Source organism: Arvicola amphibius, chromosome 10 (assembly GCF_903992535.2).
Source record: "Arvicola amphibius chromosome 10, mArvAmp1.2, whole genome shotgun sequence".
In the NCBI taxonomy this organism is placed as follows: Eukaryota; Metazoa; Chordata; class Mammalia; order Rodentia; family Cricetidae; genus Arvicola; species Arvicola amphibius.
In genome coordinates, this window is record NC_052056.1 from 69971089 (window position 1) to 70115267 (window position 144179).

The 144179-nt window shown below is 45.7% G+C and overlaps 2 protein-coding genes, 2 long non-coding RNA genes and 1 other non-coding gene across 8 annotated transcripts; 2 read left to right on the top strand and 3 right to left on the bottom strand.

Moving 5' to 3' along the window:
- Positions 1–17324: 17324 nt before the first annotated feature.
- LOC119824602 lies at positions 17325–51338 on the bottom strand. Of its 2 annotated transcripts, XR_005287119.1 has the most exons (3): positions 50756–51338; positions 21450–21546; positions 17325–19446 (listed from the first exon to the last, which is right to left on the bottom strand). It is a non-coding gene; the product is annotated as an uncharacterized LOC119824602 (long non-coding RNA). The 2 variants fall into 2 exon arrangements; XR_005287118.2 differs by lacking the exon at positions 17325–19446 and having other exon boundaries at positions 19995–21546.
- Masp1 (MBL associated serine protease 1) lies at positions 50375–113698 on the top strand. 3 transcript variants are annotated; one of them, XM_038344855.1, is made up of 15 exons: positions 54741–54983; positions 72937–73114; positions 74489–74620; positions 77135–77331; positions 82263–82410; positions 83504–83622; positions 84548–84626; positions 91271–91408; positions 92798–92872; positions 102950–103087; positions 105680–105793; positions 107120–107305; positions 110723–110790; positions 112750–112846; positions 113086–113698. In XM_038344855.1, exons 1-15 carry the CDS (start codon positions 54741–54743, stop codon positions 113274–113276), a joined length of 2103 nt encoding a protein of 700 aa, XP_038200783.1. In that variant the 3' UTR covers positions 113277–113698. The 3 variants fall into 3 exon arrangements, with proteins under 3 accessions (XP_038200782.1, XP_038200783.1, XP_038200781.1); XM_038344854.2 differs by lacking the exons at positions 102950–103087; positions 105680–105793; positions 107120–107305; ... (1 more) ...; positions 112750–112846; positions 113086–113698 and adding exons at positions 50375–50681; positions 96761–99144 and having other exon boundaries at positions 54752–54983; XM_038344853.2 differs by lacking the exons at positions 102950–103087; positions 105680–105793; positions 107120–107305; ... (1 more) ...; positions 112750–112846; positions 113086–113698 and adding an exon at positions 96761–99144.
- On the top strand, positions 61924–64411 carry LOC119824604. Its single transcript, XR_005287120.1, has 2 exons — positions 61924–62042; positions 64278–64411. It is a non-coding gene; the product is annotated as an uncharacterized LOC119824604 (long non-coding RNA).
- Positions 113699–137345: 23647 nt separating the features above from the next.
- Positions 137346–139895, bottom strand: Rtp1 (receptor transporter protein 1). The gene is made up of 2 exons (XM_038344422.1): positions 139624–139895; positions 137346–137865 (listed from the first exon to the last, which is right to left on the bottom strand). Exons 1-2 carry the CDS (start codon positions 139893–139895, stop codon positions 137346–137348), a joined length of 792 nt encoding a protein of 263 aa, XP_038200350.1.
- A 3529-nt stretch (positions 139896–143424) lies between these two features.
- On the bottom strand, positions 143425–143531 carry LOC119825799. The gene has a single exon (XR_005287270.1). It is a non-coding gene; the product is annotated as a U6 spliceosomal RNA (small nuclear RNA).
- Between the last annotated feature and the right edge of the window lie 648 nt (positions 143532–144179).

A 144179-nucleotide genomic window follows, 5' to 3' on the forward strand; every position in this document is an offset into this window, starting at 1 on the left:
CCAAAAAGTCACTACAAGCAGTAGGGATAAATCCTGGAACCACTGCCAGTGGCCCTGCAGTCTGACCCAGTCATACAACTGTTACCCACATTCAGAGGGTCTAACTTGGTCCTATGCTGGTGCCTTCCCTGTCCAGTCAGACTTGGTGAGCTCCCATTAACTCAGGTAATCTGTTTCAATGGGTGTCCCCATCATGGGCTTGACCTCTTTGCTCATATTCCCCCTTCTCCCACTCTTCAACTGGACTTTGGTGGTTCAGCACAGTGCTCTGCTGTGGGTCTTTGCCCCTATTTCCCTCAGTTGCTGGATGAAGGTTCTATGGTGACATTTAAGATATTTATCAATCCGACTACAGGGCAAGGGCACCCTCTCCTCTATTACTTAGGACCTTAGCTGAGATCATCCTTGTGGATTCCTGGGAATTTTTCTAGTGCCAGGTTCATAGTGAGAGTTTTGTCTCAAATAAGTAAGTAAAGTCAAATAACCAAACAAAACCCTAACATACTCTTTATAGAAGTTGTGTAAAGTACGGAAATGATAAAACAATATATTGGAGAAAAATATCTAAAAACCCACAATATAGAGGCAATTTAACAATATCAGTTCCACGCTCCATCCTAAATGGAATGTCTTCATGAAACCCCTCCCCTCAAGGCTCAGGGACCCATGCAAAAGAGAAAGTGGAAAGATTCTGAGAGCCAGAGGGGATGGACGACTCCAAGGAGATGGTGTCTTCTAGACACAGCAGGACTGATGTTCATGTGAACTCACAGAGACCGAGACCAAGGCAGCACAAACGAGACCTGGCCAGGTTCAAGCCAGAAGGAATCTCAGCCCTGAGAGGCACAGTGGACACAGGCTCCCATCCAGAAGGAAGAAATTATCTGTAGTTGAGACTCAATGGAAAAGGGAAAGTCAGTGTTCTCCAGCGTAGTCTTACTGGGTATATTAGCCCCACCCCAGGGCAGGCCCCATGCCCGGGAGTAGTTGGCCAACACGAAACAAACTCAGCGCTATTTTTTGTAGACCTTTTGACTCATCAAAAAAGAGTAATTTTTTTGTCTTATTGATTTTTTTTTGCTTATTTATTTTTATTTTCATTTTTATGATTTTGTAGGGAAATTTATATTTGTATGTTTCTTGAGGTTTTTTGCTTGCTTTAAAGAGCAAGAAAAAGCAAAGTTATGTGGATAAAGAGGTGGGGAGGGTCTGGAAGAAATTGGGTAGGAGAAAAACAGGATTAAAATCTATTCTATGAAAATGTGTTTTGCAGTTTACAAAAAGCTTAAAAATAAAGAACTATAAAAAGTCATCACTTAGTAACTTAGGCACTGAAGCTAAGGAAGGGGAAGCCATGAGTCCCTAAGTGACCAGTGAGCAGATCACGCCACCCCCCTCCCCACTCCACACAGCTCTTGTATTCTCTGAAAAGGAAAACCATGTTTTCTTCAGTCCGTTGAAGAAACACACGATTGGCTACAAACTCACTCATAGGCATATACACATACATGGACACACCACACATCAAAAAACAGAAAAATATCAAACAGTGTAGAAGGCATGTAAGTGGTCACTGAATCTTGTGATCGTTGATGGAAAGCATTCTACAGAATAGCAGGGCAACACTCCCAGGAGTCCCGAGCTTCCCTGGGTCAATGCACATCTCCCCTCCAATTAGCCCAGTCTGAAAAGGAGAAGACTGTTTCTAAGAGGAAGAACTTTACACTATGAAAAGAGAATTGAATCTAACATTGGAGATCTAAACTGGAAAGTCAAACCTACAGCTAACCAATTGTTGGGTTTGTCTCTTCAGGATTCCAAGCATGTCTTGAAAACGCTCTGTCTTGAAATTAGGAATAGTAACAGCAGACATGGACAAATAGCTGTGGGCACACAGTGAAAGATGAAAACGGAAGAATTACTTGGATAGTGAAACACTAGATATTTTTAAGAGGAAAAAACAAGGAGGATGAAATGTAGGTGAAGGAAAAAAGACCCACAGGGGTCCTGGGATATGGTAGGGAATTAGGACTGAGCAACTTACAAATACATAGGAACTTAGTGCGGGGTAGTCTTGTAACTCTGCTCCAATGTCTGTCTTTCCTGCCTCTGTCCTTCCGCCTTGCCAATCCTTTGTCTCCCTCGCAGCTTCTGATCCTGTACCTCTGCCACACTGAGCTAAAAACATACACATTGAACGCTGGTGCCTAAGATTTGGATTCTGGTTCCGTACTTCAGAACACACTCTCTTTCTCTGTGTACCACCTCCCTCACCTAAAGCTAGAGTAACTGTAAGATCCCACATGGGCTCTTCTCTTCCCTCTTCCTCGTTTTATTTCTGAGCCATCAAAATGATTTTATTATATGCATTCCCTATTCCCTTGCCTCTTGGCTCCCATGAGCTGCATTCACCTTGTAAGATTCAAAATCTCTTTAATCATGATTCCCCTGCCTCTGTGCTGCTCGGTGAGGCTTGGAAACAATTTACTACTTGAGGCAATTTGAATGAAAAATGTTTCATGGAGGCTCGCATGTTTGAACCCTTGGCTCACTGCTGGTGATCCTTCGTGGTAGGGTTATTATCCTTTAGGTGGTGCAGCCTTGACAGAGGAAACAGGTCACTGGCATCGGGCTTTGAGAGGTTACAGCTCTGCTTCCAGATTACAGCCCAACCTCCCCACCCCCATCCCCTGCTTTCCATGTGCAGTTGAGATGCTCAGCTTCCTGCTTCTGTTTTTATGCCTCCCCCACCATGATGGACTCTTCCCCTGGAACTGTAAGCCGATGCAGATTCTTCCTTCTGGAAGTTGCTTTGGGTCATGGTGTTTAGCACAACAGGAGAGTGACTAATTCACTGTTTGTTCTCCTCCATTGTAAGGCCAAGTGACATGGGTATGGCCTTCAGGCTGCCTTGCTCCCATATTGCGATTCTTTTGCTTGCCTACCCTCTAAACAAGTAGAAACAATTCCACCACTTCTTTCTCCCAGTCTGCCAGCCATTGCTCACACCTTCTGCTCAGGGCCTTGCTTTTCATAGCTTGAAGAAAATTGAAGCAATCTAAAGAGTATTTTTAGATCCTCTCACAAATATGCTCATAAACCTGCCTGTGTTTTCAAACAAATGCTCGGCCTTGCCCTCTGTTGCTAATGGTGGACTGTCCACTTCTTATCGAAAGCTGTCCCAAGTGGGGAAATATATTTTCAGATAGGCACCTGGGGAAAAGGCAGAGGAAGACGAAGGCTCAGACCCAAGGTTGTGCCTAAAAGCCAAAGAGTGCCAGCAAGCTGCCGGAAGCTGTGGAGAAGACCTGCCCTGGCTCACAGCTCTGGGAGAAACCATCGCTGCCCATGGCTTGATCTGGACCTCTGGCCTCCAGATGTTCACATTTAGGCTGCTCCGTGTGTTGCTTTTGTTATGACAGCTTAGCAGCTTCCAGATAAGCTAACCCTTCCATCCCCAGAAGAGGCTAGCTCCCAATGCTCCCATCAAGCTGCTCCTGTTCTCACAGCACCACACCCTACCTTCTCCTACAGGGCAGGTTGCTCCTCTCTGTAGCCCTTATCAGTATCCACATGGGTCATTGTGTGCCCATCATATAACTTTTAGCTCTCGTCCACCCCGCTTTCTGCCCCAGACTTCCTCTTTTCTCTGCAATATTTGGCAGCAATGATTCTTGTACTCACTGTCTTCAGTTCCTCTCTGTTTGTCCTCTACCTGTGTGAAATGAGGTTTGCCCGTCATTGCTCAACATAAAGGGTTCTACACAAGATCACCCAAGGTCTCCAGTTCTCAGCCTTGCTCCCGCCTGAGCCTCTGGAGACATTCAGCATGGCACTTGACTGCTTCCTCCTTAGGGCCCTTTCTTCCCTTAGTATTTGAGGTCCTCAGATAGACTTTGTCTTTCTCTGACTGAGTCTCTTGTACTTTGGGTGGCAGTATCTCTTTTCTGAGGTTCTGAAGTTTAAAATTCCAGGGTCTCGAGCTTGGCTTTTTGTTCCTAGATAATTCCTTGGTGAGTTCAGCCAGGCTCAAGGTTTGACCCATCATCTATGTATCAGACTGTCTTTGCATGGCCTATGACCCTTCTAATCCAGAACTTAGGATATCACCCAAAGAAACTCCCACTTTCCTCCAAAAGCCTGCTCGCCATCATTCACCGGCTCAGAAAAGGGCAATCCCATCTTCTAGGTTTTCAAGTCAGAATCAGGTATCATTTTAAATTCTGCTTTCCCATTGCCTTGGGCTCTCTAAGTGAAGGAGTCCCATTAACACTCATTTAAAACATCTCTGTAATCTAAACCTTTCTCTCCCTCTCTACCAAGCTACCATTACAGTGGCCTCCTAACCAGGACCCTTTCTCTTCCCCAGCACCATGCAGTCTAACCTTGGCACAGCAGTCAGACAGCATGTAAAACACAAGCTGCATCCCCAAGTCCCTCCAGCATCCTTTGAGCAGCCTCCTCCTTGTTCCTTCTTGGTGCAGAGAGAAAGCCTAGACTCAGAGAGCCTCTTAGCACCCCCTCCCATCTTGAACCCTTCTGTCCCTCATCTCACTGGCTATCTCCTTCTCCCTCCCCTCCAGCCACAGGGCCTTGTCACCATCCTACAGGTTGTCCTCGAAAGTCCTTGCACTCTCTGATCCCTGTGCTCCAAACACTATGCCGCAGGTATCTCACCTCTCGTCTCCACTCTCATATAGCTTTTTCAATAAGATCTAAGGAACCAGCTGCAGCCTCTGCTCACAGACACTCCTCCCCACTGCACATATATGTATTTATCCTCTCTGCTTTCCGTTCATTGTCTGTCTCCATGTGCCAGAATCAAGCTCTGGGTTTTCTATTTTGTTTCTCTGAGGATGAAATAAGTGCTTAACACACACACACACACACACACACACACACACACACACAGAGAGAGAGAGAGAGAGAGAGAGAGAGAGAGAACAGGTGAATGACTGTATGAAAATGTTGAGAAAATGGTTCATCAAATGAGCAATAATCATCTCTATTACCCAAATGGCTAATAATCATTAGCCACCATCAACATTACCTCCATTCCTCAGATCAAACTTTGCAATGCAAATATCTACGAACTTGACTAGCAGAGCGCTCCTTGAGAGAAGGCCAGGGGTGAAGGAGAACAGCGGGGGACACTTGCAGTTTAATGAAGCTCAGTCAAGACTCATTTATTTCCAGTTGACTTTGCGGAGGCTTTCTGAGCTTTCACCCAACTACTCTCTTGTGTCAGCCTTGGATGAATCCCTTGAACCAGTTCTGCCAGGGCTCTGCTAAAACCACTGCTCTGTGCTGCTTGGGAGAACCACGGGCCTAATTTAGCCTGCAGGAAATAAAAATTAATAACCTCAGAGAAACCTCAGCATGGTTTTGCTATTGCCTCATTTCTGGGGTTTTTCAATCATTAAGACCATATAAGAAAATTAATTCCAAACCTGAGAGCTGGAAGTGGTTATCGCTTCTGAACAAAGAGAGGCAGGCTCAGGATCCCAATGATCAGCAGAGAATACAAACCATTTTTAATATTTTGGGGTGGAAAATTGGCCTAATGATACTGCAGTTTTACATAACGTTTCTGTCTTTAGTTTTAAGTCTGGTTTAGGGGTCGAGGGTAAAGCGAGGAGGACCTAAAGAGCAATGGCAGTCACCCCAGAGGGGGATGTGATGGTGGGGGTGAGAAATGGCTGCATTCTAGACAGACCTGGAAGGAGAGAGTCCGCTGACACTTTCTGGTGTAGAGAAAGATGTTTCACATACAACAACACAGTCTGGGCTTCTGTGTAGGGGGTTCTTCTGTTTATGTGTTGCTTCATTGGTTAATGAATAAAGAAACTGCCTTGGCCTTTTGATAGGGCAGAGAACTTAGGAAGGCGGGGGAAAACACGAACTGAATGCTGGGAGAAAGAAGGTCGGGTGAGAGATGCATGGATCCTCCATCTGAGATGGACGCCAGTTAGAATCTTTCCTGGTAAGCCACTGCCATGTGGCGATACACAGATTAGTAGAAATGGGTTAAATTAAGATGTAAGAATTAGCCAATAAGAAAGTAGAGCTAATGGGCCAAGCAGTGATGTAAATAATACAATTTCTGTGTGGTTATTTCTGGTGTAAGCTAGCTGGGCAGCCGGGACAAACAAGTGGCCCTCTCCCTTCCAACACTTCTGGGAAAACAGAATGGCACTTAGATTAGAAGGAAATGGCATTCACTTGACCTTGGGACCCTGTTGGTGTTTGGCTCTTGTGTGACTGTGGGAATATAGGCTGTCTTACATTTTTTCTACACAAATATGCCCACTTTTATTGTGTGTTCTTTGCCTGATTTACTGGAGACAAGAAAGGATCCAACCTCGTTATCCTTAACCACTAACTCCTCCCTACCTTGCTTGTTGCCTGTCTCCAAAAGAAATTACTTTTCCAAACCATTTTTGCAGAACAGAATTGCCAAATCAGCCACACACATAACTTCTGAGTGAACACAAACCCTCAACATGAAGAGCTTTTCTAAAGGTCTTGGTATCCACTTGACAGCCCACAGCAGGAGGAAGGAAACAGTTGAGTCACAGAAAGCATTTAAGAAAAGACTGTGGGTAATGTTTTACACTTCTAAACACTTGGGGTGTAAGTAGGCCCTTTGAAATGGAGGAATCTTGACAGTCGGCAATGGACTAGCCACTGAGGCATGCCCATGCTGATGAACATTCAGGAGTGAAAGGAACAGCATGTTCCAAAGGAAATTTCATCTAGGTTGTGTGGGGACCTCGGGGGCTCAGCACACTATAGGAAGGAATGCACATAGTGTGGCTGCATGGCTGATGTCAGTGTCCCGGAGGCTCCAGACAGTTCAGTGATGGCCAGGACATAGACAGAGGCTCTGTACTGTGACCTCGGCCTGTGTCTCAAGAATGATCCCATGGCCATTCTCACTAGGGCGCGGTGCTACAGGTTTCAAACAGCTGGCTGCTGTCTCTAGCAAGGGGCAGTCAAGGCTGTTGCTTTACTATTGGCACCATCATTCCCTTCCTGTTTGCCTTCTTAAAAGAATGGAATTCACATTTCAAGCTAGAAGAGTTGGTGACATAGGAATATCTGTGAGTTTGTTGGACACATGGGCCTCAGGAGAATCATTAAGGACAGCTGTGTCCGAACCCAGCCACCCACCTGCCTCTCAGAACAAGAGCCATTTAGCTCTGTCTCCGGTACACTCACAGGAAGAATCAGGGATGGGAATCATGGGTGACTCTACCTTTTCCTAGTGGCGGCAGTGGGGAACCCTGCTGTTCTTGGTTGAAAGCAGCAGGCAAAATAGCCCAAGAAGACTGTGTACTCCTAGGGAATCACCCTAGTCATTCTTGATACTTGAGGAGAAGCCATGGTGTGAGAATGGATGACACTGGCCAGCTAGACTGCCACACAGGGAGAGAACCTCCTACAGAATTTTGAGACGTCTTTTCCCAGTTTGGGGCTGACTGGGGCTGCCACTGAGTCTTTGGGACAGGTCACATCACCTCTCTACATCTCGGTCTCTTCAACTATAAATGACGAGCACATTCTTCAACAGCTTCAGTTTATAACTCAGGTTATTCTTACAGCAGGGTAGGGATTTAAATGGAAGGCTATATCTTTCAGGATAGCTGATATGCTGCAGTGGGTGACCCATAAATTACCATTACCACAGTCTGGAGATGATCTTGAGTGTCTCTTTATACCAGCTAGAACCTGCTGCAGAACAAGTCATCCTATAGCTGCTCATTTATTACTTTTTTCCCCTAAGACCCTGGCTCAGCTGGGTGATTCTGCTGAACTCTGAGCAGGATCTGGCCAATCTCACTGAGCTTACTTCATGTGTGTTGTTGGCCAGTTAGCAGATTTCTGGGAACTCTATGGTCAGCTCTTTTCCACGTGTCCCTCAGATCTGTCTAGCAGCTTTACCTAACACTGTGAGCATCCGCAGAGGTGAGAGAGGGAGGGAGGGAGGGAGGGAGGGAGGGAGGGAGAGAGAGAGAGAGAGAGAGAGAGAGAGAGAGAGAGAGAGAGAGAGAGAGAGAGAGAGAGTTGGCAAATGCTCTGAAAGCTTTAGCTGGGACGGAGTTTGATAGTAGCGATCTGCTATAAGCCTCCTAGTCAAACCCCGAATCACAGGTGAAAGTTAAAAGCCATAAAGACATGGAGGACAGAAAGCTAATATAGAGTCTTCCGCACAGTGGCTCCCGGGGAGAAAATGGGAATAAAAATTAACAAGAAGGGAACAAAGCTGGGAAATGAACACAGCAAAGACTCGACCTGGGCAAGAGCATTTCAAGAAAAGAAAAGGTCAAGTCTTGGGAATGTTAGCAATTGGCCTTGAACAGGACCGGACAGCCTGGGTCTGGGGGAGCAGAAAACAGGAAAAGGTCTGATGGCCACAATGTACAGTCAGGTAGGGGACTCGTGTGGACGATGTAGAGGCACCTGGGTGGGTGGGAGGAGGTGGGGGACTCAGAGCTCTTCCTGTGTTTCTGTTGTTCAAAAGCCCATCTTCCAAAGTCACTCCAATAATGCATAGCTGATTTTTTTTTCTTACTCCCCTTTCCCCCTTTTAGGATTAAGTTCTCTTTCCCAGTGTCCTAATTAACCAATTGTGCTAAAGAAAACGAAGAAGCTGTCGGGTAGTTAAAAAGGAACCGAATAAGATGAAAAATGAGTTATTATCCCCATTTCATATTTGAGGCCAATCCTAGTTAATAAATGGTGGCCAGGACCACACTGAGACTCCTAATTTCAAGGTCACTGCTAGTTCCTTTGTCTTCTGCTGATTCTGGCTGGGATGCACAGAGCGCCTCAGGCATGTATGCGTGGAGCAGCTATATAAAAGAGAGAAGCAGGCACGGTGCCTGGGGCTTCCTGGCACAAGCAGAGATTACAAGACGGAGACACAGATGCATAGCTGGCAAGAAGCTGTGTCCTTCCTGTGCAGCCTGGGCACTGTCCCACTAGGCAGGTACCGGCTGGAGACTGAGTTCTAGCCTCTGCTGCAGCCCAGTTCCAAACTTCAGCATCTTTTCTGGGCCAAAGTGCACGTGGAAAAGCTCAAATCCATCCAGTGGCCTACAGGGCACCTAATGGGGTACCCAACACAACAGTGCAATTCTCCACATCCACGCTTTTCCTTAGTAGAATCTAGTCTTGTTGCAAATCAGGAAGCTACTGTGACATTTAACTACCAAACAGGGTGACCATCAGCCATTAGGTATTTAAGACTGGCAGAAATCATATGTGACTCTAGATTGGGTCTCTGGAGCTGCTGAAAGAGCATTCTGGATGGGAAGGCCTGTGACCATCACCAGATTGTCTGAGGGGGTCCTCAGACTTAGACTTGTAATGGTCTGGCGTTGTCCTCTTTCTAAACTGTTTATTCCGTCATTGACCAAATCAGCAAATGCAATTCAGGCCACTATCAGCAGCAGTTAGGCTACAAGAGCTGTAGCCAGAGGGAATTCTGTTCCCTCAGGCACTGACTCTTCCAAGCTAGGAAGGGGAGTTATCTAAATCTCTGAGCCCTCTAAAAGAACACAAGATTTAAGGTTAAGGTGGAATTAAGGTGGAATTTTGCTCCAGAGAGTCTGAACAGCAAGCAGCTCCCCTCCTCTGCTTCCCTCCAGAAGCCCTTGCGCTTCTCCTCAACCCTCCTTAAAAACCCTTCCCACCTGGCTCCTGCTACCACTTCCTGTCAGCGAGTTGCTGACTCAACCTCCTGGCCGCAGGTGAATTTTATTTAATCAAACACATCTTTGCATCATCAAACAAATGTTCCAGAGCATAAACAAAAGTAGCACACCTTAAAATAATATTCAACAAGAGTCTAGAATTTCCTCTCCAGGCCCCACCTTTGTTCAGAGTCCAGGGCACAGATCTCTGCCAACACCCCATACAATTTCCTGCGGTCCATACCCATCCTCTTGAATGGGGGGTACGCAGGAGTTCCTGCTTGGATCAAGACAGATCACTTCCTTGTCTGTGTCCAGGATATGGAGCCTGAGCCAAAGCTGCTGGGAAAAGTAGGGAGATGACCTCTAAATGCTTTGAGACTCTTGGAAGGGGACTGATTTTTTTAAATGTGCATATTCAAAGGCAACTAATGAATAGTTTCATTGCACCTTACAAAATGATTATTTTCTCCAAATCTCAGAATTGCCTTCTTTAGAGAGTAGCGTGACACTTAGGATGAGGACCATAGACGAACCCTGTTTGTGCTGAAGGAAATCCTCTAGTGTCACCTGGTGGCTAGCACGTGTTACTGCACCTTCCACTACCCAATCTGCACCAAGTTTTATCTTAAATTACCTTATCTTCGCTTACTTGTGGGTTAGTCCTCAGAGACTTCTAAAACAATGTTAGTGACGGGACCAGATCTTCCTTCTCATTGCCCAACTCTGGTTCTGTGTATTGTCTCCACGTAACTTCCCCGCCACTCAACCCTCGCCCCAAGACAGAACATCCCATTTAAAGTAGACAGGGGGACAAGTGTGCAACCTCCTTGCTGCCATTCTTCTGGGGATTTTCCTCCAAACAGACCCCTTTACTCAAACTGGTCCTTCTTGACTTTCTGGCATCCTTTTCTCTATAACAGACTCGAGGGGTTCCTGTTCACACTGTACCCAGGCGCATCCTACACCTGTTCTCTGGAGACTGGAGAAGCAGTCTGGAACCCTGTGTGTGCTGAGCTCACACTCCGCCGACCTGAGCCCGGCAAGCCCTCACCAACTATGGTTCTGAGGGTGTGGCTTACACAGGAGACCTTGAGGACAGGGAGGAAACACTGGGCTCAAGCTGTAAAGCTCAATGCAGCCTCTGGGAGATGGAGGTGTTTTTGCCCAATCGTTTTTTTTCAAATGAGGTTATTGAGCTAATATCTCACTCTTTAGTCTAGGTTGAACTGCAACTTTGTGGCATTTCTCCCGTCTTAGCCTACTAAGTGCTGGGGTTACAAGAATGCACCACCAGGCACAGGCATGCGCTTTAAAGGGGCTTTGGTGCAGGGCATTCGTGATAGGAAACTGACAAACCCGAAAATGTAAGCCAATGTGTGTGTTCAGGGTGCACCTCGGGTCAGGGAGCACACTAAGGGTCAGAAGTCAGCAGCCAACCTAAGAACTACACAAGGGTCCATTCACAACAGGCTATGTGAGCCAGGATATCTAAGGATGACAGAGTCTTGAGAGGACCTCCAGTGACAGGGTAGGTAGAGAGCAGTGGGGACGGATGGTGGGCTGGAAAGCATTGAAGAGCATGATTCAGGGAAATGGCACAGGAACCCAGAAGGGGCCGTCCATAGCGCAGATCTCTGGCCTGTCAGTTCAGCCAGTAGCAAGTCCTTTGGGTACTTCAACTACCCATGGTTCCAGAGGCACACTGAAGAACCCCCAGAGAAGGCGAGGAAGAGAGACAGATGCACTATGGCGGGGAGGGGGAGGGGGAGAGCCGATGAAGGAAACACAAACAACTAAAAGAACAGTATTCTTTAAAACACCCACAAATGCAAAGCCAGCAAGATGGCTGAGTGGGGCATGAGCAAAGGAAAGGCTGACTGGACATGGGCACTTTGGGACCTTTGGGGTATCTGGGACAGAAGTCAGACAGCAGAGGGTACCCACAAGCTAAGGGAGAGCTATTAGCACTTGGAAGAGGTCCTCTTTTAACAGTAGTGCTTCTCAACCATGAGTCACGACCCTGTTGGTGTCGAATGACTCTTTCACGGGGGTCACCGAAGATCACTGGAAAACACAGATACTTACATGACGATTCATATCAGTAGCAAAATTATAGTTATGAAGTAGCCACAACAATAATTTTGTTTGGGGGCTCACCACAGCACAAGGAAATGTATTAAAGGGTTACAGCACTAGGGAGGTTGAGAACCACACGTCTAGAGGCTCCATTGAGGAAGAGAGTGGAGGATGCTTCAGGGCGGCTGAAAGGGGAAAGACAGAGACAGAGAAAGATGCTACTTTCATGGTGGGAAGACTGGAGTCTCTGTGCTGTGTGGGTAAGTAGCCACAGCAGTGTCTGCATGTAAGCTGAAAGTTGCTTGCTCGTTTCTTGGCCTCCCAGAGCCAAAATAATTACACAGAAACTATATTATTTGCAATACTGTTTGGCCAATAGCTTGAGCATATTTCTTGCTAGTTCTTACATCTTAAATTGACCAATTTTTATTATTTTATATTTTACCATGAGGCTCGTGGTTTGCCAGTAAAGTTCTGGGGCACGTCTGTCTCCTGAGGCAGCTCATGACTTCCCCCTGATTCTGCCTTCTTTTCTCCTCTATCTGTTTGGAATTCCCACCTTGCTCTATTCTCCTAAGCCAATGGCCAAAACAGTTTTACTCACTAACCAATAAAAGCAACACATATACAAAAGGACTTCCCACACCATTTCCCCTCTACTGTCTAAATGAAAAGGAAGGTTTTAGCTTTAACATAGTAAAATTACATATAACAAAACAGTTACTAACCAAGAGTTACAGTTACAATATTTATATCTACTTTATCTTTTATTATAACTAAGGAAAGCATTAACTATCTATTCTTCAACTCCATCAAAGACCCCAAAATGATATATTACCAAAGTAAACAGAAAGTGCATTGTAAGCAACTTCCAAAACTCTAGAATTGACAGACATCTTGCTGCCTAGATAGTCACCTTAAGTTCTTTTGTAACATTGGAGCATCCACCTTCAGCCTACAGGCCCATAGTATCTGGCAGATTTTCATGAAGCAGAAAATTTGAAGATCTATTTTGCCTTGTAATGGCAAAGTTTATTAGATGCTTTCTTCTGTGGTCCATCAGTCATTTTTCTGGGGTCCTACATGACATCAAGCAGTCCAGGCAAGAGCAGTTTCTTTCCCAAATGACTAGCAAACTCCATAAGGAGCGTCTTCAATGTCCATCTTCCTCTTGAAGTAGATTGGTGCTGCCAGGAGCAGATGTGTCTCATTGTTATGAAAAGTCCTAAGTTCTTAAAACATTCTAAATGTCATATTCTGTAGGTCTTTGAAAGGTTTAACGATTATTTATTTAACTGAAATATATCTCTATATATCTAGAAAACCTAACAACATGACTACAAGCTTGACTATTATAGATGACTATCTATTAACCTATATTTCTTAATTATACATTACATTTTTAAATGAGCTGCACAAACACGATATCTTAATCAAGAGCAGAAATATACATATAACAAAATTGACCTTAAATTTGTATCAGTAGACCAAGATCCATACCAATGCAAAGTATTCATTCCTATAGCATATCCCCCTTTAAATGTAACAAACATTTATAAACAATATTTGGGAATATGGGCATAGTTCTTCTCCAAACTGCTTCCTGTTTTATTTTGTTGTTGTTGTTGTTGTTAGATGAAGTAATTTTCTTTTGGGGGATTCATGGAGACCTTTCAGGGTGTCTTGGTCCATCACACCACATTAGTCCGGAAGGAATACACAGGTTCCCATCCTCTATGGAAATAAAAGCAGAACCTCTTTTCCAAAGCAACATATCCTTAGACCCAAATTTTGAAGTCAAGATACCTTTAAAAATACATACATTGGTTTAACTTGGTAACGTACAATGAAATGTCTCTCTGTACTTAGCTCATTCACAGTCAAAAAAATCAAAGAAACAAATAATATTCATAATCCAGACTTTCTGTGTATTTTTATCTTTATGAGACTTATTTTTTACTCCTTTAATTTATAACTGTCTGTACTCTTTTATATTACTTTTACTGTCTCTTTAAAGACTTTACTTCTTTTTATTACTGTCTTACTCTTTTTTTCTCTCCCAAGCCTATATACATTTATTCCACACTGTGGCTCATTTAGAGGTCTTTTCTGTCTGAATCCTCATTTTTTATTGCATATCTGTAATCCTTTTCTGACCAGGACCACTTCTTAAAATGCTAAATGGTGTGGCTAGGACTAAGGCTGCTTTGCCTTTTGGCTCTTTCCAGTCCAACATGACAGAGGCATGTTCATTGCCTCTGAGACTGCCTCTGAGACTCACCTTCTCAACTCTGGGTAGCACTGTGCAGCATATAAACCCTTTTTTATCTGAGAAAAAGCTAAATCTGCCATGTAGTACACTGCACAGCCTGGAAATAACTCTGTGTATGACTGTGGGAATCTGCCATGCTTTCTTGCCTGTGTACACCTAGCAGACCCAATCAGGCTGCTTGCTCAGACAGGGGTGCCAAGCAACAGGCATGCTCTCAGCTACTTTCCTCCTAACTGAGCAGACATACAATCACCTAAACCCAAAGTGTGTGGCTGGCCACATTCGTAAACCCCAGTTGTTTGGGCACCTATCTATAAGCAGAAGGCTACTTATTTATTTCCCAGCTTTCCAGACACAAAATAATTATACAAAACTATATTATTTACAATACTCTTTGGCCAATAGCTTAAGCATTTTTCTTACTAGCTCTTACATCTTAAATTAACCCATTTTTATTATTTTAAATTTTGCCACGAGGCTCATGGTTTACCCGTAGAGTTCCAGGGCATGCCCCACTGACTCCACCTTCTTTCCTCCTCTATCTGCTTGGAATTTCTGCCTTGCTCTATTCTGCTAAACCACTGGCCAAAACAGCTTTATTCATTAACCAATAAAAGCAGGACATATACAAAAGGACTTCCTACACCAACTGCAGGATGTAGGGCCAGAGCTGGAGAAGGAAGATGTTCTGGACTGGTGCTGGAAGAGGAGCCCTGAACCCAATGAAGAAGGTCCTCCTTCAATAGGCTGGTACAGATGAAAACTCCCCAGGCCAGATTAAACTGCAGGTTAAATTAAAGGCAGAGAATGGTAGGAAATGCCATACCGCAAAAGCTCACCTAGTAAAATTCATATTGAGACACATCTTAGAGAAGCCATGGCATTTATTCAATAACTGAGTGGAGATTTGAAAAGACACTGGGAGTCTAGAGCAGAGAGCCACACACTGGCTTCAGCTATATACAACTAAGTTGTGCTGTTGGGTTCAAAGTGCAAATAAAAGAGGGTTGACTTGGATTCATGAATAGCACCAAAGTGACTGCAGCATCCATGGAGGACGTCTCCATTGTGGTTTGAACATGAAAGAACCCCCACAGGTTCATGTTCTGTGCTCTAGATTCTCAGATTATGGCACTATTTTTGAATCCTGTCTGACAACAAAGCAGTCACTTAGGTGGACCTTCATTGTCCTCTCCATGCCCGCCCACTCCCACCCCATGCTGTCCATTTCCTCATCCCTGCCATGTCTTCCTACCTCGATGGATTGGGATTTCTCTGAAATTATGAGCCAAAATAAACCTCTCTTCCCTGAAGTTGTTTACGGATGAATATCATCACAGCAACACAATAATAGGTATGTTTTCTATTTTGCTAAAAGGGAATGAGAGATTTAAAAGCTGAGGAATTGAGATTCTCAATATTGAGTCCCTGCTGTAATGATTGGTCTGTCTCTTTAAGAGACAAGCCATGCCCACTCCCTCCCACCCATCTGCTGAGACAAGCCGATCTTCAGCTTCCAGCCTGCGTGCTTTCTCTTTTCCATCTCCCTCTTGAAGAGGGAGCTTCTGCCTCTCCCCACTTCTTCCCTTCCCCTTCTGTCTCTCCCTTCTCTCTCCCTCCCCCTCTCTCTTCTTTCTTTCCTCTTTCTTTCTCTGCTCTTCTCCCCTTCTCCCTTCCCCCTCTATAACCCACTGAATAAATATCCAACCTCACTCTGCATGGTGTGCCTATCCATGTCTCTGTCTCTTGCCCACCACCACATGTCTCCCTGCCCCGGACCAGCCATCACTAGGAGACCTGCAGTGTTTCTTCTGCCTGCCACCACCGAGGATCCTGCAGCATTTTTAATGTTTCCATTACATTTGGTGCTGTGACTCGAATAGGCTCTCCTGCCCCAAGTCCCTCTCCTGGGGTCAGGATCCTGAACCAGGCATTTTTTCCACAACAACCATGTATTCCATGTGCCTGAGCATGATTTATACAGTGTGACTTCTACTCACACCACCAGCTTCAATTGGTGAGTTTCTCCCACTCTGGTCAGCTTAACCATTTCTCCAAACTCAAGGAATTGACCTGTGAGCTCCTGGCAATATTCTGGTGATCCTAGAAATGGAGGAACTGCCCCCAACCACAGTCTTCAAGGCTAAGGTTGCACACTTCACTGACATTCATCTTTGGATTTCTTCCCTTAGATGAAGTTGTATTTGGACCGGCCCAGGGCCCATCTACCCGTGACTGTCCGCCCAGGATCCCTCAGATTCTTCTTTCTCTCTTTTTTTCCTTTTCTCCCCCTCTCATTGTGTTGCTTGTTTTTGTTTTTGCTTTGGTAAAGGCTGCCTGGAGGACTCATGGTGTCACCATTTTGTGGGTTTTCACAGTTTCACCTATAGGTAGAAAGTCTTCTATGTTCGTCCCCCCAGAATAGAAGCCTTTTAGAGGCCCCCAAACCCCAGGGCTTAATGCCCTATGTCTTCCTACAGATTTCTTAGCCCACAGAATCTTCTGAAGCCTGGCAGGCCCTGTGCTAAATAGCAAAAGGCAAATGTGACCTTCAACAACCATGGAGGACCCTGAGGAGTAGCTGTAGGTTCTAACCAAGTAAGTTCTCTGTCATTTTTTAATCAGGAACTCAAGTAAAATTTTATCATTCTCAAAGATCTCTGATGCAGTTCTACAGCCGAGAGGTTTTGTCAGTTTAAAAGGACAACCTCACCAAACAAATTTCAGTAAAATACAAAACCTGCAAATTATACAGCTGTGAGGACAAATACAAGTTATCAAACTTCTCTCTCATGTTGCCTTCCATAGTCTTAAAAATACTTTCCATTGTGCAAAAATCTGTCACTGTCATTCTGACATAAATATGCTACTGTTTATGCATGTATATGTCTAAAACTTCTGTTTTCACAAACCCCAAAGAATTCTTGTGAGTTCCAGGGAGCCAAATTCAAGGATCCACCTTAAACAGGTCAGATACATCCTCCTCAATTCCCTGGTCCTAAATTTTTTTCCTTAATTTAACTTTGTCCTCTGTTCTGCAAATACCTTAAACAGGTGTAAGAGACACCAGACATTTCTATACCACAAACAATGGACAGGAGCAAAGAGGCTGGCTACACCAGGATGTGACCAGCACCCAGCCTTCTTAGGTTCCCCACCAAAAATGATGCCCACAAATAAGCAGGAAGAAGTCTTGAGAATCTGCAGCCTCAATTCTTTAACCTGTGGTGCCTAACCTCCTGCCTTTTTATTATAAAAAAGAGATAGGATTGTAATGATCTGCTCTGTCTCTTTAAGAGACAAGCCATGCCCACTCCCTCCTGAATAATCCATTTCAGTTTCTGGTGCAGAGGAAAATGGGGGTTACCAGGCCAGCATCAGGCTTGCTTCCTGTTTAGCGTCAGAAAGTTAACTTTCTCCCCGGGGTCTCATCCTTGTCTTCTGCAGAGTGTCTTACTAGATCCCAGGATTTATGGACCCAAATAGACTATTAATTTATTGTAGGAGTCTTTAGTGACTTATTATGAATATTAGTTGGCACTGCCTAAATAAATGCTTTCTAAGAAATATTTTTACTTGGATCTTAATGAGAAATCCATTTTACATAGTCATTCAGTACTGTGTACACTGAGTGATGGCTAGGGAAGTTTCAGGAACCAACACTTACCCTTCCTATAGAACAGATAAATCAGTACAGAAGATCGTAGAGTCTGCAAGGCTTCAAGGGGAGAAGGACAGTCCATGTAAGCTATAGTGGGGGAATTGTAAGCCCACCAATAACAAATCTGGAAACTTCCACACTTTACCTGGTAGACAGAATTGGTTTAAAGTGGCTTGCCCCCGAAGTGAAGATCTAAAGATAAAGAATGAATTACACATACTTGTAAAACCGGGACTGTCTTTGCAGGCAGTATTTTAATTGAAGAAGCTAAACATCAAAGACAAGTGTTGTATGGTTTCATTTATATGAAATTTCTAGAAAAGCCAAACAATAGAGAGACAGAAAGCAGGCCAGAAGTTTGCTGGGCTAAAGGAATGCACAGAAGAGGGGGCAGTGTGGGGAAAGGAGAGGGCTCCGAAGCCAGTGATGATAGCATCTCTGCATGCACTTAGTATACACGGACACTGTAGAGTGACAGTGTATAAACACTTGGTTGGGGCTGCGGGAGGCCTGGGGACTGACGACATTAAGCCTGAAGGGGGACGATAGTCAAATTTGTTTATTTGCACTATGTTCTTCAGCCAAGCTGGGTCCGGACTAAACCTCTCGGGATTTTATTGCCTCCTCATACATCCACAGCATTATTAGATTGCATGTGGTTTATAAACAGCTCATGGAAAACTGGACGCATGCGTAGGTGGACGCTGCTTAGATTTATCTCGGAAGGAAATTCTTTTATAAGCAATGGGTTTTCTAAATCCAAGCAACTGTTAGATTTTGTTTCTGTATTTTGTAATGTTTTCAAGGGCAATGTCTCACTGCGCTGTCCAGGATGGCGTCGAACGCTTGTGCTCATGTGGTCTTCCTGCCTCTCCTTCCTGGGGAGCTGGGACTGTGACACCAGCTGTCCACATGCTTATATACAATAACCAACAAATACCATGAACAGACTATAACAAGCTGCAGCTTCAAACACACGTTTATCATATTTACAGCTATTTCTGACTACGTGAGTTTGGAGGCCCAAAGAGGCCAAAGGTCAGAGAACTCAGGACTTGTTTTTAGTTCGAGATTATTGTGCCTCTAACTCAAACAGAGGTAAACAACTATTTACCTAGAAGTAAATCAGAGTTCTCCTCTCTCAAGGCTACTGTAAACAGGTGTGGCTAGTTGTCAGACCTCCTGATCCTGAAATAGGGAAGTAGTTGGTTCCTACAAAACAAAAGTCTAAGGATCCAACTAGGTTCTAGTTCTTTTTATGGAAGTAACTTGGGATTCCACCCAGGGAGTGGTTTGCCTACAGAGTGTTTAGGGCGTGAGTCAAGAGCAAGAGCAGTGAATGGACCCCCATGACTTTCAATTTGTATATTAGTGCAGTCCTTTTGTTCTCCTCCTACCTTTTGAAATCAGGGGTATATTAAGCTGTTGGAAATTAAACAGGGATGAATTTTCAGTACTCACTGAAATTTCCTCCCAATACTATCCTATGTTTTTCTGCGTTTTATTATTTTTGTTCGTGTCTTTGTATTCTTTACTGTATTTCTAAATTCCCATGCCTCCACTCTGGAAGAAAGGTATTTTTGTTGAGGCTGGCCCCGGACACATGAGAAGCATGTTTAGGGTTTAGGAGGGGGAACTAGCTATGTGCCATCCAGTTCCCTGGGTTGCTAAGCAGTTCTGCTGCTCCGGCCTTGCTCCAGTTCCATCAAGATCATCCTCTGACGTCCATCCCAGACCTGCAGAAGAAGACATTTCCAGGGGTCTTTGTGCTCCATTCATACAAAGTATCCGGGGTATCTATGAGCCTTATTTGTAACTGCCCCCTTCAGTTATTCAGTTTTGATAGTGAAAAAGAACAGGGACCAATTTATGATTGCAATGCCATTTCTTGTAAATACGTGAAAAAAATATATATCAGAGAATAGAACCTTGTTTCAAAAACCATAGCACTCACGACTTCATAGCCATGCAAGAGTAGGTGGTAGGGTAGAAAACCTAAAATATGGGTGTAATGGAAAAATTAAAAATGCTGCAGGATCCCCAGCAGTGGCAGGTAGCAGAAACACTGCGGGTCCCCTAGCAGTGGCTGGTCCAGGGCAAGGAGACTCGCAGTGGTGGGCAAGAGACAGAGACATGAATAGGCACACCATGCAGAGTAAGGTTGGATACTTATTCAGGGGGTTATGAAGAAGGAAGGGAGAAGGAGAGAAGAGGAGAGAAAGAGAGAGAGGGGGGAGTCCAATTACCAAGGAGGAGTCACCCCAAGAAATCACTCTCACCTCAATTGATGTAAAAGCATGAGGATTTAATTAATTCTATCATGACAGGATCTTTCAGCATTCAAGAAGCCAAAAAGACCCCGAATAGCTGGTATAGGCTACTGTCAAAGCAAAAAGCCACAAAAACAAGGGGGGAAACTTGGGGGTTGTTTCCCAACTATTGGGATTGGCTTATTCAAAGGGTTATTAACAATAATTGGTTCGAGCCAGGACTGGAGGGCAGTTGCCAGATCAGGTGAGGTAAGAGGAAACATTTAAGGATTACTTTGACCCTTTCCCAGGGACTGAGTCAAAACATCAGCAACTGAGGGTTATCTTGCCCCTATTCCAATAACTGAGTTGGGGGAACATTCAAAAGGACTCAGGGAGATGAAAAGTTCTCAACATTTCAGTACGTGCATGTATAGTTGTTAGATTCCCAAAGTGGGGAGCACTAAGGCACTAAAGATGAGAGGGCTCAATAACGGCCTCAGAATTATCTTAAAGCTCAACAGTGAGAAGCTGCCTCTCCAAGAGGAGAGAGAACTCAGACTGGAAGCTGAAGATCAGCCAGTCTCAGCAGATGGGGGAGGGAGTGGGCATGGCTTGTCTCTTAAAGAGACAGAACAATCATTACAGAACCCCTTCAGCTCCATTGCAGTTCCCTGCTCTTTCCAACTTTCTGGTCCTGCCAGCAGGCCTGGTGGAGCTCATGTAGCTCATGACCTCTCCCACATCTTGCTGGACACTGCAATGCTCTGGCAGACACTGCCCATGGACAGTATGCCCTTTGATCTTGCTCATCGTCCAGTAATGGACCAGGTGGCTTTTCTTCAGGGGCTGGGCTCCAAATGCAATAAAGACAGCAATAGCATCAATATCCAGTGGCACAAATATAACTGGAGCATCTTGCTAAAAATTCTTTTAATCATCCAGGAACATATGAATTGAATTTCTCTCAGCTCACATAAAAAGGACTGGAGTAAGTCAGAGCACCGAGGACAGGTTGCCACAGGGTCCCTACACTCACAACACTTGAAAGAGTTGTCATTGCCCTGGTTCCAGAGTCTTATTCTGAAGTACTCCATCGACAACCAGATTGTAGGGGTTTCTTCCCTTAACAAGGCACACACCGCCTGGCTGTATTTCTGACTGGCTGGTCCTGGCTATGTCCAGGCAACTATGGCTTTGACTAAAGAGTGCCTCTGCAACATGACCTTGCTTGGGATTCTTTCCTTCATTCAAGTACTCAGCTGCTCAAGTGAGCTGCTGCTGGGAGGAGGAGCAAAGCGGGGACAAAGGGAGCAATATCAGAGAGCGTCCTGATGTTCAGCGCAGCCCAGCCTGTGGACAAGGTGAGTCTTCAACACCAGGCATTCTGCAGAGATGGACTCTGGGCTCCAGATCCCTCCCTAGGGCAGTCTCAGCAAACTTTCTCATTCCTATAGTCCTGCATCTGAGAGCCTCCCACCTGCTATCACCTGTGCAGTAGACAGCAGGGCTCTAGAAAATCATGCAGAGGGGTTCACGTGTCTCCTCAGAGAAGGTCTGAGAACATTGTCCTGTATGAGGGTGAGCCTGAATAAGAAAATAGAAAGAAAATGCTTAAACAAATATGTAAATTCTGCATATGATATTCCTGTCGGACAAAATGCCCTCAAGGATACAGGGAGTATTTGTCATATATTTCTTATGACTGATTGTGAATCTACAATGACTCGGAATGCACGCTCCGTGGTCTTCAGGATGGTAAGGTAGAAAGGCATGGACAAGAGTAAGAGAATATAAGAGAATGCTACTATTTTTGCAACTTTTCTATACATTCAAGAACACTTTAACATGCAAAGTTCAAAACCCATTTTAAAATGCAAGCAACTGTTTATTGATAAAGCTTCAGTGAGCATTGGTCATTGGTAGATGTTGACTTTCTGCATGATCTTGAGCAAGTCCTTTGCTTTTAGAGCTCTGAGTTAGCCCTTCTGTGGCATAATAATTCAATAAATGAGCTCTCCCCCATGTTATGAAGAGTCTCTATCCTCTGTGGTCCTACATCAGCTCCACTCCCTCTGTTCTCTCTCTTCTCAAAGCACAACTCCATATTTCTATATCTATATCGATGAATTCGCTTACTTTAGAGGATCTTAAAATAAAAATTAAATGAAATAGTGAGTGCCAAGTGCACAGTCCAAGGTAAGTCTTTAGGAAATAGCAGACTGGCTGCCTCTTTAGTCCCCTCCTGTCCCCACAGAGCAGAAGTTAGCTACTTAAGGGCCTGTCCCCTCTGCAAGTCCCAGGCCCCAGTCTGTGGAGCCAGCATATATAGCCTTTGACAAAAAGCTGAAGGATCAACACAGTGGTTGGCAAGAATCAAAGCAGAATGCTTGTGCTCTCTGCTTTCTTTCACTTTTTTTCCCCTTTAAAACTGTGGTTTTCAAGTCTTAACACACACCAGAATAGTCTGCAGAATCTCTAAGAGCACAAACTGCCTCTTCTGACCCTCAGCCCCAGAGAATTTGTGTTCCTGCCAACTTCTCAGATGGTACAGAGGCTGCCTGAGCCCGGAGGACGACTACTTCCCCAGGTCCCCAGGCAAAGGCAACTCCATGGGAGCTTGGCCAGGGTGACAGAAGCTGAGCGAAGGAGCCAAGCCCTAGAGAGGAGATTAGCTGCATCTCCCAGAGAGGGTACAACTTCTTCTCCTCCCTTCTGAGGCCCTGTGACGCTGCCCCGCCCTCACAGTCACCTGACACCCCAGGAGGTTCCGGAGGAGCCAGGAGGCTGGAACTCAGGTACAGGAAGCTGTGGCAAGGCAAAGGGATGAAATGTAGCCTACGAGGACAGAGGGAGGGAAGGGAGACTGTAGAAAAATCCCCAACGTACAAGATGGGAGGGAAGTGACAGTGCAGTCCGGACTGGGTTTCTCCGAGCGTGTTCCTGGGTGGCTTGGGGGAAGTGCGTAAGTTGGAAGATGCCTGTGGCTGTACTTGTCAACACCCTTGTGCTCCAGTGGAAAATGAGGTGGAAGATGAAGAATAGACAGCTCTTAATAAGTGTCAGTGCCTAGCCCTGTGCTAAACCCTTTGCATAGCCTATCTCGGTGATCGAGACCCGGCTGCCATTCATACGCAGTGAGTGTGTGTAGTGTCGGAAGCCAGACTGCCTAAGGTCTGGCCGCAGACCCTTGCCCCAAGCCCTGAGCCCTGCATTGCTTCATAGCTTCCTGGGCTTTGTCATTTCCTGTGGGTATTGGGACTTAAAGCAAACAAACTTCTTTGATTCTCAGTTCCTCTGCCAGTAAAAGGAGTTATAGCAAAGATTCCCAAAAGAATTGTGAGGCTCAAACAATAGCAAGGGGGAAACTGCTACACAATACATAAGCTGCTCTATTGTATCTCAGCCACCAACCTAATGATCACACTAAGGGCCACGGCGTCTGGGTAGCTTTTTGAAGACGTTCACTAGTCCTGAGAGACACAGAGTTAACACTTCATCTTATTTTAAATGAAGTTATTACCCACCAGTGTAACTAATGTTTTATTATTACTAATTCTGGAGCCATTGTAGCATAGAGCCTGAGTTTAAAAAAGAATTTATTTGAAGGCCAAAACATACTTAGTAGCAAATCCCTACTTTATAAATAATTTCTATTCCACATTCCAAGTTGGTGTAAAAAGTTATTTTTGTTGTATTTGATTTTTCAGTGTTCGGTCTAAAATGTTTGGATTGTGGCTCTGTGTAGAGTCCTCTAACACTCATAAAACCCCAATAAGCACCCATTACTTTTGTACCATGCCAAACAGTAGGCTGGAGAATGACTAGACTCCCTTATTACAGATTAAAGAAACAAGCCCAGACAAGTTACAAGAAATGCTCAGATCATTTGGTAGGACGAGGGCTGTGGCCACTCTTCAGGCAGCTTGAGTTCAGGCCTGGATCTCTGTCCTCCACCAGATGATCTTCACAGGACATCTGAGGACAAACACCATCAACTTTCCCATGCCCCACCGTCGTCTCTTTTCTCATGGAAGCGTGTATTGGTGAAAAACTGAGAAATCCCACCTTGAAAATGAAGACGGTGTCAGGGTTGGGAGGGGCCCTGCAGATCACCTAGGGATCCAAGGCATAGATGTTCTGAGAAGCCAAAATACCCGCCAAAAACCAGAGGGGGTTGGGGTCCTGAGTACTTGTCCCAAGTTCTAAAGAGAAATCTATGTCAAGTCACAGAATCTCGGGCAGAAGAGACTGGAGGACCAAAAGGAAGACAGTTGTCAAGGGTTGGGAGGGGTTTCTGGAGTGGGGAAAACTCTATAGAATTTTTCTGATCAGTTCCATGTCTAAATTATAATTCATCCCTTGAATTATAACCAGGTCCTAGAATTATAAACTATTAGAGCTGAATGTTACAGTGGTCATTTGTTATGTGGAAAAGTATAGTTTAGAGACAAATGTGACTTGAGAAAACCCACCTACATTTCACTGTGACAGAAGCAGAAAGTAAGTAGCATATAGTGGTATGTGGTGCTAAACAGGACCCAGGTACCGTGACAGATTTTCCTAAGTCATCCCCCATAAAGCTCACAGTAGATGAGAGCTGGGTTCAGTCAGGGAAGACTATTCCTCAAAGACAAACAGCTAAAAAATGGTAGGCTCTAGATTTCCAACCAGATATGTTGGGCTTCAGGCTCCTGTCTCCAACTCTATCATTTATTACATCTCAATATGAACTTAAGAAGGATTGCTGGTGGGAATAGTAGATTTATTAGAAGGCGAGAGCCTAGGAGCACATACACACACACACACACACACACACACACACACACACACTCCAGCCAGATGCACAATGAAGACATTGACCACAGCAGCAGCAGAAATGGGGTTCCTGGAGACACTAGAACTTGTATCCCATCCATGGCTAAGACTTAGCCTAGAGGCTAACATGAAGGCAAATGCCGCCAGACACAGGAAGTCCTTGGCGCCCATAGTTTATCTTCTAAAGAGAAGCTGACTGTGTGGAGAATGTCTAAGGATGTTCAAATACCATTGTGGGCCAGAGAGACTGAGCCATGGTGACACTGACAGCTGTTCCTAAAAGACCCAGGATAGGTGAAAGGCATGTCACCTGCCAAGGACATTTTGGTAACAATCTTCACCTGGGTCCAAGTGGGTCTTTCTAAAATGCTCAAGCCACCGTTTTCCCCTAGACAGTACTCAAGCAGACCCTCTTTAGTGGCACATCGGTTGTGACAGGCTCCAGAGAAGGGCCAAATGTGTGAAGCCTTGTGAACGTTCCTGGGGTCCAGAAACGAGGTAGTTTTAGGTACATCCTTCAAAACGCTAACAGCTGAGCAGAGGTATAAGGCATAAGCAGCACTGACTGTAATAAAGACAAACAGATGGATAACTTCAAGAGAAAAGGCAGATGGGTATCTGAGACTTCAAAACAGATACTTCTAGCTGGAAAGGCCGAGGAAGAAGGAGTCCAGAAGGCTTCCTGGAGGGGATGACAAGCCACAAAGTGGTCTAGAGAGTATTCAGGGATGTTCACTGCACAGATCAGTGGCAAAGCAGAAGCGCAGGTTGGAAGGGTACCGTTGTCATCGTACATAGAGGAGGGCACTCACGCTCAGGACCTGATTCCATTTGTAAAGCCTCATGGCAGCACAGAAAAGCAAAAACAGGACTACGCCCAAGCTCTTCTGCTGTTATTGGCTACCTGACAGTGTCTATAATAGGAGTAGAAAAAGTACCTTTCAAATTTATTGGGGTGAATTGAGTCTGTGGGGCACATGAGTGTATATTAAAACCACATCAGAGAAACCAAGTACAAGAACCTGTCAGAAGCACTAGACCAAGGAAAGGATATAACTCCCTCCCCTAGACCCCAAAAGAAATGACCACTCACTGCTACAATGGCAATGACCCCATCAACTTGTCATCTGACCCCTGGTGTGTGCTCCAAAGACCAACTGGCAGAGAACTCTGTGCTATCCCTGGGAATTGACTTCTGCGCAGTTCATACTATTGGCTCATCCTACGCATGCTGTCTGTCTGTCTTCTTGTTTACCCATCTAGAGTACCACCCATCAGCCTGCGCCCTCCATGCCTGAACCTAGGCCTGCACTTCTACCTTTTATCTGGAATCTTCTCAGTGTCATGTCCTCAATCCTATGATCCATGGCCTGACTCTGCAGTGAAGGCTTCTTTTCTGCAGGGGGCTTGGACCCCATAGCTTATCAATGCATATTCTATTTACATTTCTATAGACTACTTCTGAGACCTCTTAATATTCTACTTAGCCTCTCTAATCTCTTGTATCCACCAATCTATTACACACACATACACACATATATTATATATATACACATGTGTATATGTATGTATATATACATATAGAGAGAGATTTACTATGTGATATGTCATATGAGAGTTGATATTAGTAATTAAGATTGAATTTTTTAATATTTATTTATTTATTATGTATACAATATTCTGTCTGTGTGTATGCCTGCAGGCCAGAAGAGGGCACCAGACCCCATTACAGATGGTTGTGAGCCACCATGTGGTTGCTGGGAATTGAACTCAGAACCCTTGGAAGAGCAGGCAATGCTATTAACCTCTGAGCCATCTCTCCAGCCCCAAGATTGAAATTTTTTAAAAATGCTTTTGCCTCAGCCAAATTACCAAGGCAAGTGAGGTTATTAGGCAAATTTGGCCTTTGAAACTGCCATTTTTGTGAATTTATTGTTATTCAACAAACTGACATTGTGGAAAGTTGAAAGCACTTCTGTTTCTGATGTAGAACAACCCCGCACGACATAGTAGATCTTTGTTGATCTCATTCCAAGTATATCTGGAGACACTGGATGAAATCACCAGGCCCCCAAAGCTCCTGGGCTAGGCAGTGCATAGCCCTTGTCTGTGATTCCAGCCCTGGGGAACTTGATGCAGTCTGAGTTCAAGGCCAGCTTGAACTTCAAGGAAGAAAAGGAGAAAGAGAAAAGAAATGGATAAACATTCCAGAATGACTGTAAAATTGCTAATGTTTCCCTCAGATACTAGCATGAAGCATTTGCCGCAGTCTGTGATAGTGAACTTGGCGTCTAGCCTAACTCAATGTGTCTAGACTCAATGTGTCTCAATAGTTGTCTAGGAGGGACAGTGCGGATGTGCCCTAGGCATCTGCAGACTCCTTTCACTGAGGGAACATCCACCCTACAGACTGTGGTCCTGGACTGAATAAAAGGAAGTACAGGGAGGGGAGGGGGAGAGGAGAAGAGGGGGAGAGAGGAGGTGGAGAGGAGAGGAAGAGAACAGGGAGAGGAGAAGAGTGGGAGAAGAGAGGAGGGGAAAGGTGAGAAGGGGGAGAGGAGAGAGGGAGGAGAGAGGTACAGGAATCCTACTAAGTAGGACCTACACTTCTTCCTCTGTCATCTCCCTCTTTTCTTTCTCCCCTCCCTCTTCCCTTTCTCTCCCTTTTCCCTCTTCTCCCCCCCCTCTTCCCCCCTCTCCTTCTCCTCTCCTCACTTTCTCCTTTCCCTCTCTTCTTCTCCCTCCCTTTCCCTTCCCCTCTTTCCCTCCCCCTTTCCTTCCCAACTGTGGCTCCCATGTGATCACATGGTATCTTACACTCCTGCTTCCTTGTCTTTCTGCCATGATGCACTGAATTCCCTTTTGAACCATGGACCAAAACACTTCCAGCAGGTATTTGGTTACAGTGACCAGAGAAGTGATTAGTATGTACTCCATTGCTGCATCTTCTATCCAAATAGACAATGGGACATTGTGGTGACAGTTCTAAGCCGTATAACTGCACACATATTATTATTTGGTGGGTGGATAACATTACACAACAACCACAGTACAAATAATACTTAGGCTTAACATGTGTAAACTGTTATTTTAATTATGTCTTTCCTGGTCCTCAGAATTACACAGAATCTTTTGCTTCTTGTAAAAATACCTTGAAAAAAAAAACAGGAGCAAAGACTTCTTTATGTATATTTTTTTTTAAAAGTTGCCTACCAGTAAACCTATATTAAAAGAAATATTCAAGAAAGTGATTCAGACAAAGAAAAAAATGACCGAAGGAATTGTGGAGCCCACAGAAACAAGGGCACCTAATGGGTAAATATCTAAGATATTTACCTTCATGATTATTTCTGTTTTTAAAAATATGGATGGCTGCTTACTTAAATAAAACCAGTAGGATGTGGCATTATAATGAATACTTACAGATAGTTAATGACCATAGTAATATAAAGATGTAGAGCAGGAAAATGGAAATTTTTTGAGGTTGGATATTTAATTTATTTAGTGGGTTATGGAAGGAAAATGGGAAAAAGGAGAGAAGAGCAGAGAGGGAGAGAGAGAAACAGAAGGGAGAAGGGGAGAAGTGGGGAGAGACAGAAGCTGCCTCTTTGAGAGGGAGATGGAAAAGGAGGAAAATGGAGATCATCAAAGGTTTTATATTTTTATTGTTTTAAAATATTTATTTATTGATTTATTTATTATGTATGCAATATTCTGTCTGTGTGTATGCCTGAAGGCCAGAAGAGGGCACCAGACCTCATTACAGATGGTTGTGAGTCACCATGTGGTTGCTGGGAATTGAACTCAGAACCTTTGGAAGAGCAGGCAATGCTCTTAACCACTGAGCCATCTCTCCAGCCCTCAAAGATTTTTTTTATAACACACAAGAAGAATATAACATCAGTTGAGCTATATAAATATAAATTAAACTGTAAAACAAACAGCAAAATAACAAACCAGTTACAGCTATAGATAGAAAGAAATGGCATCAGCTATGCTATTTCTAATTTAAATTAATCTAAAGGTCAGGAAAAAGAAAAACCAGGACAAAGAATAGGGCAAACAGAACAAAAGGAACAGTCCGACACATCTAATCCAATTGCAGTCATAGTCATCTGAAGTGTAAATGTCTGGGGTGCTAAGATGGGAGAATAGGAAGTCCCCTGCTTGGACCCCCGCAACTCTAAGAATTTGATAATCACACACAGGAATCTTAACCAGGAACATTGCAACCCACAGACCTAGCTGCAGATTCAACAACTGTGTGACTCAGTTCCACTCAGCGGATCCTTGTGATTACCCCATAAACCCAGCAAGGAGCCAACAGGAAAGGACCTTCAGTTGCTGAAATCAGTCTGCGAAGAGAGAAGACTTATTCATTCTTTGGATGACAGGCATAACTCAAGGCTGTGGGGGTAGTAAGGGCCCAGGCAAGCAGGATGCTACAGACAACCGAGATTGGAGAAACAATCTATAAGCAAAACCAGAAGTTAAATTTAAAACTAGAAACCATAGAAAACTGAAAGCTGAAGAGAATAAAGACAGAACTAAAAGACACAGAGCAAAGCATCAGAGAAGATGAGAACAAGACCGTGAAGAAGAAATAGAAGAACATTTTTCAAATGTTTTCAAACAATTTCAAGTGCAATTTATATATTTAGGGAAACCAAAAATGAAAAGTGGAAAAACTCATAATGTATCTATAGGATGAGATTAAATAAGTAATTATATGAAATATAAGAGATTTTGAAAGAGGAGAAAGAGGTACTGTGTTTATATTTTAATTTAAAAAAATAAAAGGAAGAATGGATTAAAATTTCTACACTGTGAGAAAAATGTACAAACAAATTCTTGAAACTTAAGTCTCTGATGAAGACTAGTCAAATAATAATATCATGTGACACATGACAAACCGTTGAAAGAGAAAAGAAGGTGTTTCGAAAGTAGAAAGAGAAAAGATATGCATACATGGGTTTTAGCTGACTTATCAGCTAAAACTTCAAAAGAAGTAATGGATTGATACATTCAAGGTACTGAAAAAGAAATTGAAAAAAAATCCCACAAGAACTATATACCCAGTAAAGCTATCCTTTGGAACGAATGAAAGACAGTGGTAAAGACATACAAGACATTCACAGACTAGCAAAATCCAGGTGGGCACCCCGTCTTTCTATGTGCCTCACAAGAAATGCATCTGACTTGCCAGAAATGCTAAACGGATTCTTAGAGCTGCAATAGGATGAAACAAAGGAACAATGTGAGAACTTCTGGAAGTGCAGACCTCACTGATAGGGACATTGGTACCCATCAACACACTGAAAGACAAGGTTCTAGATTTCATGACCCCTCAGACATTAATTCCTGAGACCCAACGCTTCAAAGATAAAAGTCCTGGGTCATGGGAGCTGGAGGGGTTAAGAGCACTGGCTCTTCTTCCAGAGGTCCTGAGTTCAATTCCCAGCAACCACATGAAGGCTCACAACCATCTACATATAGTGACATCTTGTGCCCTCTTATGGCAGGCAGGCATTCATTCAGGGAGAACATTATACACATAAATAAATAAAACTTTTTTAAAAAAATCTTTGATTATAATAACAAAATATTTAATGTCCCAAATGCTGAAATTCTGAAAGCCTCTAGCCGGATAACTGCCATTTCCATGAAAAATTAAAATACTATGTAAAAGAAATAGAAAGCTGAACGCTGGTGAAGAACTGATACTTTCTGTGGTTGTGCCCAGAGCAGTTGCTGAATTGTTCAATCATGTATCATCTGTGTCCCTTTCATGCATAGCGTGTCAGGGAGTGAAGTGAATTTGACTCAAAGACATTGGCTGGTTAGGTTCTCCTGTCATGTTACAAAGGAGACTGAGTAGTGAGTAGAGTCTTGATTAGGGATTTAGCTGTTGAAAGAGACAGATTTCTTATACTAATCACTAAATGTAGCATAAACTACTGCAGCTGACCATTGCCCTTTCAAACTGTTTCCATTACATCTACATCAGATACACACAGTGTGTCCCCCACCAGGGAAAAACGATAGAACCTAGCCATTTGTTTCTGTATTATGAAGCGGAAGTGAGGCATCCTGGATGGTACTGGAATGCTTTGCAGACTTTGAATGAGAAAAGAAATTTCATCCGAATCTGTGGTTATAACAACACACATGGGATCGGATATGAACACAGAGTCTAAAGGTGAATTTCAATGTGTTACCATTCAACCCATTCAACCCAGGGCGTTTGGTGGAAAATTTCAATGAGTGAATTGGTCACATGATAGAGTAATGACAAAAAATTTAATGGCAAAATGCGTCATTTGTCTGCATTGACATTCCTTCCAGCTGATGAAAATCCAGGAGCTCTTAATGAATTCAAGCCACATTTGCAACAAGCCAGCAGAGTTAGTGGCCAGTTTGAAAATAATTATGTGCAGGGTAGGGCGAGAAGGCACTTACGCAATGGTGTTTGATCACCAGTATTGTTTCCATACAATCTGAGGTCTGCATATGAGTAAATGGGGAATGGATTTCTCTGTGTTCCCGAAACAGCACAGAAGGGTGGTTCTAACTATAGAAAAATTACAAAGGGAATAGACACACTGGAGGATTTCCGTTCACAAAAAGGATCAAGGAGAGCAGCATTGCAGAACAAGTGCGAGTGAATATGGTCTTCAATGACAGCCATGGCCTGCAGCTATTTGCCATGATGTGGGACTTAAAAACATAGTTAATGACTCTGAAAGGTGGCCACACTAGTAGAACCACCTCAGTGAGCGGGTCATAATCTATGACTCTGCTATCCTTCTTCATCATACATTTCTTCCTAGTTCTTTGTCTTATTCTATAGTTTTTTAATTATTCTATACTATTTTCAATTATCAGCATTTCTTATCATTCTCTGCTATCTATTGCACCAATCCATTTTTCTAATATGAAGACTAGAGATTGTAAAGACTTCTAGAGAGTTTTAATCTAATTAACTTCATCCCTTTTGTCTCATTCTTTTTTCTTTTCATCCTTTCTTTTTTTTATTCTCTCTCTCTCTCTCTCTCTCTCTCTCTCTCTCTCTCTCTCTCTTTCTCTGATTTAACTCCATAAAAGTGGCTTGACTTACTTTTCAAAAGGGGGGGCAGCGCTGGAGAGATGGCTCAGAGGTTAAGAGCACTGACTGCTCTTCCAGAGGTCCTGAGTTCAATTCCCAGCAACTACGTGGTGGCTCACAACCATCTGTAATGAGATCTGATGCCCTGCTTCTGGCCTGCTGGCATACATGGAGGCTGAATACTGTGTACATAATAAATAAATAAATAAATCTAAAAAGAAAAAGTGGCTTGATGTGTAAGAATTCTGCATGTTTATAAAAACATTGAACTCTCTTTAATAGATACAGAAAGGTCCTTTTTGTATATCTACATTTGTGAACCATAAAATTTCTAGGATCACATTTTGCCTGAGTACACATTCAGTGGTGACCAACCATGCATTTATTTCAGAGGCTGGGGTTCCTTTTATTAGTTCCAGGCGATTCTGTGGAAGAACATAATTCTGTAAAAGTGCCAACAGCCAAGTGAAGTTGTGTGGGCTCACTCACATCTCCAAAATGTGGCTGATATTACAAACACTACCCAAAAGAAGGGCTGGAACACCATGCCAAAACCAAGAGATACTCCAGAAATGCTGCAGACCTCAACACAATGCCACATGGAGGCAAGAGGAGCCAAGGTTCAGAGACAGCAGTGGAACACAGAAAAACCCAGTTCCTGGACCGAAGCCCTAGCTCGCTCCAACAGCCTTGAAGGCTGTTGATGGCCACCCATTATTATTTTTGTTGCAAACCATCTTACCCCAACTGCCAACACCTTTAGCCTTCAATGTGATAACATCTACACTGTGTCCTTTGACCTGGGGAAGGGTCTGAGTCGGGCTCAGTGCGATCTCTGCTGTAGCTACTCTCCAGGTATGCACCAGTGGGCTTCTGGGAAGAAACAAGAGGCTTAGAGTCCAGAGTGGACTGTCTTTCTTTTCTCTCGGGTACCAGGGATAAGTGCTGGCTGGCTTTGTGATCAAGAATGACTGCTTTCAACTGATCTCCATTAACACGTTACCACAGGTGACTGCACAGTTATCAGCCGTGGTGATGTGTGCTTTTAGAGTTCACGTCTGAGCTATTTTCTCCATGACTGTGATTTCATGTTGGTGACCGTTAGGCTTGTGATGCTGTCACCAGAGTACTTGAACATGATGATTGTAAAACCACATCTTTCCTTGTTGCCCGTTTTATTGTGTAAGGTAGTATGCTTTCAGTGCTTCTCGAATCTTCTTTTAAGATGTAAGTGGATGTCTCTTAACAAATTTTAAGTCATACTTGGAGGACTTGGATATTTAGGGATTCCAATATTCAGGATTATTATTTTCAGAACTGCATATTTTGGAATCATGGCCCAACCTCTAAGACAAACATAAAATCAAGTTGAAACATGGATATTCAACAACTTACAATAGTTTGGCTTCTGACCTTAAACTTTATCATGGCATATAAATTAATATCCTGCCATTAGGATTAAAAAAATACCTAAAGGGAGAAATAAACTGAAGTACAATAATAGTAGGTGATTTCTTTGCTTCCTTTCTAATAACGGAGAGGTCATCTAGACAGAAAAAGAAGCAATGGGACAAGTCACTTGAATAATACCAGCATGAAAATAGGGCAGGCAGTCACACACAAGATGTTTCATCAAGGAACAAAATATATATTTGATTCAAGTTATTATGTTATGTTCTCTAGTATATTATAGAACTTAGAGAAGAAATAACTTTTTTTCCTTTTCATTTGTTTGATTGTGTTTGTTTGTTATGGGGAGATTTGGGGAGACTGAAGCCAGGCTCAGCAGCAAAGAAACACTTACTGCTCTTTTCAGAGACCTGGAGCTCAGTTTCACCAGCATCAATTTTGGGCAGTCGAAAACTACCTGTAGCCACGGCTCCAGGAGATCTGATGATGTCTCTGGCTTCGCAGTGGCACCTAGACATATTGTAGTACCTATAAACCCCACTACACACACGCGCACACACACGCACACATGCACATGAACACACACATGCGTACACATGCAATACGCACACGCACACACATGCGCACAGATGACCATGCATGCACACATGCATGCACACGCACATACACATCACAAGCAACGAAAACAAATGCATGCACAACACAACATTAACACATGTACATGCATGTGTGCACACACATACACACACAAATAAAATAAAAGGAAATATTTTTTTAAAAGAAGAAAGACATTATGTCAGGCATTTTTTTCAAACACAAATGAAACTATAAATCATCGCAGAAGTAAACTTTTTAAAATTCAAAACATGTGGAAGTGAAGCAGTGCCATCCTGAAAATTCAATGAGTCGAACAAACCCGCAGGGGAGAAACATTAAACATACTTAAAAATGTGAAAATTAAATCAAACCACCCCAAAGCTATGACAAGCAATAAAGACAATCATAAAATGGAAATTTAAAGCAATAATGCTGACATCAGATAAAATATTGGGGTATAATCATGCCTGCTTGTGCCCCTCTAGCACTCAAGAAACTGAAATCGGAGGCTAAGAGTTGGAAGCCAGTCTGAGCTGTACAAGGGAGACTCTGTCTCAAGACTACAGAACTAAACAAAGGAAGGTAAAAAAGATTTCAAACAGGTTAATAATGACACCAAGGAACCAAACCAGACCAACAATCATGACAATAACATTAAGCTAATTTCAATGTCATCAGAAGGCAAGAAATAATAAATGTTGTTTTTACCTTCCTTATGGTGGCCATGCTTTAAACTACTAGCTGGTGAAGAATAAGCGCATAGAATGCAGGGTCCAGAAATGAGAATGTAGAACTAAAGAAATACAAAGCTGTAAGCCTAGGAGAACGAGAGCAGGCTGCCAGCAGCTTAAGGATTAATTATTAACAGTGGGTTAAAAGTAACACACTTTACAACCAACCCATAGCTCTGTCTGCAACGCTGAAGGGCCTCTACAGACTGAGGGCTGCTCTGCAAACTGAGGGTCAGCTCTTAGATAACCACCCTGGCCACTCATGATCAGTAATTAATGTGAGCTAACTTCTAAATGATGGGATGTACCTGACTTTTTGGTTGTGCATTTTCCCATACCCTTCCCTGCTACACAAAACTGGCCGTATCAGGGGAAGTGCACAGCTTTGGTAAACACCATCAGCAAGTACCAGAGAGAAACAATGGGCTAAATACAAACACACTAGTTTAACTTAAAAAAAAAAAAAAAAAAAAAAAAAAAAAAGGCAATTTGTATCTGAGTTTTACCTCAAGATTTTAAAAATTCTTTTGTCCATGCCAAATGCTTGCTTCTTGCTATAAAGAAGGGAGTTTGGAACCAGCCCATTGCCACTCTTACAAGTCCATCTCTGGTGATAGTCTCAACTAGCTGATAAGTTTTTTTGTGCCCATGGATTTTTTTTTTTTTAATTTTTTCCTAGAATAACATTTGCTTCTGGCTTAATAGAGTTTGGTGGTCTGTACCCCATCTTTGCACGACCCCCGTGGACCCAACAGCTGGGAACCCCAGACAAGGGCTCTGCTGCTGCTGCTAAGTTAGTTCTAACTAAATCTCTACTATTCTGATAGAACTCAAGATTCAAAGGCAAGTGTGGAAACCTGTGAGCTCAGAGAGTTAGAATAACAACTGTCTAACTTTCTCATTGTGCTGGCAACCAGGAAGTCACTCCCTTCCACACTGCTCCAACTAAGAAAAACAGAAACAAAAAACAAAACAAACCAGGCTAAGCTCCTCCCTGCTACTTCCTGTCAACCAGTTTGCTAATCCCACCTCTCTGAGCCCGGGGGTTAATTTTTTTTAACTAACACAAATGCAACACATCTTTACATAGTTAACAAATTCAGCATGAACAAATGTAACACATCTTTGCCTGGCTAAACAAATATTACCCAACAAATAAATATTAAACTAGAATAATTAAAATAAAGAATAGAAAGACCATGTGAAAATTACAGAAAAAATAAAAACCTAAAACTAACAATTGTCTTTCTGAAAAGACAAGTGGATAACTCTGTAAGTATCTATCCAGGGGCAAAAAAAACTTTAAATGAAAAAAAGTTAGGTGAGAGATTATATCTGATACTATAGAAACACAAAGGATCATAAGACACAGCTTTGAAAAGCTGTGTACCAACAATTAAATAACATGAAATAAATAGATAAAGAACTTACCAAGATTTAATGTGAAGAAATAGAAAATCTGAACACACACCAATAATATATAAAAAGGTTTAACATAATTAAAAATTAGCTGGGTAGTGGTGGGCAGCACACACACCTTTAATTCCAGCACTTGGGAGGCAGAGAAAGGCAGGTCTCTGTGTGTCTGAGGCCAGCTTGGTCTACAGAGTGAGTTCCAGGACAGCCAGGGCTACACAGGGAAACTCTGTCTAGAAGCCCCTCAAAAAGAATAATTGAAAACTTTCTAACAAATAAAAATCCAAAGACTGTGATTCGTGATGAAAACATTAAGATCTGTATTTCTCATGCTCTTCTAAATAGTTGAAAGGAAGAAAAACATTCAGACTCATTTTGTAGAGCCAGCATTACTTGTGATCAAAGCCAAACGATGATACTATAAAAAAGAAATCTATATGCCAGTATTATTGATAGACATATGAATTGACTCCTGAACAAGACTCTAACAAACTAAATTCAACTGTTTTTTTGTTTCTTTTTCTTTTTTTTTTTTAAAGAGATTATTTAACATGGCAAAGTAGAATTTCCCATTGGAATGCATGGATGGTACCATTTGGACATGAAATGTTGCCATAGGCTCAGGTAATTTGAACACTTGGTCCCCAAGTGTTGGTGCTGTTTGGAAAATTGAGAAACACTGGGAGATGAAGCTTCATGGGACAAAGTGTGTCACTGGAGGTGGGCCTTAAGATTTTATAGCCCAGATCCCTTCCTGTTCTCTGCTTCCTAGATGCAGATACAATATGACCAGCCACCTCAACTCCTATGTCCTTGCCTTTCTTGCCTCAATGGCTCTAACCCTCAAATTGTAAGCCAAAGCAAACTCTTCATCCTTTAAATTACTTCTTTTAAGGTAACTTTATATAGAAGTTGGTATCAGGAGTGGGTTTGCTGCTGTGATAGACCTGACCAAATGGCTCTTTGGCCTTTGGAAATGGTTTGGGAGACACCAGGAAGACCTTGGAGCTTCAGGCAAGAGAAGCTCTAGGACACCATAAAGCAGAGCCTAAGGCGCCATTCTGATAAGCATTTGGGAGATAAGAATTCTGAGAGAAATGTTGACAATGGAGTACTGGCTCTTGGGGCTCCAAAGAAGAATCAGGGGTTAATACAGGACTGGGCTAGAGGTCATTCAAGTGTTATTGTGGCAAAGAATCTGGGTTCTTTTTTAACCATGTTCTAAGGACTTGAGTGGGGCAGGATCCAAAAGTCACAGCTTAATCTGTTGTACACTAGTCAACCTCAGGCTGTAGCATAGTTATCATCCCCCACTTTCCTTCTACAGTGGAAAAGAGCAACAGAGGGAACAGAAAAAAAAATATGCAAACCATGCGATTTTATTAAGAAACAAGCATGAGCAAAGTTAAAGTTGCTGACAAGGCCGGGGCTAAGAATCAGTGAAACTGTTGAAGAGGTTAACACCATAAAAAAAGAAAAAAAGAATTCTGTCCCAGAACAATAAGAAAAGTGCCCTAAGGGTATGACCGCATCCTCCATACATTCCATTTTAAGATGATGTAAATACATTTGAAAGGAAAGACCTTGAACTGAAAATACAGCTAATTAGTTCCCTAATCTAAAACACTTGCCTAAAAATGTGTTTTCCTGACCCAGCAACCAATACATACAGAGGCCGCTACAATTTCGGTCCAAGCCCAGGGCAGGCTATTTCTTTAGCTGACAGCAGAACTTGATAGTGTCATCCATGAGGGACCAGTTTTGCAGTAAAATAAAGCCCAGCTTGCAATGCAGATCATAGGATATTGAAGATACCAAAATTATAGGATGTCCGTTAAGAAAAGTTGCAGTATAGGATGGAGCTGGGTCACAAGAGAGGGCACACTTGCAGCAGGTGGCAGAAGGAGAGCTGCTGTTGCATTCCAAGTGATTTCAGCATGAGGACCCGGTGTCAGACACAGAGATGCCAAGTTTGCGGTTTACCTTCGTCTTTCCTTGTTAAGCCCCATTTGTTCCTCCCTTGTGGAACAATAATGTTGATTTTGGTCAGGTGTTAGAAGCATACACCTGTGGTTTGGGGAATTTTGTTTGTTTTTAATGTAACAAGGACACTCCCAGTTAAGAGTCTAGACTTGACCTTGAACAATCTTTGGACTATTAAAGACTACAGGGAATTTTAAGTAGGAAAGAACACATTTTGAAGCATGAGATTGCCACGTGTCTATGAGGGCCAAAGAAGAAATGCTATGGTTTAACTATGCAAAGTCCCTCATAGTTTCCTGTGTTGAAGCACTTCAGCCTCTGCTAATGATCATGTTTTAGGAGGCAGACTCTTGCTGTAGGAAGCTGGCCACTGTGGAGGATGGTTTTATGTCCTTGTCTCATTTCCCACTTGCTGTCTACTGCCTGCTGCCTACTACAGATGCAGTGTGAACATCTGCCTCCTTCTGCTGCTGCTGTCTGCTCTGCCATTGTAAACCAGATTTAACTTGCTCCTTCTTTTTTTTTTTTCATTTCTTTTTTTTCTTTTTGAGACAGGACAGCCTTAGCCGTCTTGAAATTCACTCGGTAGCCCAGGCTGGCCTCGAACTCACAGAGATCTGCCTGCCTCTGCCTCACGAGTGCTGGGATCAAAGAGATATGTTATGACTGCCCAGCCTAAACGTGCTCCCTCTTAAATTGCTTCCCATGGGGTATTTAGTCACATAAAACTAATACAAATGGCTTGATACATGCCAATCAATAAACATTATGTTATAACAAAACGAACAAAAACTGCATGATCACCTCAATAGATGAAAGAAAGAGTTGACAAAACTGAACATCCTTTCACGATATTAGCAAAGTACAGAAGTAATGTATCTTTTGTTGTTGTTTTGTTTTTGTTTGTTTTTCAAAACAGGGTTTCTCTATATAGCCCTGGCTGTTGTGGTACTCACTCTGTAGACCAGACTAACCTCGAACTCAGAGATTTGCCTGCCTCTGCCTGGGATCAAAGGCATGCACTGCCACCACCACCAGGCTAAGTAACATATGTTAACCTAACAAAGGGCACATACAACATGCATATAGCAGCATCATACTCAACTGCTAAAAACCATGGAGCTTTTTTTTCCCTCTTACATCAGAACAATACAAGAATGTTCATTGTGCTGGTACTGCTCAACATAGAGTTAGCACTAGACAGAATAATAAGGAAGAGAAAATTAAATAATTAAATCAAAGACAAACAGGTTATAAAAAAAGTTAAATTGACATGATCTTACACTTAGAAAGCTTTAAAAGTCTATTAAAGAAAATTGTTAAAATTAATTTTAAAAACTCACCTCAGGATACAGAGTCAACCCACAACTATCTGTAGCATTTCTATACAGTAACATCAAACAAGTAGAAAAGAAACTATGAAAACAATTCATTCACAATACCATAAAATTAAAACATTTAGGAATTAATTTAACTAAGGTGATAAAATATTAATATACTGAAAACTGGTGAAAGAAAGCAAATAGAATATGAACAAGTAGGTGTACATCCTTCATCATGGATTTGAAGAATTGATATTAAAATTTCTTGGCTAGCAGGATTGCCCAGTGAGTAAAGATGATTGTAATAATCTGTCCTGTCCCTTTAAGAGACAAGCCATGCCCACTCCCCCCCCCCCACTTACTGAGGCAGGCAAATCTTCCTTCCTGCTTGCAGCCTTAGACTCTTCCTTTTCAGTCTCCCTCTTGAAGTGGCAGTTTCTTTTTCTCTCTTCCTCCCTCCCTCCCTCCCTCCCTCCCTCCCTTCTTCTCTCTCTCTGTCTCTGTCTCTCTCTACCCTCTTCTCCCTTCTCTCTTTCCCCTCAATAACCCACTAAATAAATATTCAACCTCATGCTGCATGGTGTGCCTTTCCATGTCTCAGTCCTTGCCCAGGACCAGCTGCCTTTAGAGACCTGAGGTGTGGTTTTATGGCATGCCCATCTGTCTGTCTCTCCCCATGGTCTGCTGCAGCCACTCGGGGAACTGCACTGTCCCTGCCTGGAACTGGCTGCTCTCAGAATCAGCAATTTGCTGCCTGCCCGCCACATGGCCCATTGCCCACTGCCACTGCACAGAGACCTGCAGCATTTCTGCCACTGCAGCCACCAGGGAACCTGCAACATTTTTTATTTAATCCATTTCATTGGTGCTGTGAGGCTCAGGAGGCTCTCCCACCCTGATCCCCTCTCCTGGGGTCAGGATCCAGAACCAGGTATTTTTTTTCCACAACAACCAGGTGTTCCAGGCCCACTGCCCACTGCCACTGCTCAGGGACCTGCAGCATTTCTGCTGCTGCAGCCACCAGGGAACCTGTAGCATTTTTAATTAATCCATTACAGTGATTGCTACCAAGACTAAAGACCTAACTTTACTACCAGAAATTGCAACTGATAGAACCAGATCCCACAAGGTGTCCTCTGACTTCCACATGTGCTCCATGACACATCTGCCTGCATGTATACACACAAAAATGAATAAATATAAATATATAAGTAAAATAAAATACCCATAGCACCCAAATTTATATACATATGCAATATGTCACTCTCAAAATTCTAAGGCAATTTTCACAGAAGTAGAAAAATATCAAAATTTTACAGAACCACAAAATATTTCAAATAACTTCCAAAAACTTTACATAAAAGAGCAAAGTTAAAAGTGTCATAAGTCTTGATTTTACACTGTAGTAAGAGTAACATTTATATCTAAAATCTACAACATTTAAATCAAAATAACTTGATAATGGCACAAAAATAGATATGTGGACCAATGGCACATAATAGAGACCCCCATAAATAAGGTAATGCAGATGGAATCAGCAAACCTTTGCCAAAGGCATCAAAAATACCCCGGGGGAAAGGACAGGTCTTTGATAACTAGTATTAAGAAAACTATCCATGAAATGGATTACATAAAAAATGCTGCAGGTCCCCAAGTGACGGCAGTGGGCATTGGGCCATGTGGCGGGCAGGAAGCAAACAGTAGGTCCTGAGAGCAACCAGTCCCAGGCAGGGATAGTACAGTTCTCCTCATAGCTGCAGCAGGCCACGAGGAGAGACAGATGGATGGGCACACCATTAGACTATGCCACTGGTCTCTTAAGGCAGCTGGTCCTGGGCAGGGAGCCGCGCAGCAGGTGAGAGACAGAGACATAGATAGGCATGCCATGCAGAGTGAGGTTGGATATTAATTTAGTAGGTTATGGGAGGGAAAAGGTAGAAGGAGAAGAACACACACACACACACACACACACAGAGAGAGAGAGAGAGAGAGAGAGACAGAGAGACAGAGAGACAGAGAGACAGAGACAGAGAAACAGAGAAGAGAGAGCGACAGACGGGAGAGTGAGAGAAGGGAGAGACAAAAGCTGCCTCTTCAAGAGGAAGATGGAAAAGGAGAAACTCAGGCTGCAAGCAGGAAGGAAGATCTGCCTGCCTCAGCTGATAGGGGAGGGAGTGGGTGTGGCTTGTCTCTTAAAGGGACAGAACAGATCATTACATTCCCATCTCTTTTTTATAATAAAAAGGCAGGAGGTTAGGTACCACAGATAAAAAGAATTGGGGGTGGCAGATTCTCAAGACTGCTTCCTGCTTATTTGTGGGCATCATCTTGAGAGGGTTGGAACCTGAGACAGCTGAGTGCTGTCACATCCTGGCATAGCTGGTCTTTTTGTTCCTGTCCATTATTTGTGGTATAGAAATGTCTGGTGTCTCTAGTATTGGCAGAACAGAGGACAAAGTTAAGTTTAGGAAAAAAATTAGGACCAGGGAAAAGAGAGGGGTATATCTGACCTGTTTAAGGTGGATCCTTGAATTTGGCTCCCTGGAACTCACAAGAATTCTTTGGGTTTGTGAAAAAAGAAGTTTTAGACATATACATTGTATAAACATTAGCGTATTTATGTCAGAATGGCTGTGACAGATGTTTTTGCACAATGAAAAGTATCTTTAAGACTACAAAAGGCAGCAGGAGAGAGAAATTTGATAGCATGCCCTTGTCCTCACACCTTTATAACTTGTAGGTCTTGTATTTGTATTTTACTGAAATTTGTTTGGTGAGGTTGTCCTTTTAAACTAACAAAGCCTCTCAGTTGTCAAACTGCATCAGAGATCTTTGAGAAGGATAAAATTTTACTTGAGTTACTGATTAAAAACGACAGAGAACTTACTTAGTTGACACCTAGAGCTACTTCCCTAGGAGGGTCCTTCATGGTCACTGAAGGTCATATTTGCCTTCTGCTGTTTAGCGCAAGGCCTAACAGGCTCCAGAAGATTCTGTGGGCTAAGAAATCTGTAGGAAGACAAGCCTACCTTGACCTGAGCAGCTAGGCTGTCGATTACAGGGATTCTGTCCACATCTGAAGATCTTCAGTTTAGATGAAAGGCAGTTTCCCAGTGGTCAGTGCTTGGCAATTGAAGCCAATTGCAGATGGACATTATTCTGTGCCCATTTGTCTTCTGTCTTCTTTGGAGGAAGTAGAGTGCTGCTAGAGCCAAACTACCTCTTTTTGTTATAAAAAATTTTAATAATAAATATTTAAATGGCATATTCTCCAGATCTCTGAGCAGTTGAGGACTGTTTATCAGGTATAACTACAGTTTAGAATCTGCCTGGAGAGCTGGGTCTGAGCTAGACTGTACTGGCTTGTAACTTAACAGGTAAGATTTACACTCATAAAAAAACAGGAAGAAGAAAAAACTACTTGCAATAGAAGGTTAATGGCAGAACTGGCAATAGTAGAGAACAGCTTAATATATTTTAAATGAGGGTTGGATTAAATATAAAGTTTTTTGTGAGAGACTTAAAAGTACATATCAGTTTAAAATATGAGACTTATTGTTTGTGTAGTCTGAAATGAGATGCAAGGAACAGACAATTTTAACACTTAATAGTAAGCATAGGTGCATTTAAGTTACATGTATGAACACACACACAGAGTGAACAGGAATTGGGTGAAGTGGATGCTCTTGGTGGGCCCTACCAAAGGCATGCCATTGCATAAAACACACATGCAACAGAGTTAACAAAAGGAAGTTAGAGAAAAAAACATAAGTAAACTGGGAGACCAGGCAGAGTATACTTCATTAAAGATGATGAGACTTTCACCTGAGCTGGCTCTCAGTTAAGATGGTGGTGAAGTTACCTGACCTCAGTTAAGATGGCAGTAAAGTCACTTGACCTCAGTCAAAATGGCATCAGCACATGCTGTTTGGAAAAGCCACAAGTTTTGAGCTGCGGGGATTTTAAGCTTAATATGAGAGACCTAGAGGCATGATCTACCCTGTTGCTGAGCTGACATGCCACAAGCCACAGCTGGGAGCAAAAGACTAGAGTTGAAAAAAAAAACACCTCATGGATCTGACCAATCTTGTTGGTAGAAGTAGTAATGGCAGGGACAGTTTGAGGAAGCTCCTTTCATTTGCCTATGTGCTGACAGTAGTTAGAAAGTTCCTATAAAAGAGGAGCCAGCAAGACACTGGCGGAGTGAGGGTAGGAGTTATAGAAGAAGGGCATTAAGGCATGGGGTTCTAGGGCCTCTAAAAGGTATCCATCTCAGGGAGGACAGACATGGATGGCTTGCTACCCATAGCTTAAATTGTGAAAACCCACAAAAAAATGGCAGCACCACACGGTGCACAGGAAGACATCTCTCTGCTGTGGGCAGGGTGTGAATTGGCATGTGACCATCGCAGGACCCATGGGAGAGTGTCCCCTGCCCACGAGTGTGATGCTATAGCCTGACTGGATTCAGTTGGGGTGACTTGGAAGCCAGAGAGGCCAGAGGCCGCTTCAAGTGGCCTTTCATGATAGGGGAAGAAAGAAAAGAAAAAGAAAAAAGAGAAAGAAAAACTGAGGGACCCTGGGCCCCCAGTCGAATGCACTGCAGAGTGTGCAGTGCTAATGCAGGAGGACTGACCCCAGGTCAGTCTGGTCACAATTTTAGTTAAGGGAAGCAATCCAGAGGTGAATGTCAGGGAAAGGCTCAACCGTCCATGGTTGGGGGCTGTCCCCCATTTCGAGGAACACCAGAAGATTGCTGGGAGCTCACTGGTCAATTTCTTGGGTTCAGAGAAATGATTAAGCTGACCAGAATGGGGAAAACTCACCAACTGAAGCTGGTGGTGTGTATAGAAATCACACTGTAAAAATCATGCTCAGGAATATGGAACATGTGGTTGTTGTGGAAAAAAAAAATATCTGGTTCCAGATACCAACCCTGGGAGAGGGGTTCAAGGTGGAAGAGCCTCCCAAATCTCATGGCACCAATGAAATGGATTACATAAAAAATGCTGCAGGTTCCCGAGCGGCGGCAGTGGGCAGCGGGCCATGTGGCAGGCAGGAAGCAAACAGCAGGTCCTGAGAGCAGCTAGTCCCAGGCAGGGATGGCACAGTTCTCCAAGTGGCTGCAGCAGGTCATGAGGAGAGACAGACAGATGGGCATGCCACAAGACCACACCACAGGTCTCTGAGGGTAGCTGATCCAGGGCAGGGAGCTATGCAGCAGGCAAGAGACAGAGTCATGGTTAGGCATGCCATGCAGAATGAGGTTGGATATTTATTTAGTGGGTTATGAAAGGGAAAGGGGAGAAGAAGAGCAGAGAGAGAGAGAGAGAGAAGAGAGAGAAGAGAGAGAAGGAAGAGAGAGAGAAAGAGAGAGAGAGGAGAGACAGAAGCTGCCTCTTCAAGAGGGAGACAGAAAAGGAAGAGACTAGGGCTGCAAGCAGGAGGGAAGATCCGCCTGCCTCAGCGAATGAGGGAGGGAGTGGGCGTGGCTTGTCTCTTAAAGGGACAGAACAGATCATTACAATCCACATGGGGAAAAAAAGAAAAAATTAGGGACTTAGCTAATATTAAACAACAATACAAAAATAATTTAAAATAAATTAAATACAAACATGTTAGAAGAAAACATACTTGTGTGTTTGTTATATGGCAGTACTGTTCTGGGAGATAGTGACACACCAGGAAATGGGGCTTCCCTGGAGAATGAGGGTTGCTATGAGGGTGAACCTACAGGTTTAGAGGCAGCCCCCTTCCCTGTGTGTGGCCATGTCACAAGTCACTCTGCAAGCTGCCACCACTACAGAGCACCGTCTCCCGTGCACCCCAGGAAACCAGAAACTAATTTGTACTTGTCAGATATCTTCTTCTAGAAGATATATTAAGATATATTAATTTGTTGAATCTATACATTTCTCTTTATACATCTATTTTAAATCATATTGCATATCATAAATATATAAATTGTTGTACTATGTTGTAACAATTGAAAATATTTAATTTTTCATGATGATAGCCATTCTAACTGAGCTAAGACTGAATCCCAATGTAGTTTTAACATGAATTTCCTTGATGGCTGGGGATGCTGAGCATCTTTTTACATACTCATTGACGTTGGCACTTCATCCTCTCTGTGGACTGTCTATTCATTTCACTTATTACTGTGGTTTTTTGACATTAGAGTATTTAGGGGTTTTAGTTCTTTATATAGCCTAGGCATTAAACTTCTGCCAGACATGTAGCTGGCAAAGATTCCCTCTTGTTCCCTCTGTTGTCTCTTTGCTAGATGATGATGATGATGATGATGATGATGATGATGATGATGATTATTATCATGGTGAGCAGAAACCTTTCAACTTCACATGATCATTTGTCCGTTCTTGATTTTGTTTTCTGAGCTGCCCCAGTCCTTCTTAGAAAATCTTTCCCCATAACTCTGTCTTGACACACCATCCCCATGTTTTGTTCTGACAAAGCCGGCGTTCCAGGGCTTACATAAATAAAGGCCTTTGACAACTTTGTATTGATTTTTGTGCAGTGAGGGAGATGGGGATCTAGTTCTGTTCCCTTGGCATGGACACCTAGTTTTCCCGGCACTGCTGTCAAAGAGGCCTCCTTTTCTCCAATGTGTATTTTTCGCATATTTGTAATAAACAACGTCTTTCATGTATAAAAGGCCCTAAGAAGTGTGTCAAAAAAAAAAAAAACCCAAGAACTGATAAACACATACAGCAAAGTAGCAGGATACAAAATCAATATATGAAAATCAGTACCTTTTCTATAGACTGAAAAGTAATACACTGAGAAAGAAATCAGGAAAACAACCCCATTTGTGATAATGATAATAATATGCATAGGAATCAACCAAATGGAGGGAATGGAAATCTCTACAATAAAAAGTGGTGTAAGACACCGAAGAAAGAAATAGAAGAAGACACTGGAAAACTGAAAGATTGCCCATGAGCATGAACTGGCAGAATTAATATTGAGAAAATGGCTATACTATCAAATTCTATCTGTAGATTCAATGGAATTCCTATCATAATCTCAATGATATTCTTCACATAAAGAGAAAAAAATCCTAAAACTCACATAGAAGCAAAAAAAAAAAAAAAAAAAAGAGCCCAGGTAAGCCAGTCACCCTGAGCAAAAGGAACAATGCTGAAGAAGTAAAGAAAAAAATTACACCAGACTTCAAGTTATACTACAGAGCCATAGTGGCAAAAACGGAAGAGCACTAGCAAAGAAACCCATGTATAGCTCAGTGGAATAGATGACCCAGAAACACACCCAGACAGCTACCACCTCCTGGATTTTGACAAGGTTTGTGATATATATATATATATATATATATATATATATATATATATATGATTTCTTCTTTCTCTCTCTCTCTCTCTCTCTCTCTCTCTCTCTCTCTCTCTCTCTTTTTAAATCTGTAATGTCATGAATATTCAAACTCAACGAGCAGTATCAAGTCTACTAAGGGAAAGAATGAGCCCTGAGATTGAGGTCAGGCAGGCCTGAACTCCAGACGTTAATCACCTGCTTACAGGCACTCAGAATTTCTCTAAACCCCCATTCTTGCATCTGTGAAAACACGTGACTATTCCCTGCAATAACATATAGGCATTTCCACAGAAGCCTAAATAGATCACAAAATCTAAGAAGACTAAGGTGCTCTATGCTGTGTGCATCAAAAAAAAAAGTACAATCATGCCAGGTGGGGTTTCATGATTTCACACTCAACAACCACATTGTGATGAAGTGAATTTGGGTCTCCCAGGACAAAGCATGAGAATTCTTTTAACTTCCCATATTATTGTAACGACCTGGAGGGTCAGATGCCATGGTATTTGGCATCCCGTTGGTCGATGTGCCGCATGACCTAACTTTTATTTTATTTTATTTTTTGTTTTGCTTTCTTTTTGACTCAGGTGTCACTATGCAGCCTAGAACTCGCTGTCTTCCTGACTCTCTCCCGAGGACCGGAAGTGAAGTTAGGCTCCGCCACAGCTCCTTCCATGCTCTAATTCCAAATTGCACTCAGCAGTTCTTGATTTGTTTCTCAGATATTGAGGAGGAAGCCTGGATTGCAGGCTATTTGCCTCCCCCGTCCCCCCATCCCCCGTCCCCCCTCCACCCCCGCAGAAGAAAAGCCCATTGACCAAATTCTTTACATTTTCTGACACATTGGTAGAGTTCCAGAAACTTCCACTCGGCTGCTACAAAATAAATACTTGGGTGGAAAATGTAAACCCCAGTGCTCCAGAGGAGGAATGCTGTAGGACTCATCCCCTTAGAAGCTGCCTTCCTGATAGGGTTTCCTGACCATAATGAGAGGGCTCTGAGCCCACCCCTCTGGTCCCCGTTTCTTTGCCCAGAACTGAAGAGCTTTTGGTTCCTTGCGGACATTTTAAGCCACCCTTGTTAAACTTTTAAGGATACTAATTGAATCTTTCCAAACATGATTTTTCTTAATATCTGTGATAGGGTTCTGGGTAATGAGTGGCGACACTGTCCAAACCACAGAGGCAGCAAGCAGCGCTGTTGTGAGGGCTCCTCTGGCCCGTCTCTGCCCAGACAATCAGCCCACCATCATTGCCTCTGTTCGGGCCCACGGCATGCTCTGTGCGCTCACACTCGGAGATGCCACCCCTAAGAAAGCAGGTGGTTTGTCTGAGGCCACAAGAACTGGTGCTACCGAACGGTAACCCCATACTCTGAACCCCGGAGCAGTGTGGGCATCCTCCCACACCCAGATCCCATGAGGACAGCTCAAGGAGTCTTCGGGAGCTGTGAGTCACACCTGGAGCCTTCCTTGCACCTCAGTGAGTGTCTCCACTCCCGCAGCCCCTGCTGAGCCTTGGCTGACTCCTGGAGAAGGCGCATACCAGATCCGCCTCACCGTGCCAGGAGCTCAGAATATCCTTCAGACGTCTCCCATTGATCCCTGGCAGCCTTAAAAAAGCACGGGCAGGAAGCTATTCCCGGAGGTCTAATTGCTCTATGTGACACTTTACAACGGACAGCTTATGGTTTTCCCTCCCAAGCCCTTCGCTCTGTGCCCAGATCCAGAATAAACGCCTTTGCTAGTCTGTATGCTGAATCCAGGGAGGGCGGGCTAGGCTGCAGGGAGAACTCCTCTCCCGGGCAAGGCCGCTGTGCGCTGTGTACATCTTGCCAAGTTCTTTCTCCTTTGGTTTGAAAACCCTTGTGTATTCCAAAAGAAATGCAACCCATGTGTTTCTGATTCATTTACACTTAAATCATTAAAATGTTGTTTTGTGAGAGTTATTTGATGTCTAAAGAGCCTGACAGTCTGCTTAATGGGAAATTTACAGACTTTTCTTTTTATCCGGCCTGAGACAGTGAACACTTCTCTCAGACAATGCCTGAGTCCAGACCCCCCCCCCCTCCTCATCTTGCACCTGCATTATCAACCACAGCCCTGTAACCACCATGCCAAGCACACAAGAGCTAAAAATAGAGAAACTGGAGAGAAAACAGGCAAGAATTAATTACAGGGAATGTCATCGTCATTGCTCCCCAAATATGTCCAAAGAGTGCTATCTAGGGGGTGGGAAATGTGCGTTTGTCACCTTGGAGGGCACCTGCCGCAATCACAGTCTCACTTGTCCCTCGTTGCAGCTTCCATTTAGCAAACAAGGAGACAGGATCAGAAACGGTGTGATGCCCCAAGTGCTCCGCCAGGGCGGATGGGAAAGACAGATCACAGCTCAGTTCTGGACTGGTGTCTAAAGCGCTTTTCAAATGACTCAAAATTGAGCATCTTTGCTCATGGGTGTGTGCATTACGCAAATGCCCCATGCCTTAGGATATAGTACAGAGAGCCAGGGTCATAGGACGTGTAAGAGATGGAATTTGTCCTCCCTTTTGAGCTATGTGACCAACTTTGGGTAGTGCCTTCATTGGAGACAATGCCATCACTGATCTGAACAAAAGTACTTGAAGGGATGTGTGTGAAACGCACTTAGCACAGTGCCTGTTCTGAGTAACAGCTGGTTTGCAGAGGCAGTGCCCTCGGGAGTGATAACGGGTATCTGAGGTCAAGGCCAGCTGTATAACTTGGCAAGCCACCACTCCCTCACCTGAAAAGATGGAGTACAGAGCCCATCAGAAGCTCATGAAAGTAATCTGGCTAACGTGAGTGCCTGGCACAGACACGATGCTCAGGGAGTCCCACTTTGACACTCCCTTCAGCTTTGGCTGCCAATTTTGTGGAGGGGATTGTTGTTGTGGAGGGGGCTATGTCACACAGAGAAGGTCAGAGTGCAGAGGTCACACTGTGGTAGGAGTTATAGTTTGGGGGTTAACTGTAGAGAGGCTTCCATGCAGAGGGAGTCCCCATTTGGTGCTGGCTGTCTTGACGTAGAGGGCTTGCTCTTACTACTTGGCTCGGCGTGGGGCCTCTATACTGTTTCTCCACAGGCCTAGGACACTAACTTCTCACAGACGCAGGTCTTTCTAGACCCACAGGTCGCCTGGTTCTCTGTCTATGCTGAAGTCCTTTCCCAAATGGGTAGGTTAGACCCTTACACGATCGCAGTTAAACAGTGCCACAGAGTCAAGTGGGGAAGGGAAAGTAGCCAGCAGCAGAAACTGGTGCTCCCTCCGTCTGGGCCAAACGCTCAGTTCTGAGGAAACCTGCAGATGTCCACAAACAGTCCAAGGCTTGGGATCTGCATTAGTTTTATTTTATTTTTTTTATAATCTCCTAGAACTGCCTTTTGAGTTGGCTGTTTCTGTTTAATTGTTCTTTTGCTGGGGTCCTGAATAAGAACTATTATAGCCAACGGCAAGGGAGGCTAAAGAGAAATTAATCTCTCTCTCTCTCTCTCTCTCTCTCTCTCTCTCTCTCACACACACACACACACACCACACTCACATACTCACACACCACACACTCACACACACACACTCACACACCCACCACACACACACACACACACACACACACACACACACCTCTGAGTCTCTCAGATTTTTTTTTTCTCCTCAAGGGTTGCAGTCCCTCCCAAGGAGGGGACTGGCCAGCAGATCTCCCAAGGAAACAGTTCTGTCAGGTCCCTCTGCATGTGCAGAAGCTCAGTCAGAGAGAGGAGAGAGGGAAAGCCAGAGGGAGAGGGGGAGAGGGGATCTGTTGCAGGCAGGGGAAGGCGTGACCTGAATGGAGAATGCCAGCCAATTCCAGAGACACACAGGGACCTCAGAACAAAGATAAGGCATCGCTAACACCACACCGGGGACTGGGACCGGCTCACAGACAAGTCCAGCAGACGGGACCAAGGCCAGGAGCACACAAGGCAGGAAAATGAGGTGAGTGGGTTCCCTCTCCAAGATCAAGTGTAGAGCAGCCCTCTGGGTCCGACCTTGTCTCTAGGCAGACTCACCTGCTTGCCCTCTGGGTGGCTGGGGATGGGGGATTCTCACCAATCCTCAGGGTCCCCGCAAAGGGCGCCCTGTCTCTGGGGCACCTTCCCAGAGACTCCCGGAGTCTTGCAACTTGAAACCAGATAGTTTGTACAAAGCCCGTTCGTGGCGCGGCGCGGCTGAGGCTCAGATTTCTCCCTCTGCCAGCACAGGGTGCTGCCTACTGGCCAATGTGATCCTCCTCCTCCTCCTCTTGCCCACAAGGCTGATTCTTCATTTTCCCACTCAGCAGAGAGCAGTGCTTTCTTTCTCACAACACATTAAGAGTTAGATAATGTGTTTGTGTGTTTATTTCTTCTAAACAGAAAAGAAACCAGTTCCCCCACAGCTAGACTCGGGGTTTCTTGAGCCTTCAGAAGTTTGCCAGTTAAACCTCAATTTAGAAAACTAAAAACCTGTCCCCATTTTACAGTTCCCTATAAATTCTTCATTTCTCACTGAAATCAGGGGCAGCTGGTGACATGAATCAGGCTATGAAATGCACCAAATGGCTCTTAAAGAGACACCACAGTTTTTCAAAGGAGCGTTTGGAATTCTGAAACCTACCACTTTAAATTCTAACAGGCTTGAAGCTCTTCAACCTTTCTTGTTTCTGGTGTTGCTTGAAGCTCCTCACCAGGCATTTCTTATGAGCTTTCCCAGAGTCTGAAACCCCAACTATTGTAAATTTTTTTTATCACTTGTAAGTGTCAAAGCTGCTAGGAGACATCTAAAGGGAGCAAGAGAAACCGCTCGGTAGGTGTGTTGAGTCTCCTCGCGCCTACTTTCCCCCATTCACTTTCCCTTTCAATTGGCAGTTTCTGTGTTTCTCTTCTTTGCTCACCTAGCACCTTTATTGAGTCCAGGGCCAATGAGGGGTTTCAGTCTCTGTGATTTGAATTCCATGTACCTAAGGCTCAGAGGAAGAGAAATCTCTAAAAGTTTGTTTCATCAACCTGATCTTTGTAAAGTCATTTTTTAACCTGCCAGAAAATTTCATTTTCCTTTCTTCTAAAACAATGGTTTTTCTCCCTTTGTATTCGGGATGATAATCTGCTTTACCTGTTTCTCAGCCATTTCAAAGCACGCCCTTGCCTATGCTTAACCTGGATGTAGAACAACCAACCTTCTCACTCATTTCCCACCTGGAGACTTGACTGGGCAGGCTCGCCATTGCTTCCTGGGTCCTAATTCCCATCACCACGCCCAACCCCAGATAGGGCCCCTCTTCCTTTGTTTGCATCTGTGGCTGTACCTCTTACCATCTCTGGAATGGCTGCTTATTTAAATGTCCACTACCCCTTCCAAGAGATGAGATCAACGTCTTCATCTTTGTAGACTGTCTGCACGGTCATGTGACCAGCCCCTAACAGAATGCCCCTTTCCTAGTAGAAACCCAATAAATGTGCTTGAGTTACATTCAATTAGTGAACAGTAAAAAGACGTGCCGGGGAAACCATTCTCCTGGCTCTCTCTGCAGGGTCTGGACTCACAAGCCTATAGGACACTTCAGAGTTTGCAGGAGACTTTCACGAGCCTTGTCTCTTCCTGGCTTCAGATGTTGTGTGACGTAAGGATTAATGAATACGTGAGATAAAAGCAGTTAGGCAACCAGCCCAGAGCTGCACCGATGACCGTGAAAAAGGCCCAGGCTCATTCTTGTGTCTTTGGGCTCCCAGCATTTTCCTGCTCTATCCTACCAGACACTCAATCTCAGCTGCAGATTATAATAGTCTATGGTACTTAAGGAATTCCAGTCCCCAGGCAATAGGACAGAATCTCAAGCATAGGGTGGCGGTGGGGGAAGGGTTCAAACATTAGTAATTTTTTTTTTAAATTTCCACATAAAGCTATGGGTTTTTAAAATTATTTTTCACAGGATTAATTGCTTTGGCCAGATGCCTGGGCATGATACGGGCATGGGTCCCAACTTCTTCTGTGAGCTTTTGTTATTCTTTTCTGCTGTTGAAGTTAATTCGCCATATGGTATTTGGCATGATGTGCCATCTCTTAGGGTATACTTTTCATTGTCTGTCAAGTGAGGGTGTTGGGTAAGGGAGCCGAGTTGTCTCTCCCAAGCCTGGACCTTAAAAATGGAGTGTTGGTGGTGTGTACACTGAACAGAGGAGTGAATGGAGGCGCTCAGACATGCCATTCACCCCGCCATCTGACACACGCAACTTCCTCATACAGCCCCAATAGCCCGCTCTCCCCACAGAGACTAGTACAACCCAGCTCTCTGTATCACTTTTTGACATTTCAAGCAAATGTAGCTCAACTTTTTGATCAACTGGAGGATAGATAACAGGTGTCAGGAATTGTACAGCCGGTGCCTGGTGCCTACGAAGCCAAAACATGAGTGTGACAAGAAAGGAGAGCTGCCACGCACATCCTTTGATTCACAGCCCCTAAGGCAAGCAAGCAAGCAAGCAAGCATATGCTTCAGCCTCTTCTATGAATGGAGACAGCGGCTTCATGTGTCTCAATCTGACAGGCCCTTCATGCACACTCACCACACACAGCCCTGGGGCCTGGGCTGAGGGCTCCATCAACTGCCAGCCTCAGCAGAACTGGCCCGAGGAGGCTTTCTCCTCTGTGTGTTCCCCGGGTGGGGGGCAGGGAGGGGAGACGTGGATAAAAGCAACCTTTCAGCCTTGTGTAATCCAGTTGCCACTATTGCAGGGAAGTCAGGGCTGGGAGCCAAAGCTTCCACTGTCAGGAAGTGGCATGATAGACCATCAGAGCAAGCCTTTACCTAGGGCTTGATATTAAAGCTTATCCCAGTGCCCGTGAGCAGAGCAGCCCTGTAAGAAGTCATCATTATTGTCATATATGTGATGAAGAACTAGATGGAGAACTCTCCCAACACTTCCCTGAAGTGAGCGGGAGAAGTCAGGTCAGAGCCTGGAGTTGAAGCTGCTCTTCCATGCCAGGCACAGCTGAACCTGCACTCTCAGCTCCGGTGGCGGTGACCAAAGGCCTGGACACTCGCCCGCGATTCCAGACCTGGGGAGGCAAAGATGGGAAGATCCCTGAATCTCATTGGCTAGCCAGCCTAACCTAATCAGCTAGCCCCAAGTCCGAATGAGAAATGCTGTCTCCAAAAGAAAGGTGGATGGCTCCTGAGGAATAACACCTGAGGTTTATCTCTGGCCTCCCCACTCATGCACACATATATGCACATACGTGCACATGTGTGCGCGCGCAAACAATAATATCAGAAGTGAGCACAGGAACCTGTTAGGAGCGTGGCTAAGGAGTCACGCTTGCGATGTTTGAGTTCAAGGTCCTTGGGTCTTGCTGGGAAAGCGCTACACTGTGACCTGACCATTAGGACTATGACCAGCCTTAGTTACCCCGCTTCGGTATTGCGTCATGCATGTTTGATATCATGTTGTCCATGTCCCCTTTCGCGGCTCTCTTAGCAGCCCATTACTTTCATTTCTCCAGGAAGGAATTAGAATCTTTCGATTCCCACAGAACCAAGTCACCAAGACTTATTTTGTTCATTCTATCTTTATCAAGATTTTTTTTTTATAGGTTGGCAGGTATGTAGTAAACAATCTCTTTTAGAATAGTAAATGTGTTCAGTGTCTGTAGATTCCTCCACTGAGTTTGGGTTTTATCACAATATTAACTATTATTACTTGTATTTTTAAAACTACATAATTTATGGCTTCTAAGTGAGGTACAATTGAAGAAGCAATACCAATTATCATTTAATTATAGTAGTTATGTTCCCAAGAGTAGGCGAACATGGGCCAGGGTCCCAAATGTGCTACTTATAGAAAACTTCAGTATGCATACCGGATTTTCAAAAGACCAAAGCTAAAACAGTCTTAGAAATTAGTTACTTTCACCAAATGTCCTGCAGACCTGGTAAGCAAGACCCTCAAGGAGAAAAGCAGTATGAGCAGTTGTTTAGCTCGGGGGACCTGCAATCATTGATGTAAGCCAAATTCACTCATGTCTTTCAGGTTGCTCCTTCTCTACCATGGACTGTGCCTTGCCCTGTTGGAGGTTTCAGCCCACACTGTGGAGCTAAATGAAATGTTTGGCCAGATCCAGTCCCCTGGCTATCCAGATTCCTATCCAAGTGACTCCGAAGTGACTTGGAATATTACTGTCCCGGAGGGGTTCCGGATCAAGCTCTACTTTATGCACTTCAACTTGGAATCTTCCTATCTTTGTGAATATGACTACGTGAAGGTAGGACCACCGGTGTTCTCTAACTGGGCATAGACCAGGTATCATTTTTACCTTAGCAGGGATGCATCTAGTGAGGGGTACACACAAGGAGACAGTGCCATGAAAGACGTGATGGGAGAGCATTGGCCTCCCTAGAACTGGACTTACAGGTGGTCATGAAGCACTGTGGGGGTGCTGGTCCCAGAGCTTCTGGGAGAGCAGCCCATGCTCTTCACCACTGAGCCATCTCTCGGGCCTCATGAAGCCCCTACTAAGTTCTCTCCAACTCTCTGGAAAAAGGTTCCCCCCAAAGCTCTTAAGCTAGCTTTCTCTATTTAACTATGAGTCTGCTTTTATTTTCCCACAGCCTGTCACTCATCAACACTAACCTTGTGCTAACCAGAATGTTTGATCGATGGCAAAGCAGTGAATTTACCAGGATCTTTTATGCTTATCATCTCATTCAAATTTCATTAAAGTTGTGTGGGACGTGAGCGCCTATCCTATTTCACAGCAAACCAAACCCAGAAAGGTTAGGTGACTCAAGGCAATCCATTGGGAAGATGGCAGATCAAGATCCCAACCTATGTCACAGGAATCTGAACCCCATGCTTGTTTGGCCATGCTGAGCAGCTCACAAGCTGTGTTCCCCTGAGTCCCAGCATGCAAAACAATACAAGGGAGGAGGAAATGCTAAGTGGAGCTGTGGACCCCTCCCCCCGTCTCTGCTCATTTTATAAGCAGAGCCTTACTGTGGCATCAAGGTCCACACGGAACTCCACGTCAGGGTTCTCAATCTCAGCATTGTTGACATATAGAGCCAGGTAACTCATTGTTGAAGGAAGAGGTCTTCAGCACTGAAGGAATTTTTGGCAGATTCTCTGGCCTCTATTTGTCAGATGTCAGTGGCCGTTCCACTAGGTTGTCATAGTCAACAATGTCTAAAGTGCAAACACTATCTCAGAACCATTGTTGTATGGAACACTGCTATTGTCCCGATGCCTCATGCTCCGAACAATAGGACAATCAGATGCAAAATATCTGACTCCCTAGAAGAAAGGTAAGCCGAGAGAACATGAGCTCTGGACACTTCAAAGTGTTCTTGAGGCAACTGGTAGGATGAGTTGCTGACCTGAAGTCCCTGTGAGTTCGAAGCATCTGTCCAATTCCTATAGGGAAAGGCATTCATATGGGGGAGAGCGTTTACATGGCTGACTCTCTAGAGCACCATCCTTGCATCAGCACCAGCTCCCTGCAGAGGTTCTAGCAGGAACAGGCCTCCCACATCTGCTGGCAACTGGCGATCACAGAGATAGCTTGTGTTCTTGTCCACAGATGTGTAAGAGAGTTTCCATTCAAGAGTCAAGAGCTCATAGACATTAAGCTTTAGGGCCTGTAGAGGTCCGCACACCTCCATTTTACAGGATTATGCTAAATGTTACTGCATCTTAAGTCTTTTCCCCCTGATGAATACGTTCTAAACCCTTCAGTTTGACCCAATTCAGAAAGAGACAGACGTGGAACAGTCTGGGTTTAGGTGAGCCCTAAAATTCCCCTACTTGCCCATTGCCCGTGATCACCCTACCGCACTGCTTGAATTTGCAGCTCCAGTCCAGTTCTCATTGACTGGAAGACTGAAAGTCAGAGTTCAAGGAGAAAACTAACACTCTGCCTCTGAACTCACAAAGCCAGAAGTCTCACAGAGTTGAACCCGCTCTCCTTTTGTAGGTGCCTTCACAACCCCAGGTCCCAGGATAGCTACTGGGTCTTGCTTTTAATGAGAATCTTTTCCTTTTAAAGCTGAATCTGAGCACAAACATGCCACGTGGCTCCAGGATAAGTCAATACCACTCTTGTAGACTCTATTTGTTCATTTGTTCAATGAGGGATTGCATCACTTTTCCTGGGGAAACATGAACAAATGCCTACTCTCCCTGCTAGGAGCCCACAAATTATCAGAGGAATAATTCTACCAAAGTCCAAGCTGGTGAACCACTGAGTTCATTGGGGTTACTTACAGGAGGATGGGTGAGGGGTTACTTACAATGGCTCAAAGGCAGCTGAACTACCCAAAAGCTACCTCAGAGTGTAACAACTCATGAAAGCCACACACCTGGGGCCCTATGTGACTTGTAGACTGTTGGAGGCAGGTAGCTCAGAAGGTGGAGGTTCTCTCTTCTGCCTAGCAAGGCCTAGTGAATCTTGTTATTTTCAGTAACTTCCTGGACCTTGCATAAGTGCTTGCTTTCTGAATCTGAAGAAGCTTTCTCTGGGAGAGAATGTTATAGCGTGGAGGAAACTGATGGAACAGAGTGTGGGATGAGATGACCCCTAAAGCACCTTAAAATCTGGCCCTCTCCTTGCAGTCATACTTGCCAGAATCTTCCAAATGATCCCTCCAAGTCTTCATTATCCTACTTAGCCAGTTCTCAAAGTTCCATGGCCGTTAGCACTCTAAGTAGAGCCTACGCTCTTCAAGGGAACACCTTAGTGATACACTATTTGAGTCAAACTTGTAAACATAGCATACCACCACTGTTCTTTACCAAGTAACTTAAAATATCATTAGACATCCTGGACTCTTTTGGAAATTTTTTTTTCTCCATAGCTGAATTTTCCTTGGAGCCAAGGGGTAGTTCTAAAGGATCACCCAGCTCACAGGAACCGTTTTCAGTCCAACCCACATCCATGATCCTCCCTTCTTACTCAAGCCCATCAGAGTAACCATGTTGGAACTGCTGACATGGAGTATCATCAGCCCAAATCAAAATGGGACCTCAAAGCTGTGGACCGGATGCTCACATTTATGGGAATTCCTCTTCAGCCTGCTTTCCCGCAGCCCTCGGTCTTCAAGACACGTGCACATCTGCACAGCAGCATCTGCTTCCTTGGAATGTGCTGCCATTGTGGAGTCCTGCGGGGCACAGATGAGGCGCACGCATCACAGCTGGTGGGTGCTGCAGACAGAGGGCCCAGCACAGATGCTAGGCATGGGAGCTGGAAGTCTTTGGTCTGTTGCTCATTCCACATTGGCCTTAGGCAAAGTGGTTTCCTCTAGAAGGAACCTCTCCTTTTCCATCTTCCTTCCCCCTGGCAGGCAGTGAGTTGATTTTCATGGTCTGTAAGGTCCATCTAACGGCCTTAGAAATCAAGGTCTACCTGCGCCATTGTCTTGTCATTGGCTCAAGTCAGGCCTAGAGCAGAATTTACATCTGAAAACAGCTAGTCTTGTCAGGAGGAGTGGTCCACACCTTTAATCCTACCACTCAGGGAACTGGGGAAGGGGCAGGAGCCTGTGGATCTCTGAGTTTGAGGCCTGCCTTGTATATTCAGTTCCAGGCCAGTCAGGATTTGCCAGAGAGACCCTTTTGGAAAAGAACATCTATTTTTTTTTCTTTTAAACCAATTAAGCTATGGGAGAGCACCATCCTATGAAGGTCTAGATTTTTAACTGACAATATGTAGCAAATGCTGTCTGTAGTCAAAATGCTAAAACTCTCTTTGGTTTGAATTCTGTTACATAGCCAGGAAATGCAGGCTTTCCCCAGACAACGAAACAAATGACATTTAACTGCACGTCAGATCAAATGGTTCCCGTTTAGAGGAGTCAGGAGGCGAGGGGTGTGGAAATACGGACCCCCAGGCACAGAAGTTCACACCTCCCATTTCAGGTTCACTTCATGCCATCTGCTTGTTAAAAAGAAGCATGCAGCATTTCAGTTCATTAGCTCCTCTCTCACACTCCCCCCCCCCATTTCTCTCCCCATTGCTCTTCCTCTAGATTCCCGCCCCCAAAGCTCAGCTGGTACCTAGTATGTGTTCATAAGATGTAGTGCCATTCTTCTGTCAATCCCGCACCGCATCCCCTAGATAATGAACAATTCTCATAGAATTTCCACTGTGAGCCCCTTAGCTCCGGTCCATAGTCAGCCAGCCTAATACATTGCAATGGCCCCCCATATGTCTGCCAGATACCAGCCTCTCCCTATGAGTCCACCCTTTGTAGAACTGCAGAGGGATCATCTTCAAATATCTCTTTGTTTGTGCCATCCTCATAACCTTTCAAAACCTGTGCACTTTCTAACGATGCCTAAGAAATTCTGTAAGTAAACTATCCTAAGATGAACACTGCCCAAACTGGGTCCCCAAAGACAAACCTTACCATCCTGCCCTCTAGGAACTCACGATTTCAAAGGAGGCAATAAGACGATTACATAGTTTAAATGTTAAAAACTTACACAAGAAACATAAGTCAGCACACACACGTGTGAGTGGTCATTTCTGGGTGGTTGGAAAAGGCTTTGGAAGTCCTTAGTGTTTGAGATAGTTCCTTAAGGGTGAGTGGAAGCCCAGCGTTGCAGTTCCTGGAATGGAATGTGTCAGCACATAGCCACAGTGTGAAGACTGAAAAGGAGCCAATGGTGAGAGCAGAGAATAGTTAGGGTTGACATGTCTTAGGGAGGTACACAAAAATGCCCAGAACAATTAACGTAGGAAGCCTCTAAGAAAATGTCTAGTAAATTTGGGTTTACAAACGGCATCCAAAGTGACAGACAAGTGATTGACTGGTTGAATTGATTTGGGGACTTAAGAATGTATACCCATGGTCATAAACAAGTGATCAGTAAGTTCAATTAATTCTTCAATATATTTTGTTCACCAGTTTTATATGCACTTACTCTGTTTTGAAAAAGAAAATTAGTAACAATGACCAGAAAAAAAAATCAACAATATCAGCATAAAACCTCTGATCTCACACAAAATCCTCATTTCCTTTTGAAAACCTGGCAGTGCTGGGAGACAAACAGCTGGTACCCAGTAAAGTTGACCATGTAGCTAGGGCTCCCCCACACCCCATGGGCCCCTCCTCAGCCTGATGCCAAAGGTTTCTCACATCTTGCCCCGTTGCTTCCCTTGTAGTGGGGAATGTGAAACTTTCCCCTCCAGTGTGTCTACCAAAATAGGAAACAGGAACATGCCTGAGAAGGCGTATATTTCAAGGAAAATTATTTGAAAACATTCTTTGTGGAACGAAGCATCTCTGTCTGCATTTAATGTGCAAAATATGTTTCTGTCTAAAGAAAAGCCCCCCTGCTTCAGTCCTTTATGCTTTCAGTGTGGCATCATGTGGCATTTGAGTCTAGGATTTCCAATAGGAAGATTTGAACTCTCTGTGGGCAGAGGACATAGAGGTGACATAGTAGCAAGTTTGAGTAAGTTTGATCTTGACGTTTAAATACAGGAGTTATGCACAGATCATGAAGGGAACTTATTGACTAGACTGAGTGTGAACGGGTTGGTTGGCTAGGACGTGTGTCTGGAGGAAGCTCACGGATCCCTGCAGCAAGATTTGGAAGCACAGGCAGAGCACCATAGGAAATGGTGTGTACAGGAGAGAGAAAGCATGAGAGCTTCCAGCCCAGGTTCCGAAAGCCCGGTCACTACTTTCCGCGTATGGAGATCAGGAGCAGGCAGCGACCAACAGGTTTAGAATGGGGTGTGTTGAAGAGCGCTGAGCCTGGAACCCAACTGGAAGCCCTAATCCAGATTTTAGGATGGAGCTTAAAGGGACACAAGGATCAAATTAACTGAGTCACTCTGCGTGAGACCCCTTGGCCAAGCTGCTTCAGCTCCCTTAGCTTGGGCTTGTTGTCAGCTTTTTAAAAATCCAGAAGGGGCACAGCATCTTCCTCACGGCCTGAGGCAGGATAGTCAGTCTGCTGTGGAGTGTGCTGGAAACCGCAGTGGGACTCAGTGGTTTGGAAACTGTGAGACACAAAAGGTCAGGTCCTACTACCGCCTCTCACGGCATGATGCCCTTATAAAATGGAGAGATGAGAACCCCTTTCTCACGGGCTCATTGTGGATGTAAATGATGGGAAATGCTTGAAATACCTAGGTCCGATGCATATCAGCTAAGGAAGGCCTCCTGGCATGGTGCGAGCCGGAAAGCAAACCACTTGCCTGGCATCACCAGTGTCCTGTGAGCGCCCACGGCCTCCTCCGTTCTCACTCTGCCTTGCTGAGTCACTCAGTGGCTTCAGGTAATTCCCACTAAGCGCTTTGAGAGGACTGTTTCAGCGCAGGAGGCTGTGTGTCTAGCATCACAGTTCTTATGGCAGTTTCTAATCTGCTGCCGCAGGCAATTCTCCTCATGGAACAGGAAACAGGGTTATTATTATAAGGAAACTGAGGCACAGAGAGAACTGCCCAAGTCCCTCTGGAAAAGCCAGATCTCAATCTCTAGTCTTTGCAAAACGAAGACGAGGTTCAGTTTCCCCATGGTGCCTCTTTCATGCCAGTTCTAGTCTGGAAAGGACCTTGAATTGTTTCTCAGCCAATGTACTTATTTTTCTAAAGCAACAAACAGTATGCCTGTCATGGTATTTTAGTGAAATTTGTAAAATGACTTGAAGGGGTTTGAGGGTTCCTGTTTTGTCTAGATTCTGCTAAGTAACTTTCGCTTTTATCCTGACTTTGGGAGAAAACTTGCTTTAAAAGTAATGAGGAATGAAGCCTGGTCCAAAGGTTGGGACATATGCTCAATGATATGCTTGCGGTGCAAATGTTCCAAGTGACTCCCGCTAGACTGCCAACCCTAGGAGTCCAAGGCTGTGTCTGTGTTTTCTCTGGTGGCAGGCACGACCCTGGGTGGGACAGAAAGAGGCGCCATCCAGGCAGCTGTGCAGAAGAAAGAATACCACGCTAGAAATCAGCCATTGGCTGAGGATGAGGCCTCGGGCAGGTCACCACAGTGCATTCTGGGCTGTACTTTTCTCAGTTAGGGAAGTTCACTAGTGGGTTTTTCCAGGTCCAGTTTTCATTGGTCTGAGATCCAGTCCAACGCCCTTTCCCCCACGCCACATGGGTTAGTCTGCATCCTGCTGCATAATTAAGATAGAAGTCTTCTGACCTCAACGCCTGATTCCATTGCAGCTCTCTGTTTACTTAAGTCATGCCCATGACCTTCAGGCCCTGCTGGGCCCAGCTATGGCAGTGGCTCTGCTCATTCTCTGAGAGGGGACAGGAGATCGTGACCTCAGAAGGAAATGAGAACTGGATGAAGGTTTCTCTTGAATGGTAATTGTAGTCCTAGCACGATTCTTCCCTCTGGGATGCTGGGCCCCAAATACCAATTGCCACTAACTGAAGAGAACTAGGAGGTGAAAATGAGCTTCAGAAAAGTGTGACCAAGTCTTATTTTAAGCAGGAAATGCAAGCAGCACAGGCTCTGGGGTGATGAGAAGCAGAAGGAAGCCTTTCATGCTGGGGCCAGCAAAGTTAGCTAAAGGGGGCATGGACGAGCATGATACAGATGTGCTCTGTGGGGTGCGGGTGTACAGGGGATACAGCTGTGCACTTCTGTAGCTGTGCACCTACAGAAAACCTCTGGGTACATAGCAGAGCTGGAATTTACTGTCCTTATAGGAGAGAAGAGAAAGTGGGAAAGGTGTTCCTTCAAGACATACTGTGTAGCTACAGTGTTGAAAGCCACATTGCAACGAGTAAGCAGGCAATCAGCGAGAATAATCACTATTGTATCTAGCGAGTAGAGAGCAGACAGACAGGCAAAGGAACAAGACAGAACCCAGTATAGTGTCCTGTAGAAGGGAGGCCTGTGCCGGGGATGAATACAGCGCCCAGGGATGTCTTGCTGAGTCGGGAATATTTGAGCAAAGAAAACGATGAGGGTCTTAGTTTTGTGCTTCCTGGAGAAAAGGCGCCCCCTCAGATAGGACAGCACAAGGACCCACAGGCAGAGAAATGGCTGGTGTGTCTGAAGAAGGAAGTTAGAGATGGGGGATGGCAAGATGAGACAGATCCGACCAGGGAGGGAGGCTGAGGAGCAAGGCTCCTGCAAGGTGCTGTAGGGGAAGCAGATCTTTTGGACAGCTGACTGCCCCGACTCCAGGTTGTGTGTTTGGAAAGCTGAGGCCTAGAGACAGTGATATGTACATTCAAAAAAATGAAGAAAAGTAGGGAGCATAGGATGGACAAGAGATGGATCTTGGCACATTATTCTTCGTTTGAATTCAAAAGACATTAAAGCCCCAGGAACAATGGTAGAATGATGCTAAAATAATTTAGAAATGATGAGTTTTCATAGAATTCATTTGTTTCTAATATGGTTTGTTTAGTTGGTTCTCTCTCTCTCTCTCTCTCTCTCTCTCTCTCTCTCTCTCTCTCTCTCTCTCTCTCTCTCTCTCTCTCCTTAAGCTTTAAGGATGGCTGTGATAAACAATAAAAGCAAAATCCCAGAAATTTTGATAGCTGGGTCTTGGAAGCTAATACGCATTTTCGGATTCAACATAGCCCAACATGGCAGAGTTAAAGTAGCAAGCGTTTGACAAGGCTATGGCAAGGACCCAGGGTCCCTGGCTAGGTATTTCCAGCACCCCTGTGGATTTCTGTGCAAAGATTTGAGGATATAAGGATGAGGTTTGGTAGGACAGGGTTCAGAGCTGTGGCAGTACACACAATAGCTCACACATTCCTGGGCTGATCACTGTCTCCCCTCAGTCCAGACTGTGACATACCTTGAGTCTGGCAGCCCTGCTAGGGAACACAACTAACCCTTTGTTTTTTTCCTGTCCCCAAGCTATTTTCCTGCCCTGAGTTGTGGGGCCCAGGCTCCCAACACTAAAGGGATTTGCATGTGAATGCGCAGCCCCCAATCCTAGAAGAGATGAGATGGAGAAGCCCAAGCCATTCACCAGCTAGAGAGACTGTAAATCCACCCTGGTGCCCCTCTCCAGCTACAGTACCAGGAGCCCCCTTGCTGCCCCATTGCAGCTTGGTTCCCACCTGCGGGATGCCTGGATGCCAATCCTCAGACTCTGGGGCCAGCCCCTCCCTCTCCTGTCAGTCCTTTCTTCTCTCCCTGAAAATGCTGGTCTTTTCTGTTCACTATCCTTCCTGGCACCAGTGCTAGCCACAGACTCCCAGGACCTGGGAGCTCTTTCTCAGGCTCCCTTGTTCTTTATGATTTCTGCCCTTTGCACAGAGACAGGACCTTCCTAGGGTATTGTCAACTCCATTAAGAGGTTTTACTGTGATTTGCAAAAAAACAACCAACCAACCAAACAAACAAACAAAATTGACACCACTGTCCTGGGAAGATCAGCACACCTGGGCCATCATGATGTGACTTTGAGCAGGACTCAGTTTCCCTATCTAAGAAATAGAAGGTGTACACTTAAGGTCCTGGGGTATCTTTTCCAACTCTGACCATCTGTAGAATTGTCTGATTCCAATTATTTGACCAGAGTTGGAAGTCAAGACATGTGAATCTGATCTCAGGTTTCCTACTCACAGGCTGTGTGGCCCTGAGGAATTCCTATGACCTCTCTAGGCTCCGAACTGTTTGTGATGTCTGTCGGAGGCACACTCATCATGTGATCATTAGGAGAAAATAAAACAGAGATAAAGATGCCCCACTGGAATGAGGATGAATCGTCATCGTCATCTTATTTGCTTGCTGATTGATTGATTGATTGAGACAGGGTGTCACTGTGTAGCTCTCATTGTCCTGGAACTCACAGAGATCTACCTGCATGAGCTACCACCACCCCTGGCTATCCATCATTTATTTTTTAAGGCCAGGACTGAAGCATCAACCTCCCAGCACATTTATCTGAAGCCAACTTAAATCTTCCATCTATCAGCTGGGTCATTTCACATGCGTGACTTTTAAGAGTCTTTTCAATGTGTTGCTCACACACCAGCCTGCTACAATCTACCTCCTCTTTCTCCAGGCTCAGGTTCTTGTTTGGGGTCCGGTATACTTCATCTGCTTCTACCCATGCTCTTTAACTGAAATTTAAAACCACAGACTAGAGTAGCAAGACTGGACTATCAGCACTGGCCTGGCCCCTGAAGGTAAAGGTGGTCCCCTCCTTTTACCAAATACCCCCATGATACTTTTGTATATGTTGGGTTTTCCTTTTTAAAATCTAGACTCTGCATGTTAAGGAAAATATTGAATATTTGCCATTCAAGTTTGGCTTATTAGAGCGAGGTATTTTTAAGCTCAAGTTTCTTTTTAAATCTGAAAACAAAGAACAACCTATAGTTGGCATCGATTCCTTCTACTTTGTGCTCCCAAAGTATGTGCTCAGTGTGTGTATGATCCTACCATGTTAGTTTCCCTTGTTAAGGCTTTTCTAAGACTATTTCCTGGTCAGTCTACATTCTCCATTAACGTGACAGCTTATGGCTCCTAATGTTTACTAAGTTAATGGGAATTTGCACGTGCACACACAAGGATTCACACACACACACACACACACACACACACACAGCATGTTTACTATGTTTGACTCTTTCTCCCAAGGTTAAATTCACACACACACACACACACACAGACACACACACACACACGTTTACTACATTTGACTCTTTCTCCCAAGGTTATATTCCCATGGGAATTTATAGACACACACACACACACTCACACATACATATTGCACGCACATATTTCCCACGTTTGACTTTTCCTCCCAAGGTTAGAGTCCCATGAGAATTTGTAGACACACACACACACACACAATCACACACACACACACACACATACATATTACACACACATACCATGTTTTCCATATTTGACTCTTTCTCCCAAGGTTAGATTCCCATGGTAAGACCAGGGATAACTTTGCAAGTGTAATCCCAAATGGCCTGAAAAGTCTTGAAAGGTACCAAGTTTCTCACTTCCTCGAATGCTAGTGTAGAGGTGGTAATTGCTCTTCTGGTTAAGGGTGTAGTAGAAAAAGCTCAGGACAAAGAACTGGAGACTTTCAAGACTCCAAAAACCCATCAGATTGTCATACTACAAAAGTCCACTCACAAATATCAGACTTCCTCACTCTCCCCAAACACTTCTTTCACAAGCCTGTCCCCGCAAGTTCTCTTTCACTGTGTAATGAATCACTCCAGCCCGTTATAGCTAAACAGCATTGTGCTGCTTGTTCACAACGCTGTAGTTGGGAGTCCGACCTGGACTTAGTGGAATGGTCCTTTGGTGGGTTAGCTTAAAGTCAGCTGAGTGCTGACAATCGTCAGAGATTCACTGAAGCTCACAGGTGCCAAATGACCTCACATGCCCATCTGGTGGTTAAAGGTGAGTGTCAGCTAAATGGTCTAGAAATCCCATGTAGACAACACTCTCTGTCCCACATCACTCTGTACTCCAATAGGCTTCCTCAGACTTCTTCTCCTGGTGACTTCAGAGCAGTAATATATGTGTAAAACAGTGTTAAAGAGAGTTAATTAACAAACAAAACTGTGTAATAACATTAAAAGAGCAGCGTGCGAGCTGTACTTAAGAACATCACTCCCGTCTAAGGATGGCAGCAGCGGGATTTTCTCTTGCTAAGACTTTCCTAGGACTATTTCCAGGTCATTGCAACTTCTCCATTAATGTGACAGCTAATGGGTCCCTAGTGTTCACTGTTAGTACGAATTAACTATTGTTTCTGGTTCTGTTAGTAGAGGGTGTGTTCCCTGTTCAAATATAGCCCAGGAAGACAGGAATTCACAGAGTAGAAAATACAGTTCGTAGGAAACATCGGAGTTAACAGGTGTCACTGCTAAACTGATCTAACAAGCTCCTTGGTGAAGACATGCCTGGGTGCTCAAACATCACCCTGGGAGTAGGGGATGCTGGGGAAACTTATCAGACACCTAGGGGGATGGGGCGGAGTCCTTTCAAAACTGCCTGAGCGGGGCTCCTTGCTAATAATGGATTTTACACCCATGAGCCTAACAGAAAACTCAGAATCTTTACTAAAGCTGAGACAAGCAAAGAATCTTTGTCAATTACTAGGACTGTGTGGCCTAAGCTCAGAAAAGCCATGCCACCCGGGACACATACCATGCCTTTGTCCCCACAAGTTATCAGCTTAGTTCAGGAGCAGCGCAGTCACAAGCAGAGGGGCTATGGTCAGGTATAAAAGAGACAGGTGCAGGTACTTTCGGAAACACTATACCACACTCCCTGAATGCAATCACTCATGCCCTTTCTACACACTGAACACAATTGCTCCCTGGTACCTAATTCATTATGAGCTTGGGCTTGAAGTACAGGACCCTCACAGACCAAACCAGGTACAGATGAAACCCTCACAGCAGGCTCTTGTGTGCAGTTTCTTTTTGCCATACATCTCTGAACCTGCAGGGACAATTATTTGACACCCCCGCCCCCCCTCATACCCAGGGTCTGATTCTCTTTGTGGTGTAAGACTAGGAGGATCATAGGAGAGCCCTCATTGAAAAGCAGGGGAAGGATGGAAATAACACAGCAATTACCTCTCCATAGTCATTATGAGATTCTTGGGTTGCCTTCTCAAGAACTTAGGCATGTTCTTTGGCTAGAGCCCAGTCCATTGCTCTCTGTGGCTCTGGACTACTGCCTTAATTGTGCATCCGACTTCATAACTTCACCTTCAGAGATGTCCTTTCCCTCCCCTACGACCAAGGTCCTGTTTGCAGTCAAGTACTCTCTACCCACTCTCTGTACACAAAGCCTTGAACCCAAGGCCTCGTCTCATTTGGAATTGTCTTGTCATTTCCAGTTAGGGTGGCATGTTCCCTTGAAGTTCCTTTCGGGTCTTCTAAATATGAGAATATAGTTCTTTATACAAAACAAGAGATAATAACAATAACAGCCAGAGTTCCTTTCCGGGTTGGATTTTGTGCTTAGGAGAGCACTTCAGAGCCCCCTAAGATTTGTAGCTCACCTCTGGTTTGAATGATAAGGAGTTCCAGGCACTGCCTTGAGGCCTCAGAGCTTAACGCACAGGTCTCAACACCGTGCCTTTGACTCCATCCTTACCTTACAGCTCCTTTCTAGAAAAAAATTCCTGGCCTCATCCTGACCTCCGTAACTTCTCCCACTTCTGATCGCTCAGTGAATATTGCTTCTTCTTGATGGCTGTGTGGTGTACAGGTAGCAGCCTGTCCCCACACGCAGTGTTCTGCATGGATGTCTCCTGAGCTGGAACCACCAGCCCGCTGTGATGATGCTAAAGGATACTACTGTCAGTCACCATTCAGTCAGGAGAATTGAAACAGAGACTGAGCATTGGGAGATGATGAATGTTAGTGCTCCCACCACTGTAGGAAAGGCTAGGGGAGTGAACGTTGGAAATAGAAAGTTAGAGGACCACAGAGGAAGCTTACCAGGCAATTCTCCTGAAGCCTTGACACCTGTGGAAAAGTTGGCACCTGCAAAGGAATCTAATAAAAAAGGCCTTGGAAAACTCTTGGCTCAAAGAAGGCAGCACCTTTATGGGTCCATATTCCAGTATGTGATGGTAGGCATGAACCACAGCTGACCCTCAGAGCCTGGTGTGGGAGGGAGGGCTGAGTGTAGAGAGGAATAAGAAAAGAAGTTAGAACATACCAGGTTTTCTCCCATCTGTCCAAAACCACCTTGACAGACTAATGGTTCCTGCCTTCCAGATTTGCACCAGCTCCTCTTTGGGCCAACCCTAGAATTATACATGAAGAAAACCCTAGGGGCCCAGATCAGCTAAACTATTAGTAAGGTGTTTCAGTACTGGTGCTGATGTCTGCCTACAATAAGTTTGAAAAGTTATTCATGGGCCCAGAGTAGGTTTCAGAAGGGCCCTAGTAGAGCGTGGAAGTGTTGATGAGCCAAGTGCAAGCATCTGGACTATGGGAAAGGCTTTCTCTGTCTACTGTTCTTAAAGCAGCTCCGTCTTGGGTAGTGAGCCATCCAGAGGGAGTCTGGAGAACTCAAGAGGAGTCAGAAGCATGTAGGAGAACCCTCACATTATAATTCTGGGCCCGGGCCCATGGTTCCCAACATTCATCTAATGCTAGATTGTGTATCACTTACTGGTTCACATGTTGCCCAACCCACTAAACTTGTCTACACATCACTTTCGTCTTTTGTGGAGTAAGAACCGTGTCTCCAGAGTTGCTTTCTCCAAGTGTTCTGAATGAAGCTAGTGATACATCCACACACACGTGAGCCCTATCTGTCTTAGAATAGCGATTCACCTGGCTTCCTGGTACCCACCTCAGCTTCGTCTGCAAGGTTTATGTCTAGAAAAGAATTATGGAGAACAAAAACTAGCTTCTCTCCCGAGATGTGCTGTCCAGTTCCCCGTACAACAGAGCCTCTTCTGGTCCAGTAGGTGGCTGGGGAGTGGAGGTGCACACCTGATGGAGACTCTAAACACCCTAAGTCTTCACTCTGCCCTCCATCACCTCTCCTGATTGCCCGAATCCTACTCACCTGCCGTTCATTGGCTCTAAGGATAATCTCCTTCTTGGGTGTTTTCTCTCTCTTCCTTTTTCTTTTTTTCCGTGTTACTAGGGTATCAATCTCAGGGCCTTTCACAAGCTGGGCAAGTGCTCTACAGCTATGAACTATGTCTCTAGCTCCTACATATTTTCTGGACCGTCTCAGCTGGAGACGTTTGTTTTCCCTCCTTAAAGCCCAAGGCTGCCTATCTTTCATGGCAGTTACCTTAGCACACACATTTGAGCATTTCTATTATTCTCCTACTAAATTTCACTTCCCCCCGAGGCAGGGGGCATGCTTGTTAGTTCATGTCACAGGATAGTAATTTTGGACATCCTTCATATTGGAGTCCAGACAGAATTCAGTCCATTAGTGTCTACTCAATGGAGTAAAAAGAAAGCAAACTGACTGCATGGAACCACACGCCGGTGCCCGACATAACAATAGCTTACAGCAATGTGGTTGCCACCATGGGAGATGGGGAATGCAGAGTCTGTGACCCTCAGTCCTGTGAGCCTCTAGTTATGAATTCCGTGCTTGCGCTCGACCACACTGATATGTTAACTCCAGATACAAGGGCAGTCAGAACAGAAGCCACAGCTCGATCTTGCTACACGCAGAGGAAAACAGTCTTTGCGGTACTTTCTAATCCAGCCGCGGGATAGAAATGTTTACCAGGGTCACTGAGCCTTCTATTTAGGTTATGGCCAGAGCTGTCACTGAGCCACATTCTCTCTGGGAGAAAAATCCATGAAGCTCAGATAAGGTTTCAAGAGGCTCTTGAGCCAGGGAAATCGTTTGACCAAGTGTCTGTCCTTTGTCACATTCTGTGTTTCACTCGCTGGGTTGGCGGCTTCTCCCCGTGTCACAGAACTGGTCCAAAAGCACAGCTGATATCAGAGGAGCTGCTGTTATCTTTCTGCTCTTCCGGAAGGCACTTCCCGTTCAGGCCTTCAGCTTCCTCTGGAAGAGGGGAGATTAAATCTCTTGCAGGTCCCTCTCAACAGCAGTGTGCTCCGCTTCTATTCTGGACCACGGGTTGAATTCTTAGGGCCTCAGACTGTCTCTTGTCTGCTTCTAAAAGAGTCTATGACTCAGTTTTCTTGGCTCTCAGCTAGAGAGTACATCCCTGTTCTCTAGACTGGTGTGGCTCCGTAGGTGATGACCGCTTAATCAGCATGAAAAGATCCTCAATCCCAGAAGTTGCGAGATTGAGGACGATCATTAGAGGCGCTCAGTGGACCCTTCCCAGTGTTCTGTAGCTGATTTTCCATGAACAAGCCTGTGCTTCCCACGCTGCAAAAACTGAGAGAGAGTGAGGCTGCCAGACTGCAGGGCGGTTTCCATGCCCGGGCCCTTATTGCTTAAGGTCTGACAGTTCAATCAAACGTGTCCGCGTGGCTCATGAATGAGCTCAACTCCACCAGGTCACCTAATCTGTGTGATGAGATGTCTGCTCCCCACTTTGCAGTGCATGTCTTCAGTGTTTGGCAGTGATGATATTTTAGGACAACAGTCCTCTTACAGATCGGCAAGTTAAAACGCCTTCTCTACAGGCGAAGAAGCATGAGGAGGAGATAGGGGAGCCGGAGCAGGAATAGGAAGCCTGGGTGAGGCCCGTGGTCCTCACTTCTTACAGTACTCCAAACCACAGACACCAAGCCAGAGCACTGGCTTTTGCAGTTACCTGTTGAGTCTCTTCCCTAGTCCTTCTCCTCAATCTATTAAGTTGCCTTTCTGTTAAATTCCAACAAGAGCACCAAAGTAGGTTCTAATCTAATTTACAATATGTTAAAAATAAGCAGACAGAAACATAGCCGCTACACTGATGGAGAGATACAAAATAGAACACTTCATAATGAAGGCATAAAAAACTGCAAAGGCTGAGCAATGTGCCAGGCAGGCAGAGCAAACAGTGCTTGACTCAGTATCCCCGATGGTCCCACTTTAATGTAGTGTCATGACGTTTGACATTTGTGATGTTTGAGCTCACCAAGGAAAGCTTTGTGTGTTTAACTTCAGAAAATAGTGATTCAGATAAAACACTCCTTTGAAAGGAAGCACCCCGCTTAATAGAAAAGGCTTTTAAGTGTTACTGATAGAAAACCTTCAGTTAACTGGAACACCCCATTAGCTGCAATTAGCAAGGCAGCTGGGAGGCAGAGGCGTGGGGTTGGAGCTGGGTGAAGAAAGGCATAGTCTGCAGTCAGAGGCTGTGGGAGATCGCACTATCTGCAGAAAGAACAAATAGCAAAGCCATGAGCTCATCTCCTGTTTACACTTCAGTTCCCAACATTAGTGATTAATTGTCCCTGTGTTTTGTTGCCAGGGCAAATTGCTTTCCTTCTTATTTTAAATAAATAAACCATTAGTCTCAAAACAGAAGTGTCAAATGTCAAGATATTCTGCCATACTGTGCTAAGGAACAGAACAATGGGCTTATTAAAAGCCACTCGAGACAGACAGCCTGTGAGACCTTCCCTTTTGTGGCAGAAACCGCCCTCCGTAGGACTTTCTCCTGTAGCTTGGTTAAAACACGAATGCAGATGTTACAAATAACACAAGCTTAAAGGGATCAAGTGAACTTGAAGGCCACAGAACAGGAGAAAGGAAGTAGGTTAAATGTGCATAGTCAACGAACTACACCAACCAGCTGTTTCCCTGGACAACACAGAAAGTCAGCTTTAAGCAACCAATAGATTGTCTCTGCTTTGGTCTCGAAATATGCATAGGGTCCCTGGCTTTTCCGAAGTAAGGAATTCTTTAATCAAGTACGGAAATTTTGCATCTGATTCCAACACACGTATATGCATGCAATTTCTGGATGCCTCCAAAAGACAGTTGTCAGTTTTTTCAGGACTCCCTATTAAATATCGGTACTTCACGAATTCTCATCGCAAAGTTTTCAGTATCTTCCGTTCACAGCATTGACGTCATCAAAGGTCAACCACAACGAGCTGCAGTGTCCTTCCCAGCACAGCTGCCTGCTCCAGTTTTCACTGAGCCCCTGGCTCCTCACAACGTGTCTCGAAGCTTTAGTCCCTGTTAGCAAATATTTGTTTGATAAATAACTATGTGCCTGGTTCTATTCCATGTGCCTGTGAACTGGCTACTAGAACCCAAACACCCCTAGAGTCCTGTAGCTTATGTTTCACAGGGAACCCTTCCCCCCCAACTGCCTCTGTGAATTCTCTTGTCACACTGTCACAGCTCCGTGCATTTCTGTTCCTCTGAAGGCCGCCATCCCGTGAATAACACTGAGCCTTGTTCTTCTCTCATGGCCCCATCTCACCATGCTTCGTTCCGTGGCAGGCACACACTGGATGCTCTATGAATGACCTTTTGTGTGTCGCTTCCTTTCCCTGGAAGTGTGATTAAATTCCTGCTGAGTATAGAACCCGTCTGCAAGGTTATCTAGCTCTTTAAAAAAAAAATTCTCCTTGAATCGTTTCCAGTGAGCAACTCACCTAGCTGGCAATAGTGACAAATGCCACGCACCTGCTGAGGGAACAAACAGGACCAGAGGAGAGTGATCAGGCGGCCACATTCACATACCCAAGCCCCATGTCTGCCTCCTATCCCAGAGTCTCTAGTTTCCTCTCTGAGTTTCCCAGCAGCTCTGCCCTCTGTCTTCCTGGAGATCTGGACAGAGGCTGACATGGGAAGGATTCATCTTGTTCCTGTCCCCTTTGACCCCCAAAGGTAGAAACAGAAGATCAGGTGCTGGCAACCTTCTGTGGCAGGGAGACCACTGACACGGAGCAGACCCCCGGCCAGGAAGTGGTTCTTTCCCCTGGCTCCTTCATGTCCGTCACTTTCCGCTCGGATTTCTCCAATGAGGAGCGATTCACCGGCTTCGACGCCCACTACATGGCTGTAGGTAAGTCACCCCATCCTCGTGTCTGCCTTCTTCCCTGGAGATGGAAACTGCCTTGTGCTCGCTCCTTGACTGATGCTCTCTCCTTGACTGACGCCTGTGCACCCACCCCATGGATTCTGCCTGCAGCTGCTTGCTGTGTTTGTTCCATCCATGAAGCTAGCCACCACTCATCCAACAATTTACCTTTCTGAGACATTCCAGGGTAGTGACAGGCATCACTATACTGCTTCCCAGTTCAATGCCTGCTAGCAATGCACGTATGATGAAATGTACACATCTTAAGCATGCATTTAACACACATTAAACTTCACTATCTGCCAGAAAGTTCCTCGTGTTCTTGTCCAATTAATCTCCTTGCCCCCAGTTCCCTCACAGTAAACAATGGTTGACTTTCTTCTTCTATAGATTAGTTTGGCCTCCAAAATGTCACATAAGTAAACACCCAGAAAATATAGCGGGAACATGATTGTCCTTTTGCTCAGCATAATGTTTCTAAGATTCATTTATTTTGGGTTAGCTCCCTGATGGAACTATGTTCCAATGCATGAATACACTGTAATGTTTTGGGTCTTTTTTTAGGGGGGTGACCACTTTCCCATTGAGAGACACATGGGCTTCACTTTGTTTTTTCACTCCTTAATAAAGGATCCTTCAACCTTTTTTATGAACATATGTTTTCCTATTAGTTAATATCTAGATGCAGAATTGCTGGTTTGAGCACAGCTGCGTTTAGTCTTCCAAGAAATTGTCAGATTTTCTCCAAATAATTGTGTCATTTGTAAAACAGTGTGTGACATATCTGATGGCTCCATGTACTCCACGTTAAATGTTGTCAATCTTTTTCCCTGAGTTTTATTTACCCTTGTGAATATGTGTGGTTTAAACTGTAACCCTTGATGTCTAATAATGGCGGACATATTTTTGTATACGTACTGGCCATTTGCATGCTTCTATAGAAGAAATAGATGTTCAGACCTCTAGGACAGGACTTGATCTATGTGGGGACAGAGAATATGGGGATGCGGTGGTGAGTTTTCCGTCTCAGTTTCATCATCCAGAGGGTGAGGGTGCTAAGACTGGCATGGAGTGTGATAATTATTGTATCCAACATGTGGTGATCACCTCTAGCAAGGCTGAGATTGCCTAGGTTCAGACCTAGCTCTCCGTGATCTTAGAAGTTGCCTAACTTCTCTGGATTCTGCTTACCTCATTCAACAAAGGGAGATAGATAATGGCCACCTCTGGGCTTTACACAGGATCAAATGAAAGACAAGCATGACCCTCCCCAAACAACGAATGCCCTTAAGTGCTTTGTAAGTGCAGCTTAATCATCACGTGTGCAGTGACTGATGAGAGGCTCTGCCTGCCCCACAGATGTGGATGAATGCAATGAGAGAGAAGATGAAGAACTTTCCTGTGACCACTACTGTCACAACTATATCGGTGGCTACTACTGCTCCTGCCGTTTCGGCTACATCCTCCACACAGACAATAGGACCTGCCGAGGTAGGGCCAAGGGTGATTCTGTGCTTTGCCATGATGTGTCACATGTTCCAGGAAGATCAGCTGAGACACAGATCCATAGTGCATACAATGAAAATATAATTCAGGGCTGGGGATATGGCTCAGTGGGTAAAGAGCTTGCTGCGCACGCATGAAAACTTGCATTCAGAACCCCAGCACTCATGTGGAAGCTGGCCTTGATGATGCTGCGTGCGTGTAGTTCCGGTACTCACAAGTAGATCTGAAGAACTTGCTGGCCAGCTGGTCTAACAGAGATGAAACAGTGAGCTCCAGGTTCAGTGAGAGAGACCTGCTCCCAAACTTAGGTGGAGCACCCCAGGAAGATCCCTGACATCGAACTCTGGTCTCTGTATCATATTCACACCCGTATTTACACACACACATATACACCCAAAGACAGACAGAGAGAGACAGATAGACAGACAGACAGAGAAACACACACACAGAGAGAAAGAGAGAGAAAGAGAGAGAGAGAGAAAGAGAGAGAGAAAGAGAGAGAGAGAGAGAGAGAGAGAGAGAGAGAGAGAGAGAGACTGAGAAGAGAGAAAACACTAAAAAAAAAATGAAGCCAGAGATACACACACATACCACATGGATATATGCTGAGATGCTCACCCCACTAGGAGTCTGGGGTCTATTGTCAGAGGAGCATACAAGAAACTCTAAAGTCAGGCTGACCTTTCTGGGCACGAAGTCTGCTCTACGGGTTTCTGTCTCCTCTCCTAGTGCAAGTAACCAACCTGACCAAGCCATGGGAAACCTGGGTTTTTCAGTCCTTTGTCTATGAGCCATAAATTCAACCAAAGGTTCCATTTTCTCTTTGCTTCAGTAGCCCCTCTGTTACTCTCTGACAGGGCTTCAAGCCTCAGACCGAAGGACAAAAGAGGAAAGAGGGTAAAGACAGCACGAAAGTGACTCATTCTTACATTGCTGAATCATCACCTACACAATGGCTTTTGTTTTGCTGCTTCAGGTTGGGGCAGAGATGGTGAGCCAGGAGTAATCCCCAGGCTAGCTGGGCAACAGCTGCAGACAGACACTCTGGTGTTTAGATAAAGTCAATGCGACACTTGCCATGGTCGCATAAAGGAAGCATGGTCACAGCATCCCCAGACCTGAGCTGGCCTGGAGACGTGACAACTGTGTCCCTTGACAGAAGTGAAGGAATGTGGAGAGGTTCACCCACAAAGGGAGAACAGATCCTAGAATCGTTCAGAGGTGCAGTAGAACTTAGGACAGTTTGGGAATTGCCTGCAGGTTAGTATGGCCCAGGGTAGGATCCCACCTGGAGAGGGATCAGGGAAGGAAGCCAAACCTGGAGACAACAGTACTTTATTTCTTCCTTCAAAACTTGCTGAATAAAGCCGTGTGCCTCCTATATAAACCCATTAACATGAGGCAATATTTTTCAAAAGCAATTTTCTCAAAGAGAATTATGAAAGCTCAGGGTCAAGATTTCTCACTTCTTTTCACCCTGACCCCGGGAACCTTTTAGAGAAAATACTACCAATATGCTGTGCACCTGTTCACAAACCACATGCCTACCTGTGCACTGTGGATAAGAAGAGAAAGATTTCCCCTCCCCCAAACCATCCCTAGTCCTCCCAGGGCTGAGACTGACCCGTGAGTGAGGGAGAAAATGAAAACAGATGTGGATTGCGGAGGCCTCTTTGTGCAGCTCTTGTTGGACTTTACGTTAGTCATGCTTGCCGTTCCGGGCTACTGTTTTCTCATTTGCAAATGAGCACAATGAACAAAGACTTACAAAGCACAGACAAGCCAAGCCTGGGAGGGGCCAACCCAAGGGACTAAGGTTCAGCAGGCCTATAATGGGCTAAGTCATGGCAAGGCTCCCAGGGAGCTGGATGTTGGATAGCAGAAAACAAACAAACAAACAAACAAACAAAAATCAGAATCCTGGGGTTCACCGAACTCAGTTTAGTGGAGGGTGGGAGAGAAGCAGTCAGTAAACCGACTGTGTGACATGATGCCATCCAGTGTGTGACGTCAGAGAGGATAAACTAGCAGTCAACAAAAGAAAGACAGGGCCTAGGCAGTGAGGGTGTGTTGTGGGAGGGGGAGGGACTTTTCTTAGGTGAGGACCAAGAATGGCTTTGAGCAGAGACCCAAGAGACAGACAGGCAAAGGAGGGGGCACAAGCCAAAGAGGTCTTGATGCAACACCTGCCCCTCCATCTCAAAGTCGTTCTTTCTCAGAGTGGCTGCATGTCCCTGCCAGAGGAACCCATGGCAAGAAGCATCATCCAGGGAAGCCCCATCTAGAGCGAGAATTAGAGAGTCTACAGCTGAGTCATTTTCCACAGGGGACAGTGGAGAGACCATTATCCTCCCCAGAGTTTCAGTTTCTCAGTAAAATGGGGATTCCTGCTCTGCCTACCTCCTGGGAACACCGTAAAGATTACACAGTGGCAGATGATCAAGGGTCGGCTGTGTCTGTGTCAATGGAGTGCCGTTTTCTCTGTTCTGTTCTCTACAGTGGAATGCAGTGGTAATCTCTTTACCCAGAGGACCGGCACCATCACTAGCCCCGATTACCCCAACCCTTACCCCAAGAGCTCTGAATGTTCTTATACCATTGATCTGGAGGAGGGCTTCATGGTCAGCCTACAGTTTGAGGACATGTTTGACATCGAGGACCATCCTGAGGTGCCCTGTCCATATGACTACATTAAGGTAACCCTGAAACTGCTGCTTGTCTTAAGGAGATGAAGCATCTTGGCTCAATTGGGTGAAAAAATGTTCTGGGCTTCTGGCTTTTCATCTTCCCTTTGGATAGGGAACTAAGTCCCTAGCTTCCCAGCATGCCATTGTTTAAAACATTATTTTGGTTGGGGTCTCCTCTGATTCCAAACTGGCACCCTGGTCACTAGGGTGATAGGAGGTAGAGAATTACAAAGGCAAACCTATACTTTAAGAAGCCTGATTCAGCATTATGGAGTGTACCCTGTACAGATGCATGGGGTTTTACACTCAGAAAGGACTCATGCTTGGTTTAATGCACTGTAGACACCTTGAGCTTCTTAATATATCTTGAACAAGGTGCTCGTAGTTTGTTTTTGTGTGTGTGTGTGTGTGTGTGTGTGCGCGCGCTAGATCCCATACATTATGGAGGTGGTTCTGTTTGAGGGAAGAGACAATTATAAAGGCAATAATGAGAAAAGAAAATTTCTAAAGCCAATAACTACTCCATTTGAGGTTATTCTATGTTGTAAGTCTAATGCAACTGAATTTTGAATTTTGGCTGGGATAGTGGGAGGAATAGTTCTCAGATATGAAGGGGTTAAAATCAGAAGTACCTTCAGTGCCAGGTAAAGCATCTGAGCAAAGCCAAATATTGGGCTCTGATTTCAGGAGAGATGCTGAGCCTGAGAAATAAAGGTGTCACCAAATATATACACAGATGCTAATCTAAGCCATGAGGATACTGAGCAACTCAACAAAACAAAAGCAATAGGAAGTGGAGCTCATGGCTTCTGAAAGCTGTGCAGAGGGAGCAGGGCTACCAATGAGCTCAGAAAGGGAAGTCTGAGAGAGAGATAGCAGCAGTGTGAAGCACAGAAGCCCAGGAACACCTGTGAGAAAGCTCGAGAACATCCAGCCTGGCTTGCCCCCTAGTGAGTCAGAAGCTAAGAGGGAGCTCGGCTGCTGGCGACACAGCAGGAATGTTTGTGACACAAGGCATGTTTGTGTTGCTGTGGAGTAAGTTGCTCCCAACATAACAGCTTGCAACAACTATTATCACTTGTTGGGTAGACCAGAAGTCCCTAAGGGCTCTATTGGCTCTCTGCTTAGAGTCTCATGAGATTGAAACCAAGGTGTCCGTTTGATGAGGTTCTTACCTTTGGGCTCTGGGGAACCACTTCCAAACTCGTCTAAGCTGGTGGAAGAATTTTATTCCCAGCTTTTGCGGGACTCAAGTTCCACTGGTGAAAGAGCTGTCCTCACTTTCCTCTGTATTGGTCCCTGAGGGGTCCCTCTTGTCCACTTTCTGAAACCCAAAGGCTTCTGTACAGTAAAGGAAACCACAGATCTAGTAAAGAGGCCGCAACAGTATGTGAACAAATGCAATGCTTGCTGCATGTCTGACCCAGGATTAATGTCTGGAATATACAAAGAACTAAAAAAGCTAAACACAAAGGAAAGCAACAGCCCAACTTTTAAAAACTGGACCTCAATAGGGAACTCTCAAAGGAAGAAATACAAATGACTGAAACAAAATTTTTAAGTGTTCAACACCCTTAGCTGTTTGAGAAACGCCAATTAAAATTACTTTGAGATTTTATCTTCCCACAGCCAGAAAGGCTAAGGTCCAGAAAACAAATGACAAAAAGTTCTGCGAAGCAGTGAGGAAAGAGGAGCCCTTGTTCACAGTGGTGGGAATGTAAATTGATGCAGTCATTATGGAGATCAGCATAGAGGCTCCCCAAAAGCCAGACACCGAATGACTATAGGACCCGGCTATATCACTCATTGGTATCTGTCCGAAGGGTTCTATGTCCTGCTGTAGAGATAACTGCTCATCCATGAAACCCATGGATGCTGCTCTATTCACAACAGCTGGGACATGGGAAAAAGCCTAGATGTCCATCACCTGATGAATGGATAATGAAAACGTGGTACATGTATACCATGGAATTCTATTTAGCTCTAAAGAAAGATGAAATTATTGAATGGTAATGGCTGGAACTGGGGAAAACTATTGAGTGAAGTAACCCAGTCCTAGAAAGTCAAGTATTACATGCTCTCTCTCATATGTGGATGCTAACTTGAATCTTTAGATATGTGCAATTCATTTAGAGTAACTATAGAGGCCATGAAAGTAGAAAGAGGCCATACCAGAGTGAGAAATAAGATCTTAAGGGAGGGTAGATAGCAGAGGACAGGCAAAATGGGGATTAAAGTAGATACTGGAAAGAAAGGTTAGGGTGAGGAAAAGATTTAGTGATTTAGTAGCTCAAGGCGAAGGAAAGATGGGATGTGTGTTAGCTAATCTTATGTCAACTTGACACAGGATAGAAGCGTCTGCAAGGAGAGAACTCCAACTGAGAAAATGCCTCCACTAAGACTGGGCACCAGCTAAGCCTGTAGAGCATTTTCTTACTTAGTGATCAATGGTGGTGGGCCCAGTCCATTGTGGGTGATGCCATCCCTGGGCTGGTGGTCCTAGGTCATATAAGAAAGCAGGCTGAGCACACCCTGGGAGCAAGGCAGCAAGCAGCACCCCTTCGTGGCCTCTGCGTCAGCTCCTGCTCCTAGGATCCTGCCCTGTTGGAGTTCCTGTCCTGACTCTCTCTAGAGGTGAACAGCGATGCAGCAGTGTGAGCCAAATACACCCTCTCCTCCCTGGCTTGCTGGTGTTTGTGGTGTTCAGTCACCGCATAATAACCCTAACTAAGACGGGAGGGACAACTAACACTAAAGATGCTTGGAAAAGCCATATGGAAACACACTAATTTAGAAACTTTATATTATCTATCTATCTATCTATCTATCTATCTATCTATCTATCTATCTATCTATCATCTATCTATCATCTATCTGTTATATGCACAAGAGTTGAAATGAAATTACCTAATAGAGGGGAATAACACCGCTCCCAGAAGCCATAGGTATCAAACAAAGAGCCCAATGGCAGGTATAGGATACCACCCTTCAGGTTGTTGGTCCAAAGAGATCCCATAGAACCCTGATGAACAAAGCAGGCTATTTTCATTTGCTCTTTGCTATCCATCCGAACTAAATGATAAGGCTCTGTTGCTGAAGACACCATAGACTTGAGTCACAGGGCATGGGTCATGGGTAAGTCTTCTTTGCTAGCTAGCTTTCATGGTGCCTATGGTATCACAGAGACTGCTAAGGGAAAATAGTTATCTCTGGTCATACCCAAGCATGAGTTGTGTGAGCTATGATCATAGCCTGGCAAGATATGTCCTTGGGTGCAATAGTGTGGCATTAATGTGAGTGGGGTGGTCAGCGGCTTTATGGTTGACTTTAAGACTCACACTACAGAACAGTATTCATGCCTGGCCCTGTAAATTTGGCAAAGAGCCTATCACTCTTGGGAGACCTATATAAGATCAAGCCAATCAAAAGCTCAGCACAGACAAAGGAGAGGCTCACAAAGCCCCACGCCTTGATGAAGAGCTTGGTCAGTTGAAGGCTACTAAGATAAAATGCATTTTCTTCAGGGAAGTGGTCCCTGGCAGGTTGCCTATGCTCCAGTTGGTGTCCCCACACCCATGTGCATAGGGACAGCATCGATTAGACTCAGTGGATTATGGAAAGAGGACATTCGTTATGTTGGAAGGGAGATGTGGTGGTGGGGTCTGGGTAAAGTTGGTGTGGATGTGAGGGACAAATATAATCAAAACACATTGTAAATATAGAAAATTCTCAAAGAATGAATAAGCCACTTTTTTCAAGTGCCTCTAATCACAAGGGAACACACATGGAGGTCATGCAGACCGTGTGGCTTAACAATCACCATGTCCCAGGAGCTCAGCCTGGGATCCACATGCAGACAGTGAATGTCTTCAAGCGTCATTTCCTCTGTCCTCAGCAAAATGATGGCATCACCCAGGAGTACAGAAATTACCGAAAGCTAACAATGGAGTCCTGGTTCTCAAATACAGGGGGAAAGGGTTATGTGCACTGGACTGAATCAGCCAATGGCATTTAAGGCCATTTCTCCTCTTCTGCAGCCTCCAATATAATCCATACCCCATCACCTCTGCCCTTCTCATCTGCTGCTTCCTCAACTGATGTTGTTGCTTCGTTCTTGCTCCTGCATCATCCCTTTTCCCACAGCATAGAGGGTTACAGCAAGGAGATAAAACCAAGGTTATGCATGGAATTAAGCTAAATTCCTCAGCAAAATAAAGACCCCTATCAGTCTGTCCATCCTCGCTTCCTACCACTCCCTCAGTTCCAGCTTCTCCTGCTCTTCACACCTGCCAAGATCTTTCCCACCTTTGACCTTGATTTTTTACATATACTGTGTTTTTTTTGTGCCTGGAAAATGACAGGAAAATTATGCTCTTTTTCTGTTTTCTTCTACTCATCCCATGTGTCAGACCGAACATCATTTCATCATCAGGATGGCCTTATTTTGTTATTATGCTTCTATTACACAAATGGTGACTTCTATAGATTATATATGCTCAAATACTGGAATTATAAAATATGGCAATGTTCCTATTACATATATATGTGTCTATATCTATATTTATCTATCTATCTATCTATCTATCTATCTATATATATATATATACACACACACACACAATGATTTTGTTTAATTATTTTTAGTCACTGTAGTAGACTACAGATTCTTTGCGAGTGGGACCCTCCCCTACACTGTGCACTGTACAAGACTGCCCACAAGATGTTCATTGGTAGTCACAGCAGCACTAGCTTGCTTTGTTAACTTCAAAGGCCAGCCACTAAAATTATGACAGAAATGGACACAAAACCATTTGGTAATCGCTATGTCTACAAACAAGAGTGTATACTATGGATTTGCATTAGGGTTTCCGGAAAATTCCAGCACTATTCTGCCTAAAGCACTCAGATATGATTTCTCTCCCTCTCTTCCCCTCTGATAGATTAAAGCTGGTCCAAAAGTATGGGGGCCCTTCTGTGGAGAGACATCCCCAGAGCCAATCAGCACCCAGAGTCACAGTGTCCAGATCCTATTCCGCAGTGACAATTCAGGAGAGAACAGAGGCTGGAGGCTCTCCTACAGAGCAGCAGGTAACCTTTCCCCTTTCCCAGGTCACCCTGAGCCACTGTGCTCCCTGCTCACAAAGAGGGCTCTTGAGGGAGGACGGATGTAGTCCAAGCTAGAGGCCCACTCCTCTGAGGACTTTGAGAAACTGGGAACCAAGGTACAGGCTACCTCCTGGCTAAGTTTCCCACCTACAAGTGGGCACCAGGGAGAATGGGCTTATACTCAAGACTGGTTACCCTTGAGCGCTCCGAAGAGAGACTGAAAACACCATTTCTTTTTCCCCTTACATGGAGATTCATCAAGCTGAGAGGACCTCCCAACCCTGGCCGTCTGTTTCCAAGTCTGGCACGGGAGTTTGTGGACCCAGAGCTCTGTAGAGATTGGGCTCTATGTGGGTCTCAGCCTGGCATGGCCTGTAGCCCCAATCCCTAGTGCTCCACAGCAGCTAGTCCTGATACAAGCCCAGAGGGAGTTCTGTGACTCACTAAGTCTGTAATAACTGAAGAAAAAGAGTGTGGACCCCAACAAGAAGTAACTAATCACCATCATAGAACCCGGAGGCCTGGCTCTGTCTGCCTTGCCATGCGGGGAGAGGAGTGACAGAAAGTTTGTCAAACTTTCCCTGAGAAGGTGTCAGGACTAAACCCAGTGAGGCTCTTGTCAGGATCAGCCCCTTGAAGAGAAACAGAGGCATCAGAACACAGTCCCTTAGTGTCCTAGGAAGAAAGGGTGACTACGCTTATCCTGAGTAGCCAGTAATGAAAAAGGCCAGGGCACAAATTTCAAACAAATAGGAAGCCCTTGTTTATTTAACCTGAGGTATCCATGGAGTACAGGCCTCAGGGGAGAGCTCCATATCGCCATGAGCCGATGGCCTTTAATGTTCCTCCGATCTCTGAGTGTCAATGGAATTGTTTGGTTGACTCCTTCACTTTGCAAATGAAGAAATGGAAGACTGCCTTAGAAAATGACTCACTCCTGCTTTCCAAAGTTTTGCCTCTAGACAGCCAATCCTGTCCTCTCTGCCTCCTTCAGGCCTTGCTTCCCAGTTGCTGGCTCCTGGCTGTCATTTTTCCTCATTTCTCACCTGGTGTCTCTTCATTTGCTTCCTGCCAGGAAATGAGTGCCCAAAGCTACAGCCTCCTCTTTTCGGGAAAATCGAGCCCTCGCAAGCCGTGTACTCCTTCAAAGACCAAGTGCTCATCAGCTGTGACACGGGCTACAAAGTGCTGAAGGTGCAGAACCCTGCCTGGGAGGAGGAGTGAGTGGGCTGGAGAATTCTCCAGAGCCCCCCATGGTGTAGGAGCTGCCATACAGCCAGCTCAGCATGTCCTAGCATCCAATTGAGCATCTCAAAACTCCAGAAATTCAAAACGCTGCATTCTTGCCCCCTCTCTCTTCGGGACATGGCACAGAAGTTGTACATCAGGGATGAGTTGTCCTGATTTTTTTTAAAAATATGGGACCATATGGCTCTGTATTTAGGGACAGCGACCTTAACAAAGGTCATCAGAGGTGGAGGGGGTTGGTGCTGAAGGAGGAGCACAGTTGTAAAGATGACCGATGGATACTCCTCTGATTCCTACCATCCAGCGTGGTGGTACAGCTACCCTCCCTCCAGAACAACAGGAGTAAGGAAGTACAGTCCCTTTGTACGGAGGTTGGGGACTGGAGCCAGTGGTTGGGATCTTTGTGTTCCCCAGGTGAGTCCACTGTACAGCCAGGCTAGAGGCCCTCTGCTCTGGGGGAATTGCCCTCAGGAAGGGGCTGGATCAATGGCAGCAGCCCCTAGGAGCTTGTTAGAACCATGACTCCTTGGGTAGGTCAGCCAGACTGAACTGGAATTTTGGTGGCAAAGAGCAGCAGTTTGCCTCCGCTGGCCCTCTCTAGGTGACGCTGTCTGCTAGCTCTAGCTGGAGAAGCATTGCTCTCAAACTAGAGTCAAAACTATAGCTTTTTCTCTAGTGGCAATTGCCTGTGTCCCGACTATAAATGGGGGTGACTAGGCGAGCAACCGTCATGGGCAAGTTTACCTTTGGGACTCCCGGGTGGAATTCCGAGTTGACGATAGCCAGGTTCGAGGTCGGAGTTATCTTGGCTCGGAAATGTGTTCTAATCCACCCCCTCCTGCTTCCCATTCCCTTCCGGGTTTCCTTTCAGGACAGTGAGCTAATGGATGAGTTCCAGATTGAATGTCTGAAGGACGGAACATGGAGTAGCAAGATCCCCACCTGTAAAAGTAAGGGACGAAAACAGATGGGCACAGATGGGCTACAACGATGCATTTCCTTGTGGTGGGGTCAGAGCCACGACCTTGCAGGGTTGTCAGCTTTACCAGGGCTCTCTAGGAAGCGTGTCATATAAAAGCAGGACAAAGGAATGTGAGAGCCCATTTCAGAAATAAGATTTCAGAGTAACACACACACACACACACACACAGGCTTTTTGAACTGTCTGGCTTACTTTTCAAACACAAAATTTCCTCTCCACCCACAGACAGGGTACTGAATGCAGCAAAGGACTATATTCCTTGAGGTCTGAAATGAGCCTGAGCTCAGGAATTGCTGGTTAGAGAAACTAGTTTGGCATCCATGTGTGGTGTCAGTCAAGTGATGACGAAAGTCTCCATGCCAGCCACTCCCCCACTCCCCCTCTGTCTTCTGGGTCAGCTGGTGATGTAGGGCATTGCTCTAGGGAGAGCTGTGTGGTGGGCACAGAGGCCCTGTATGAAGTAGAGGACACTTGCTTTGGTAACCCAGACTTTTTGCCTTGTATCCCCCTAACATATTACATGGCCATGAGCAAGATCTTTTGCTGTAAGAGAGCTCAGACATGCTCTGTTTCAGACTTGCCTTCATTCTAGAACATGTGCCAATGGATCTAGAGAGGAATAATCCACTTAAATTGTCTATTGAGTTTTAAATGAGAATATAGATTTCCAATTACTACTCCATTACTCCTATACCCTTGAGATTTCAAATGTGAAAGTTTGAACCATGATTTTAGTAACTATGTATAACTGTATGGCAGTTGAGGCAGGGGAAGGAGGCTCGGGACTTGCTTTAGAAGAAGAATGAGAAATCCAGATATTATAGTCAGTCATATTGGTGCCCGTTTCATGACCTTCGGCTCTTTCCCCTTTCCTTTCTCCTAAATAGCTCCTATCTGGCATTCAGACAGATCCGTTCCCTCTGTGTGCCCAAGGAATCTTGGCAGGAGGACTCCCTTGAGGCAAACCCCAGGCAGCACCTAAAACCAGAATAGACTTGTTTCCTTTTTCATGTGGTAAAGGGTGGTGGCCAAGCCCTATGAAGGGGAAAAAAAACTGTCCTTTTATAATAAGGTCAGCACCTACTGAATGCCAATGCAGACTTCTGTAGAGAGTTCAGGTAGAAAGGAAGGACGGGGTCTAGCCTGAGGACCTCAGATGCTCCTCCAGTAGGTGGTCCAGTGGGTAGTGTGACTGAGTTCTGAGCTAGGTCCCCTGCAGAGCAAAAGCAAGGGTCATTCTGAGGATGGGTGAAGTCTCTGGTGCTCGGGACAGAACTGCGATCTGCAGTCAGGAAGTCGAAACTTTAAATGCAGATTCTAGCAGTTGGGTGGGCCTAGCTAATTCACTCATACTCTATTGGCCCTATCCTCCCTGATCAAGACTATGGTGAGAACTAACTGGGTCACTACACACACCATGCCTGTAGAGAGCCAAAAATACATCCAAATGCAAAGAGCACTTAGTTATACCCAGCCCACTGTCATTGGTGGGGCAGGCGTTTTGTATCTCTGTTTCATATGTCTGGAAAGCAGAAAGTTCTATTAGTACATTTGTCTGGAAGAACACATGGGTTCCTATAATGGACATGTGGACAGAGTAAGGTCGTATCTGAGAGCATCACTTTCTGTGACCTGTGCTAGAAAACCACAGAACACCCTCTTATTTTATAGTTAGGAGTTGACCCAGTTCATTCGCATTAAGCTAGATTAGGGCTGTTACAGCTCTTGTTAGCACACAGCCAGCATCTTTGAGCATCTGAAGGTTCCTTGTACTCTGCTAGGACCCAGGGAAGACGCACAGGTAAGGCAGGCAGGTTGAATCATTGGGAAGGTGCAGGGAGGAGTTGGAGGCAGACCAGAAGTACGCAAGGTGGGACTAAGGAGTGTGTAGCAGAGAGATTGGGGGTATAGCTCAGAAGACAGCATGCTCGCCTAGGATGCACAAAGCGCTGGATCCAGTCCCCAGCCTCCGCCAAGCATGGCAGCACATGCTTGCAACTCCAGCATTCCAGAGATGGAGAACGGAGACAGAATGATAGGCCTGTAAGGTCATCTTCAGCTATACAGTGAGTTCAAGGCCAGCCTAGGCCACATGATATCCCGTCTAAAAGATTTCTTTAACAAAAGGAAAAACGATAAAAATGTACAGAAGAACAGGAAGTGGGAATTATGGGCTGTTGTCTTGGCCCTGCCTCCACTTTGTGCTGACAAGTCCCGCTATCCCCCGAATGCCATCTGTCAAATAAGCATTGTGGCCAGATGAATGCAAAGCTCCCAGCCAGGGGCAGAATTTCTTCTTCATCAGGAGCCAGGATGTAAGACTATGCAAATTTTCAGAGTGATACAAATTCAGCAATCCCAAACTGTCCTTCACACTGGCTGTGCCTAAACTGCATCCTTTGTGTTCTGGTAGAGGGGTTTCTGTATTTCCTGCATGAACTATTTCTGCTTTGCTTTGCTAACTTTTCTCTCTCTTCCTTTTCTCTCTCTCTCTTTCTTCCCCCCTCTTTCTGCTTCCTTCCCTTTGTCTCCTGATCCTACTATGACTCCACCATGGTGACAGAGAGCGAGATCGATTTGGAGAGCGAATCCGAGTCAGAGCCAGTGACAGAGTGAATGACAATGACGGGAACCCCACACAGTGCAGACATCAAGGAATGGATTATTTACCGAGACCCCCCCCAATCCCAGAGCTACCCTACCCAGCCACACCCACCGACACTCCATTGCCCACTTCAGTGTGGATTAGAAGGGATGCTGAGCTTGGCAGCTGCGCCTCAGCAGAGGAAAGTGCGCCTGCCTGAGAACAAATTCTCTCTTGATGATTTCCTCACCATTCAGACGAACTCCAAAAAGCAATGAAAAGACAATGGGTGATTTTTTTAATCTCTAAGAAAACTGTACTTGTCTCAAAGGAAAATATGTCTTTGTGTTGAGAAACACAAATTTAATATACAATCATATGTCCAAGATCAACATGGACCCTGGCTGCTGATCAACTCCTACTATAAGTTTAAATGGGTCAGGATGCCAACTGCTTAATGACTTTCAAGTTTTGGGGTTCTACTATTGTCTTAACAACCACACATTTATAAAATGGATAATAACACCGAGTGTGGATTTTTGAAAATCTGGATATTTTCTCATTCAGAATGTGTATTCCCCATCCACACTGTTTCAGGCTGAAATTCTACTCTCTGAGGCTCTTTACTACTGGGGCTTACAGGTTTTGTGCTTCTTAAAACTCGTTGATTAAAAACTTTAAAGAATGAGCATCAGTCGCATCTGGAGGCAGTGGTCCTCGGCTTGGGGTGCTGGCTGTAACTAGGATATAAGCAGCAGCGAAGAAAGAGCAGAGGCACATCCTCATGCATGCTGGGATCCCCAAGGCAATGTCTGCCTGAGCACACATAGCAGAGAGGCCCTGCTTCTTAGTCTATGACTACCCAAACTAATGATTAGACGGTCACTTAATGAGGGCAGGATTCTGCAAGTGTGGACGATGGGCAGTCTGGAGACTGAGGTGCTGTCTTAGGGTAGGGGTGCCCTTGATAGAAGAGATGGGATGGACACTAAAGACAAGTGGCATCTGGGCAAATGTTTGCCAGGCCACAAAGTCTCGACAATCTTTGTGTAAGAGAAAGATTTGATATGTGTCCAAGCAATTGCAATAACAAAGAACGTGAGCTGTGTATCACATGAGAGACGTGAGTGACGATTTCAAGGACACAAGAACGTTACCTGTCCAGTTAGAAGGGCTTCAACCCTTTGAGGAAGAAGCAGTGGTGGCATGGAAACCCAGTGCCCAGGTATCAGGGGTGGCACAGGCAATGCCTGTAATGAGGACATGGAACGCTGGAGAGTCTGATGACATTGGAGTATAGGGTACTGAGGGAAAGAGATGAGGCTAGGAAGGTCATACGGGGTCAGATGCTTATATAGGGCTTCTCTAAGAAGCCCGTGAACTAAGGAGAGCATGCTTAGAATTTAAGCCAAGAAAGATATTTTGGAAGAAACATAAATGGCAGCAAGAAACGATCAGAGAGACAAGATGTGGGATAACACAGCTCATACCAGAGTGGTGAGCAGGGCAGGCTAAGGAAGAGGAGGAGAGAAGAATATTCTGACTCCAGGGTGTAGAAGTGGCCAAAGACAAAGAGAGGGTGCGTTCGTTTCCATAGCTAACAAGCTACCACAAAGATGGCAGCTAACACTGGTGTGCACTGACTGCTCTGGAAGTTAGGAGTCTAGAGAGCCCAGAGATTCATTCATCATCTCCAAGGCTACATTGTAGCCTGTCAGGAATCGTGTTGTCTGGAGCTCAAGGCCCTCTGGAAAGTCCTCAGAGTGAGGACAGTGGCAAACACAGGACAAGGAGAAACCCTTATTAATCTGCTGGTGACACTGTTTCATACACACACACACACACACACACACACACACACACACACACTGATTGTGTCGGGCAAGAAGCCTTTGTGCTCTTGCGATGTTTGCCTCCTCTCAAAGACACAGCACTTTTTCCCTGTCATGCTGTACTTGAGTAGAACATTGCTCCGTTATCCCTGGCTACAGTCGAGCTGACATGGCCCTCTCTTTTCTGTTTGCCATCTCCTCTCTCAGGCAGCTGTATCAGTAGGCAGAGTTACATACCTGGGGCAATGTGAGAGGAAGCCCTCTCCTCTGAAAATAACTCCTACTAACACCAACCACTCAAGCCAAGCACTCAGTTCCCCTGCTTGGGACAGGAGAGTTGAGTCAGGAGGCTTACTGAAGCTAAAGGAACTTCCAGCAGGCTCAGGGAGGCAGCAGTAATATCAGTATTCAGGTACCAGTCTAAGGGATTTCCTAAAGGTAGAAGGTCGGCTTCAAGTCTCATCAGGAAAGTAGATTTTAATCTGCTTAGGGTTTTAAATAGCAATTTTTATTTCTTGCTATCCTGGTGCTAACCTTCATATGCTTACCTCATGAACTGCAAGAGCATCTGTATTCTAGGTTATCAATGAAAAGGAACATCTGTATTCTGGGTTATCAATGAAAAGAAACATCTGTATGCTGGGTTATCAATGAAAAGAAACATCTGTATTCTGGGTTATCAATGAAAAGAAACATCTGTATTCTGAGATATCAATGCAAAGGAAGTCATTTGTTCGGGGGGGCTTGAAGGTCAGGACCCTTTTGGATAAGAAATACCCACATGAACTTCCTTCCCTCATTCCCTTTTATTGAATCTGGAAGGCACTGTAATCAGACAAATTGTAATTTAGGTAACGCCAGTCAATCTAAAGGTGAGTTAAAGGTCTAGGGTTAAAAGCCATAACGTCTGACCGACACTGCCTGACTGGTGCTCCGAGGTTAGCTGCCTCTCCCCGGTGGGTCAGCTTGAGGGGGAGGTGGAATTTTGGAAATTCTTCCAAGAACTCTGGCAATATTGACAGGTAATGTCCACATCAGCCAGCTAATGTTTATTATTTAACTGAAAAGCAGATGTCCAGGAACAGCTAGTACCACTCACTGGAACAACACCGAATCCAAGGTCAGGGCTAGTTCTCACTCCAATAATAATTGCCTAGGTGACTTTGGACCAGTGAGTCTTCCCCTTCTGCTTATCTCTAACACAAAGAGGAAGTTCAACAGGGTCTGCCTCAGTTCCTTTTCCAGCTGTGGAATCCCATGTTTTCCCAACTCTGACGAAGACTATTCCATGTAGAATTAGGGTTTCCTTAAAAACAAGCAGCATTTCCTAGTCCTTGGAAAGAAACCAATAGATTGGGTCCTCAGACTCTGATGCAACCATGAAAAGATGCCCTGACCAGGCTGACTCATGCTGGGTTCCATCCATGCTAGCAGCTCACCTAAAACGTGGCTAGACAAGCAAGCTTCCTAAAGACCATCCGGAGGTGGCGTCTGTGGTCAAGTTCTATACTAAGATGATAGCCAGCCCCAGTATCCAACCACTATCAGAGGAGACAGCAAGCAGGTGGAGATGGGAAGTTCGTCCACCACGGCTCCCCCTGTGCTCTGTGACAGATAAGCTGCCTGCAGGATGTCAGCAGGGTGGAGCTGTATACTCACATAGGAGCTGGGTTTTTTCTGTTGTTTGTTTGGTTGGTTGGTTTTGTTATTTTAATACTAAGTTCCAATGTGAGCACATTAAATGTTCTTCTTCGGCCTGTGGTTGGGACTGGAAAAAAAAGGAGGATGATTTGGTCTCGGTCAGTCAGAATTTTCTCATTGAGCTGTGGGCTTCGTGCCTGGGCAATGGAAGCAGAGAAGATTGCAAAACAAACTGGAAGTCAATGAGGCTACGGTGGGGGAGAAACTCTGGTCCCCATAAATCTCCACAGGCCTGCTCCTGCCCTCGAATTGACACCACGGCAGGCGAGCTGACCATAAAGTAGGACTGCAATGGAGAGATACCCAAAGTGGAGATGCCTGCTATACGGATGGTATACGGCACGGGTACAGGGGTACTGGTCAGATAGGATACAGTATTGGAGATGGGCATAATGTATAACCTGCATGTCTAGGGATGATGATAGATAGATGCCCTGGTGACCCTGAGAGGAAGAACAAACAGCAGCTAAGGGGGTCACCCTTCTTCTCTCTTAGTTGTAGACTGTGGAGTCCCAGCAGGGTTGAAACATGGACTAGTGACGTTCTCCACAAGAAACAATCTCACAACGTACAAATCTGAGATAAGATACTCCTGCCAGCAGCCCTATTACAAGATGCTTCACAATGTCACCGGTAAGTCCCCCACACCAACGGTACCTCATTCTTCCTGGGCCTCTGGCTGAGGGTGAAACGGCTCTAGGAGGAGTGGCTGCTTAGACATGTGCAAAGCTTTGAGATACAAAGTGTCCTGTCCCATAAGGCATAGCATCTGACCCTTGGCCCCAGATGGTCAAGGTGGTAGGTCCGCGCTTAAGTCATCCCAAGACCAAAGCCAAGGTGACTTTTTTCTTTCACCTTGAAATTCTTAAAGTATTCTAGTAAAATATGGAGCCTGTTGGAGGAGCATGAAAGATGCATACATCACAAAACCCAGAGAAGAGTGGGGCCTCTCAAGGAAGCCTGGACTCTTCCTGAATTAATTCCCTCATGTGTCTGAGGTAGAGCTGGGATTTCTAGAAAATGGCCACTGTGGCTGACCCCACTGTTCTCTGTCTCCTCTTTGGGTCGACCAGGCCAAAAGCACCCAGTAAAGTTGTAGCACCCCTGTAGGGCTTCCTTCAGAGACATACTGTTACGTCTCGCATAGAGGTCAGATGGACTGCAGGAATGAGAAGCAGTCGGTCCTTTTCAGCAGGAAATCCAATGTGTGCCAGACCAAGACCCAAACACAGCAACAGTTGTTGCTGTCCAGGTCTCTGCACGGTTTCTGGCCAACGTTCTTGCCTCCCACCACCCCACACCCCCGGGGGCAGGAGGTAGCACATAGACCAAAGGTCAAGGGCTAGCAGCAGCCAATCCGTTGGTCACAGTGAAGGTGTGGGAGGAAATAGAAGAAGAAATAATTAGAAACATGCCCCACTTCTCTCGAGAGTGAGGTCTTGTGGACTTGGACCGTCAATACCCTCAACGTCATTTGTGGTCTCCACAGGGGAACAACCCTCGTGGAGACAAGAAAGTCTGCCCGCTGCATGGGACCACTGAGGGAACGGTCCCTTAGTTCCCCTACGTCTCCAGTGCTCACCTTTAAATCAGGGAGTGAGCCATAGCTCACAGAGAATTGTCAGGCCCCAGTTGGGCAGTGGACACGGATACAGCTTATTAAAGAGCTTAAAGAAAGGCGAGAGAGGCCTGTGTGCAGCATCAAACTTGGTGAGCAGAGATTCTGTGACCCGTGAGATGGCCACACATGCCAGGGCCAGGAGCACAGAGGAGGGCACAGGCTACCCTCAGGTAGGCAGGGTTAGACCGTTAGAGCCTGTGGAGCCGAGCTGAAGAGTGTGGTGTTTAATTCTGAGGGCAGTAATTCAGGGCTGAAGAGAAAGTTTCTTCGCGGGGTGAGGGGGTGCAGAGATGTCCGGCTGCAGTGATCCACGTTAGAGCAATTGAGAGAGCCCAGGCCTATTTCCTGGACATTCCACGTAATCATTTTCTTTCTCTGCTCTCACCTTTTCACCCACAAAGGTGTCTATACGTGTTCTGCACATGGGGCCTGGACAAACGAAGTACTCAAGAGAAGCCTCCCCACCTGCCTTCCAGGTACCTCATCTACCGAATTCTCTAACTCATCCTTTCCTACTCCAGGTCTGTGAATGTGAGGTTGAGAAGGAAATGCTTTGTTTTTGAAGTGATGTCATCAAAAGGTTAAAGGTCAGAAAAGTCTAGCCCCACCTCTTCTCAAGCCAACCAGTGTCCGTACTCAGCCTACTATCTCTTTGTTGTTCAACTCCAATCCTTTCCCACTAGGTATCTCATCCAAAGCAATTGATGTGTGCACCTGGTGCAGTGCCAGGGAAGTGAAGAGAGTGGACACTCTGTCCTTAGGCATACACCAGGCCCCAAAGGAGATAATGATAATGTGCTCTTGAAGCCCCCAAAGAGCCATGTGCACAAATTGTTCTGATTCTGTCTCCTTCATGTTCCATCTGCTGGCCCCACCTTAAAGTGGAAAGAGGGTTTTAAGGTAGCAAGAGGTGCCAGGATGAATATAGATGTTGGGGAATTTGCCTTGGCATTAGAAGTATAGATGATTACTAGCTTTGCATCACGCCTCACAATGCATGTACAATTAGAAAATTATTGCCCAAGATTACAACTCCGTAGGGCTAAACACAACCCACAGAAACTAACTTCAGTAGATGCAGTGCTATAACATATACATTTTTAATTTCTAAAATTCAAGAACCACAGCAATTAAAAGATGGCAGTGCTTAAGAAGAGCACCGAGGAACACTGGCAGGTCGTTGTCCTTCCCGGCTCTGTGTGCACAGCAGCTTCACGTCTGGTGGTCTCCATGTTTTACTGAATGGAAATGTTGGGCAGACTGAGATAGTGTCCTGTATGGATGGCACAGGCTAGCAGCCCTTGGCGCTCCGCTCAGTTAGTAGGCTTCTAAATGTTGGGTTACCCATGGAAAGAGTAGGCTAAGGAGTTTTCTGAGATTAACCCTCACGGCAGGAAGAACGTCTGTTCCATCGCAGGGACACTGGGCTCCTAGGAAGGGGAAGTAAAGGTGCATACTTGAGCAGGAATAGAGGGCGAACCCCAGGAAGGGACGGAGGCCCTGCCGCTCTCACTTTACCAGTTCCACTCACCTCAAGTTGTGTTGAAGGCACACTCAAGGACTCAAAATGGGGACAACTTTAAAAAGAGCAGAACAGTGGATCTATGGAAAGCTCATACTCCTAAAAGATTATGTAGCCAAGAAAACTGAGATAAGTTGCCATACTAGAAAGCCACAAAGCAATGTTTAGTTGCTAGGGGTATGCCTGCTGCAGCTGCTTCCCAGTGGGGTCTTTGGTAAGAAATCATGTTGTCTGGGACTGGAATTCCATACCTCAGAAATGAGTGGCCAAGACCAAGAAATGGCTCACATTTTATGGTTCTCAGTGGTCATCGGCCTCACCCTGTAAAGAGTGCCTTGGATACACTGAGTCATGAAATTTTTTTACACGCAGAGTTTGGCAGAACCATGATGTATCATTGTACCATGCTAGAACTTTCCAAATTCTTTCCTTCTGAAAGCCTGGGTAGCAAGCCAGAACGGACAAAACCATTTCAGCCAGTGCCACAGCATCTACTCTTTTGCAGGTAGAGGGCCATAAACAGTCAGGAGTCACATTTTTTTTTCTGACATGAAAACTAAGGATCAGAAGGGTGTGGTGACTTTTGCAAGGCTATTTTTGGGGCTGAACTATAGGATAATTCAGAACATTGTTGTCTACATAGGCAGGGCTGTGCTGTCCTTGACGGATCATAGGTGTTTCATCCAAAGGTATTCAGAGTCTCAGAGCATCACCTTTCTGTTTTAAGGAACCTGTTTCCTTTGGCACCCACTATTTTTATTTTCTGTTTCAATCTGACCTCAGCATCACCAAAGCTTTGAACATTCCAAGAACGTTCTCTGTCCAAGGGAAGACTTAGAAAGCTGAAGCAAAAGCAATAGAGGAGAAGGATATGGAGGAAGAGGGTCCTGTTTAAGTAACCCCCCCCCCACCAATAACCTGTTGCATTATTTAACCCCTTGAACAAAAAAATCAAAGGTACATCAGAAGTAAAACATTGTAACAGGCAAATGAAGCTAGTCCCCCATGACACAGGTTGCATTTCCTTTTCTTAACATAATGACTCTTAGTAAGCAATAACCTTTTCTGAAACTTTGTTTCTCCATATATAAATTAGCTGTTCTCTAACATTCTTTGAGTTATGACCTTCTGTGACCTTGGGAAGTATGTGCAGTTTGGTTTGGGAGAGGAACCTGTTCGTTGCTGGCCATGAGTTCTGTTGTGACATGGACTGAGACACCTCACCAGATTTTAGTCTTTGTCTGCTAGATGACTTTTCAAGGCACAGCATGTCACAGACATACCTTGAAATGTCACCTTGCTGTCTGCTGTTTGTGATGAGAGACTGGCCCTCAACCTCAAAGCCCAGGCCAGAAAAGCTTAGAAGGTCTGTTCACATCTGGCTTGGAATAAAGACAGGATGGCCCAGGATCGTGGACGAAGCATTTGGCACTGGGAAGAAGAGCATCCGAAATGCATTAGCCTGTTGAAAGTTTACCCTCCCAAAGTCACAAGAGAACCCAAATATTCCTCTGTCTCTAAAGAATTGTTAGAAGTGCTCAGGGCCATTGCAACAGGAAGCACACACCCACACCAGCCTCAAACACCCTGGCTGGGAAACACCCATATGAGTCTGTTTATAGCCAATGAGAGTTTGTTACTGAAGACCCTCTGCTCATAAACCAGAGACATTTGGCTGTGGGTCTGGTGACGCATGTGTGTGCTCCGGGTGCAGCTCAGAGGAACGACGTTTTCTCTCTTAAAGGTACTAAAGGGCCCCCCTGGGGGCAATGATGGGTGGACCCTGAGCAGGGTCCACCCATCATTGCTTGTGGATTATGCCACCTTCTCCTTACCCTGTATGCACTGAGCCTTAATGCACAAACATCAGGGAGTTCTTTAAGCCAGAGAAATGAGTGAAGCCTATGACCATGGTCTTAATATTGCTAAAGCAGTATAGGATACAGATGAAACATCTACCCTATGCTCTAGTTTAGGCCCTGCTACCCGATCTGATAGCCATGTCACCATGCGCTAACCTTAACCTCTAGACGGTGGCATTCGTGTATAGATTGTGGACACAGTAAACAAAGAAAAAAATCCAAGAAATTTAAAATTTGGAGATCATCTTTCAGATGTTGAAATCCGGAGGTGACTCAGTTCATTTGGAAAGTGGAAAAGTGGGGTCAAGAACCCACGCATCCCGGTCTGGCATGGTGAAATCTACGAAATTCTCACGGAACTGAGTAGTTCTTCCATACGCTGCAAAAGTCATAAAATAAGAGCTAGTAACACACCCGTGCCACCAATGAGGGGACTGAGCTTCTGGAAGTCACACGACCTGCCTATGGCTCATAAAAAGGAGTTATGGAGTTAGAAGCTTGCCTGCTGATGACCGTAGTCTGATAGACGGCCATTTATGCTCCCTCCGCTTCTCTGTGGACATTTGAGAAAACACCAGGAGGTTCTCTGAGTACCTGTATTGCAGACGGCTTCTGGGAGCGAAGGCATCTTTCTAGGGAAGAAGAGGTGTAAGTGCCCTAGCTAATGATGACCTACCTAAATATGGTCCAGTCCAAAAGTGATTTGACAGAAGAGGCGCAGGCTGGGCAAGGCCAAAGCATAAAATGATATGGTACACGAATAGCTCTGGTTATGGAGGTCCGCACTAGACTTAGGCTAAACTCAGAGAGATTTAGCTATGGCTGAATCACAGCTGAATCCTCCATATCTCACAGGACTCAGGGAAGTGAGGGCTCCGTGGTGGCATAATCCACAGTGGTTGAGATGCAAATTTCTCTTGATTCTTTTCACGTGGTTGACTCTGTCCCTGACTCTTGTTTCCCCTCCCTCCTTATTACAGTGTGTGGGCAACCCTCCCGCCCCCTGCCGAACCTGGTCAAGAGGATTATCGGCGGTCGGAACGCTGAACTCGGCCTTTTCCCGTGGCAGGCCCTGATCGTGGTAGAAGACACATCGAGGGTACCGAATGACAAGTGGTTCGGGAGTGGGGCGCTGCTCTCCGAATCTTGGATACTCACAGCAGCCCACGTGCTGCGCTCCCAGCGCAGAGACAACACGGTTATCCCTGTCTCCAAGGAACATGTCACCGTCTACTTGGGTCTACACGATGTGCGGGACAAATCAGGAGCTGTCAACAGCTCTGCTGCCCGAGTCATACTCCATCCAGACTTCAACATCCAGAACTACAACCACGACATAGCTCTGGTACAGCTGCAGGAACCTGTGCCCTTGGGAGCCTACGTCATGCCCATCTGTCTGCCGAGACCTGAGCCTGAAGGTCCGGCCCCTCACATTTTAGGACTGGTGGCCGGCTGGGGCATCTCAAATCCTAACGTGACCGTGGATGAGATCATCAGCAGCGGCACGCGGACCCTGTCAGACGTTCTCCAGTACGTCAAATTGCCCGTGGTGTCACATGCTGAATGCAAAGCCAGCTATGAGTCTCGGTCAGGCAACTACAGTGTCACAGAGAACATGTTCTGTGCTGGCTACTATGAGGGTGGCAAGGATACATGCCTCGGGGATAGCGGTGGGGCCTTCGTCATCTTCGATGAGCTGAGCCAGCACTGGGTAGCCCAAGGCCTGGTGTCCTGGGGAGGACCTGAAGAATGTGGCAGCAAGCAAGTATATGGCGTCTACACAAAGGTCTCCAACTATGTGGACTGGGTGTGGGAGGAGATGAACTCCCCGACGGCCGCGGGGGAGCTCCAGGTGGAACGGTGAATGCGTTTACTTCCCCAGGGCCTGCCTCCCCTGCTCCAGATCCAGTGAGGTTACACGACACAATGCCAACAGCGTACTCTATGTTGCTTACCAGACCAAATAAACTGCCGCACACCGACCTAGCTGGCCACTCATCCCCCCTGAGATAGCCCCCCACCCCACCCCCGAGACTGGGGTTAGTGAGGGGCAGGGAAAGCCTCTAGGCAAGAGAACTCAGTCCAAAGCTTCCAGCAGCCTCTTCCTCCCTCTAATCCTCGCCTCTCCAGCAGTGCAGGGAAAGCTGTTCCAGAAGGCGGCAGTCCTAAGTGTCAATCACTCCTAATTTCTTGTCAGTCTTGCTTTCCGCTTGGACCTGATCGTTAGGAAAGGAGTTCTTCAACTGGGGTCTGTATCTGTGTGTTTGCCCAGCTCTGGTTTCTGGGCCTGCCCTAAGCCTAGTTCTTCATGTAAGAAAGAATTGTTCTGGATCAGTGAGCTAACTCTCAGAGAACAGGACCTTGGAGAACTTTTCTTCCTGGAGGGTCTCCGGAAAGCTTCCCGCAGGGCAAAGCTTCCGCTTTGTGCTCTCAGGGTTTCAAATGGCTGAGAGTATACTGCGAGGATTGTGTTGACTTAGGGCGGGGAAGAGAAACAACTCTCCCGAGCCCCTTAAACACCTGCTGTCCACTCAGGATGCATTGGGCATGTGTGCCACTCAAATACCAGCTGGCACCATAAGGTATCAACACCTGCCACTCCACACAAACACAAAGCAACCTTCCAACTCTGGAATGTTGCATCTAGAGATTCCCTGTCCCCACCCCCAGACACATGTATGGAGACCTGGCGACTCTTCGGAGAAAGAGAAGCCTGTGCTCCACTGTGCCCCATTGCTTTTCAGCAGGAAAACAGAAGAAAATATGGACTCAAGACGTGATAAATCACTCCAAGTCTATACTCAACCCTGGAGCCTGAGCTCACCGGAGAATCTATCAAGTAGCACACTCCAAGTCATCCACTCCTTGGTGGTCCAGGAACCGAGGTCAGGGAAGCAAAAGCTCACTCATTGGAAAGAGATGGAGAGCCCTGAGTCCTGGGTTCTCTCTCGAGCTCTGCCTTCAACTGCCCATGTGACTCTTGACATCGTTTCCTTCTCTGAGCCTCGTCCTCAGGAGGGTGAAGACAGATGATCCCTAAGGGTCTGTCCAGCAATCTCAATGACGACCTGCCTGATTGCTAGTGGCATCCCTGGCTCTCAGGGCTGAATCTCTCCTTTCCCCGAGTCCACAATCCGAGGAACCTCCATCAGACAAAGGCAGCTGGAAAGGTCGGGAGAGGGATGTGGAGAGAACTGGGAAAGGTCAATCAGAACACACTCCTATGTCTATGAATGGCACATGTAAAGGAAACTATATTTTGTATATTTAATACCACAGGCTTTGCTGCTCTCTGAGGGGGCCTCTGCACTCTGTTTCTCTTGCCAGGGGTCTGCAGTGGCAATAAATCTGTGGATAACCCATAGCCTTGGTTTGAGAGTTTGTTGTGAAATGTGTTCATTTTGATCTTTTAAAAAATAAATTTGCTTTCATTAGGCTCCCACCCCCTTTGTAGGCCCAGCTAATGTCAACTGAGCATCATCTAAGATGAGGTAGTGAGGAAAGGGGGATGCTTATTCGGTATTGACGTACTTCTTTCTCAGAAGTTAGGCTGTAACTGCCTTCATTTAACTGCCTACAATTGCGTCTGTGGCTTCAAAGAGCTCACACTGGCAGACAAGACAGGGCTATGTGCATTAGGCATGAACTGAAGCAAAGGGAGCTAACTTTCACCAAAGGAATGAGATTGAAGTATTGTGGAAATGTGATTAAAAGACAGTGTGACTGCATAATTACAGGGACCCAGCATGGTTTAGCAAAAACTGCAAAGACTCGAGGAGACGGAAAGGGCACAGTGGGAAAGAGTGGAAAAACTGGACAGCAGGCCTGAGCTGGAGACAGAACAGAGGACACTGCCAGACAGACAGTCGGTCTTATGAGCCCTGGCCTGCACCATTTTCTAATCAGAGATTCTCTAAGTACATCTTGTTTGATTCATGTTATGGTACTTGCCGAACATTGCAAATTGCTGAGTCTCACCCCTGCTAACTCTGCATCCAACAGGGTCTGAGTATAGCTAGCATGGGAGGGGAAATGGCAAGGAAGGATTGTGCTTTTGAAAGTATCTTGGTGAGTTATGGGGGACCACCACCAGGCATGGTAATACAGATAAGGCAGTTTAGGCCCACTTAAATGGCACATCAGCAGATTTGGGGCCATAGGAATCTCCTGAGGTACTGCACATGAAGGTACAAATGCAGATTCGGCTACTGTGAGAGCAGGGCTTCTTCATGGGACACACACACAAGGCTTGCCTTCTTTTGGGGTTTGTATCATACTTTTGGGGGTGTGTCATGCTTTATATGCTGTTGAGAACCAAAACAATCCTAAATCAGCCTTGAAAGCTTTACACACTGCGGTTTCAAAACCTCCCATGACTTGAAGTTGATGATATTTCTGATTTGTATTTTCCACTAACTATGTTGACTTTGGATTGTGGCACGTGGATTGTTTGGAGCACGCTGTGATATGGAATGGGGAGATATATCCTATGTCTGGTAACTTTCTGCCAGCCTAGTGACTGATAAGAAATCGAAGTGTAAGAATTATGGAGGTGACAAGTGTGTGGTCAGTTCAGACATCAGAGGTCTGGGGAGGCCAAGGGAGGGAGGGTGGCTGGTGGAAGAAGAGGCCGGGGAGGGGGGCTCAGCTTTGCTAGGCTTGAAGAATTCGCAAGCAGCCCAGCTGGAAATGTATGTTAGCAGTCCAGACTCAAGGACTTCAGAAGAGAAAGCACTTTCAAGATAGGAGCTGATTCTTAGCAACAACAAATAAGGCCTGGAGATAAAAGGTATTGTCTGGTGGAAAATTACAGAAAACAAAGGAAGCCAAGGACATTAAAGAAAACACCAAGACAGAGGATTAAAGGCAAGAAAAAAATGTGCTTGTGTCGCTAAGGAGAGAGACTGGATAGTGGTAAAGTGGTCACCTGTCCAGTGTGGACTGAGGGTCTGAGTGGACATTCATCAAGATAGGACCCCAACAGCTTTCTGAGGGCAGTCAGGGTGCAAGCTGTCTGTTTGAACTGCCTAATACTGTCTCCCTCTACCTTCCCTCTCCCTCCTAAGCAGCCCCCTCCTTCCCTTGAGCCTTTCCCCTGTCTGAGAAGGGCTTTCAACTCTCCCCTGAGAGGCAGGAAGCTACAGTATCCTCGTCCCATCTCTGTGGCACCCAGTAAAAGTTATGCTCGGTTTCCAGCCTTTGCTTCCTTCAAACACATACATCTTTTATTCTTACCACAGTGCCTAATTTCAAACAAAAGCCTTTCTTCCCCTCCCTCAATTTCTGCTTTGTTCTTTGAAGTTGAAGTCTATCTCTCCTTTACTTAAAAAGATGGCCAACTTCAATGACTGGGGACCCACAGGACAAGGAAAGGTTGTAAGAACGGAGAAAACACATTGGATACAATTTCAAAGCCAGTGTTCTCTCATACATGTATGTATCACTGTTGAAGTTCCATTTAGGCCCCGAGCTGCCTAAGTACAGGTCGATTCCAAGGACGGCCTTATTTCCAAGTGTGATCAGGAAATAGCACCTTACTCTAAATCCAGGTTCAACAAGGGGGAGAATGTGAAGGTGCCTGTTCTGTCTTCTTGGGAGAGGCTTGATTGCAAGGGAAGAGGAGAAACTGTGACATGAAAGGAAGTAGGGAAAGGGAAGAGGTGTGTGTGTGTGTGTGTGTGTGTGTGTGTGCATGTGTGCGTGTGTGTGTGCATGTGTGAAAAAGCCTTCACCATGTTTTATAAAAGAAGGAGAGATGAAAACTATGGAAACGTAACAATCCCCAGGGCCCTGAGTGTCTGCTGGGAATGAGGTTAGGGTGCTGGCTTGGACCACTGCCTAAACTATGAGCAGCAACACTGGGAGATGCTACAGTTGGGATCAAGGGTGCAGCACATTTGTCTGGGATTCAGCCCAGTCTTTGCTTTGAAAGTGGGGCAAGACACCCTGAATCCAGAGAGCTCTGTGGGACCTGGAGGCCACATGAGCTGTTGAAGTTAGTGATTCTGGCTGGACTGGAACAAGTCCAGAGTTGGGGTCTGGTCACCCAGAATTATATTCTTGCCATTCCCTCATAGAATAACTTTTAACAAATCACATACTTTCTCTAAATTTTGACTGTTGTTGTTGTTTTAAGAAAGAGTTTCTCTGTATAATAGTTCTGGCTATCCCACTATTTTGTAGACCAAGTTGATCTCAAACTCGCAGAGATGGGGATGCCTTTGCCTCCAGAGTGTTGGAATTAAAGGCATGTGCCACCGCCAGCCAGCAGACTCTGTCTTCATGAGGTGTCGATAAGAGGGACACAGGGGTGATTTCTAAGAGCAGTCAGCTGTGGCCTTGTCTGTGGTTCCACACCAAGGAAGGCAGAGGAGGAGGCAATAGGGCAGAACTCCACAGACTCTGAGGAAGACTTTCTCTGGGGACAAGGTCCCTGCTGACAGTGCAGGAAGCTTTTTTATTAGGAATCTGACCTTTCTGAATCACAGAAAACCAACATCAAGAGGAGGAAGAAGAGGCAAGAAGAAAGAAAGTGGGGAGCTCTATGGGGTCAGAAAGGGGGGAGATCTACGGGGTCACATACCTGAAAAGATCACTCCCGCACTCTTTCGCATGGTTCCCTATCAGAGCCTAGCGCTGGGACACGGCGCTGCCTCCACCCTTATCTTTTCATTCTGCTTTCCTTGATGTTTGGCCGCACTGTTCTCCTGTCCCCAGCATGTTCTCCACAAGATGCAAGCTGGCAGATCAAACAACAGCTCAGCAATCCTGGTAGAGAAAATCTTACTCTTTTTCTAATGTTGAGTAAAATCTTCAACCCAGACTTTAATTGTCTGTCCAAGAATGCATCTCATTTTAAAGATACTGCTCCGGCTCAAGATGCAGACCTTTGATGAGTCACATTCCTACTCCTGAAACCAGAGCTGAGGCCAATCACACTCAGGCTACCTATGCCATAAATGGGGAAACTGTACACACACACACACACACACACACACACACACACACACATGAAAACAAAACAAAACTTCAACAATGACACTATTAGAAGGGCCAATGGATGGGTGATGTAGTGGTAAACGTTCCTAACAGAATGATAATCTGGCAACCCTAGTGGGTAAAGTGGTGTATAGAATGTGACCCTCCCTCCCTCCCTCCTTTGGCTGCAGTGTGTGGTCTCCCCAAGTTCTCCCGGAAGCAGATCTCCAGGATCTTCAACGGACGCCCAGCCCAGAAGGGTACCACTCCATGGATTGCCATGCTGTCACACCTGAATGGGCAGCCCTTCTGTGGGGGTAGCCTTTTAGGTAAGGAGAGGGAGAAGGGGTGAAGGACCTAGGGCTGGAGACAGGGTGAGAGCTAAGGGCCCAACTTTCCCTTGGAAACTGGTCACTTCTTCCTTGAGAATCACTGCCCCAGAAAGAGTGTGGACGAGCTGAAAAGCGAGCCTTCGGCTGGAACCAGGACAAGCATACCCCTGTGCTAATTCTGTGAGCTGTGGAGCACTTCCTGAATTCTGATCAGTCTCCTGACAGGTGGTTGGGCATGGATCGTGACCCACAGCCCATACATGTGGCACAGAGATGGGACTGTCCAGAGCTGCCGTATCAGATGGGATCCGAGCACTTACCCCACACACGACCACGGCCACCTGCAGCAGCCCTGGAGAGCAGGGAAAACGGGCTTTAAAGGGACCTGGATGTGTGCTCGAGGACACAGGAGCAGATTGCTGGGCACATTCTGGCAGCTCCAGTGGGGATCAAGGCACAGGAAAGGATGAGGAAAGAGACAGGACAAGGTGGTAAACAGAGAATGACAGAGACAGAATGAGACGGAAGGGGCAGCACACCCGAGACCTGGGACATAAGAGGGAGAGAATGAAGACAGAATAAGACACAAATAAAACATTGAAAGCACAGCCACTGGCTACATCAACCCCCATGCCGTACCTGCTCAGTGTGTTTGGTGATGAAGGAACCAGGAGAACCCAGTGGCTGAATTGAGCTCTTTTGTATACTGCTCTCTGTCTTACCAAGCAGACTGATACAGTCTGTATCACTAATTCAGTTAGTCACTTTCATACCGACTACTTTCCGCATATTAAATTTGTTTCCCATGGGGGAAAAAGGGTGACGTATGACAAGGATCAAAGAGGCTTGTGGGGCCTAAGACACCCAAGGGAGAGGACAGGATCAGGAAAGAAGAAAGGGCGGAGGAGCCCCAGGGAAGAAACAGAAGAGGCAGAGAGATGGAGAGGAAGGGTCACAGGCAGTGGAGGGAAAGGGGCCGTTTGTCAGGTTTACAGCTGTGTTAGGAAAAATGAAAGATGGACTTCACCCATTGCTTTAAGACTTTGAAGTAGTTCTATTTTTTTTTCAACATCGAGTCTTCCATCAATAATATCCATCCTGTGTTGGAACTGGTTAAATGTTGATGTTTGGAAGCTGAAATTCATTTTACCATCAGCCCAGCTAAAAGACCCTTCACACTTGACCCTCTCCACAGCCCTGCAAAGCTGTAATCCCTGCTTCTGCTATTCTTGTAGTGGAAGAGGGTGCACAGGACAGGGCAGAGAGATCATAAAGAGTCTAAAAGACAGAGGAAGAGGCAGAACACTGTCTCTGTGTCCACACTGAAGTTCAGTGGGGGGGTGGGGGGCAATGGTAGAGTTCAAAGGTGATGTTAATCTCTGGGCAGGCTAGAGCATATAACTAGACTCATCTAGAAAGCCCTGCTCCGAGGCAGGATTTTCTAACTGGGTATCTCAGCCCACCTTACCCACCACCCCAATAAGCCCTGGTCGTGGGAAGATTCCAGAGGCACCTCATAGGAAAAGAGTGTCCCGTGCTGAGATTTGTTCAGAACCAGGAACCAGGAAGCAGAACGTGTGGTCCCTTCTGAGAGGAACAAGTAGAGTCTGGAAGCTGCTCCAGAAACACCCTCCGCCTTTGACTCTGAGCTATAGCCTAGACCACTGAGGCTTACCTTCCCGCACCCCCCCCCCAGCCCTGCCTACAGTGATGCTTTTCTGCTTGGCTCTGACTGGGGGTGTCCAGGCCGCAGATATTCGTGGACTTGCCTTTAGCTCCATTGAAAGGAAGGCCAAAAGTTTGACTCTGCATTAAGTGAACATGAAGACCATACTCATCCCGGGGAAGGTGACAGCCAAGAAGGACACTAGGCTACTAATCAAGAGACCTGGCAGCCCTAGCTTCCTGTCACTCCAGCCACATTACCGTTCTGAAGGTTTGTAGTCGTAAACGACAGGGCTGGCTAGGCACAGCAGTCCTCCACCCTCATTGCAAGTCAGATTACAGGAGAAGCCTTGTATATACCGCCGCTGGGCCTAACTCTCTAACTCCAGTAGGCTGGATATGGGTCACAATTCTGACGCCTTTCCTAATTCCTAAGGTGATGACAATGTGTAGTCACCACGCCAGCTACTAACCATCCTCCTCAGTACACATGTGCCAAGCTTCCATGTGCACAGGAACCACTTAGAGGTCTTGCTAAAGAGATGTCTGAGGAACCCACAGGTGTTACTAATCTGACAGCAGAACTCCACCAAACGAGTAAAGCTGGGAAGGAAGGCAATGCTCCCTGGATCTTTGAGGACCCACTCTGGGCTAGCTGGTACTCATGCAAGTCAAGAAAACCTCTTTAAAATGTCCAGCCTGGCCTATGTTGAAATAGGGATTTAGAATTGTGATTTAATTCCTCATTTTCCGATGGGGACCTCTGAGTATCTGACCTGGGGCAATGAACACAGTGGAGGTGGATTTGGGCATTTGCAGGGTCTGGGGCAGTACTCTTGAGTAGCATTCGGGCCCTTAGTTCAACACAGTCAGAGGCAGGATAGGACATTGCAGGACACAGAACATATGTGTTCTATTCTTCAGGTACCAACTGGGTTTTGACAGCGGCTCACTGCCTCCACCATCCACTCGATCCAGAAGATCCCACCCTACGCAGCTCAGACTTGCTCGGTCCTTCTGACTTCAAAATTGTCATGGGTGAGTAGGAGGGCCAAGACTTCCAAAGCCAGTTGTGGTTCTTGGAACAGAGTTTCCCTGCTACCATTTTCAAGGCTCTTCCTTATGAAATAAAGACCACCCGCTGGCTCAGTTCAGTTCAACCCTGAGCCACAATCTAATTAAAAACTAGTGCCAGCCCATGGCAGCCTATAAACTTTATAAAAACAAGATCAGCATCTATTGGGAGAGCAGAAGCTGGAAGTTTTGAGACAGGGGAGGATGTAGGGTAGTATCTTTTTTGATGCACATCAAGATTTTTAGTAATTGGAATTTTGTTTGGGGAATTCTTTTTTTTAAAGTCCTTTTAGAGCTAACTTGCATTACAAATTAGTCTCAGAGGATCAAAAGATGGTTCCAAAGTTGAGAGCCCCTGCTCTTGCAGAGGGCCAGACTTCCTTTCCCACATCAGCAACTCACAACCACCTGTAACCCCAGCTTCAGAAGACCTGACCCCCCTCTTCTGACCTCAGCAGGTACCCCTGTGCATGTGCACAGCACACACGCACAAGCACACACGCACATGCACGCATGCACACAGGCATGCACAAGGGCACACGCATACACGCACACACATACATGCATGCATGCACTAAAATAAAATAAAAATCTTCTGAAACACCAAAAAACATCGCATTGGGAATGAATAACTCAGAAGTACTTTCGATTTCTTATGTATTATTTATTTTTCAGAATTAGTTTACAAAGTAGTATTTCCATATGTGGTTTTACATACATATGTTTCATTTTGGTTGGTTCTCACCCCACCCCACCCCTCTCACCTCTCATCTCCTTACCCTGCTTCCCTGCTTCCCTTTTTGCTCCCAGTATTCACCTGTTCCAGTTTCCTCTACTGTCTTCCCTACTCTCACCCCCTTAGAGAATCATTTCTTTTTTTCTGGTCACATGGGTCCCACTCCTGGTCTCACTCACATTTTCTCCTACCTACACATGCATATTTAATAGAGACAAGGATACACATGCGAGAGAGAATCTACAGTATTTGCCTTTCTCAGCCAGGGTTATCACGTAGGAAGAACCTCTGATTAAGTAACCGGCCTATGATGCAGACACTAAAGGGTGACTATGACCAACTGGACAGTGGCAAGGGCATCAGATGGAACATTTTCAGTCACTTTGATGGTCATAGGTACAGCCAGGAGAATGTGCAGGATGCCTGAGGGGGTGAGGACAGAGAAGGGAGGGATTAAGTCAGGAATCGGTACCAGATGGAACTTGGGGCAGTAGCGAGCAAGGCTCTACCCTTCCCTCCATTCTGCTTTGCCTTATACACTTTCCGTGGTCCAGGAAAGCACTGGAGGCGTCGCTCAGATGAAGACGAACAGCATCTGAGTGTGAGGCGCGTCGTCCTGCACCCCTCATACACCCCCAGCACATTTGAGAACGACCTGGGTCTGGTGGAGCTGTCGGAGAGCCCAAGGCTAAACGAATTTGTGATGCCCATCTGCCTGCCTGAGCATCCCTCCACTGAAGGTACCTGTCTTAGCTAGGGTTACTGTTGCTGCGATGAGACACCATGTAGAAGGAGCTGCGGGCAGGCCTGCTTTTTGTCCCGCCTGGCTCCTGCACGCCTGGCTAGCTTATACCCCGAAATAACAACACACAAATTGTATTCTTTTAAACACTGCCTGGCCCATTAGCTCTAGCCTCTTACTGGCTAACTCTCACATCTTGATTAACTCATTTCTAATAATCTGTAGCACCACGAGGTGGTGGCTTACCAGGAAAGATCTTAACCTGCGTCTGTCTCGGGTTGGAGAATCATGGCGATTGACTGACTTGGCTTTCTTTCTCCCAGAATTCTGTTCTGTCTACTCCGCTTACCTAATTTTCTGTCCTATCAAAGGGCTAAGGCAGTTTCTTTATTAATCAATGAAAGTAACACATAGACAGATGACCCTCCTCCATCAACACCATGACCAAAGCAGCTGGGGAAGAAAGGGTTTAATTGGCTTACACTCCCACAGCACTGTTCATCAATGAAGGAAGCCAGGACTGGAACTCACACAGGGCAGGACCCTGGAGGCAGGACTGATGCAGAGGCCATGGAGGAGTGCTGCTTACCGACTTGCTCCACATGGCTTGTTCAGCTTGCTTTCTCATAGAACCCAGGACCACCACATCACCCACAATGGTCTGAGCCCTCTACATCATTCACTAATTTAACAAATGCTGTACAGACTTGCGTACAGCCGGACCTGACAGAGTCAATCTCTCAGTCGATACTCCCACCTCTCAGGTAACTCTAGCTTGTGTCAAGTTGGCATAACAACCAGCCAGCATAGCATCTCTCTCCCCTGGCTACTCCTCTGTAGTGTGGCAGTGGCTACGGCGAGGCATTCTTCGTCAGCACTGATGAGGTTCTATAAAATGGCTCATCTCACAATGTGCGCTTCCCCCAACACAACCAAATCATAAATATTGATGAACTATAAGTAAAAGGGATGATCTGGGAAAGCAGAGACATGCACACAGGACGAAATTGCATAGAGCCTGGGGGAGGGGACAAAAGTTAGTCGTCTGAGTTATGGAGCCTGGAAGAATAGAAAGCCCCTCCCTTTTCTGGGAACCCCATCAGTCAAGAAAACCTGCCATTCCATGCCATCACCCCCAGCATCACCACGCAGGATGGCTGGGGGGGGGGGGTGTGGCTCAGGCTGGTAACAGAGCTCTGCGATGGTGTGTGTGCCTTGTCCACACCGGGCCCTAGTTTCAATCCCCAGCACTACACAGCCAACCAGCAGTGGGAGGGAAGATCCAATCAAGACGCTGGCTTTCCTGGTGAGTCACCTTGACGATGCTGCCAGCCTCATTAAGCCTAGGTTCCCCACCTCTAAACTGGATGTGAAACCCCATCAGGCTGGCTATGTTATTAAAGTGAACGATCGTGAACAGAATATATCCAACAGAGAGCAGGAGGCCAGCCCAGGCCAGCTGGCCTCCTCTTCTGTGGAATTCAGTGTGTCATATCCTCACTCATTTCCTGAAGCTTAAAGATGGTGCAGAAGAAATCGCTGGAATCTGAGAAGTGTTTAAGAGAAGTGAGCCGACAGGAAATGTCTAGGTAAGGCTGGCCGGCTAACCAGGCACTTTGGACTTCGAAGGGACCAGCTGCCTGGCACCCACTAACTTACAGTATTCCTTCTGGAAGCCTTGTATATGTTGGTATGACTCATCACTAGGCCCATAGATTACTGCCCCTCTCAACTTACGCGGAAAAGCTTCCTTCTTCAGGAGATAGAGATTAACACAGAGACCCACAACTGGTCAAGTTACAGAGAATAAGAGGCTGTGACTTCTCCGCCCTAAATTATATACACGATATCTATATCACACCCCTCCTCCAAGAGCTCAGGGGTCACTGTGGACAGGGTGGGCAGAAAGGATGTAAGAGGCAAAGGTGCCCAATGCCTACAGAGAGACTGTTTTGTGGACACAGCAGGGCAGTTACATGTGAGTTCACAGCCGTTGTGTGACAGTACAAACAAGCCCCATGCAAGCCCCATGCAAGCCCCGAGTCAGACAAAATCCCAGCATGCAGAGGGGCGCTCAGCACAAAGCCCTGCTCCTACCTGAGGCGATATGGTGATTGATAGCTTCTGGGAAGCTTTCTTTACGGGTGTGGCCTCTGGTGGGTTAACCACACTCTGGTGTAATGTCACACGGTCAAATACAGACTGCACAGATCAGATTTGTCAGATGAAAAAAAAAAAACAGAGAAAGGGAGAGATGCCACAGAGTTGAGTGGGTCGGAAAGGTGGGTGGATCTAGGATGGGCTGGGGAGAAAGGGATGAATATGATCAACATACATTGTACAAATTTATCAAAGAACTAATAAAATGTAAAAGAGAGAGGAAGGAAGGGAGTGAGGAGGAAGAAAAAGAAAGAGAAGCAGAGGCTCATCAGCATCATTAGAAGCAGATGTGGGAGGAGAGGTGTGGTTCTCTGAATTTAAACGCAGTACTGTTTTCAGTATCCAAGGCTTCTTATTAAATGGGAATGCAATTGCCCTCTCTGCCCTCAGCCCATTTCCATATTATCCCCACATCTGTGACTTCATAAGCTTATGGACTTCATAAGAGTTGGTTTGTGGGTTTGCCAAGTCCAGCATATTCATTTTAGGGATTTGGCATCTGAACGTGAGGCCTGACTTGTAACTGATTATGCTGGGCTCTGTGTCCAGAGTCCTTGACCAGGGACCTCCTTCCTACAGCCTAACATTGCTGTAGACTTGCGGGTGCAACAGGGACCAAGATGGGAGAAATGACAGCTCTCACAGAGCCTCGGGTCCTTGCTGGCTGCCAGGAAGGCGAGGTAAATAAAGGAACCAGGTAATAAATCAAGGAGCAAATGCCATCCAACTCAGCAGCCATCTTGCCCTCTCCCTCCCCAGCAGCTTCCTTTCTCTGCGGTAGTAATCTCAGCCCTTTCCCTTCTGGCAGAGGATGATGCAGTTGGCAGGGCCAATCTTCAGCATATGCCACACAGTGTAGAAGGAGACAGCTCGTCCATTCCCAGCTGCCCAAACACAAACAATCACACAGAAACTATTATAATTACAACACTGTTTGGCCAATAACTTAGGCGTATTCCTAGCTAGCTCTTGCATCTTAAACTGACACATTTCTATTAATCTCTGTATCACCATGAGGCTGTGGTCTACCAGTAAGGTTCTGGCGTCTTTCATCTTCGGCAGCTACATGGTGTCTTCCTGACTCTGCCTTCTTTCTCTCTATATCTTTGTTTGGATTTTCTGCCTAGCTATATTCTACCCTGCCATAGGCCAAAACAGTTTCTTCTTTAACCAATGCTAATAAAACACATTCACAGCATACAGAGGGGCGTCCACATTACACAGCTTTCTCCTCACAGTCTCTTCTCTCCTCCAGGAACCATGGTCATTGTCAGCGGCTGGGGGAAGCAGTTCTTGCAGAGGCTTCCAGAGAACCTGATGGAGGTGGGGCTCAATTTATATCCTACAAACAGTGATGCCGTGGTTGTGCATCCAGCCCTCCCGCTGTTTACTGACTGTTCTGGGTTTTTGGAGGCTTGGAGGAGGGAAATGATAAGAGAGAAAAAAAACCAGGGGCCAGACAACTCCAAAATTTAACAGGAGTCCCAGAAATTTTGAAGTGTTTGTTGATCTGGACTTGGGCGCCAGTCTCCAAATACCATTCTATGTCCCTGACAGCTTGTAAACATCTCAGAATACGGAGATCCTCCCAGAACATGGCAAGTGTGGGTACCCAGCATGTTCATGAGTCATCTATACACCATGAGGACTGCATAGCAAATTAGCGAGAAGGGGCCAGGCTCTGAGAAACGCAGTTCGTTCCGGCGGGAACTTGAGCACATCACTCAAAAGTCACCCCCTGTCATTTCAGACAAGAGTGCTAGACTTAAACTAAGGAGCCATGGCTCCCAATCTGGGACCCTTGTGACTTCTTTAGCCACCTGACATAAGTTATGTCCGTCTTCTACAGGGGGTAGAGGATAGCATCAGACCTCCTGGATTTCCTCTAATAACTGCCTGGTTCTGACATGACTAGGTTCTATTATGGGACTGGGTTCTAAATCCTGCAACACATTTAAGTTGCTGATCGTGTGACAGGCTAAGGTTTTGGATGTGTGGCAATCACCTATTGCTTCATTTATGAACTCTCGGTTACCCGCTGTCTCCTGCAAACTAGCTACTAGACGTGCCAGGGAGAAGAGAAGGCAAATGGGTGCTCTAGCTCCTGGGCTCCTTGTGCTTCCGGACAAGTGGGACAGACAGGATGTAGTTATGGGTATGATGGAGGTGAGGAAGAAATGCAAGGTGCTCTGGGACGTACACGGGAGGTCTGGCTCAGTCTTGGGGACTAAAGATGGCTTCCCAAAGGACGTTGCTCTCAAATGATACCTGAATGATGAACAGTAAGTTAGGGACTCCAGCATATGCCGGAACAACATCCTTGTGGCACGGGCTTCCTGTCCCCACTTTCCTAGGATGGCCATAGCCCAAGGAGACTCTGCACGAACTATAGTTCCCTTGTAACAAGAACACACTGAGGGTGCATGCTTGGAGCACATGGTCCATTCGGTTCTTGCAGTGAGGGAAAATGAGAAGTGAGAGTTAGCTACAAAGCAAGTGTGATACGCTGTCAGAGACCTAGAATCTGAGGGGTGGATAGATTAATCAGCAGTTAAAATCACTGGTTGATCTTCCAGAGGACCCAGGTTCAATTCTACACGTTGACTCACAACTGTCTATAACTACAGTTTCAAAGAATCTCACGTCTTCTTCTGTCCTCCACAGGTACCAAGTAGGCATGTAGCACACAAACATACAAGCAGGCAAAGCCCCATATGCATTGAAAATAATAATTTTAAAATCGTAATTAAAAAAAATACCCAGAATCTACATATAGTCCTAAATATCTATACACTGTTAAAGCCCTTAATCATTCATTTCCTTTGTGAAGATGCATGCGGTTAGTGATTAATATTATTATTAATACTGTGAGGTTCATCTTGAAGATTAGGTGTGAGAGTCTCAGTGGTCTAAGGAGAGATAAAACCACATGCACCAGGTTCCAGAGCAGGGGTGGAGGAAGTCATATGCAAACTGACATGGTTTTCTATGTGTTGTCATATTTGAAGCTGGCATGTGCTAGGCAAGGATTATTGTCTCCATATGACAGATAAGATAATTGAGTCTCAAACAGGCCAAGCTACTTGACCAAGGCCACAGAGCAAGTCTGTAGCTGAGGCTATAACAGATGAGTCCCCAGTTCTCCACTCCGTTGTGCCTTTACCTGTACCACGCGGCAGTTCCTGAAACCGAGTATAAGGTAGCTGGAGGCCTGCTCGAAGCTGTCAGATAACAAGGTCCTCTTAGCAATGAGTGGAAACCAACAATAGCCTTATGTTCCAGATTGAAATCCCAATTGTCAGCTACGACACCTGCCAGGAAGCCTACGCCCCATTGAAGAAAGTGACCAAGGACATGATATGTGCTGGAGAAAAGGAAGGTAAGAAGCTGACTGAAATATAGGTGCTGAGAACCAGGGATGGACGTGGGGGGTGGGAGGTGAGTGGGGGCGAGGGGGAAGAAAGATACTTCTCGGCATCCCTTACTGAACCAGTGCGGATTTGGATTCAATGGTCTGCTGCACCCTCTAGTGCCCAATTGCCTGAACTACAAGTCGAACTCAGATTTGCACTGGGAAAGGGGTACACTGTATTTCATCTGTACCTCCCTTTTATCTAGGGGGAAAAGACGCCTGTGCCGGTGACTCTGGAGGCCCCATGATGACCCAAGATCAAGAAACAAACCAATGGTACCTGGTGGGCGTAGTGTCCTGGGGCGAGGATTGTGGGAAGAAAGATCGCTATGGAGTATATTCCTACATCTATCCCAACAAGGATTGGATCCAGAGAGTCAGTGGGGTGCGGAACTGAGTACAGCTCGCCAGCCAAGCACCCACTGGTCAGTCGCCAGCAGAAGATCATCAGTGGACGCGAGCAACATTCCCTCCCCTGGCCCTCAGTCTTCACGCCCATTCCTGGATGATAATGGAATTCCTTCAGCCCCTTCTCCTTGCTCTTGATAGCAGCAAAGTAGCAGAGTGGTCAGAGTGGAAGGCTGCATCTGGGATCCAGCATTTACCACTTTTGTAATGATGGACAGCTGAGCCCCTCTTTACGCCTGTATCTTCAACCATGGGGCGCAATGTGGTTATACCTGATCTACCTCACAGAAGCGTGATGAGGAGAAAGTTAATATATGCATAGGACTTAATCCCATGTATGAACTACACCATGTGCTCCATACATGTCCACCAGGCAGGTGGGGTTCTTCATAAACTCCTGTTTGGGTCTCAGGGATGATTAGTGACACACCCCCTCCTCCCACCCGCCACCATTTTCTCAGTCTGCCCCCTAAACTCTAAGCTTCTTTGCCAAAGACAGTTCCTCAATCCTAGCCCCTATCTCCCATAATAATGTAAAAGAAATGAAATTCTTAGCCGTATAGCATGGCGCTGCTCACACACTCAGCAATGTAAGTAGACACTTGAGCTAAGCTCCAATGGTAAGAGTGACTCACGGAAGTAGGGACTAGAAGGGAACGGTGGATTGTGAAGCCAGACACCCACATCCATCTTTCACGTGTCCCTCGACAGGTCCTTTTTCATCATTTGAAGGATCTTTCAAGCACTGACATTCTAGAATCCAACAAGGCCATGTTTTTGATGACTCAAAGTAACCCCAATGAAAAATGTTCATTAGACTCGGGTGGCAAAACTCTCCCGCTGCCCCTGCAGTACCCACCTTGATCCACCACACCCAGGTCCCAAAGGACATAGCCAAGGCCAATGCAGCCAAGGATCTTCCCCTGACTCCTAGTAGAGTAGCTCCCCTGAGCCCCACCCCCCTTCTCACCTGGAAACGTGGGTTGTCCAAGGCAGGCCCTGGCAGGCTCTCTCTCACGCACCTGCTCTCTCCCTTCCCACATCCTAGCTGGCCTTAAGCAGCCATTGCTCTAGTTCCTGCCCCTTTGTCTCCGCATCTGAGAATCCTCCTCTCTGGAGAACCTTCTAGAGACCTCACCCAAGACAGACTTTTCCAACAAACAGAGACCCAGCCCTGTGTTTCTGTGTATGAGAATTGTTCTTCATAGAAGGCTTTGGTCCTTGAGCTATGCCGCTGCTGCTAGAGCCTAGCTGAATCTCTGGTGAGAGAGGAAAGCAGTGGGGGATGAGGACTTGAGGGCGCTAAGCCCAGGGATGTACACTGGGGGACAATCCACAGCCCGCTTCTATTTCTCTGAGCAAGTCATTCTGCCTCTATGGAGTTTGCTCTTGATTCTGTAAGGATATGGCACTTGGACCCAATGATCAGACACCATTCAAGCAAGCTGGTATGCTATTATACTGGCTGGTTCTGTGTATCAACCACAGAAGCTGGAGTCATCAGAGAAGACGGAGCCTCATTTGAGGAAATTCCTCCATGAGATCCAGCTGTAAGACATTTTCTCAATTGGTGATCAATAGAGGAGGCCCAGGCCATGGTGGGTGGTGCCATCCCTGGGCTGGTGGTCCTGGGTTCTATAAGAAAGTAGGCTGAGCAAGCCAGGGAAAGCAAGCCAGTAAGCAGTAGCCTTCTATGGCCTCTGCATCAGCTCCTGCCTCCAGGAACCTGCCCTGTTTGAGTTCCTGTCCTGACTTCCTCCAGTGATCAACTATGATCTGAGTGTGTAAGCCAAATAAACCCTTTCCTCCCCAACTTGCTTTTTGGTCATGGTGGTTCATCACAGCAATAGAAAAACTAAGACATCTGTTTAAGTTCCTGTTGAAGACTTTTGATGCAGTTTTGAAACAGCTTCAAGGCAATGAGCCTTCCCACTGAGCAGTGTGCTGGTCCAGGTCATGCTGACGGCAGCATCAGGACCAAGGCAGTGAGGAGAGTACAGGCCCTACCTTCCCAAAGCTCCTACTGACACATATATGACTACCGTACAGGCATGACCTCTGATGAGTGTAGGGGAAGAAGACCTTCAGAGAGTGTGCCCTTCCACAAGTGAGGCCAAGAGGACTCTGGGAGGATGAGCAAGAGTCCCTGTCCACTCAAGCTTTCTCCAATAACCCCAGCTCCTCCCACAAAAAATGATATTTCCAGGAAACCAGCATTTATGCATGAGAATCAACATCTAAACGGGCCTCTCTCCTTAGACTCAGAATGCTTAACAATGCTTTAAAAGCATCAGGATTTCTGTGCACAGATACCAAATTTCTGGCTGGGCCCAGTTTATCCTATGTATCCTCCAAATTGTAACTTCATCCTTATCTTGCAAAAATAACTAATAGGCCCATGGAACTTTAACCTTGTCCAATACGCATCAGTTAGATGATGTGGTGGTTTGAACATGAATGGCGCCCATAGGCTCATGTATCTGAAGACTCGGTCCTCAGGACGAGTGGCACTATTTGAGAAGAATTTGGAAGTGTGACCTTGTTAGAGTAGGTGCAGCCTTATTAGAGGAAGTGTGCCACTTTGCGTGGACTTTACGGTTGTTAAAAAGTCCAAGCTAGGACCAGGGGCTCTCACTTCCTGCTGCCTGTGGATCCAGATGTAAGACTATCAGCTTCTTCTCAACCTGCGTGCCATCATGCACCCTGCCATGATGAAAGTGGACTGAATCTCTGAAGCTGTAAGAAAGTCACAATTAAATGCTTTTTTTTAAAAAAATAGGAGTTGCCATGGTCATGGAGTCTCTTCAAAGCAATAGAACACTGACTAAGACAGAAGTCACCAAACTGCTGTTGTGGTCCAAGAAACCTGATCTCCTAGAACCACAGAAGCAGAAAGATGGTGTAGCCATGAAGACCACCGTGTCTAAGTTCATAACCTAATGCTAGTAGACTCACCACCTTCAAAGCCAGCCGTTTCCTAAACAATTCTAAAATATGCTGCCAGAAAAAAAGACCTGGCTTCCAGGCAACCAGAATCTACCTCCCAAGAAATTAATTTGTATAACGAAAGCTGTGATTTCATACTCTGAGCACTGTTACAACAACGATGATCATGCCTGGGATCCATTAGTCAAAGAAGCCCTTGTTCTTATGGGAAACTACACATTCGTTCCCAAAAACATCTGTGTTGAGTCAAAGAGCCCTGCTTGGCTTGTGTGCGTCTTCATGCACCAATGAGCCTGGTAAGCTGTTTACATGCTGCAAAAATGTGTTCTATTCGATTAGGATCACTGTAGCATGAAGAGAGAGAGAGACTGGGGGAAGGTTGAGTTATAGATACAAAAACATGTCTCGGGTTTTATTGATTCGTTCTGTCTAAAAACCCTTCACTATTGTCCCTGCAAATTATCAAGATACCATAAAGACAATGGCTCAGCACACAAATTATATTACTTGAATTCTCCCTGCATCCATATTAGAAAGGATATATGTATATATATATATACATATACATATAATTTCGGTTTGTATGTTCAATGTCCTCTTCAGAACTATCATAGCATGTCGACACTGGTGCATTCAAGATTGGAATATGTGCTTTCTTTCTGCTAGAAATTAATCTTTTCTGCAAAGGCATGATCAAAAAAAAATACCTAGGATGCTCTTCAAGCAAGAGGGCGGTAAGGTGCAGGGATAGAAAATCAGGGTCGCTGACATACAGATGTGCAGGGAATCTGGGTCTAGAATGGGTCTTGAAAGCAAGAGGTGAGGTCTGAAATGGTGACTTCAGTCTGTTCATTAAAAAAACAAAAACAAAAAAAAACCATTGCTTGGTTTCTCTTGGTTGAGATTATTGAATCTATGAATTGGTGGATAAGAAAACAATTGAGAAATTATAAACTTAGACCAAATATACTGAAGCTTTTACATACATAGTCTCTAACTGAGCCCCAACAATAACCTGTGATGAAATTACTCCTCTAATCCCCATTTTGCAGTGAGCCAACTGAAGCACCATAAAGGTACTGCAACTGAACCTAGAAAGAGAAACTCCCCACAGCTACCAACACCCCAGAGGTCCAGATCTTGGTGTATCATAGAATTTTCCAATGCCCCATTGAATGAGGACCCACTGAAGTTGATTCTAAAAATGGGATATGAAATATAAGATGAGCCTGGAGCATCTGGCCATCGGTGCCAGAAAGTAAGGAACCATTCAAAAACCTCCTCAACGATGGAGACATCTCCAGAAGGCAGGGAGCCAACAGAAAGAGCCCCAGTGGACAAAGCTGGAACAATTTGAGCACAAAACAAAGTTGTATTGAATAATAATCCAAAATATAAAACAAGTAACCACAAGTACATATTTTATGGGTACATTGTTTAATGAATGCATAACTTGTGAGGATAGACAAGGCTGCTGTGAAGAAACTTGCCTATCCCTTCAGGGTGAACAGACATAACTGTTTTCTTCCAGAAAGCATGGTGTGGGGCTGGGTGTAGCTCAGTGGAAAACCACTTGCCTTACATGCACGAGGCATCGGGTTAAATCCCCACCATTCACGTGGAAGAAAACATGCAGTATGGGAGACGGGAAAGTGCAGATAGTGGCTGACCTACCTCGGCCAGGAAGTGAGGGTTACTATCGACAAGAACAGCAAGAAGCCATAGTGAGACTGCACACGGACTGTATCTCCCTATTCTGCTCCGCAGACTCCACAACTCCTGCCTAGCTGTGAGATGCATACAGACTTATCGTGGCCGGAGAGTATTCTACAAAGTTTCTGACCAATACTCCACCAACTATTCAGGTCATCATCACAAAGAGGAGCCGGGCGGTGGTGGCGCACGCCTTTAATCCCAGCACTCGGGAGACAGAGGCAGGCGGATCTCTGAGTTCGAGGCCAGCCTGGTCTACAAGAGCTAGTTCCAGGACAGGCTCTAGAAACTACAGGGAAACCCTGTCTCAAAAAACAAAAAAAAAAAAATAAATAAAAAGAGGAGAAGATGTCATTAAAACAAAAAAAAACTGACACAGTTAACAGAAACTCAGAATGGGTTATATTGTGCCTCCCAACATGACGTTGATGCTCTAAACCCCAGGACTTCCACATATGAATTATTGAGAAATAGTATCATTACCGGTGGGATTAATTAAGTGGTCATCCGAGAGCCAGTGGACCTTTTATCCAGGACAACCGTTATCCTCCTAAGAGAAGACACGAATACACAGGGAGAGAGCACCATGCGGTAGGCACAGAATCCTACAGCTACACATAGAGGAGTGTCAAGGGTTGCCACCAAGATCCCAGGGGGCAGGAACATGTAATGGAGACCTCAGGACAACACCTCTGGCTTCCTGACCACACCTCAAAGGCTTGTCACTTTAAACATTTAGTTTGGGACATTAATATAGGAGACCTCACAAGCAAATGCTTCCTGTGTGGGATCCCAGAATGTCTGGGGGTGGGGATGGGGGATGGAATCAGGCAAACACTAAGGAGATTCAAGCAAACTATGGACTTGATTGCCACTGATGTATTCATGTCAGTGCACTGATTATGGCAAAGGCAGCGCTCATGTAAACTGCTATAAAGCACCTCTAGAACAAACACAACTGGTGTAGGATATAGCATAACTGTCTATGCCAACATCGTGACCTTTGTAGATGAAAACTGGTCTGAAATGGAGACTTAAAAACTATGTGACTTTAAAAATTATTAGAAGAAGCCGGGCGGTGGTGGCGCACGCCTTTAATCCCAGCACTCGGGAGGCAGAGGCAGGCGGATCTCTGTGAGTTCGAGGCCAGCCTGGTCTATAAGAGCTAGTTCCAGGACAGGCTCTAAAAAAGCTACAGAGAAACCCTGTCTCAAAAAACCAAAAATAAATAAATAAATAAATAAAAATTATTAGAAGAAACGGGATTTAAAACAGTTTCTGATGGGCTCTGGGGCCTAATCCCGGCACAAACACACCAACTTTTGAGAAACGAGGCTACACACATGAGTTAAATCCTTCTTCTGTCTGGAGTAAGATCTGAGCATTGCTGCTTCTTAGAAGACCCCCAGATGATTTAACAGATGTCCAGTCTGAGAATTGCTGTTCTAAGTCATCCTGTCCATATGGCATGCCCCTTCTGGAAGAGTCTGAGAGGCACTGTTTCCCAGACTTCAGCCTTGGATTGGATTTACTTAACTGATAGGAGACAGGTTGTGTAAGGTTCCCTGGTGTTCTAGCCTGTGATCCAGAACTCTCCTGTGACTCTGTAGCAATACCATTTCTAGGACATTCCTGCTTTAGTGTTTGCCTAAACAGAACTCCTTCACTTCCAAGTAATAAACCAAGGGAGGCAAAGCACCCCAGAAACTGGGAGCAGCTTATTGGGGAGCAGGAAGATGAAATGACCCTGTGTATCTGGGGGAAGTCGAGTGATACGGTGTCCCTGGAGAGACAGATGGCTAGAGAAAGGAACAACACACCATCTGAGGGCATTGGGGGCTACGGGGTTCTGAACAGTCCTAGAATCCTTGGGTTGGAGGATGGGGGAACTTGAGATGTATGATTGGTTCATCTTTCAATTGAGATGTCGAGAGTGAATTCGGGGAGACCCAAGATGGCTGCAGGACATCAGGCAAGAGACCTAGTGTTCCTCAGAGAGGCTGAGCCCATGGGGAGGAGAGCTCTGTGAATCTGGAACTCTGAAAATCTAGGACCAGGTCTGAAGAAATCTTCCCCTCTGTGAATACTTAGAAGAGAATTAGCAAAAGTAGAAAAGGAACAGGGACCGAAACAGAAGGGAGTGATGTTTTTCCAGGTCCTTGGTGTTTCTCTGCCTGCTGGCAACATGCTAGGAAGGAAGCGTGGGTTACTCTGAGCTTGAGACATTGAGACAAGGAGACAAACAGGGCCTTCGGAGTGCTCGCCTGCATCTGGTACACATTGGTTCTTTTTTCCCCCCAAAGAGATCAAGAAAATGTCACTTGGACGCAAAAACACGGCCTCAATTCCCAGCAATGAGCTTTTGCTCAGAGAGACGAGGAGCCAAGACCCTTTCAACATCACAGCAGGATCAAACAGCCTCCAAGGAAGTCCCCAGAGGAATGGGACAAAGCAATGTCACGACAAAGAGAAGGTGTGTCTAGTCCAAGTGGTGCCCAGGGCATACACGCACGATGAACGACAAACAGGTCAGAACAGGCAGGACTGCCCCTCCCTGACAGCTTCTGCTAAGTCCTGTGGTGTCCTCTACAAAGTGAAATGTCTCTATGGCATGAATACAGGTGGAACCCCCTGCATATATGTCAAGGGGTGACTGGCATAAGGCCTGAATGAACACTGGAGGTTTTTGAAGATCTCCACATGGTTCCAATGAACATTGTTTGAGAGCCACTGTTCTAGACTGTTCTGCCAGGATGCAGCCTCTGAAGAATGTGGGAGCCTGTTTTTCCCAGACTTATGACTTGGATTGAGGTCACTCAGAAAGAAAAAGAGACAGGAAGAGGTACCAAGATAGCGCTGTTCGGAGGTGGGAGAAGTTTTAGGTAGGGCTTAATGAGAGGATGCTTTGGTCAGTGGGGCTATGCCCTTAAAAGATTGTGGTGATCCATTTGCTCCCTCTCTCTGTCTGCTTCTTGGCTTAAAATATTAATGCTTAGTCTAAACACACACTCTACCATTACCATCCACTGTCTTCATGAGAACTGGGCCAAAGGAAACTGTATGCCCTTGAGCCTCTAGAACCCTTAGCCAAAGCAGGCTTTTCTTTTCTTAAGTATCCTGCACCAGGTGTTTTGTTACGGCAATACACTGCTGATTGATGCAGAGGTCATGACCTTCCAGTCTATAGTAATAAACCAGAGCAAGTCTCGGGGTCCTCAGCTTCCATAGAGACACAACCCAGGCCCAAGGTCTCAGAAGCTGCTGGCCCAGTTAGAAAATGAGGGCTTTTATCTTCCCTTGGATTGTTTATCATGTGACATTATCTTTTCCAACTCCTACAACTATGCGGCTTGTTTAAACCGTGCCTGTTAAATGCCATACGTGCCCAAGACCTGCCAATGGAACCCATGACAATTGAATTTGTTCCTCTAAACAGCTCCGCAATGGCTCTGTTTTGGTGTGACCCTGTGTGTTCCTAATTGGCAGTCTAGGCCTCCCACTAAGTCGTTTGTATTTCAGTGCATTTTAAATTATGAAATACTTCAAACACTCTGGGAAAAAAATAGACACAAATCCATGTCCTACTCAGACGTGGTGAAGCAGCACTCTGAGGAATCCCGACAGGATTCCAGCCAGAGCCTTGAGACGGTGTCAGGAGGGGAGGGAGGGCCGTGGCTTGGGCCCTGAAGAGAGTTCTGACACACACTGTGACTCCCTCTAGCCCAGTCCTAGCTCTGTTTCTAAACCCCAAATCTCTATCACTTCTGTTCTCTGTGCCTCCAAATTCACAGTCTCCCCTAGTGACTTTCCCTTGCCTTTTCAGCCTCTTGCTGTGGAGAGCCCCAAGTTCCAGTCTTCAAGACCCTTCTTTTCTGCTGCCATTCCTGGATAGTGTCACTTGGTCTCTGGACAGTTAGTGTCCTCTAAACACAGATGACTCCCTGTTTTTCTCGAACTTGGGCCTTCCTTCTAATCTATGAATATCTCGCCATTTCTTCCTTCCTTCCTTCCTTCCTTCCTTCCTTCCTTCCTTCCTTCCGTCTTTCCCCCCTCCCTCTTCCTTCCTTTCTTCCTTCCTTCCTTCCTTTCTTTCTTTCTTTCTTTCTTTCTTTCTTTCTTTCTTTCTTTCTTTCTCTCTTCCTTTTTGTGCTTATTTGTTTTGTTTTTTGAGACAGAGTTTCTCTATGTAACAGTTCTGACTGTCCTGGAACTCACTTTGTAGACCAGGCTGGCCTCGAACTCACAGAGATTCACCTGCCTCTGCCTCCCGAGTGCTGGGAATAAAGGCATGCGCCACCACACCCGGCCCTCGCCATTTCTTACATTCAGTGTCCAAAAGAATGTCTAGAGAAAATCCGAAGCATCACATCCCAAACCATTCCCCCGATATTGCCCCCTAAATCATTCCTTGTGGTAGTCCCCATCTTAGGAAGTGATGACCCCATTCTTCCAGTTACTTAGGTCAACCCCTAGGACCTTACACCTCTCCCCCTTACACAGCTCCCTGAGTCATAAGAAGGTCCTCTTCACACACTTGCTGCCACCCCGGCTCCAGCCTCCACTCTACAACAGGCCCCATGGCCTCATGCAGGCACACCGTCAATAATCTTCCTTCTTTCAGTCTTGCCCCCCAGCAACCTATTAGCACAGTATCAGTAAATTCAATGACCAACGTCTCTCATAGTCTCTGGCATTTAAATACTTGCTTCCTACTTGGGGCTGTTTGCGGAGGCTTAGGAGATGTGGCCTTGCTGGAGGAAGTGTGTAACTGAAAGGGGACTTTTAAAAGTTTAAAAGACTCGCGCCATTTAGGGTTCACTCTCTCTGCTTCCCACGGTTTGATGCGAGCTCTCGGCTGCTCTGTTTGTGCTGACTGCTTGCTGCCACATTTCACTGCTTGGTGGTGATGAACTCTTATCCCTCTGGAACTAGGAGCCCAAAGTAAACCCTTCCTTCTATAAGGTATCTTGGTTTCATCCCAGCGATACAGAAGCAGCTAACACAGAAGCTGATGCCGGGAGTGGGTTAGTGCTGTGACAGATCTGACCTCATTGGGTTTTGGAGGAATGAGGAAGGCTCTGGAACTCTGGACTAGAAAAAGTGTTTGAACATTGTAGAAGAGGCTTATTGGTGAATCCTCGCAGTAGCTTGGGAAATAGTGGTGCTAAAGGCCTAGATGAAGAAACTTCAGGGAACAATATTAGCCCCTGGGCTGGAGGCCATTCTGTGATCTTTCGGGAAAGAATGTGACTGTTTTCTGTCCTTATCCTAAGAACTTGCCTAAGGCTAAATTTAAAATTTTTTAAAAATAAGGATAAAGTAGTGGACTAATTTCTTTGGCAGAGGAGATTTCAAAACAGCCCAATATTGACCCTGTCACATGGTCTACTGGTGATCACTCTTATGCAGACTTAATGTTACAGTCAAAGCTTTTAGTGAAAGAGATAAGCTTGTTGCTATTAAGAAGGTGCCAAATCTGCAGTGGAGTGAAGGGAAGGGTGCTATTAAGGCAAGACCCTGTCCAGCTGAGTTCCCACTTTGTGAACGGAAATACCTAAGAACAGTCTGCTTTTAGAAAGGAAGAGCAAACAAAAGCCACAGCAAAGGGGAGTCAAGGCATTAGGGTTCATCCTAGGTGGAGAGCAAACTTGGCAGTGTCGTCCACCCGGCACTGGCGATAGAGTCGTGAAGAATATCAGAGTAAAGGGGTCGTGGATTCAGAGAGCCACTGAGGCTAGACATGGGCAGGGGTGTTCCTGCATGGAGGCCCCGAGAAGCCATGTTGTTTAACTGTCAAAGTAAAGTTAGGGCTACCCTGGAGACGGCAAGATGCTGGAGATGCCAAAGAGTCGTGAGAATCTGCCAAGGAGGGGCTGCACACAGGGAGCGGCACCAGCCCAAAAGAGAGAAGCAGGTTACAGGCAGCAAAGTTGGAAGGGCAGAGCATCTAAGTCCTCTGATATCAGACATGCAGCTAAAGGATTTAGAGTTTACTCTGTTGGGTTTTGGTCTTGCTTTGATCCAGTATTTACTCAATAATGCCCTCATTTCTTCCTTTCTGGAGTGGTAATAGATATTCTGTGACATTATATTTTGGAAGTGCAAAATTTGCTTTTTGATTTTTACAGGGGATTACAATTAAGAGATTGCCTTTAATTTCAGAAGAGACCCTGGACTTTGGCATTTTAAACAGTGTCGTGACTAAAAGACCACGGATTTTAGAAGTTTGCCTAAATTCATTTTGTATTACAATATGGCTGCACCACACTGGCTGGAGTGGTTGGAATGAGAAGAGCCCCATAGTCTCCGGCACTTGAATATTTGGTTTCCAGTTGGTGCTTCCTGGAGACATTTAGGAGGTGTGGTCTTGCTGGAAGAGCCATGTCTGGTGGTGGACTCTGAGAGTTTAAAGATTCAGCCCACTTCGAGTTCACGCCCTCTGTTTTCTGCTTGAAAGTTGAGATGTGCGCTCTCAGCTGTTCCTGCTGTGAGTGCCTGGCACCTGCTCTCAGGCTTCTCCACCGTGATGGTGATAGCCCCATCCTTCTGGAACTGGAAGCCCTCAACCAACCCTTTCTTCTGTAAGTTTCCTCCGTCATGGTGTTTTACCTCAGCAATAGAAAAGTAACTAACACCTCCTCTGCTCAACCCCAGTGGCTTCCTGTCTAATTCATGTTAAAAACCAACATGTCAACAGTGATTTAGGTATGTGATCTGTGGTTTAAATATGCAGAACTCCACTTCCAGTTCTTTTACACCCCAGGCACAGTGAGCACTTCCGGTTGCTCCTATTTCAAGGCCTTGACACAAGCCACTCTTCTCAATTCCTTCCATTTTTCTCTCAGATGTTGCTTTACTATTGAGAATCCCACAAACTGTCTAACCTACATGTGTAACTCCATCCCTTTCTCTTTCTGTTCATACTGCTTAATTGATCCTTCTCCTCTTAAAACACGATTTAATGTGCCATCCGTTTTAGTCTCTTAGTCCTCTGATATGTGCTGCATGCCTGGAACAATGTGCAGCTCATTAAAATATGCACACAATAGACATTTGCGGAGTGAATAAATCCTGTGTATAACAAATATCTTGTTACATCTGGAACTACTTCTACATCCGCCGAAAAGCCAAAGTAAAGAACGGTCAGGCTTATTTTTAAAATGAGGCGATAAAACTGCCACTCCTCCAAACCAGCATACCTCCTAACTTCATTCTAGATGCTTACCCTCCTTCCCTCAGACAAGGGCCGCTCTCGCCCCTCATCAGAGAAGTTCCCGTTTTCAGCAGACAGAGACCATTGCAGAAATCCACAAGTGGTCAAATTGCAGAGAACAACCGGCCAGAGGATGCCCAGCTCCAGCTGATCCATCTGTACCACAGTCACTCACAAAGGTTCAGGTACCACTATGGAAGAGGCAATACAAAACCGCAGAAGAGCAGCATGCCTGCTGGGAGTTAGCATCTTCTGTTTAAGATAGGGATGCTGCACCCGTGAAATCTCAACAATATGGTCACTTGCACAAGACAATGACAACATTGGTGGACAAGGCAACATAGGGGTGGGAAATCTCACAAGTTCCTTCCCCTGCGTGAAGAGCTCTAGGCAATCAAAGGCTGTTGAGAGAGGGAGAATTATTCTTCTCCAGGGATGAGCTCCCTAAAAGGTTATCCATTCGCCAGCAGCCGAATCAAATACACATATGAGCTGCATATAAATGGACTCAGCAAGCTATATTTATATATACATATGTGTGTATAAGAATAATTGAATAAGAGAGGGAAAACTTGAGAGGGAGTGGGGAGGACATGGCCGGTGTGTGTGTGGGGGGGGGGGGAGTTGGGAATAGGAGGAGGTGGAAATGATATAAATACAGCATTGTCTATAAAATTCTGAATTATTTTTAATGGCCTAAATAAAAAAGAAATGAGAGAAAAAAACACAAGCTGAAACTTTATCATTACCATCTGGGTCTTTTTTATTTTATTTTATTTATTTTTGCTTTTTTCTAGAGAGGGTTTCTCTGTGTAACAGTCCTGACTGTCCTGGAACTCACTTTGTAGACCAGTCTGGCCTTGGACTCACTGAGATCCACCTGCCTCTGCTTCCCAAGTTCTTGGAATAAAGGCGTCCGTCATCACCACCTGGTCCAGCACCCATGTCTTTGCCCAAGGCTAGGTCTTTCAAAGTAACTGCCTTTCAAAATAAGCATCCTTAGAGAAAGGCAAGAGAATTAGATGGATGTTAGTTTGTTTCAAAAGAATAAAGAGAAGGAAGATGCTAAGAAATTATCAGATAAGAAGGACAAACTCCAAGCTGTCAAAGGCAGGTGGAAATCCTGGGGTATATCGCCCATTGGAAGGATCAGTGTCAAGAAGTCCCTGAAAAGGACCAAGGACAGAGATAGCTGAACAGGATGGAAGCAAGGTCAATATGTGGAGGACCCTTCTGCTGCTCTGCCTTTTGCTCTACAAACACAGAAACCGAGACCTTATGCAGGAGAAAACCCAGGTCACCTGAGGCCAGTATCCCAGGTAATGGTGAGCCAGCACTAGAACAAAGGTGTCTGACTTGCAGGCCAGGGAGGTTTCTGCACCCGAGACACACATCCACCTGTCTTCTCAGGGAAACTCAGACAGCCTTCGTTTCCCTAGCATGTTCATGCCAGGACCCAAACAGCGCCAGAAATGACTCCAAAGGAAATTCCTTAGCTGGGAGTCCTGCAGAGAGACAGAAGGAGACTTGGAAAAGAATTAAATTCTTCCTGGAGTATTGTAGCCAGTAGGAATGAGGCCCAAAAACCACTGGTGTTTTCTGTTTAAGATTTTTAAAATAGCCGTCTTTGAAGAATGACGTGTGGTCACCAGGCTCCTGGAAACGTGAAGTCACTGCTGTGACATAAATAAGCGAGAAAAGAAATCTCTGTGGACTGTGTGAAGAGAAGCCAGCTCTTCGCCTGGGCTGGGAAACTGATCCCTGAGGCTTCCTTTTTTTTAAAAAAAAAAAAAAAAAAAAAGCTTTGGCCAGCAGCATTTTACTGAAGTCTCAGGGCAGAAAGAGTCTTTGGGGCCTCAATGGAGAAGAGGCTAGTTAAGGGGAGAAAGGCATAAGCCTTCAGGAAGCATGTGCTATGTAGCAGGCGTGGCCCCGAAGAGTCCTGTATCGTATAGCACTATCCGCATTTTGACGGATGGATGAGACTCAGTGTTCAGACAACTTAGCTAAGGTGTGGACTGGTAAGAAGCAGGACTAGGCTTTAAGAGGGTCCCAGGCCCGTGCTTCCTGACCTTTTTTGAACCCTTGATGCACTGTGCTGGTCAGGATCTTGATTTGTCTAGGCTCCAGGTCCTGGTCTTTAAGATACGAGTCCTGTATCTTTATTTTACAGGTGCCTTGATGGTCTTCCTATTCAGTTTCTTGGTTCTTGAGACTTATGTGATTTCTCCAGAAGGCTAATGCCCTGTCTCAGTGGGTTTGGGGGAACACAATCAAAACAGTACTTTTTGCTGACCCTGCACCAAGGATTCCAGCTCCACCCTGGAGCTGCATGTGGTGCCTGTAGGTCTCTTGGTGTGAAGATCAAAATCAGCGTGCAGACACTCGAGTGGGAGAAGGGCCAGGTTTCTGGAATGTCCCCTGAGGAGTGTATTTATAACACAGAGTACATCTAACAAGTTCATCATGTTGCGTGTGGCATGTGGACCCATCCTAGAGAATTCTGCAAAGACAAAGAGCCCACAAGCAAGCCTGGAATTCCCTATCCGTCACAAGTGTAGACAGGTGAGGGCAGAATAAGAAAACCAGAAGCGTGCCCCTGGCGTGGCAGGAAGAGCCCTGGGAAAGTCGCAGGCGGAATCAACAGGTAAGGGTTGGGAGCTGTTGAATAGTAGTTTTGTCCCAAGTTTTTTCTTTCTAAGTTGAGGCCCCTTAAAACTCTGGAAATAAATGAAACGTACAAGCTTGGAAAGTAGACAAAGCTCACAAACCTCAGGAAAATTCTAAAACTCCCAAGATTCACAAGGCTCCTCCCCAAGGTGACGATGGCTGGGGAGAGGCCCACCTGCCAAAGGGCCTCTTGACAGTGCAGGGAGCTCCAGGGTCACCACTTTTGAGAGTCCTCACCTGCACTTGGATGAGAACAGACTCTCAGTGTTGCAGTTATCCTTGAGATCCCCATATTTCTGTAAGTAACCCCAATATACTCAGCACTAAGCTAGTCTTGGACGGACTTATTTCTTTGTTCTGTCATCAGAGCCTTACCTGGGGTGAAAAGATGTTTGTCTGTGTGTCTCTTCAGGAAAAGACACAGCAGGCTCCTTGCTCTGCATCTCCTCACCTGTTTGGGGACAAGACACCGCTACACTCTGATCATATTTTTTCATCTGGGTGATAAAGTGATTGAGTCTCTAATGGGTCTTCCAGCTCTTGTATTCATGGCTTTGCAAATGCATTCCTAAATGTAGAAGACACGCAGGTCCTTGTACTCATGGAGAAGCACTAGGGGAAACAGGAATGTTAAACACACAGGACTGTCTCTTTAAAAGGAGAGGTGTATAACCTATATCCCACCCAGAAGGCTCGGAAAGGATGTAGTAAGTAGCCTGGTGACCTTTGCTCTATCGTATGGCCGAGACCACACCAGATCCTTCCCCACACTCTTATCCTGAGGTTGTTTTCTCAATTGGTCTATAGAACCAATCTTTACAGAAGATATCCCATGTACTTTACAAAGAATTTCAAAGTAGTCATGCCTTAAGCTTTGTTGTGCACTTGGGATTGAGTTAATAATCACCAGGAAACTTTTTCCAAATTGTGCTGTGCTTAACTATGCCTAAAATAAACTATGAGGGGTCAGACTCTGCAAGTTTGACCCAATATTAGCTAATGAGTTGTGTTGAACCGAACTGCCCTCTTGCCTCTCAGGGATCATTATTCTGTTCGCCATGATGTTTGCAGAGATTCCCCTCACCTAAATAGCTTTAGAGTTATAAAGAGGGCCTATGAGAGCCAAAACAGAGGGGGCAACAAGCATTCTCAGCAGAAACACTGGGTTTATCCTCACATTAATGAAATGGAAAGGAAGTAAATTAGAGACTATTAGAATTCACCTGATGGAGAAAAAAGAGGAACACATTGAGCCATGAGAAGAAACGTTCCCACCATCTGGGCAGAGGCTGGGTCCATGGCAGCATCCCCACCACCCTGTGCAGAGGCTGGGTCGATGGCAGTGTCCCCACTGCCCTGCGCAGAGGCTGGGTCCATGGCAGTGTCCCCACCGCCCTGCGCAGAGGCTGGGTCCATGGCAGCGTCCCCACCGCCCTGCGCAGAGGCTGGGTCCATGGCAGTGTCCCCAGCACCCTATGTAGAGGTTGCATCCAATAAGCCAAGAACAAGAGAAGCACTTAAAGTCATTACAGAAAAAAATGGTATACTAGGAAGCACCAAGCCTGTGTTCCCTCACAGAAACATAAAATTATCCGAAGATGACTAAGATCTTTCAGGATTGTTATATAACCCTAGAGCTCAGTCAAACACATGGAACCACTAGAAATTTTTTTTCTCACCTCAGTTCATGCCTCTCCCAGACAAAGTGAAAGGGACCATATTCCCAAAGTCCAGACTTTATTTGCAATGTTCCCATCAGTCCTGGAGCTGCCAAGAAGACTGGCCTCTGTCTTGCTAGGGTCTCAGCAGGAGGACCACTTTTAAGTCTGAAAAGAAACCAGACACCTCCAGATACTTAGAACAAGACATAACTGATGGAACCACATAACAGAACAGCCAAGACTTAAACACGTTGAGATTCAACAGCTGCTGTGTATTGGAAGGACTAGAAAGGCCACGAGCCCAGGCAAACGATGCCCAGGGAAGGCTCAGCTTTTACTTCTTGCATGCTCACTTAGGGGAAAAATTCTGTGGCCCAAAGCTAGTCTGCAAAGACTGTGAGAGCTTTTTCTAAATGCTGTTCTCTACTTTGTTTGTTTGTTTAGTTAGTTAGTTAGCTAGTTAGCTGGTTGGTTAGTTGGTTAGTGGGTGTATGGCTGTATGTTAAGGTATACACACATGTCACAGTGCATATGTGGAGATCTATCCTAGTTTTCCCTCTGTGGCTGTGGAAAACACCGTGCCCAAAAGCAACTTGCGGGTTGAGGTGGCTTATTCATCCCAGGCCACAGTCCATCACTGAGGAGCTCCAGTAGGAACTTGGAAGCAGGAACGGAAGCAGAGGTCATGAAGGAACGCTGTTGCTTACTGGCTTGCTCTCCATGAGTCACTCAGAACCACCTGCCCGGGGCAATATCACCCACATTGGGCTAGGCCCTCCCTCATTAACCGTCAGTCAAAAAAATGCCCCATCGACTTACCTCCAGGCCAATCTGATGAAGGTATATTCTCCGATGAGGTTTCATCTTCCCAGCAGACCCTAACTTGTATCAAATAAATAAAAATGACTAAGCAGCACATGGTCAGAAGTCAGTTCTCTCCCTCTACCACTTGAGTTCTGGCACTCAAACTCAGGGGGCAGGCCCATTCACCCACTGAGTTGTTTTGCCAGAAATAGATGCTCCATTTTAAGCAAAGGACACCACCGAAAGAACCAAAGAAAGGATACAAGCTTACATCTGTACATCACAACTCACAGTAGTGTTATTCCTGATAACAAAAGACAAAAGCAAGGCATTATCCTTCCAGGAATAAATGGATAATCAAAAATGTGGTGTGTCCATGGGCACTTGGACTTGAGTCTTCTCTGCTCTCTCCCTGGATTTTCACCTCCTGTTTCCCTCACTTGCCCTGTGCCACCCATCCAGGGCCAGTTTCTCTCCTTCCTTTCATGACCAAGTGTTTCAGGAATTTGACACTCAGCTTGCTAAAGGCTGCTTTCCACCCCACACCTCTACAGACCAGCTCTCACCCAGTTCACAAGCACCCATCTCATGGCTACACATAACACATTCTTCTAAGCCTTGTTTTTGTAACCCTGCAAAGAGTTCAGCACTAACGACCAACTCTGGTCATCAGTTTCCCAGATACATGGTTCTTGATTTGCCTTATCTTTCCTCATTCCTTCTTTCTGTTCTCTAGAGGTTTACTGCTTCTGTCTGAATTCTGTATGTGGGTGGGTGCTCTGTAGGATCCCTCTCTAGTGGGTTCTCAGGGTCCCCTCTCTAGTGGGTGCTCTGTAGGATCCCTCTCTAGTGGGTGCTCAGGATCCCCTCCCTAGTGGGTGCTCTACAGGTCCCCTCTCTAGTGGGTGCTCAGGATTCCCTCTCTAGTCGGTTCTCAAGGTCCCCTCTCTAGTGGGTGCTCTGTAGGGTCCATCTCTAGTGGGTTCCCAGGGTTCCCTCTCTAGTGGGTGCTCTGTAAGGTCCCCTTTCTAGTGGGTGCTTGGCAGGTCCCCTCTCTAGTGGATACTCATCAGGGTCACTTCTTGTGTTTCCTTCTGTTTTCCCCTCATTTGTCTGTGCTTCCTGGCTGATCTCGCCTTTCCTAAAACCTTCATTTCCTTTGGGAAACCTGTGTGGTGAGACCTGCACATGCCTGGGCTCTAACACTGATGTTTCTCGTGTTTTCCACCTTCATCGGACAGTTTCACACACACTTGAGGGTCAACAGATCCTAATTTACAAATTCGCTTCCCTTTCTGGAAGTCTGTGAAGTTTATCACCCGAACGACTTTAAGTTGAACAGTTTAGTGGTGCTAAGTACAGTGACGTTACCATGTAATCCCCATCCCTCTCTATTCCTAGAACTTTCCAATCATCCCAAACTGAAACTCTGTTCTCAATAAATGCTCTTTGCTGTAACCCCTTTCCAGACATGACACAGCATTCCCCAGGGGGAAAGCCTGGTGCCCTGGTGCCCTCTTGTGATTGACAGAGGCAGCTGCTGATCTAAGGATAAAGGAGAATGTGTTCAGAAAATATGGGAGGGGTGTTCCTCAAATTAAACACACACACACAAACACACATACACACACGGTGCTGGACATGTGACTGAAAGGAACTTGAAACCCTGCTGGGAGGTCACCACTGGAATGAATATGCTCCATTTTTCAGGCCTCGGGTTGTTTTGCTTTGTTTTATTTTAATCACTTTGGCTGTCACTGGGTTTCCAAGCACTGTCTGTTCACGTAACCTTCGGTTGAAAGACAAAGATACGAAAGACCCTTTCACAGGGGTTACCCATCAGATATTGTGCATGCCAGATACTTACATGACAATTTCATAACAGTAGCAAAATTACAGTTAGGAAGCAGGTTGGGGTCACCGCGACATGAGGTGCAGAATGAAAGGGTTGCAGACAGTTGAAGACCCCTGAACTGGGACAAGCTGTTTACTGATGCTGGTCCTTCAGGGGTCCTGACTGTGCTGTGTTGTAAGGGGCCAAGTGACCAGGGATTCAATCCTCTGAAACTATAAGGAAAAGCAGATAGTTTCTCCCTTCGGGTTTTCTCTGAGATAGTCTGATTGTGGTGTTAAGAAAGGAACTAACAGAGAAGCAGGTGCAGGACTGAGATCACATGACCACACCTGACCCTGCCGTGTGGGATTAAACCTTTGGAAATCTTGTTTGAAGAGTTTAAAGAAGCAAATCAGAAAGGGCTTCAAATTCTGCTGAGCAAACTTACTAGGTGATTCGGGTCAGCACCCAAGTGACCGAAGAGTCACTGGGAGGTGGACAGTAAGGACCACATAGGGTTTCATATTGAAGGAGGACCCTGTTGAAAATTTAACTGGAGGCCATTCACGTTACATTTGGGGCTGAAAAGGGATGGATGGTCTGCTGTGGAGTTTGCATAAAATTGGCCCCATAATCTCAGAGGGAGCGGCACTAGTAAGAGGTGCAGCTTTGTTGGGGTGGGTGTGGCCTTGTTAGAGGAAGTGTGTCACTGTGGGGAGGACTTTGAGGTCTCCTCTGCTCAGGATGCTTCCCAGCTGTCTCAGTCAACTTCCTGCTGCCTGCCAGAGGTAGGACTCTCAGCTGTTCCCCCAGCACCACGTCTGCCTGCATGCCACCATGCTCCCCGCCATGATGACAATGGACTGAGCCTCTGAAACGGTAAACGAGCCCCCTCGATTCCATTTTTTCCTAATAAGAGTTGCCAAGGTCACGATGTCTTTTCATAGCAATAAAAACTCCAAGACAATCACATTCTCAATGTTAGACAAAAGCACAAATTTTCATTGTGAGATGATATGAGCCTTTGGGGTCTGGGGGTGGAATACTATGATCTGAATAAGAACTATTCTCCACAGGCTCACATGTGAAACACCTGCTCTCTACCTGATGAAACCATTTGGGAAAGTTGTAGAAACTTTCAGGAGTGGGGCCTACCTGGAATGAGTGGGTCACTGTGAGTAGGCTCATGGAAGGGCCGTCGTCCACGGCCCTTCCTTTCCACATTCTGTTTTTATCCACTGTGAGGACGTCCCTTCTGCTGCCACAGGTTCCTGCCACCATGCTGTTCTGTCCGAGCACGTGGAGCCAAGCACCATAGAGTGAGAGCCCTCAAAGCTACGAGACAAAATAAATCTTTCCTCCCTGACTTTGTATTCTTGGGGATTTTGGTCACAGTTACAGGAAACAATGGATACAGAGACTGAGCAAAGAGACATCAGTTTAGGCTGCTGATTTAATAACAGTGCCTTCTATTGCCTTTTCCCCTCTAGCCTCCTGTACTGATTAGTTTGCTTGGTTTTTTGTTGTTGTTGTTGTTGTTGCTGATGTTGTTTATTTTGGGTTTTTTGTTTGTTTTTTGTTTTGTTGTTTTGTCAAGTTGGCACAAGCTAGAGTTACCTGGGAAAAGGAACCTCACTTGAGACAACTCCTCCATCAGATTTCCTGCAGACAAGACTCTGAGGCATTCTCTTGATTAACAACAATCATGTGGGAGAGCCTAGGTCACTGACGGCAGTGTCACCCCTTGGCATGTGGTCCTGGGTTCTGTAAGACAGTAGGCTGAGCAAGCCAAGGAAAGCCAATAAGCTACACTCCTCTATAGGCGTGGCTTCAGCTCTGGCCTCCAGATTTCTGCCCTGCTTGAGTTCCTAGCCTGACTTCCCTTGCTGATCCTGTGGAACTGTAAGAGAACCCTTTCTTCTCCAAGATGCTTTTGGCCATGGTGTTGATCACGTGGTGGTTACAGAAGGCAAACTAAAACACTTGCTTAGCTCTGCCCTTCCTGATCCCTGCTTCACTGGTTCATGGTCCTTGATAAAGTACGAACACATAAGCCCCTGTCTTAGACCTGGAGTTCTGGGCATCCAGACAGAAGTACAGGCACGGGAGACCAGGAATAGAGTGTGGGATGGGCATGCTGGTTATGGCATGAAATAGCATGTCAAAGGAGGCCTGACTGAGTATGAAACTCTAAAGGCCTGGAGGGAGGCCAGAGAGTGAGCCAGAGCCTTTCTAGAGACTATTCCTGGCAGAGGGAACAGGGCAGATGGGCCCTAGGGAAGAGCATGTCGGACATGCGTGAGGAACACCACATACACCAGGGTAGCTGCAGAAGGGAGCGGGTGCAAAATGCTGTAATAGGATGAATAGACTCACGTCATTTCTGGCCTTTACAGGATGGGGAAGGTGCGGAGGGATGACAGGGGCTGTCTCAGGTTAAGAGAATCCCCTTGCTGCAGTGCTGAGAAGAGACCCAGGTTAAGAGCAGAAAGGAGCCTCCCCGTTCCCATTCCAGCTGGGAACCGGTGACCACAAAGGCACAAATCCTTCAGTGGAGGTTCCAAAAGAAAAAGGCTTCTCCACAGGACAGAGCTAGCCAAAGAGAGCATGAGCTGCCCTGACCAATGATGACCTTCCTGACATCTGGGGTATTGAGAAACAGGCTGGGTAACCTGGCACTGGGACATGCGAGGAACCAGGTGCATGCGACTGAGTCCAGGATGGGAGCGGGGAAAAAGACCTCAAGATGTTTTTAACCCCAAGACACGGCACCTGAGCCAGAGAGAAAATGAGCATCTTCAAGTCCCAGGGGGGAACCAGTCCAGAATTAAAGCAGAACCTACAGCTTCCAGCGCCTGGAGAGTTCCTCATCACTTGTCTAATCCCATGCTACCATCTGAAACAAACAAACTTTATCCTCCAAATGCTTTTGGTTGGAATATTTTATTTGAGTACAAGATCTAGGAAAATAAGCGGTGGTACACAAAGAGGCCCGCACACACTGTCATACGCTACAGAAGCAACGATCTGGCTGTAGATGGCCCTGCTCATCGGTTTATGTCACCATTCAACGAAATTTTACTGAGCTCTTATTATGTGCTCAACAGAGGAAAACATAACGCCTCGAGTCTGTGCCATTTGGAACCTATAGTCTAATGGGGAGTACATCCGAGAATGAGAGCTCACCACAGGTCTGATGGGGGTTCCAGCGAGAAAGAAAGCCTCAGTAATGGAAACCGAGGGAAGGATGATGTCACTATAGCAACAGATTGTCATGGTTGGAAGGATAAGGGAGGACGACGTTCAAGAACAGAAAGGAAAAAACAAGGCAGCTAAGGAGGGATGCGGAGCCCAAGTTATGGAGAAGCCAGGAAGGCTCATCAGAGGAGGCCACCAGGCATAGTTTATAAACTGGATACAAAGGAAGCTGCCACTCACTTAGAGGCAGGATACCAGACCACAGCGGCAGGGCGCCAGGAGCTGTCTTAACTCAGATATTTAGATGCACTGCTAATTCTGTTAAAGCTCCCCAGGGTTCCTAACATACAGCCAGGCCTGAGAATCCCTGAAGCAACCAGAGGTCTCTGATAGACTGAGCATGGCCCAAGGTGCCTACTGCTGTACCCAGAACCCAAATGAGAACTTGCTAGAGAGGAGGTGCCTGGGATATGTCACTAAAGAAATTAATACTGTGGAGGAAGACATCACAGCCGGTTTCCACCATCGGAGCGAGGACTTTACCTTAGGACTGATCGTCCACATCATTCCTGACTACAGACATGATTGGCCCAGAGCATTAACTGGATAGTCTCAGTAAGAGAGAAGACAAGATACCAAGGGGAAACTAATAGCCCAATGGAGATAAAGGACCATGAGGAGAATCTCAAAGGTGCACTAATGATGCCCCAAAGGTCTTTATGTAAGTGACCCTCCTGTCTCCCCAACTACAGACGTTGTGATTTTCTGTAAGAGAGAAATGGTAGGAGGACAGGAAGTTGGTTACTAACAGAGAACAAGAGCCTCTGAGGCTCAGGGTGGGTAGCACCCCACTTCCAGCTTTTTGCCTCTCCCCCACCAGCCTTACTCTACACTCTATTACCACAGGGCATCTGATCCTGTGACTGTAAACATATTGCACCCCATTTTGAGAAGATGTGAGATTCTGGGTTATCTCTACCAACAAGGTTTTTTGTTTGTTTATTTGTTTGGTTTTTTTGTATCTTTAATTTACCCTTTCTTGCTGAGATGCCCCATCCCTGTGGTCCAGGAAGAGAGCCTCTTTGGAAAAAAAAAAGCAAAAAGCAAATGTGGAAAGTCAACGACTGTTTCAGCAAAATTATGGGTGGCCTGGCTGTTCCCTATTCTGGTCATCAGCGCAGCTGAGGATCTGAACCCTGAAAACCCTCCGCATAATGGAGAGTCACTATGTGTAGCATTCTTCCACAGCTCTCTCAATTCTGGGCCAGTTCACCATGACCGTACCCAGCAGCCAGTCATCTGTCAGCCAGGCAGATATGGGACCATCTGAAGGACAAGGTGCTAGAAGCTTCAAGACGGGGAACATAAACAAAGCACAGTGGAGCCCGCAGCCCAGCACCCAACCTCTCTACTTCAGGGGAAACTACTGTGCCTGCCTGAGGCAGAGCTGTGGATCAGGCTCATCTTAAAGGCAAAGAGGTTCCTTTAAGCTATAACTAGATGCTATGGGAATGATGAGGACAGAGCGAGAGGCTAACAAGAGAGTGGAGTCCAGTTCATTGCTTTAAGACCTTTTGAGATGGCCTAGTCCTGTAATTTCCAAGCTTGTTTTTCTTTTTAAGCAACTAAGCATATATATGTGTATCACATGGAATATGTGTGTGTGTATTCATCCTTACATGGAAGTACTTCTGATTGCAGCAAAGGAGAAGACAGAAGTTGAAAGGAGCTGTTGGATGAGGAGAAAGCAGCTCATTCACTCTACCTCGCAAATCAAACATTCCTGGGGTACCTAAGAAGGACTTTGGAACCTTAGCTTTCTTGGAAAATCAACCGCCCAGCCCAGATCCTTAATTTTGCAGATGGAAAAACTGGGTAGGTTGTCCATGGTTCCCACTGAATCAATGACTGCACAGCATTGAGACATGCCCCGTTTTCCCAAGCCAGGTCTCGCCTCACCCCTTCCCAACAGCTGGCTCCCCAGCCCCCGCTCCCCAGCCTCAGACCCAAGCGGGAATCTTAGAAAGAACTACGGAAGGAGAATTGCAGGTAGATTATTAGCAGCAGGACAGTAGCCCAAAATAAGCACCAGGGGATAGAGCAGAAGTTGCAGCCTGAGCTCGCTTCGGCCTGTGGCTTGGTGGGGCTGGGCGCACGGGAGAAGGTGTAGGTATTCGCCTCCTCCTCCAGCAGCTTCTCACTGGGCTTCCAGTGTACGATGCCTTCCTGGCAGGCCTCGCAGAACTCGCCGCGGTGTCGCCGGTTGTCCTGTCGGCTGGCCACGTGGATGCGATAGTGGCCTCCGCGCTCCCCGTAGCACTGCTCGCGCAGGCTGGTGATGAGGTTGTCCACCAGGCTTTCTATATTCTCCTCCAGCATGCTGGACTCGTCCAGCCGTGCTGTGCCGCACTCGTAGCACAGCTGCTTGAACACGCGCATGCGCACAGAACCAGCGCGCTGGGCACGGTCCAGGTACATGTGGAAGAGGATGACTACATGGGGCGACTGCCAGGTGTGCCAGCACCAGGAGCAGTGGAACCTGTCAGTGAGGGAAAGAGAAAGAGAGGACCATGTGGAGGGATGAAAGCGGGCCAGGAAAGGGGTAAGAGGATTACGGAGGCTGGCAGAGGTGGGGCCCTGTGCTGACAGTCCCCAGGGTTGATTAGCTTCCCCAGGAGGCCACCCTCCTTGCTCTGTGTGAGTGCCTAAGGGACAAGAGCAGCCTCCCAGACTTGGCACCGGGAATCTAGCAGTGGTCTGCTCCTTGGTTGCCATCCAGAGACCTTGTCTCCTTTTGGCCTGTTTTCCTCAGGCCTTACTTACCCCTTCTCCCAATTCTAAGGAACTCATTCTTTATCTATAAAATACTCTGGGTATTTTGAGTCTCTGCCCACACCACGTCGAAGTCTGACAGCAAAGTTGAATCTTTCCCGGCTAGGAGATAGACAAGTCTATCTGTTAACACTGACTGAACAGACTGGGCCTAAATCAAGAGACAATGAACTATTAACACCATTGACTATTAGCGCAGGCCAGAGATAATGCATTCCCAAGTCCTGGAAGTGGAGACAGCATGGGTGAAGATGATCCCCACGCACAAAGGCCAGAGTTTCCCACACTGACCCCAGTCAGCCGGGAATCGCAGTTCAGCAACAAACTCTGAGTTAGCCACAAAGTCCTCCCACTCTGCCCCACAAGAACCTCCAGGAAGTAGCACCCTACTAACATCTGATGGACGGGCACCCACATTTTCACTTTAGTCTTTTTGCTTATTCATATCTTTAGCAACTATTTCTCTCACTCAGACTACACTTGATTTTTTTTAAAAAAATGTCAGAATTGAAGGGATCACAGAAATTAACCTATCATTCATTTTGTTTCAGGACACAGTAAAAGAACCATCCGTGTACACACAGCTAGAAAGAGGCCAGATCAATACCCTGCAGGGCTGACTGGAATGAACTGAACAGAACTGAGTTTACTGGGCCAGGTTAAGTGAGAAGGCCTTTGCTTCTGACCCAGATACCTGCACCACGCGGCTAACCTCGTTCAAGTCCCAAAAGTAAGTCTTAATGTAGACCCATGAACTGGACCCAAGACCAAAGTCCAGGTACTGATCCGAGTCTGGAAGGGGCCCAATATTCTGCATCTCTAGCAAATTCTAGATGATCCACACTATCATCATCACCCATGGAGCTCAAAGTGAAGACCTCGGCTAACCCTTCATTCAGCACCAGGGAAGGCATGGTCCAAAGAGGAAAATGGATTTCTCAAGAGACACAGAGCCAATGGCACAGTCAGTTTCTAGCATGCTCCGTGTGTTCGACATTTCAAACCAAATCGAGCTGAATTAACTAGGTTCAAACTGAGCTTCCCCAATACAAGAGCACAGATCCCTTGACTCCCAGTGAACCCAAGCCTTCCTTTTCTCAGCTTACAGATACTTTAAAAGACAATATTAAAGTCTAAAAGTGTGTAAACTGACAGAGTCAGAAACCAATACTTTTATAATTGCATATTCTCTCTCGATAATATATATTATATAATATACATTTTTATAACTCTTTATTTGCTAAGTGGAGAAACTGTTAGAACAGTTCTCCCGGTGAACAGGTGAAGAATTGAGCCCAACCTGGGTGTCCATTTTAGGGATAACCTGCCTTCTCATCTACAGTAGCCTCACAGTGAGACTGGAGCAGGCACTTGGGTTCTGTGCATCCTTCTTGTTCCTCTGAAGGTGCCCGGGGGCTAGGGTCCCAAGGGCTGTCTGCAGACCCCTTCTTGCTGGGCCACTCACCTGCCTGAGGCGTGAAGTTCCAGGTACTGCTTCCAGCCAGGGGCCAACACATTGTGCTTGAGGTTGGGGTCTATGATGAAGTCCCAGCTGTCAGCCGGCTTTGCCTCCTCCATTTTCTCATAGAAAACCTTCTTCCACTCGCCTGTGGTCACACTCTTACACATGTCCTCGTCGGGGGTGAGAGAAGGCAAGCTCCACTTTAGAGAGAATGTGGGGAATGAGGGCAAGTGCAGGGCAGGGCAGCGTAGTCTCCACGGTCTAAAAATCCTCATTGGCAGGACCGGGAGGAAGCAGGACCCGGCTCCCTCCTTTGTCCGCAGAGGAACCTGTTTCCAAGGCAACTAGGCAGGGTGCCAGGGGACACAACCTGGGGAGGAAAGAGTCTCCGGAAGGGTATTTCAGAGCCTCGATGGCAGTCTACAGAAGCAAGGTTTCTGAGTCTCAGTGATCCAAGGCAGGTTGGGGGCCGGGCAAAAGGCTAGACTTCAGACCTTATCATCTTGGCCTGCAAGAGCATGGAGAGGTAATTATTTGAGAGCAGGCTCAATTTCACCTGGCCGCCCCCTGGAGGCATCATCAGCACCTGGCTGCTATGGTAACCACTCCACCTTAGGGATCCAAGGAGAAATAAGGGATGGGAAGATGTAGACCTGTTAGCAGGTCAAACTAGAATACAGTCTCCCTCTGCATAGCCACCCATCTCATACCTGAACCACTGCCATTTGATATCCATCATGAGAGATCTCATAAATCGCAGTGACTATGTCACCGTGCAGAGCCGGGATTTACCTTATCGTATACATGACACAGCTGCTCATAAGCCACCCCAACCCATTCATTCTTGTGTTTCAAGTATATTGATGTGCAAGGTGCTTGTAACTGGATATGTGCTGGGTGACAATAATGTAATGAGATCCATACTGCAAGAACCATTGACAAGAGCAGTTACCTGTGCACAAAGGTAAAAGCCATTGCATCACCCAGATCGTGAGAAAGGACTACTTCCCAGTTAGTTACAGAAGAGAGCAGTGAACGAGAACCAACTGAGGCAACACTGCCTGCATCTAGAAACCTACAATTTGCTAATTTTTTTAATGGTGAAATAGCTCTTCTTATTCACTTTGATTCAGATCATTGGAAATATTCAACAATTAAACAGAGCAGGGGCCGAGGAAGGCAGGCTCGCCAACCTCATTGGAAATTCATTAGAATAATCAGCGGGGAACACAAGATGAGGGCAAGAAAAAGAAATTGTTAAACAGATACTGGAACAAGGGAGGCAAGGAAGGAAAAGTGCCCAGAGAACTTTAGCTCTGGAGGGGAACTGGGAAATGGAAAAATGATTGTACAGGGCGTGGGGTGGGAGGTGGGTTCACCCACTAAGATGAGCAAGGTCTGTATCAGGCTCTCGGGAAAGGGCTAAAACTAGCCCCATGGGGTAGACACTGTGCAGGGGAAGCCAGAATAAAGGCTGAGTGTGCAGACAGGTTGGGAGGTGGAGACAGAGTCCACCCTGGAATGGAAGGAGACCAGCAGGAGAACCGGGCTCCGGACCTGGTCTGGCTGATGCTACATGCTATTGGGTAATGACACAGTTGCTGTGTCCTGCTGGTGGTGGCATGAGATATTGCTCTGCTCCTCTCAATCTTCTCCCTTCTTGCTTCAAGCTTCCTTCAGGTGTCCACAAGCACCCGGGGCTCCGGAAAATGCCATGAACAAGAGAGGAGCTGATTCCATCTCAAAACTGACCAGGCAGGCTGGGCAGCCCAGGGTCACATCTTGCTCATTCAGGCACCTAGGATGGAACCCATGGCCTGCTGACTGCTTGCTCCTGAGGACACAAGGCTGGTGGGCAATGGGATCTCAGGACCTGACTCGCCCTGCTTGTGAGCGGTCAGACCTGTAATTTTTAGAATGTTTTTTTTCCTTAAAAATCCATACACACTTATTACAGAAAATGTACAAAATAAAGATAAAATTAAACAAAGGCAATGCTCTTCCATAACATTACTATCCAAGGTGATTGTTGTTAGTATGTTTGTTTTTTGTTTTGTGTTTTTCTTTGAAACAGGGTTTCTCTGTAGCTTTGGAGCCTGTCCTGGAACTCACTATGTAAACCAGGCTGACCTCAAACTCACAGAGATCAGCCTGCCTCTGCCTCCCAAGTGCTGGGATTAAAGGCATGGGCCACCACCGCCCAGATGACTGTTGTTAGTATTAAGATAAATGCCATAGGACACTGTGACATGTTTTATAAATAATAACATCTCATAAATATTCTTCTAGGCCATTAATACTATTCTCTAGCCCTGTGCCCTAGGTTCTATTATCCTGTTATAGGAGTGGGCACCATTTACACAGCCCATCTTGCTCTTGAGGCAGCAAAGTTTAGTTCAGTCCCTCACAGACGAACACTTTGGTATTTAAAACTTATGCCCCCAAGCGTATATTCCTAGCATCAGAAACAATGCTGCTCACAGTCAGAAAGCACATCTCTCAGCTGGGCATCATGGTTTGTACTTATAATCCCAGCACCAGTGAGTCAGAAGCTGGAGGACTGAGTTCAAGGTCGTCCTCAGCAACATAGGGAGTTCATGGTTAGTTGTCTCAAAAACATAGAAACAAAAGGAAAATCATTTCCTGACTTCTTCACAAGAGTCTTGTTGTGGCTGCAGAACCTTCAAGTGGTATGAATTACATGCAGATTTCCTGCAAATCCTGAAACTGGAAGTTAAGAAAGAAGGGCCGAGGCTGGCAAGTTGGCTCAGTGGGTAGAGGCTTTTGCCGCCAAGTCTGACTATGTGACTGAGTTCCAACCCCAGGACCCGCAGGGTGGAAGGAGAGAAGCGATTCTTGGAAGTCGTCCTCTGCCTTCCACACATGCCATGTCACTCATGCTCTGGGAAAGATGGTGCCGGGGCAGAGAATGTAATAAAAATTTAAAATTTGAAGCCCCCAAAATCTAATTTTTCTATCTAGTACCAGACACCATCCTCCAGGTGCTCCTGACTCTGCATGAATGAGGCCCCGATGAACATTGTTTTACCTTAGTTAATTTAGCAATGGGATAATGAGAACACAGTACCTTTGGTTATTAAATGCATGAGCCTTGAAATAACCAGAGTTCATTCGTTGTTGTTTTGTTTTGAATTCCTTTATATCTTATACATAGCTATCCTGTTCTATGTGACATGTATCTTTTCATCACGGTAAAATATGTTGCTGTTTTGTGTAAATATATACTTGTATTTATGTATTAACTTGCAGCACAATAGCGATCACTAAACAGCAGGAGCTCTCAGGCACTGTCTCAGAATCTTTATACACAGAAGTTTGTTCCATCACAAGAGCAGTGGCAGCAGCTCCTACTTACAGATATCCCGGTGTACCTGAGCGATCTGATAACCTGCCCCAGGTTCATCATTTGGCGTTGGCTGAACATGAATTTGAATGAGTATGACTGCTTTACCAGTGTGCTGTCTGCCCAGTGTAGAATCGAAAACATATTGTTTGCTAATTAAGTGTGTGCGTGTGTCCCATCTCGCCACTAGATGTGCCCATTTCAGTCTCCACGGATTGCAGATCCTATGAATCCGAATCCTTTCAGCAAATGACTCGCTGTGGTCCCGAGTCGACAGCCCCTCTAGATGAGGAGAGGGCAGCAAGCCATCCCCCAGGCTCTCTCACTCCCAAGACGCAGTCTTCACTGTTGAATTTAACGAAGCAATCGCACCCACAAAGCCACAATGTTCAGTATAATTATTTCAGAGCTGAAGGAGGAATTAAATCCACAATCTTTCTCGAAATTGAGAACGATTCCCTAATTTGCATGTCCTTTTTGCTCAGAGGCCGGGCTAACCCTCTCTGTCAGGTTCCAGTTTTAGTGTATGTGCTGCCGAAGTGAGCACATAGTCTGAAGTCTTCCCAAAGAAAACACACTGCAGGTTCTCTCTATGCACTACCCTGCAAGATCATAAACGCTTGGAGCTAGGGACTCAGGTGCAGTGGAAGGAGCTGCGTGTCTGGAATCAGGAGTTCAAACACCTACGCTAGCCCTTCTGCCAGCTGATTTGGGGACCTCACGCGCGTCATTTATTTTCTCTTGGCCTTCACTTTTCCATCCACTTAAAGAGCTAGAGTAGGTGAAAAACACATGGTGCCCCTGGCTACAGCCATGCATGGTTTGAAGAGTTTTAGACTCAGCAATCTGAATAGCTGGGAGGATAGAAGTTTGGGTGAGGTCGTGGGATGGAAGAGAACGTTTCAGAAGAGGAGCGCAGGGTGCCTGGAGCCAAGGGCCGCCTGTGGTACAGAGCGGACCACATAGAACCCAATGCTCTCGGCAGATATCACTCCTAGGTTTGAACCAGACACAGGAAGAGGGATGGAAATTAAGTCTAGAGCCACTCAATATCAACACTGGAAATGACACCTAAGGTTTTCAGGGGGGATATTTCCTCAAACCATTAACTAAATCAGGACCCTTGGCTCTGAATTAAAGCAGTCAACTCTGAGATAGGTAAACTGATCTAACCAACTTGTTAGATGTGATGGAA

What these genes read in the sequence shown, in the direction of transcription:
- Masp1 (XM_038344853.2), top strand. Translation starts at nt 54,741, where the DNA reads ATGTCTTTCAGGTTGCTCCTTCTCTACCATGGACTGTGCCTTGCCCTG. An exon ending in AGACAATAGGACCTGCCGAG is followed by an intron (nt 74,621 to 77,134) that starts GTAGGGCCAAGG and finishes TGTTCTCTACAG; the next exon opens with TGGAATGCAGTGGTAATCTC. An exon ending in CGGGCTACAAAGTGCTGAAG is followed by an intron (nt 83,623 to 84,547) that starts GTGCAGAACCCT and finishes GTTTCCTTTCAG; the next exon opens with GACAGTGAGCTAATGGATGA.
- Rtp1 (XM_038344422.1), bottom strand. Translation starts at nt 139,895, where the DNA reads ATGAGGATTTTTAGACCGTGGAGACTACGCTGCCCTGCCCTGCACTTG. An exon ending in GAACTTCACGCCTCAGGCAG is followed by an intron (nt 137,866 to 139,623) that starts GTGAGTGGCCCA and finishes CCTCACTGACAG; the next exon opens with GTTCCACTGCTCCTGGTGCT.